The sequence below is a fragment of the Chelonia mydas genome, chromosome 26, assembly GCF_015237465.2.
Source record: "Chelonia mydas isolate rCheMyd1 chromosome 26, rCheMyd1.pri.v2, whole genome shotgun sequence".
Classification (NCBI taxonomy): Eukaryota; Metazoa; Chordata; order Testudines; family Cheloniidae; genus Chelonia; species Chelonia mydas.
This window is the reverse complement of record NC_057859.1, coordinates 60,738-182,633: the sequence shown is the minus strand read 5'-3', so window position 1 is coordinate 182,633 and position 121,896 is coordinate 60,738. Positions and strand designations below refer to the sequence as shown.

The 121,896-nt window shown below is 43.8% G+C and overlaps 5 protein-coding genes and 1 long non-coding RNA gene across 23 annotated transcripts; 4 read left to right on the top strand and 2 right to left on the bottom strand.

Annotated features, from left to right (window-relative positions):
* Positions 1–388: 388 nt before the first annotated feature.
* Positions 389–24,621, top strand: IKBKB (inhibitor of nuclear factor kappa B kinase subunit beta). Of its 3 annotated transcripts, XM_007064186.4 has the most exons (22): positions 389–541; positions 688–807; positions 2,870–2,964; positions 5,137–5,254; positions 6,053–6,122; positions 10,648–10,736; positions 11,981–12,070; positions 12,483–12,607; positions 13,252–13,359; positions 13,690–13,819; positions 16,957–17,151; positions 17,409–17,523; positions 17,943–18,066; positions 18,466–18,617; positions 18,741–18,802; positions 19,867–19,976; positions 20,244–20,293; positions 20,810–20,909; positions 21,139–21,286; positions 21,918–22,027; positions 23,465–23,555; positions 23,966–24,621. In XM_007064186.4, exons 2-22 carry the CDS (start codon positions 706–708, stop codon positions 24,032–24,034), a joined length of 2,253 nt encoding a protein of 750 aa, XP_007064248.1. In that variant the 5' UTR covers positions 389–541; positions 688–705; the 3' UTR covers positions 24,035–24,621. The 3 variants fall into 3 exon arrangements, with proteins under 3 accessions (XP_007064248.1, XP_037742272.1, XP_037742271.1); XM_037886344.2 differs by lacking the exons at positions 389–541; positions 688–807 and adding an exon at positions 2,409–2,570; XM_037886343.2 differs by lacking the exons at positions 389–541; positions 688–807 and adding an exon at positions 2,495–2,637.
* Positions 23,179–58,017, bottom strand: VDAC3 (voltage dependent anion channel 3). Of its 11 annotated transcripts, none has more exons than XM_037886348.2 (11): positions 57,749–57,875; positions 50,550–50,661; positions 47,012–47,083; positions 45,041–45,090; positions 43,583–43,585; positions 37,318–37,470; positions 33,505–33,557; positions 29,699–29,926; positions 28,449–28,599; positions 25,700–25,757; positions 23,179–25,288 (listed from the first exon to the last, which is right to left on the bottom strand). In XM_037886348.2, the coding sequence occupies exons 2-11, from the start codon at positions 50,581–50,583 to the stop codon at positions 25,197–25,199; spliced, it is 894 nt and encodes a 297-aa protein (XP_037742276.1). In that variant the 5' UTR covers positions 50,584–50,661; positions 57,749–57,875; the 3' UTR covers positions 23,179–25,196. The 11 variants fall into 11 exon arrangements, with proteins under 11 accessions (XP_037742276.1, XP_037742277.1, XP_007064246.1 ...); XM_037886349.2 differs by having other exon boundaries at positions 57,626–57,753; XM_007064184.4 differs by lacking the exon at positions 43,583–43,585 and having other exon boundaries at positions 57,749–58,017.
* On the top strand, positions 25,283–42,936 carry LOC119564505. Its single transcript, XR_005223453.2, has 4 exons — positions 25,283–26,927; positions 29,480–29,568; positions 33,470–33,696; positions 42,613–42,936. It is a non-coding gene; the product is annotated as an uncharacterized LOC119564505 (long non-coding RNA).
* A 92-nt stretch (positions 58,018–58,109) lies between the features above and the next one.
* Positions 58,110–76,368, top strand: DKK4 (dickkopf WNT signaling pathway inhibitor 4). 4 transcript variants are annotated; one of them, XM_027826577.3, is made up of 7 exons: positions 58,110–58,610; positions 65,664–65,815; positions 65,905–66,090; positions 67,027–67,177; positions 69,948–70,091; positions 70,444–70,495; positions 73,530–76,368. In XM_027826577.3, the coding sequence occupies exons 3-7, from the start codon at positions 65,980–65,982 to the stop codon at positions 73,612–73,614; spliced, it is 543 nt and encodes a 180-aa protein (XP_027682378.1). In that variant the 5' UTR covers positions 58,110–58,610; positions 65,664–65,815; positions 65,905–65,979; the 3' UTR covers positions 73,615–76,368. The 4 variants fall into 4 exon arrangements, with proteins under 4 accessions (XP_027682378.1, XP_043392325.1, XP_043392326.1 ...); XM_043536390.1 differs by lacking the exon at positions 70,444–70,495 and having other exon boundaries at positions 58,209–58,610; XM_043536391.1 differs by lacking the exons at positions 58,110–58,610; positions 70,444–70,495 and having other exon boundaries at positions 65,646–65,815.
* POLB (DNA polymerase beta) lies at positions 61,962–99,672 on the bottom strand. 3 transcript variants are annotated; one of them, XR_005223451.2, is made up of 15 exons: positions 99,369–99,566; positions 99,049–99,106; positions 96,448–96,514; positions 95,944–96,018; positions 95,045–95,103; positions 94,294–94,343; positions 92,477–92,528; positions 91,661–91,715; positions 91,493–91,565; positions 87,819–87,889; positions 85,907–85,993; positions 79,427–79,491; positions 77,927–78,066; positions 67,311–67,384; positions 61,962–62,048 (listed from the first exon to the last, which is right to left on the bottom strand). XR_005223451.2 is itself a non-coding variant. In XM_007064182.4 (14 exons), the coding sequence occupies exons 1-14, from the start codon at positions 99,550–99,552 to the stop codon at positions 76,006–76,008; spliced, it is 1,131 nt and encodes a 376-aa protein (XP_007064244.2). In that variant the 5' UTR covers positions 99,553–99,672; the 3' UTR covers positions 75,176–76,005. The 3 variants fall into 3 exon arrangements, 2 of the variants coding, with proteins under 2 accessions (XP_007064244.2, XP_043392321.1); XM_007064182.4 differs by lacking the exons at positions 61,962–62,048; positions 67,311–67,384 and adding an exon at positions 75,176–76,100 and having other exon boundaries at positions 99,369–99,672; XM_043536386.1 differs by lacking the exons at positions 61,962–62,048; positions 67,311–67,384 and having other exon boundaries at positions 78,008–78,467; positions 99,369–99,570.
* Positions 99,673–103,633: 3,961 nt separating this feature from the next.
* LOC119563585 (zinc finger protein 2) lies at positions 103,634–114,713 on the top strand. The gene is made up of 5 exons (XM_037886214.2): positions 103,634–103,836; positions 107,972–108,039; positions 108,731–108,857; positions 112,424–112,537; positions 112,895–114,713. The coding sequence occupies exons 2-5, from the start codon at positions 108,016–108,018 to the stop codon at positions 113,074–113,076; spliced, it is 447 nt and encodes a 148-aa protein (XP_037742142.1). The 5' UTR covers positions 103,634–103,836; positions 107,972–108,015; the 3' UTR covers positions 113,077–114,713.
* The last annotated feature ends 7,183 nt before the right edge of the window (positions 114,714–121,896 follow it).

The following is a 121,896-nucleotide window of genomic DNA, read 5'->3' as shown; positions in this document are numbered from 1 at the left end:
TGCTGTGTGACAGCTGGAGCTGAAGCCAGCGCCGTTCTCCATGGGGGAGCCTGGGCCAGGGCTGGCGTCCCTCCAGCAGGGGGCCCGAGCCGGGAGTCAGCGCTAGCCTGGTGGCGGCGGCCGGCAGGGGGCGCCGCGGGGGGCGCGCGGCGGCACCACGTGTCCTGTGAGGTCAGCGCAGGAAGCGCTGGCGGAAGCGCGCTGCTGCGGCCCTGGTGCCAGGCCGCTGCTGAGTCCCGCGGGCGGGGGCCGGAGCCTGGGCTCGAGACCCGGCCGCGCCTGGCTCGTCCCGCGGGCAGGTGAGGGGCGCCGCGGGGCCGCCCGGCTGGGCTTGCGGGGCGGCGCCGGGCCCGGCTCTCGCCCCGCCCCACCCTCGGGCAGGCGGCGCGGCCCGGCCCGGCCCGGCCGCTCCCTGCCTGCGCGGGGGCCGCTGTCCGCACCTGAGCGGAGAGCCCGCAGCCCTGCGTCCGCCCGGCCGCTCCCTCACCCTGGCTTCTCGGCGTCCGAGGGCCCAGGCCGAGCAACGGGCTGCCCGTGCCTGGTCCGTGAGCCCGGCAGCCGAGGCCGCGGGCGGTGGCCCTGGGGCGGGGGGTCTTCGTCCCTCTTCCTTTGCTGCCAGAGTCATTCATTGCCTTCAGGAGAGTTAACGCCAGGGTCTCTGTCCCTCCCTTTCTCGTACTTCTTTAGCCACAGGCACCCAGCGCCATGAGCCGGCCTCCCCTGCAAATCCAGACATGCGGCCCCTGGGAGATGAAGGAAAGGCTTGGGACAGGGGGATTTGGAAATGTCCTCAGATGGCACAACAAGGTAGGGGTTCCCTTTCCTCTGGGATGGGGGAGAGGCTACTGGTCCCTTATGCGCCAGTCGCATTCAGCATCCACTCACGTACACCTAGGGACAGGGCCGTCCTTAGGCATACGCAGCATATGCGGCTGCGTAGGGCACCCAAAAATTTGGGGCACCGTTGGGGCAGCAGGTAAGTGCGAGTCGGCTCCCGCACACACAGCGCGCTGCAGTCTCCTTAGGCGGGGCCGTATTCACAGAGCCAAATGCGCTGATGCGGCGCATTCTGCGTGAGAGAGGGCGTAGGGGTCTCTGCAGGGAACTGAAACTCTCCTCTGCCATGAGGTGGGCCGGGTGGCTTGGCATCCTTCGTCCCTCCACCCCCAGGCGGAGCCCGGGCTGCCACAGTGTCTGCTGCGTACAAAGCTTGGTGTGTGTCAGCAAGGGGGGGGTTCTTCTGGGGGTCTGCGGTTGGAGATGGTGGCTGTGCCCCCTCGACACACTGAGGTCAGCGGCACTGGCTTGGGACCGCTTTCAGTGGAGCCCCCGCCTGCCACTCTCCCGTCCCTCAATATCCCCCCTCAGGTAACTTGGGAGTATACAAGACAAATCAGACTCCTCAAAGGGGTACAGTAGAAGATCCAGAAAAGAAATTTGAGGTTGAATTTTTTAATGTGGTGATGGATAAAGCAATATCTGCCGTTGATGAAAGGTTTAATACCTTATGAGCACACCATGAACAGTTTGGATTTTTGTATCACATAACTAAATTCAGCGAAATAGTAAAACAAGAGCAGCTAATGACAGTGCAAGAACGTAGAGAGCCTCCTGAAGCATGGTGATAATTTTGATTTAAATGGACTTGAACTGTACGAAGACTTGAGTACATTGTCTGTCATCAATGTTGCCACATGCGAAGTTGGTGATGGACATTGTACAGTTTATTTACACCAGCAAACTTGTTGACATATATCCTAATGTGTACATTGCCACTCGTATTCTGCTGACAATTCCTGTAACAGTACCATCGGGAGAACAGAGTTTCTCAAAACTAAAGCTCATTAAAAACTATCTCCGCTCTACAATGAGTCAGGAATGCTTGACTGGTCTTGCTATTCTTGCAATCGAACAAGATATCACTTCGTGTTTGTCATACGATGACATTATTTCTAATTTTGCAGCCAAAAAAGCCAGAAAGATTGCTTTTAATTAAAAACAAATCCTTGTTCCAATACCTCTTCATAGTAATTTCCAATAAAATGTTGATAAATTTAAAAAATATTATTTGCATCATTCTGTCAATAAATCAGAATTTTTTCTATAGCTCTGCTTCTTTCGTGCAAGTATAGTCCATCAGCATTATAGTGTGCTTAATTGCTTTAAACTGTTTTTAATAAAGTGCATATGGCAAGTTTTCCAATACTGTTAGCTTATGTCTGTGTGACTAAGAGCCAGTTGGGCATAGGGGCACCAGTTTAATAATACTGAATAGGGCCCCATAAATCCTAAAGACGGCCCTGCCTAGGGAGTAAGAGCTTTGGCACCATAAAGTCAGCCTCCAGCTCTCTCAGATCTCTTGCTCTGCTTGCAGCCTAGACTGTTCCATTGTGTCTTGGAAGCAAATGACTGCTGGCTGCTTCCTATGATGTTGAACCCCAGCAGCCAGCTAAGGCTTATGGAAAACAACTAATCTGAGAACCAGTTCCTTGAGTTGTGAGCATGACAGCTCTGCTGGACTCTTGTCTCTGCTAACCTGGCCTCCGGACACATTCTGTATGAAAAGAGAGGTGAACTTCCATGGTTCAGATATTAGCCTCACTGTGGAGACCTGCAAGCATGAGCCTGAAATTCAGGGTACTATTCTGCTTTTGAGGAGGATGGGGGGGGCAAGAACGGGTGTCTTCTGTTCTGGTGCATATTTGGTGCCTTAAATGACTGTCTCCCTGGGAGGGGCCTTGAAGAAGAGCTGGGAGGATCCCCAAGAATAGCCTTACATTTTTTTGGGCCGCTATATCTTCTGTTGGTCCTCACAATACTTCCCTCGTGGAAATATGTGTTTGTCCTAACTCTCTCTGTGTCTGCCCAGGAAACAGGGGAGCAGATTGCTATTAAACAGTGTCGTCAGGAGCTAAGTCTCCGAAATCGGGAGAGATGGTGTCTGGAAATACAGATAATGAAAAGGTAAGCATTGTGTGATTCCTTACTCCTTGATCTCTTGCTCAGCAGCTGAGGGGCTTAGATTTGTGTGTAGAAGGGTCTGAATCCATGAGGGGGGGGAGGGGAGGGAAGGGAAGGGATGGTGATGGCCACTGTCAAGCACTTCGAAGGTGAAGTCTGTTTCTTGACATGTCTTCTCCATTGACTGTTTCCCCAGAGGGGATCTGTTTTGGTAGGAATCAGTGCCGCTGCCTTTTATTTACTTTCTTCTGTGTTTGTGCATCAGCATCATCAGCGATGTGAAATAAGCTTTAATAATTTGCTGCTGCTTCTGCAGAGACAGTGGGGAAACAAAAGTGCTCATGCTCTTGTTTTGGAGCACTGTCGTGATAATTGGACCTACAAATTTACCGTACTTGTGAGCTCAACTGTAAAAAGTGAATGAAAGCTTATAAAAAGTCACAATAACTTATAATAATGTTGATTGGAAAAAGGTGTGAAAGGGAGACAGGTTGAATTAGTCCTCACGAAAAGGCCTGCCAATATAATTGAAGAACTTTGTTAAGAGCATGCATGGTAAACAAGACTGTGTGACACCAAAAATCAGTGAACAAAAGTTGGTGTGTTGGCAATTAGATCTAATTGGTGGACAAGGTAATGAGATTAGTGATGAGTAAAGATATTCCACCTATCACTCCTTTTGGGGTCCTTTAAAGAAAGACTTCAGGGAAAAAATCAGTGGGCGAATTGCACCATCTCAGCTACTACCCCCTCCATCTCCTGGGATCCTTGTCCTTTGTTATCCTGACTCTGAGAGAGGCGCTCACCAGACTACGGCAAAGAGAGGGACCCAGGGGAACATCACCATCTCTACTGGCTTTGGCTGAAACCCAAACACCACTGGGTCACCACTGTAAGCCCTTCTCTCCCCCTGCTTCCTCCCCACGTGTCCTTTTCTATCCCCCTCCTTTCTCTTTCCCCAAAAGGACAATTATTTTCATTGTTAATACCACTGAAGAGTCTCTTAAACAAGGGTGTCTTTCCTTCTAGAAACTCTTCTCTGCGAAAGGGATGTTAATATGAAAGCCTTACTTAAAGCATTTGAAATGTAAAGTATTCGCTGTTTTCCCTTTTCTGTGTCTTCATAAAAGGTTAAAGTGGTGTTTAATATTGTTTGCCACGGTACTAAGCAGCCTGAGGTCTCTGTACAACAAACCTTATTTAAGACTGACACTCTTGTTAACATCTCTGTGCTCTTATATTCCATCGAAATACAATAGGGCCCACAAAACTAGACCCATGTTTTCAAAGGGGACTTTACTCATGCTCCATTTGAGCATCTGTAATGTAGCATGTGCTGCCTACAGTGCTTGTGAAGTGCATGCAGAAGGGTTTGTCACACAGGGAGATGCCTAAAACATTTTTCAGCTTCCAGCTGAGCCCAGTTCAGCAATAATGGGAATGCGGTGTGCTGAATGCAGGTCACATTTCTGGGGGGAAAATGTCACTCACACCCCTTTTCTGAGGCTATGTCCTGTAACTTGCATCTAGATCTGCCCCTGGTGCTGAGGTCCATGGAGGCTGGGGCTGCGTATGGCCCCAGGAGCCTGGGGGCAGTGCATGTTAGGGAACTGCTTCACCTTGCACCTTCTTATTTGTTGTTGTTCCTGTGCTGTCTTCTGTGAGTGTCCTGCACATGCACGGAAAGCCCCATCAGTGCAAGTTATATGACTTTGCTAGGTACCCAGTTTCCAGGCTAATTTACCCCACCATTTATATCCCTGCTGAATGAGTCCCAAAGACACTAAGTGGCACCCACTTTGTGCAGGCTGCAATGGGCTGAATGTAGCCCTGACTTCTCATGGGGCTAGGAGCAGGCTGCATGTCAAAGTTTGGATGCTCATAGAGAGAATGAGGAAACTGACAGCTGGGAGACAAGTTAGAACTAAAGCTGTGCCTTGGGGGGAAAGAGTGGATTGAGCAGGGTGAAGGAAGCTTTTGAAGTGCACTAGTTCTGTGTCCGAAGGTTTACAGTCCCACTGTGACCTTTCCTAATACCTACCTGTGTGTGAGACTATAAAGCTCTTGTTTGGATGATCACTTTTCAGGATGCTGGCCCTTTCCGTTATTGCTTGGGAGGAGGCTGAGATGAATTGGTTCCAGTGATCTCATGCTTCCCTCATTTCCTTTCCTCAGACTGAATCATCCCAATGTGGTGGCTGCCCGCGATGTCCCCGAAGGGATGCAGAACCTTGCACCCACTGACTTGCCTCTGCTGGCCATGGAATACTGCCAGGGTGGAGACCTTCGCAAGGTGAGGCTGATGATCCTGGGAGGGCAGGGACAGCTACTGGGGGAAGTGTAGGGTTTCTTCTGAAGAGGCTCAACTGTGATTCAGTGGGATTTCCCCAGCTGCTTCCACATGCTGTTGCCACCTAATCCTCCTGAACTGGGGCTGTGCCTGCTTGTGCCTCCTCTGAGCAAGTGGCAGGGTTGATCCCAGATGCATTTTTCATCCTTTTTCTGGATTTTTATTAGAAATTTTCCATTTCTGTTGGGCAGTGAGCAAATGTGTGTGTGTGGGATGCAAACGTAGAGAGCAAGGGATGTGTAAGAGATGGAGAACAGGATGTGAGTATGGCCCAGACCAGGTCAGTGGGTGAACCTCTGCCCAGAAGTGATAAGCTCCCCTCTGTCAGCAGGAAAAGTAACTTGTGTTTTTTTTGGTCGTCTTGTTGTTTTTCTAACTTTTGCTAAAAGCCCAAATGCAGATAGTGCCCAAAGCACATGGCTGCAATTAGGGAGACTGGTGCTTGGCTGGCTGAGCCAACTGCTGCGGGACACGGGGAAGGAAGCTGTGAAGGGGTTTCTTCCTCCTGGAGGAGCTGGTGGAGAAGATGATGGCAATTTCCCTATCTGTGGAGAGGGAAATACTGTTTGAAGTTGTAGTTTTACTATTTAAGGACCTGATCCTGCAGACATTTACACATCTGAGTAATGCTATTGAGTTCTGCAGAGCTACTCACATCCATAAGCATTTGCAGGATTGGGGCCAAACCCAGGACTGGGGCACAGAGGAGATTAGTTTACACTCTGTTTTGATCCTCTGCAGTACTTGAACCAGTTTGAGAACTGCTGTGGCTTACGGGAGGGAGCCATTCTCATCCTGCTCTCTGATATCGGTAAGTGAACATAACAATGGCCATACTGGGTCCATCTAGCCTAGTATTCTGTTGTTCCAACAGTGGCTGGTGCCAGATGCTTCAGAGGGAGTGAACAGAACAGGACAGTTATCCATACTGTCATCCAGACCTGGCGGCTAGCAATCAGAGGTTTAGGGACACCCAGTGCAGGAGGTAGCATCCCTGACTATCTTGGTTAATAGCCATTGATGGAGCTATCCTCCATGAATGTATTTAATTCTCTTTTGAACCTATAGTTTTGGCCTTCACAACATCCCCTAGCAATGAATTCTTCAGGTTGACTGCATTGTGTGAAGAAGTACTTCCCTATGTTTGTTTTAAACCTGCTGCATATTAATTTCATTGGATGATCCCTGGTTCATGTGTTATGTGAACGGGTAAATAACACTTCCTTCTTTGCTTTCTCCACACCATTTGTGATTTTTATAGACCTCTATCAGATCCCCTATTAGTCATTTTTTTGCCAAGCTGAACAGTCCCAGTCTTAATCTCTCCTCACATGAAAGCTGTTCCATACCCTTATCAATCTTCTTGCTATTCTGTGTACTTTTTCCAATTCTAATATATCTTTTTTTGAAATGGGACGACCAGAACTGTGTGAAGTTTTCAAGGTATGGGCATACGAGGAATTTTATGTAGTGGTATTATATTTACTGTTTTATTACCTAGTCCTTTCCTAATTCTGTTAGCTATTTTGATTGCTGTTGCACATTGAGCAGATGTTTTCAGAGAACTATCTATGATGACTTCAAGGTCTCTTTCTTGAGTGGTAACAGCTAATTTAGACCCCATTACTTTTTATGTATAGCTGGGATTATGTCTTCCACTGCACTTTACTTTGCATTGATCACTGAATTTCATCTGCTATTTTGTTGTCGAGCCATCTAGTTTTGTGAGATTCCTTTGTAACTCTTCGCAGTCAGCTTTGGACTTAACTATCTTGAGTAATTTTATATTGTCTGCAAACTTTGCCACCTCACAGTTTACACCTTTTTCCAGATCATTTGAGTACGCTGAACAGCACTGGTCTCAGTACAGATCCTTGGGGGACAGCACTATTTACCTCTCTCCACTGTGAAAACTGACCATTTATTCCTACTCTTTGGTTTCTGTCTTATAACCAGTTCCTGATCCATGAGAGGATCTTCTCTCTTATCCCATGACTGCTTACTTTGCTTAGAGCCTGAAGGACCTTGTCAAAGGCTTTCTGAAAGTCTAAGTACGCTATATTCACTGAATCACCCATGTCCACATGTTTTTGACACCCTCAAAGAATTGTAATAGATTGGTGAGGCATGATTTCCTTTTACAAAAGCCATGTTGACTCTTCCCAACAAATCTTGTTCATTTATGTGTCTGATAATTCTGTTCTTTACTAGTTTCCACCAATTTGCGTGGTACTGAAGTTAGGTATATCAGCCTGTAATTGCTGGGATCACCTCTGGAGCCTTTTTAAAAAGCAGTCATTTCATTAACTATATGCCAGTCATTTGGTATGGAGGCTGATTAAAGCAATAGGTTACATACCAGGGTTATGCTCAAATAAATTGGTTAGTCTCTAAGGTGCCACAAGTACTCCTTTTCTTTTTGCGAATACAGACTAACACGGCTGTTGCTCTGAAACGTACCAGGGTTAGTAGTTCTACAATTTCATATTTGAGTTCCTTCAGAACTGTTGGGTAAATGCCATCTGGTCCTGGTCGTTTATTACTGTTTAACTTATCAGTTTGTTCCAAAACCTTCTCTATTGACACCTCAGTCTGGGACGGTTCCTCAGATTCGTTGCCTAAAGAGAATGGCTCAGGTGTGGAAATCTCCCTCGTGGGAATCTCCATTACATCCTCTGCAGCAAAGACTGATGCAGAAAATTAATTTAGCTTCTCTGCAGTGGCCTTGTCTTCCTTTAGTATTCCTTTAGCACCTTGATCATCTAGTGGCCCCACTGTTTGGCAAGCTTCCTGCTTCTGATGTACTATCAAAAGAATTTGCTGTCAGTGTCTTTTGCTAGTTGCTCTTCAGATTCTTTCTTTTTGGGTCTGCCTAATGCGGCTTTATGGCAGCAGGGCCTGCCGCTGTCCCAGTCTGGGGAGGGAGCCATTTTAGCTCCATGAGTCTTTTCCATCGGGGGGAAGTAGGTCTGTGATCCTGGATGCCTCCCCTTTAGATAGGTATCTCATAGTATTTTCCTTCCTGCCTTGCTCTGCAAGCCTCCCCAGAAGGGAAATGGCCTCTGACTTGTCTCTGACATTGAGATGTGGAAAGCAGTGTGTTTCCTTTCCCAGCTCAAGGGATTTCCTGGGAGGTGCTAGGCAGGATGAGCAAGTTCCAGCTTGTGTTCTTCATAGGGATTCCCAGTTGCAGCCCATCCTCGGGCTAGGGTGGGCCCCTCATCTCTGCATTGACTTACATCATCACCATAGCATCTGAGACTGATGGGAACGCAGACTGACACTATTACGGTGCTTGTTGTGGACTGTTTGCTTTGAACAGGCCCCCTTTCCTCAAACATATATCACCCTAAGTGACCTGTGGTAATGAGGTGATGCCCCCAGCACAGCCAGCCTCCAGTCCCCAAGCATGAGTATTTAGGGATTGGGGACAGGTGCACCTCAAAGATCTCTGCTGTTGTGGTGAAGCATGGGAAGGAACCATCTCCAGGGCAGGCAGGCCCCCATCCATGTGGAACTCTTTAGATTAGAACCAAGACCTTGGTTCACACCTGGAAGCAGCAGATGGGAAGCCAGTGCCGTATTGGTGCCCAGGTGCAACCTGCTCTCACTAGCTCACTCTTGGGATGGCTCAAGCAGCGTGACCTGCACTAGCTAAAGCCCCAGTGGCAGCCCTGAGTCAAATGCACCATTAATCTGTAACTATGTGGGGGAGTGTCTTTTGTTGTCTCTGGGGCTTCCTGATGCTAGATTCAGGGGATGGTTGGCATGAAGTGGGTTGGTTGTGACTCTTATGTAGGTCTTGGCCGATACCGTGTATTTCGGAGGAAGGAATTTAAAAAGTGCCTGTTGGGCTGGTGTGGGCCTGGGGAATGAGCAAGAGGAGGAACAAACTGCTCTTCCTGGAGGCACAAAAGCTGAACAGAATCTCCTCCTCCTGCCCCTCAATCTGAGCACCTCTGGCCCAGTGACAGCTTTTGTTTGCCTCCCCGGTTCTCATTCTTGGCCCAAGGAGAGGCTGAGGGCTGGTAACAGAGGTGGGGGTGTCATGCTGAGAGGACAGGTAGTGGAGGGAGCAACCCCGGGTCTAATGATCCAAGGCCCTGACCCTGGTTAGCTAGAAATGTTCCCTTCTTCTCAGTAGTACCCCTACTGGCCCAGCTGAAACCCTAGGATCGGGCCATGCTGGGGATTAGGCAGCATCCCAAGGGTTAAAGTCACCCCTTGAGTAGCATGATTGTTGGTGTCTCCCTGAAGTCAGGCTAGGCAGACTGACGCTCATAGGGGAGTTTTGGGGCACTGGATTCTCTTCTGCGCTCTGTGTCGCCTCATGAGCGATGTGGAGGGAGCAGGAAGTGAGTCCCTTTGAGTCAGTGCTGGGAAGTGCAGCTGCAGGCTATGGAAATGCTGCTAGCCTCTTCCTCACAAACAGCCGGAGTGAGCTGTGTCCCCACCTAATGGCTGCAGGGTTTTGCTCAGGGATTGGCTTGGCTGAACATGAAAAATGCAGGCTTTGGTCCCAATTCTCCATCCAGCCTGAGTTTCTCTTGACACAGAAAAGTGGGGAAGTGGCTCTGATCTACCTCTTTGTGCCTGCCCATACCCTGGGGTGATCGTGTTGGCTCAGCATAGCTGGAGTGTATCGGCCCTCCAGCCATGACTCTGTCCCCAGGCATACCGTCTGCCTTTGGTGGTTGTGAGCCAGGATGGTGCAGAGATGGCTATGCCAGATGGATGTGGTAGAAGTATTTCCTGGTGGGGCAGACTGCAGCCAGCCAAAGGACTGAGGGCAATGCAGACCTGGCCTGGCACGGCACAGTGGCCACTGGATCATCACTGATTTTAGGACAGATGAGGCGCGGAAATGCTGAGCATAGCACTTCCTCTCTCTAAAGTGGGCTTGGCCCTTACAGCCCGTCTCCCACCTGGCTGCCTCATTTCCTCCCTGCTGCAGTGGAGATCCCCTAGGTACCTGTCTCCTGGGGGGATGCCAGGAGGAACTAGATTGGGATAGGGAAGGGGTCAGTGAGGATTTTCCATGGATGTGATGGAACTTTCATGTATGCAAAGAGGTCAGCTGCCAACAGAACAAGCTCTGCTTCCATATCCTGGAGGAGCTGTACCCAGCCCCTGTCCTTGCTACTTCAGGGTACAGCGTATTGCAAGTGGCTTCCAGGCCAAACCTTCTCATTGTACTACATCCCCATCCCTGTTCTCCCTCACTGTAATCTCTTCTCAGCCATGTTTGCCTTTTAGAGCCTGCAGGCTTAGACCCTCTGGAGTAATGCTGGGAGGTGTCAGTTGTGCTGAGTAACCGCTGTCTCTCTCTGTCTCAGCCTCTGCTCTCAGGTACCTTCATGAGAACAGGATCATCCACAGAGACCTGAAACCTGAGAACATTGTCCTACAGCAAGGAGAACAAAGGGTGAGTAGGAGCTGGGTGACTTTGGCCATATAGACAGTGAGTGGAGTGTAAGGGTGGGAGCACGAAGGGGGGGGGGGGGTGAGCGAGAGAAAGAGAGAATGACTAGGAGCTGAAGCTGAAAACATGATCCCTCTCAGAGATCTCGCAAGCTAAAACGACTAGCCCCAATGAGGGTGTCTGAACATGACACTATCTGAGAGGTGGTGGTGGGGTTCATCTTGTAATTCTTGGTATTTATACAAACTGCTAACTAATGATTTCTCTGAACATCCAAATACTATGAATTGTGTCCTTCTCTTTCCCCCCACCCCACCCTTTACAGACTGGGAAGTGAGGCAGAGACGAAGTGACTTTGCCAAAGCCAAAGTGATAATAGGTGTCAGAATTGTGTGGAAATTGGCTGGGGGTGTGTGTGGTTCCCGGCTTACAGACCGAGCTCAGACCATCAGATATCTCTGCCTCTCTGACGCTTCCTTGATATGCAGAAGCAATTCCCATGAGGCTTTAGTTTAAACACACTGTGCCTAGTCCTGGCTGTGTGATGAAATGGTGGCTGCACTGCTGCAGACTGCCACTCTAAGCACGACTATTTGGATTGCCCATTCCCAGTCAGGGCACCACGGGGTGGCATATGACACCTCACATGGTGGTTCCAAGGGAGCATTAAGCCATCTCTATGCTTCCCTGATCCTGGGGCCAGGTTGGACTGCAACATACACCAGAGTAACTAGGGAAAGTTATGGCCATGCCCACTTTTCCCTAGTCACATCCCCTACATAGGGATAGCAGGGGTGCAGCATAGGAGTTCTTATAATGTGAGGATTCTCCCCACTTGATGGCTATGGTAGCGTTGTGCCAGCAGAGGCACAGATCTGGCTATCTTTCTCACTTCTCCTTAAGGGAGCATGAACATCTCCTCAGGAAATAGAAATAAACTCCTATTCAAAGGCCGGAGTGATCCAGCTCTCTTAGGAACGTCCCTCCATTCAGACTGGGCTCTATTGTAAGTCAGCAATAGTATCTCCAGTTCCTTGCATCTCACGCTCATAATGACCCTGAGGAGCTGCTTTACCAGCAACTTTGTGCTTGAGATCATGCAAGAGTGCAACACTGCCTTGATGCTTCCTGCCCTTTCTCCCAGTGCTTCTGAGTACTGAAATCATCTGTTCTCTCTAGAGAAGTGCATGCTCTCATTGCAGAATGTGTTTTCAGTCCTCTTACTCCCTGCCATCTGTCTCTCTCAGTTAATACACAAGATCATTGACCTGGGGTATGCTAAGGAGCTGGATCAGGGCAGTCTGTGCACTTCCTTCGTTGGGACACTGCAGTACCTGGTAAGGAGTGGATTTAGCTCGTAGTGTTGCTGTGACCAGCAAGGTCTGTGGGGCAGAGCAGGAGGAGGGAGCAGGCACTGTAATCTGGCTGTGGGGTGGGAGAGGAGTCCCAACCACGCAGGTATGGATGTTTGGGATACACGTGCTGAAGCAAAAGAACAGGCTGTATTGTTGCTCTTTGCCAACATCTGGGTTTTCACATTTCATTGCTAACTTTCTCCTGTATAGAGGGTATGAGTTTCATTAACCCCTAGGACTGGGTCAAAGAGGCCAGTAAGGTTCCTGAGTGATAAAACACTTAGCATGAGCTTTCCACAGTGATGCGCAAACATTAATGAACATCCTAGGAGGCAGGTGCAGTTGAGGTCTGAGAGAAAATGGCTTAATCTTCAACCTGTGTTGGCTGACCCAGGCTCCAGAGCTGCTGGAACAGCAGAAGTACACGGTGACGGTGGATTACTGGAGCTTTGGCACACTGGCATTTGAATGCATAACAGGTTTCAGACCATTTCTGCCCAACTGGCAGCCTGTGCAATGGTGAGTAAGCTGGGGCCAGACAAGGAGGAGGAAGTTCTTATAATGTGGCATCCAAACCATTGTCCTGTTTTCATGATGTGCGAGGGAAGAGGTTCTCAATTTTAGGGTTAATCATTGTTTCATGGCCTACTAGGGATTTGAACTTAGGCATTGTAAGAGCTTTCCTGGCTTCAAACACTTGATTGTCATGCAGCTTGAGTGGTTCCTGGGGCTGATGGAATTAGTATCTCACCCTTCCCATTAGGTTGGGGGAGTTCATCCCTTCACTTGAGAGTGTTGAGTTGGCTACCAGGTTCAGTCTTCCCTGGTAAATCTCTTTGGGACAGACCTAGGTTATCTATGGGACCAGTGGGATTGACACTCTTTGGGCAAACAATTAACCTGGAGCTGGAGCAGCATCAGCGTATCTGCTGTCAGGTTTAAATACAAGTTGGGATGTTTTGCAGGGGAGTTGCAAATGTCTGAATAAGATACCTGGGACAGATTTTGTTAGCTGTGTGTCTGTGTTTTCAGCAGCATCTCTGTGTTGTGAAATAGGCTAGAGGGTAATGTGTGTCCTGGGAAGGGTGAGGTGCAGTTGTGATCATGCAGAGGGATCACAGAACCTTCTTTACTTTGTCACTGTACCTGCTTGAACTCCTTAGGCACACAAAAGTGCGACAGAAGAGCGAGTTGGATATTGTTGTCTATGAAGACTTGGCTGGAGAAGTGAAATTTTCTAGCAGTTTACCGTATCCCAATAATCTAAACAGGTGAGGAGTATGACCCAAATGCATCCTATGGGGATAAGATGGCTATCTCCTCCTGAGAATAGGAAGGGGTCTATTTTGTTTCCATGACCTTGCTGATCTCCTTGAAAAATTTAGTACCCAGTGCACATGGTACCATCTGGCTGAAGTTTCCATAGATGAAAACAGGAGGATCCTGTTAGCTTGCTATAGAAGGTTCCATGCTCCTTTCTCTGTTCTCTAGTTAAGAGATTAGGGGGGAAGTCTGAGCTTCGCATCTCTTTTTGTAGATGCGAACTGGTATGGCCAACTGAAACACATCTTTCTTCTCTGGTTCTTGTTTCTGCCCCATAGCATTTTGGCTGGGCGGCTGGAGAAATGGCTGCAGCTCATGTTAATGTGGCACCCGCGGCAGAGAGGGACAGACCCTGTTTATGGCCTCAATGGCTGTTTCAAGGCATTGGATGATATACTGAACCTAAAGGTGAGTCTTGGGACTGGATTTTTATGGACAGACCAGTGTCCAGAGAGTACAGCTTACGTTAGCCTATGAGAGAAAAGCAGGCTAGACATGGGGCTAGGGAAGGATGTGAGGAAACCCCATTAAGATGGGAGAGGCTGGTTTGTAAAAAGGAAAAGCACTGCTGGGGGCTGGTCTGAGCAAGTATATCCACAGGAGTGAGTACTGTTATTTAGTACCAGGCTGTAACAAGAAACACATACTGAACTCTTACATCAGTAGATCTCAAAGCACGTTCAAAGGAGGAGGTCAGTATTGTTCTCCCCAAATGCAGAGCTGTCCAGTAGAGCAAAGATTTGTGGCACAAAAATGGGACGGACCCCACAGTTGGGAAGCCCCTTCTGTACTGAATTGGTCTATGTTGTGGTGAGATAATGTGGATGGTTTATTTTAGGCTCTCTGGGGCTGCAGATTGCTGAGCTGCAGAATGACTGTAGAGTTTGGTCCTTCTGGTGACTTCAGAATTGTAGAAATGTAGGACTGGAAGAGACTTCAAGAAGTCATCAAGTCCAACCCTTGGTGCTGAGGCAGGACCAAGTAAACCTAGACCATCCCAGACAGGTGTTTGTCCAACCTGTTCCTAAAAACCTCCAATGATGGGGATTCCACCGCCTCCCTTGGAAGTCTGTTCCAGAGTTTAACTACTCTTGAGAGTTAGAACATATTTTCCTAATATCCAGCGTCAGTCTCTACTTGCTGCAGATTATAAGATTATTACTTGTCCTACCTTCAGTGGACATGGAGAATAATTGATCGACATCCCCTTTAGCACAGCCCTGAAGACTGTTATCAAGTTTCCCCACAGTCATCTTTTCTCATGATTAAACGTACCCAATTTTTTAATCTCTTCACATAGATCAGGTTTTCTAAACCATTTGTCGCTCTCCTGGATTTTCTCCAGTTTGTCCACATTTTTTCTAAAGTGTTCAGAGTAATAGCCGTGTTAGTCTGTATTCGCAAAAAGAAAAGGAGTACTTGTGGCACCTTAGAGACTAACCAATTTATTTGAGCATAAGCTTCCGTGAGCTACAGCTCACTTCATCTTATGCTCAGATAAACTGGTTAGTCTCTAAGGTGCCACAAGTACTCCTTTTCTTTTTTCTAAAGTGTGGCACCCAGAATTGGACACAGCACTCCAGTTGAGGCCTCATCAGTGCCAAGTAGACCAGGACAGTTCCCTTGACACTCCTGTTAATATAGTCCAGAATGACATTAGCCTTTTTTGTAACTGCATCACATTGTTGATTCATATGTAATTTGTGATCTACTATAATGCCCAGCTTGTTGTCAGCAGTATTACTACCTAACCAGTTATTCTCCATTCTGTAGGTATGCATTTGATTTTTTTTTCTTACTAAGTGAAGTACTTTTGAACTTACCTCTATTGAATTTCATCTTATTGATTTCAGGCTAATTCTCTGATTTGTCAAGGTCATTTTGAATTCTAATCCTGTCCTTGAAACCCCTCCCATCTTGGTGTCGTCCATAAATTTTGTACGCCTACTCTCCACTCCAGTATCCAAGTACAATATTGAACAGTACTGGACCCAGGATTGACCCCTGCAGTGTGAACCCACTAGATATGACCTCCCAGTTTGACAGCAAACCATTGATAACTACTTTTGAATACAGTCTTTCAACTAGTTGTGCACCAAACTTATAGTAACTTAATCTATATTACATTTCCCTAGTTTGCTTATGAGACCGTCACTGTGTCAAAAGTGTTACTAAAATCAAGATCTATCATGTCTGCTGTCCTCCACCCCCCAATTAAGATAGTAATTCTGTCAAAGAAGAAAATCAGATTGGTTTTGCATGATTTATTCTTGACAATCCATTATGGTTATTCCTTATAACCCTATTATCCTCTACATGCTTAGAAATTGATTGTTTAATAATTTGTTCTAGTATCTTTCCAAGTATCAAAGTTAGACTGACAGGTCTGTAATTCCCCAGGTCCTCTTTGTTCCCCTTTTTAAAGACAAGTGGTATGTTTCCCTTGTCCAGTCCTCAAAAATAATGCTGATGGCTCCAAGATTGCTTCAGTTAATTGCTTAAGTACCCCAGGATGAATTTCATCAGGCCCCGCGCACTTGAGTACATTTAATTTATCTAAATTTTCTTTAACCTGGTCTTTCCCTATTTTGGTGTCTGTTCCTGCTCCCTTGTTGTTAATGTTAAATGTGTTTGAGTATGTGGTCACTGTTTAACCAGTTTAGTGAAGACTGAAGTAAAACAAGCATTAAGTACCTCAGCCTTCTTGTCATCCGTTATTAGCTCTCCTTCCCCACTAGGTAGAGAACCTACACTGTCCATCTTTTTTGCTTCTGATGTAGCTAGGTGTAATGCTCTGATTTTGTTCCTATATGCTTGTTACTCTTTTGTACTCCTCATTAGCCGTTTGTCCATGCTGCCACTTTTTTATTATCCTTTTTTATTTCAGGTCATTTAAAGAGCTCCTGATGAGCCATAGTGGCCTCTTAATATTCGCCCTATCTTTCTTTCGGATCAGACTAGTCTGAAGTTATGCATTTAATAATGTCTTCTTGAGAAACTGCTGGTTCTCCTGAACTTGTTTAACCCTTAGATTTTCTTACTTACCAGTTCTGAGTTTGTTAAAGTGTGCTTATTTTGAAGCCACAAGGGGACCTAGATTTTCTGGAGGCTGAAAGATAGTCACTTGGTAACAATCAAGGAAAAGTATTCGGGAAAACTAGCAATGGTTTATGTGGAATGGGATGTGTTTGGCATGTGGAAGGGCGAAGTCCAAGACACATTGGCTTCTTCCTGGTCAGCTGAGGAGAAATATTCACTGACCCAGGGCTTTTCCTGTCTGTTATTTCTCTGAGCGTCTGTGCCTCTCTCACTCTGGCGGAGGGAAGGGGAGTTGTTGGTCCCATTTTCTGTGTCGTGTGGCCTCCCTTCTGTCTGATGCAGGTCAAAGACCTTGGCATGATGTTGCCAAGCAGCCCCTAAAGTGGCCATATGAACCTGGTGTTCCTAATTTACTTCTCCATCACCTGGTCTGAGTCCTGGCATCTCTGCTCAGCCATGACCTCCATGCCCTAGCTTCTTCCCATGTCCCACTTCTTTTCTTGCAGCTGGTTCGCATCCTAAACATGGTTACTGGCACTCTGCACATGTACCCTGTGACAGAAGAGGAAACCTTGCAGACTGTGAAGGCCAGGATTCAGTCAGATACTGGTATTCCAGAACAGGAGCAGGAGCTCTTGCAGGAGGCGGGGCTTGCACTATACCCTCAGAAATTGGCTATTCAGTGCATGGCTGACAGCAAGGTGAGCCTGGGGCTGAAACCTGAACACCTGCTAGCCAAGCATGCACTTGCACTCTGAGCACCTACCCCAGCCTCACACTCCCACCTGTTTTCACTGAAGCAAAGCAGTCCTCCCTCCTGCTGCTCACACTATCCTGGGCCATGGCAAGCCAGCTGGCTCTGTGCTCTTGTAAAGAATGGCTGGCTCTGAGTTATTTCAGTGGAGGCTGCTTGGGAATACTGTATCGGAGAGTACTGAGATAGGTCTCATCTTGGCAGGTGAATGATGCCACAGCCACGGACACAGACCTCCTCTTCCTCTTTGACAACCGTAAAGTTGCCTATGAGAGGCAGATCTTCCTGCGGCCTCATCCAGAAAGTGTTGACTGCATCCGTAAGGACTTCCCCTGGGCATGGGTTATTTCTAGGGGGAATCAGCAGAGAGCTTGTTGTATATGTGAGCTGTAGGGGGAGGACATTTGCTCTTGAGCGGAGTGGGCAACGAAGCAGATTGTCATAGCATTCAATCTCAAGGGTGGGATTTAATTAAGGGTAGAGAAGAATCATGACCCGTTGAGTTAGACTCTCAAACTGTGGCCAGTTGCAGTGAAATAGCCTTTCTAGTGCCCCAGATGGGATATGACGGGCACAGAGACTTGGCTGAGCAGGTTCAAGAGGAGGTGGCACCCTATCTCAGACTTGGACTGGGTGGTGCTAACTCCTAGCCTGTAGCACTGCTCCGGTAAGTCTCTCTCTCTCTTTGTTGTTTTAAAACAAACAAACAAACAAAATATGCTCTCTCTGTGTTTCCAGTTCAGGATCCAAAGAAGAATCTGTCCTTCTTCCAGCTACGGAAGGTGTGGGGTCAGGTCTGGCACACGATTCGGACTCTGAAGGAGGATTGTAACCTGCTTCAGCAGGGGCAGCGAGCAGCCATGTACAGTGGGGATCCCTTTGGGAATACTTGGCTCCACTTAGGCCTCCTGGCTAGAGGGAGATAACAGGAAAAGAAACCTGCCCTACAATGGTGTAGGAGTGAGGCACTATCTGGGTGGGGGAAGTTCTTGGTAAAGGTGGAGTTATTTGCAGTTAATGGAGAGCTAAGAGCTGTGGCCTCTAACCCTGTTGTCTTTGTGCCATCTCAGCTACACTCAGCCCTGTTCCTTTGTCTTGGTGACACAGGAAAATGTGGGCTGATCATGGGTCAGCTGGAGAATACTGGGGTCTGTAAGCTTGAATGAGAGTGGCTCTGAAAGCTGCATGTGGGATCAGTTGGGACACTGTGTGCAGCTCCTATGGCGCTGGACCCACGTGACCCTTCTCACTGTCTCCACAGGATGAATCTGCTGCGTTACAATAGCAATCTCTCCAAGATGAAGAATTCCATGGCCTCCCTGTCCCAACAGCTGAAGGCAAAGCTGGATTTCTTTAAAACCAGCATCCAGATTGACCTGGAGAAGTACAGTGAGCAGATAGAGTTTGGAATCAGTGAGTACAGCCCCTGTGACATGCAGGGGAGTCCTCCATCCGCTCCCCCAATCCCAGCATGGTAGCTTCCTTTCCTCACGTGCAGCACAGAGTAATGTACTTGTTTCTTCCTTCTTTTTTGAGCCTCTGAGAAGCTGTTGTTTGCCTGGAAGGAGATGGAGCTGGCTGTGGAGCTTTGCGGGCGGGTAGGTTTCTAGATTTAGGTTTAATTGCTTGCCTGAAAGAGGCAGCTTTCTGCTGCTACCCTGCATTTTCATCCTCCACTCCATGGCTGGACTGGCCTTCCTTTGTTTTAGGTTGCATCAGTTTTTCCTTGTCCCCTGGCCTAGTGTAGCCCTTTCTGTATTGGGAAAGGTCAGGGAAGAAAGATATGGAGGCGATAAGGAGAGGATTTCTAATGTCTAAACTGAGAGATACTTGTAACAGGCCCAATTACAGACAAAAGCAATTGTACCGTTGTCAAGGGGGCTGTCACTGGGGTAACGAGAAGACTCACCAGGAGGTTAAAACTGAAAAGGAAAGTGGCTGGCTGGCAGTGCTCAGAAAGACTTTAGGAATGGAAGTGTTAATACCAAATTCTAAAAGTGGGGATTCTTTCCCATCTGCTCAGTGTGTGCACTCACCGGTCCCAAATACTGGGACTGAGGGACAGGGTAACTTGAGATGGCATCTAAAATACATAAGTCTACTGAAAAGTGATTTCTTTGGTGACTGTCCTCCTACCTGCCCACATACATATCATCTTTCCCCAGAATACAGGGGGACAGAAGGTTTCTGCCTAAGAAGGAGTCAGTGATCCTGTTTCCTGGCATTAGTATATCACAGGTTGAGATAGACACTGGATATGAGGACTGGGATGCTGATATCTGAGGGGTAAGGTTAAGGGTATTGGTGGGTGAGGAGAGAATTACAATAGCCCTTCGGAGCAGCTGAGAGGAAATTTTGTTCCCCTTTTTGTCACTAGCTATAGGTTCACCTTAGAATGTGAACAAACAAACAGTGTCTCTTCACCACAAGCTGAGCTATGGTATCGAAAGCGGCAAGATCATTAGAAGGGGCCAGTTTGAGAGGACCAAATCAAAGGGAAATCTTTGCACAAGCCCTTCTTCCCTGACTAAGGCTGTAGGATTGTGGATGAAAAGGGAAAGCAACTTCTGTTCCATTTAAGGCCCGTTAGAACCAGAGTCCCTCACCCTGTGGCTGGCCTGTGGCTGGGGGTAATGTTGTTAACTGAAGCTCCTTCTTTCAGGAGGAGGATGTGGATCAGCTGGTGAAGAGGATGATGGCCCTGCAGGCAGACATTGTGGACCTGCAGAGAAGCCCACTAGGGCGGAAGCAAGGGGGCACCCTGGAGGATCTGTAAGTTGGAACCCTCTCTAGCCTGTGGTGCTAGCATTTCTAGCACAGTGGCTCTTTTCTGAATGCAGGCAATCAGAGGCACCTGCTCAAATGCCCAAACCACAGACTGGGTTGGCAGGGCCTAACAAAAAGCCTGCAATGGACTGCTGACATGACTCAGCTGTCTGGCAGCTGCATGGTCAGGTATGTGAAGTGTTTTTGAGAGTCCTTGAAGGGGTCGATTACAATTTGGATTCTAGAGAAACACTTGTGCCTTTTATTTTGTAGGGAAGAACAAGCCAGAGAACTTTACCGGCGACTGAGGGAGAAGCCAAGAGGTAAAAAACCTGTAGCCGCTGTTGTCTTGTTGCTGTGTTCGACAGTTAATTGGAACGAGCGATAAACAGCATTGAGAATTCTCCATTCCAGGCCTGTGGCCCACACTCCAACATATGGTCTCTCTCCTCTTTTCCAGTTCCAAAAGAGCACTGCTACCCCTACCCCAATCGTGGCTGCCTGGGAAAGAGGTGGTACTTCAAAGCGGGGAGGTCAGCTTTGCTTGCTTGACCAATTGGTTCTAGCAGCTGGCTGCCTCTTCAGGATGAATCCATTTTGGGCCCTTCTCCCCAAACCACTGCTGAAGGCATATGCCCCTGCTTGTGCTGTAGGCAGGACTCTTGCCCAGCCCTTCCTCCCTATGGCCACAGACCCATCCCCCAGTATAATCTCTGGGCTACAGCCCCCTGCCAAGTGGCCTCTTTCCAAAGAGCTACAGAAACCATGACTGATTCTTGTAGTCTCTAATGAACTCACTCTCTGCCCTCACTTTTTCTGATCCTTTTTCATCTCTCTAGACCAGAGGACCAGTGGTGACAGTCAGGAAATAGTGCGACTGCTCCTGCAGGCAATCCAGACATTTGAAAAGACAGTCCGTCTAATTTATGCTCAGCTCAGGTGAGTCCCAGAACATCCATTTTATGGAAGATAGACAAGGAATGCTGGGCAACCTTCTCTGTTGCTCTTACTACAATGAGGGGATGGATGTATTAGTCTCAGTAAGACAACTTCACAAATTAAGAATCACGTTCTTCTCCAATTATTGAGAGTTAAACAGTTGGAGCTGATGGAGTTTCTAACTGACACAGTGCAGCTGCTCATCTGACCTGATTATTATTCTTTACAGTAAGACAGTAATTTGCAAGCAGAAGGCACTGGAATTGTTCCCCAGAGTGGAGGAAGTGATGAACCTGATGAATGAAGATGAGAACACAGTTGTCAGACTTCAGGAAAAACGACAGAAAGAATTATGGAACCTGCTGAAAATTGCTTGCGTGAGTGAAACAGAAGTTAATGGTCTATTGAACCCCCCCCCCAACCACCTCCTTTTTGATGGTAGAGACTTGGATGAACAAGTGCAGCTATATTCAAGAGCCTGCACTGGCTTTAGAACCCCTTCTTTGAAATGCTGTGGGCTGCAGGTATTTCATCACTGGTGTTGGGAATTTCACAGGGGAACCCCCCCCCCGCAACACAATTATGCTCTTTGTTCTTTTCCAGGGCATTTATAGATTAAGGGGGTGAGGTTCTTTAATTGCTCTAAAGAACATACGATAAAAGATTTTTTAAAAATTGTTTAATTCTGAGGGAAGATAATAGAACTGCAGTTCAATATTCTGCAACTTTAGTGGGGTGACCAGGTACTGAGGGGTATATGAAAACCTGTTTTGGGCTAAAGGCAGCATGCAGAAAAATGCTGCATTGACATTGAAGAACATGAGGTAAAAATGGGATATCCCACCTCCCTCTGTTGAATTTGGTTTGAAAATCTGGGCCTATCTTAATATTAAAGAAAACCTCAAACCCTTACTTGCCATTAAGAGAAATGGCAGAACTTGCTCCTGGAAATAAGTTTATGTAGAAATAAAGTGCATGCAGCAATCTGAATCTGCCTTCTCCCTTCAGAGTAAGGTGCGTGGTCCTGTCAGTGGCAGCCCAGAGAGTATGAATGCATCCCGGCTTAGTAACCCAGGCCATCTGCTGTTGCAAGTCCCAGCTGTAACTTACAATAAAAGGTAAAGTGAAGAATGATGGAGTTACATCCGTGCATATGTTAAAGGGAGACATTGTTTATTTATGGTTACAGTTAACACCTAAGATTACTGTTAGCTGACAGGGATTTTTAAGATTACTTTGGGCACGTCTAATAGAGCTGAAAGGTGTATAAGTTCCAGCGCAAGGAGATGTACACATTTACTCCTGGGGGAATTGTGCCAAAAAACTAAAAATTCTGCATATTTTATCAAAATAACACAATGTAATCTCACCAGTTTCAATTATTTTTGGTAATTTATTTCAAAATACCTGTTTGCAAGTATGTCTAACAATACAGACTAAAGATTCAGAAATGTTTTTTGACAAATAGATTCCTTATTAGGCATATTAATACAAAACAATATTTCCTCCACCCCCAGAAATAGTGCAAAGGCTGGGGAAAAGTCAGAGGTAATAGAGGAGCTGAGGGAGAGGGAAATAATTGCTGAGAAAAGTACGGAACAGGATTTTTTGTATGCGTGCAAACCTCCCTCCCTCCCCCATCCCTATGTGTCTGTGCCCCTGCAACTCCACTCCCATTCAGCCCCTGGCCATGCTGTTGCTGGACCTGGCCTGCTGTGTTCAGTCACCACAGCGGGCACAAAGTTAAAAATCTGCACAGCTCAATTATGTGCTGAACTCCCCCAGGAGTAGCTTCCCAGAATAGGATCCTGTCTGAAACACTAGGTACATAGGCTGTGGCTAGACCTTCCTGCTGCTTGAGCTATGCTCTTATCTTGTTTTAGAGAGAACACACACATCTCCTTGAACTGGAATTTTACACCTTTCAGCTACAGTGTAAATGTGCACTTTGTGTCTAATCAGTTCCCCTGTGGTTTGTCTCAACAACAGGGAGACTTAGATATTAAAATTTCACTGTGAAACCACATGGCAGGGCTGGACTTTAAACAGTGTCCCTGTAAAGCACAACCGCAGTGGGAATTTGCACATTCACTGACAAATCAGGGGATAAGCAGTTGTAATTGTGGCTGGTTTACAGGAGTAAATTGAACCAATTCCTCCTTGGTTAATTAAAAATGTAATAGTCTGGTCCCTTGATTTCAGAAATTCAGAGCCAGGCTTATTTTGCGCATCAGGTCGCATTCTAGTGTTTGATTTCTGGACTCTTTCCATTAGTGCACAGGGATATAAGCTTGATGCCATGTTGAATGCATTTTCTAGGTCACTTTACCAGTAAATCTTAAGGTGCTATGGACTACAGTAACAACACTTTTAGTTGATATAAGTGGGACTGTGGCAGCATACAAAGGATTACAGTTTAGTCTTTGTTGCTAGCTTGAGTACATATCCCTGGTGTACAAGTACTATGCAAGGTTGGAAAAGGCAGCTGCACCTCTAACACTTGAGAGACTTCCAGTTTCAATTGATGTAATCATTTGTGCAACTTTCTTTTTCAGTGAGGAACTATTGATGGAATCACAAAATCTCTGCAGCCAGTTAGAAAGTGTGATGCATGACACAATGAAGGATCAGGACCAGAGCTTTATGGTAACAACTTCTATCACTTTAAACCATAAGCATAGTTTTGGGAGGAGTGCTGGCCAAGCAAGATTGCGGAAGGGCTGTAAGAATAGATCTCTCTCCTCTGCCATTTTAATTATTAGTATATGCAGTGTGTTACATATCTCATTCCCTAAACAAAAGGGGGATAAATATTACAAGAGACTGTCAGTAATACATTACATGAAGCAGCTTCTATTGTTTAAGTAAACCAGGAAAAAAAGTAAAGCCCTACATCCCTTCCCCTTAATTTTGGGCATTTAAACTGTATGACAAAAAAAAAAAGCACCCTACTTATGTACTTAAAGGAAAATACTACAAGAAAACCCAGTATATTTGCTTTGGGTTAGAAAGATGGCAGCTAAACTCTAATCAGTGTTTCTGTGCTTCATTTTTAGTCTCTAGACTGGAGCTGGTTGCAGCTTGAAGGGGAAAACAGAAATAAACCAGAACAAACCCAGATGTAAAAATCACTTCAGTCACAGCTCAGGACAGATGAAGCATGACAGACATTACTCCACATGAAAATGAAACCCTCTGAACTCTATTTATACTGCCATCTAGTGGTTTCATGGTGACATGTATTCCTATTTTTAAGGAAAGCTGACAGCCTAATTTTAACAAAATTTAGATCACTCTCACTGTTTTTCCCACAAATGTACAGCAGGGGCATGAGAAATTTCTTACTCACCCTATAAAACAGCAGCTGAAGATACTTTGTCATCTTCCACAACTCCCATCCACCTGCTGTGCTACCTTTCCCTTTCTGGAAATCAAAGTCTTTCCTGACATTTATGAAAAAAAAGCACTGAATTTACTGATTTGGCTAACCATGCTGGGTTGCACTTTTTCTCAAGTGTAATGTCTGTACTTACCGAATACTTGTTTCCTGTATGGGAACGAACTACCTGAAATATGTAAACTTTTGGTTTGCTCTATTTGAATGTTAAATAAAATTTTAAAAGGAGAAATATTTTTCACTATACTATACAAGTGTTTGAGAATTGGGCCAAGTCCCTCAACTAGTGAACAATAAAAAACCACACATCACTGACTGACTGACTGAGCCTGAATCTTTACTGCTGCAAGGAATTTAGTTTTGTCCCTGAAAACCAGCACCAAACAGGTTACCTATTTTAGTTGCATTTTTGAGCAGTTCCTGCCAAATCTAAGGACACCTTGAACAAACGGTACTGGAACACACAGAAGGGATATGTTCCAAATGTGATTGATTTATTTCACTTTGATGCAAAACCAAAGCTTTCACTAACCACACAGAGACCAATTTCATAAGTGGTCATCAGGTGTAGGACATGCAGGATGTGATGTGCTAGCTGGGATTTTTTCCCTTGTAAGGAAATGCTATGCTGTCTTTAAGGAACAAATTTAAAATAACACTGAGGAACTGAAATGTGGCACAACCTTTACAACTTCCATGCATGCCTTCAAGTATCTCCTTTTATGATGAGTTTACACCCTATAGCTTGGGGGAGGGGTTACAATTCTTTGGAAGAATAAAAAGTTCACACTTTTGAAATTTCACAGAAGAATTTTAAGGCCAAAACATGTTGGGTTACTTTTTTCCCCTTCATCTCCAGGAACAGAGCCGCTGTTCCACTTAAAACTGCATTAAGCCTCCAGCTCAAAGCCCAGCCCAACCTTGTGACCACCAGCACTGAAGTTCTTGCCATCAACCAAACCTGAGAGCGTCAGCTTCACACCTGCAGAAACAAAACAAACATCGATACTAATACTCAAGTAGAAATGCAGTCAGTCACTCATGCACAAATAAGGAATTTGGTATATAGTAACAGCTAATGACACAGCTGTGCTAAAGTAGCTCAGTCTTCATCTGCAGTTTGACTTGGGCAGGGACTTGCCTAAAATGAGATGCCTCATTTCAGGCACTACCTGTATACATAAGTCTATCTCGCACACCCACAAAGCAAAGTGACTCATGTAGGTCTGCAAACATGAAAGAATAATTCCATTAAAACTGCTAATCCTTGATTGCTTAATGGCTGCCACCTCCATAGCTACCCATTCTGTTGAATAGCTCAAATTAAAATAATATTTTCTATTAAGCCCAGTAGGAAGCGATTCCCTTTAGTATTTTGTTATGGCTTACATACCAGGTCGAAGGGTCTGAGTGTACCCGATTCCAATCAGGCTGGCATTATTCACTTTAGCCTAGAGGTAGAGAGAGAATAAAAGCACACATCAAAACAGCAGCATCGCTCCTACTTTTATAGGCATGCAGGCACAACAACTTTTCCACTGGAATCAGCAGCAGTTGCAGAGAAATCTACAAGCATCAGAAAGTGGACATATTAACCAGCAATGGAAAAAAGATCTCAAAAATATATGTCCCTGCAAATGCAGAGTAGTTTGTTCTATAAAGAGTTCTGTTTAAAATTACAATAATAATGTGCCAGTTTCTTTGAGAGATTACTCTGTCTCATAGACATGAGAGTTTGATAGGATAGCAGCAAAAACAAAAAAAGAAACCCTCTTTTTCCCTCAATTTTAGCCCATTGCTCCCACCGATGAACCCTCAAGCTCATCCACACAGTTCCCCTCCAGTCTTGCCAACTGTATTGTTCTAGGCACTTCAATTTGCAACCATCTTCTTGTTACTCAAGAGACTTGAACATGAGTAACAACTACTAAAGTAGGCAGAAGCAACTGAAGTGTGTGGAAGGACGTAGTAACATTTATCTAAAAGTTTTTAAGGGACTGTGCTCAGCTTACGACTAGTTCAAGGGTATAAACAGGAATGAGGGGAATAGAGATGTTATGCCTGCTTTATTTACCTCCATTTAGTATTCTTGAGGTAAGAGTACATAGAGTAAGCTAATGAAATTCCCAAGGGATTGAGTTATTTACCCAATACCATGTTGTCATCATATTAGAGATTAAACACAAGATTTTAACCTCGCCTATCTCCCACCTGCTGAATGTATAATTACTTCCTGATTTACTGGCCCTCTTTATGAAAACATGGGCATATGCAATCTTAAAAATCATCAAAGGGGATGACTTTCAGAGCTGCGAGCCCTCCACTGTGAATTACATGACCCTTGAAGTTCAACCCAGGAGTTAAATAAAGGTGTTACAAACACCAGTAATGATAATGAACTAACCCAGGGAGATTAGACATACGGGCAGTAACTAATGCAGTTACTTTGCTTTCTGCAACAGATAATCTCATAAAGAGGGAGAAACCCAGGAAGCAGTAATTCCTTGAAATTATTAGGAGCTTCAGCGACCAGAAAACAGATGTTTGCAAGTGAATATGGCAGTATTTCTATTAAAGTAACATTTTTGACTGCATGCATAAACCCATTCTGGAGAGAAGAGGTAATACTCCTTTATAGAGTTTGTAGTTCACCTCCCATCAACTCAATACACAACAGTTTATTTTTACCTCTATTTGGATAGGGTTTTTCAGCAAATTTCAACCTGTTTCAAATTAGCTAGTTAAATTATTCCTCCCCCCAAAAGTCACCCTCTCACATGCTTTCCTGAAATCTAGATATATTGCACCATTATAGTGCCTCACATACGGCTAAAGTAAAGTAAAGGCACAGTATGAAACCACACTTTGCATCACTCGTTGCTAAGGGCTTGTCTATATGGAGAATTAGCACAGAGAAAGCTGGGGTATAAGTCTACAGCACTGTAGCAGGCTGTGCACTAACAAGCAGTGTGGACTCTGCTACATGCACTAGACGTTCCCTAGTATGCGCTGACCAACTGCAGGAGACAACATATCTCAGCTTAGTGGCAGTTGGTCAAAGCACACTACAGGTATACTGTAGGGTATGTCTACACTGCAGTTAAACACCTGTGGCTGGCCTGTGTCCGCAGACTCAGGCTTGCAGGGCTCAGGCTGCAGTGCTGTAAAATTGTGGTTTAGATATTTGGGTAAGGCTAGAGCCTGGGTTCTGGGACCCTTCCCCCTCACAGGGTCCCAGAGCTTGGGCTCCAGCCCAAGCCTGAATGTCTACAGCACAGTTTTACAGCCCAGCAGCCCAAACGTGCGTCAGCCGACACATGCAGCCACAGGTATTTAACTGCACTGTAGACATAATCTAAAAAGTTCTGACCAACTGCAGTTAAGCTATCTTAAACCTACTGCAATTGGTCAAAGCACACTATGGAACTTCCACACAGCCAGTTAGTGCATGGTCCTCAACTGGGGTCTGAGTTATCTCCAGGGCTACGCACAGGTCTTCCAGCGGGTACTTATCAACTTATCTAGGTATTTGCCTAGTTTTACAATAGGCTACATAAAAAGCACTAGCAGAGTCAGTACAAACTATAATTTCATACAATGACTTGTTTATACTGCTCCATCCAGTTTACACTGAAACGTAAGTACAATATTTATATCCCAATTGATTTATTTTATAATTATATGGTAAAAATTAGAAAGCAAGCAATTTTTCAGTAATAGTGTGCTGTGACACTGTTGTATTTTTATGTCTGATTTTGTAAGCAAGTAGTTGTTAAGTGAGGTGAAACTTGGGGGTACGCAAGACAAATCAGACTCCTGAAAGGGGTACAGTAGTCTGGAAAGGTTGAGAGTCACTGCACTAGAGTGCTGTAGATTTGCACTCCAGATTGTCATACACCAATGGTCAGTATAGACAAGCCTGAGAGAGAATGCATGTCACAGAATGAGGCTTAAGTAAAGTATATTCCATAATTCACCAGCTGTCTACAACATACGCTCTCCATACACCAATAACTTAAAAAGGGGAAACATAACACCACAAGGTGCCATAGGTTTAAACAATAACCACCCTGTGTCACCAGTTAACAGCATTTAAGCAAACTCCAGTTGTGCTGTAAGTGCTAATCTGGTAAAATACTTACCGCAATGGAAGTATTTTCATCCAGCTGGTACTTTGTGGCAATGCCAAAACGGGTATTGTTACTGCCAGCAGTCCAAGCAAGATTTACTGATGTCTCAACTTTATCGTTAACCTTCTGATAGATTGACCCACCAAATTCAGTGCCATCATTCCTGTTTGTAACAGATAAAGAGTCTGTGAAGATCTCTCCAGTTTGCTGGTGTTTAACCCTCCGATCACCACAAAGTCTCATCTTTCCCTCTCACCGTCTTTCAAACAAAGTAAATTCCTAACACCACTTCCCAAACAAACCTGAGGATAACCCTAACCCTGTGGACATATTCAATCCCACACTTCTCTCAGCTGGATCCATGCCTATTCACTCCTTGGCCAGACACCTCACCTGGGCTCTGTAGGTTCTTCACCAAGAGCTGGGTTTAGCCTGGGGAATGAGGGAGCTTTCCAGGAGCTAAAACATTGCACTAAGAGGTTTGAAATTTTGACAGAAGAGTTCAGCTTTTCCTTCCCCGGCTAGAAGTAGGGAGGGAAGCACATTCCATGCAGAGCATAAACCAGTGGGTTCAGAGGGAGCTACATGCAACCCTCATTGGCTAAAATAAGTCTCAATATAGCTCAGCTTTGGTGAGGAGACTGAAAATGGGGAAATGCAGACAATTCCCCCCCAAAACACTGCCTCTTAAGTACATGTGGAAGGCAAGTTTCACGACACCCAACACCACTGAGAGTACTGAGTCTCCTCCCAGACAGTAATGTTAAATGTTTACTTCCACATAGGAAACTGCCATGGTCTAGGACCATCTAAGAGAAAAAGGTAGAAATGTTGCATTAATCCCAATCCTCCCAGTTGACGTTTTAGTACATGTTAGTATGTGGAAGTGGGCAACTTACCCGAGATTCAAATTCCTTCAGTAAGAGTGCCACAAACCAGCAGTCAAAATTATGTTTACTAACTTAAATCCCATAGTTATCTTAAACATACCCTCATTAAAAACTACCCTAATTCCAAAATGCCTTTTCCACTACCAAATTTAGGGGGACAGAATTACCCTGAAGAAAAGTCTCAAAAGATAGCAAATTGGGAAGTGACCCTCCTGTACCTGTCTCTTGGGGAGGAAAATAAGGTATGTAAAGCCTTTCAAAATTCAGTCTGAAATCAGTGTCCTCCCTTTCTCCACCCAGTATACATCTGATGCAGTTAGCCACACGGCTTGCCTGCCATAATCTAGCCTGGCTCCTCTGGTATATACTCACACATTAGTGTGTAGTTGGAAGTCTCCTGCCTTGTATCCTAATGCAAAGTTATTCTGTGATAGTTTAGACTTGGCAGTATCAAAAGCCATCTGATAACCAGCAAGCCAGCCTTCATAGCCCAACACAGCCCAGCCATGGATGGTTGGTCCAGAAAGGTCAACGTCAATGTTGCAGCCTAGGTTTACATACTCCCGTTTGTAAGACGTCTTCAATTTCCCACTCTTCTTTCTGTGGAGAGAAACGTTTTGTTTTACGCATCCTAGCATGGGCCAGCTATGTAGTATTTCTGATGTCTGCACAGAGAGCTTAATACTCCATATGCCTTCAAATTTGTGAAGGGTGGGGATTGAGAGATAGATATATTTACAAAAAGTTTTGTCTGTATATATTGTAATTATTAATTTATAGGATAGATGCAGACCTAAGCACCCACAGGTGTATTTTAAACATCTGAATGATTTAAATATATATAAAACAAGAGAGCGCATGAATGTATCCATTTTAGTCCTAATGCCATTTTCCTCAATTTGTCAGCACTCTTACTGGTTACCAGTACTCAGGATTATTAGTGGGGCCCTATCAAATTCTCAGCCATGAAAAACATGCCACGGATCATGAAAACTGGTCTTCTGTACTTTTACCCTATACTAAAAGTATACAAAAGTACACATTTATCAAATTGGCGGTCCCAACTCAAAAGGGGGTTGCAAACCTACTGTGTGTGTGTGGGGCAGGGGGTGGGGGGGTAGTATCGTCACGGTATTCACACCCTAACTTCTGCATTGCCTGCAGAACTGGGCAGCTGCAGAGTGGTGGGTGCTGGCTGGGCACCCAGCTCTGAAGGCAGCACTGCCGCCAGCAGCAGCACAGAAATAAGGGTGGCATGGCATGGCATTGCCACCTTTCTGTGCTATTGCTGGCAGTGGTGCTGCCTTCAGAGCAGGGCAGCTGTCGAGCAACAGCTGCTGGCCAGGCACCCAGCTCCGAATGCTCTGCTGCTGCTGGCAGTGGCACTGCTTCAGAGCTGGGCAGCCGAAGGGCGGCAGCTGCAGCGCAGAAACAAGGATGACACGGTGTGGTATTGCCACCCTTCTGCGCTGCTGCTGGCGGCGGCGCTGCCTTGGGAGCAGGGTGGCTGGAGAGCAGCGGCAGATGGCCGGGCACCCATCTGTGAAGGCAGCGCCCCTGCCAGCAGCACCACAGAAGGGTGGCAACACCACACCATGCCACCCTTTCCAGGAAAGTGGCCTTGCAGCCACTGCTCATAATCCCATACCTGCGTAACGATGCAATCCCACCAATCAGTACTTGTTTCTCAGGACCAGAACCAACTCTCCACCATGTTCAGCTGCTCCGTGACTGCCAATAGCAACCAGGAATTGTTTCGTTCCAGGGCTTCCAGCAGGGCCACCAGAAAGGAATTGTCATATTCCATCTGGTGGCTCCTCTGGAAATACTGCAGGATCAGGCGCATTGAGTTCACAATAGTGCAGAGCTGTGCGGGACCCATGCTTCTCTAGAGATGGCGTACTCCCGGGTACGCCAGGCTTTTGAAAACAGGCGTGAAATATTATGGGATGTGGACAAAATTAGGGGAAGGAGAAAAATACATCATGGGATGTTCGAGCCATGTGCCCAGTCACCCTCATGAGAATGTTTTGCCCCCATGAGACATTGCAAACCCTTCCCCTAACACCCTTCACTAGATGGTGGCAACCTGCACAGTGGGATAGCTACCCACGGTGCACTGCTAGTGAGAATGCGCTGACACAAGGAGAGTAGCGTGGAGATGCACAATCACTTACTTACTGTGGTGGCTATAGGTCGACTTAATTTTGTAATGTAGACTTGCCCTTACTCTTCACAATACCTCAAGCACCTTAACATCTGCAAAAAGTGATCCATCCTCCTCTTCTCTGAATCTTGTCCTCTCTTGGCTTCTATGACTGTCCTCTTACAGGTCTCTTCCTACCTCTCTAATTGCTCCTTCAGTGTATCCTGAGGAGGATCTTCCTTATCCCCCTTCAACTGTGTGGGGGGGTTCATCTGTCCTCATTCCTCATCTCTTTTTTCTCTACACCTCGTATCTGGGTCATCTTATCGAGAAACACAAATTCAACTTCTATCTCTATGCTGACGACTTACAGATCTTCCTCCAGACCTAACTCCTTTTGTCCACACAAAAGTCTCAGCCTGTCTCTCTGAGATCTCCTTGTGGACATCTAGCCATCAGCTCAAGTTCAACATGACTAAAATGCAGCTCCTAATCTTCCCTCTCCCCGCAAGCCCTTTCCTACAAGAAACCTCTTTTCTCTATCACTGTGGACAACAGCAGCATCCTGGCTTGTCACTCAGGCCTGTGACCTGGGAATCATCTTTGACTCAGACCTCTCTCTAGGTCCTTATATCCAGGCTATGTCTAAATCTTGGGAGATTTTTGCCACATAACATCTAAGATATGGCCTTTCACTAACCACCCACTAAGTAAAAAGCTCCTCCAAGCTCTCCGTCTCATATCACAATTACTGCAACCTCCTTCTCTCTTGCAAATACAATTTTGCCCCACCCATATCCAATTAGAATGCTATTGCAAGAATCATTCTCCTAGCCCATCACTTTTACCATGTCACCTCTCTCTTTAAATTCATCTAGTCACATCAAACTTATCTGTCACATCAAACATAAGTTGCTTTTGCTTTCAAGGCCCTTTTGCAGCCTACCCCCACCATCCCTATCATCTCTTATTTCCTATGGAGATGTCAACTCGTGTCTCCAAATGGCCCATGATGCTAGCCTCTATCACCCACTTGTTAAACTTTCAAACAAACACCTTTGTGCTTTCTCCCATGCTGCCCCTCATGATTCAGTGGAGCTCCCCATAAACACCAGCAAAGCTAACTCATTATCCTCCTTCAAACTCTCCTTTACTGTGATGCCTACAAAAAGCCAAAAAACCCTGACAATGGTTAAGCTTGCGGTGCATTGATACCACTGCTGATCATGCTGACTAATATTGTCTCACTGTTTCTTTGTACTCTGTTGTCTGTATCCATCTGTCATCTCTTGCCGTATATTTAGATTCTAAGCTCTTTGAGGCAGAGACTGCCTTACTGTTCCGTGTCTGCACAGCACCTAGCACAGTGGGGTCATGGTCCACAACTAGATCTCCTACGTACTACGGTAACACAAATAATACTAATAAAAACATAAGAATGGCCATACTGGGTCAGACCAAAGGTCCATCAAGCCCAGTATCCTGTCCTCTGACAGTGGCCAATGGCAGGTGCCCCAAAGGGAATGAACAGAACAGATCAGATCATCAAGTGATCCATGCCCTGTCACCCAATCCCAGCTTCTGGCAAATAGAGGCTAGGGACACCATTCTTGCCCATCCTGGTTAATAGCCACTGATGGACTATTTTCCATGAATCTATCTAGCTCCCTTTTGAATCGGTGACACTTTTCTACTTTAACACAATCCCCAATGTTAGAGGTATAGAAGTACCACTTCTGAGTATTTTTTATTTATTACACATTTTTAGATGGAGGGAAAATTATGTTTTTGAGAGGAATCTTTCATCTAATATGTTATTATAAACCTGATATTAGCTGCGCCCTTACAAATATTCTACCAAGCTCTTCAGAATCAAAAAAGTTCTTTATTTTTACCCAGAACACCTACCTGTTGGGATACTGGAATAGGACTATGCTCATTTATCACTGCCACTGAAGACAGACAATTAACTTTTCATATGTTTAATCCAACTCTAGGAATCTCTAACACAAAATTGAAGGAGGATATTTACCCTGTGTTTGGTACAAATATGGTGTCAAGAGTCAGCTTCAATCCCTCAGCTAACTGCAAAGAAGGAAAAGAAGAAGTCAGATTATCTGGACTCCTTCTATTGAAAAAGATGATTGGCATTATATTCTCTTACCTTACTATAATTCTCATCTCCTCTTCTTGTCTGAATAGAAGATGATCTTTGGCACAAAAAGTAAGTAATTTGCAGAGAACTCCACACTGAAGATTTAGTTTGAGTGAATAAAGCAAGTAACTTCACTAGTTTTCCACATTCCCAGATTCCAGAAGTGGTGGGCACCTTATAAATATGTACTCAGAGCATAAGAATGGCCATACTGGGTCAGACCAATGGTCCATCCAGCCCAATATCCCGTCTTCTGACAGTGGCCAATGCCAGGTACCCCAGAGGGAATGAACAGAACAGGTAATCATCAAGTGATCCATCCCCTGTCGCCCATTCCCAGCTTCTGGCAAACAGAGGCTAGGGACACCATCCCTGCCCATCCTGACTAATAGCCATTGATGGACCTGAACTTACCTAGTTCCTTTTTAAAACCTGTTATACACAACATCCTGTGGCAAACAGTTCTACAGGTTCACTGTGTGTTGTGTGAAGAAATACTTCCTGTTTGTTTGTTTTAAACCTACTGCCTATTAATTTCATTTGGTGACCCCTAGTTCTGGTGTTATGAGGAGTACATTACACTTCCTTATTTAGTTTCTCCACACCAGTCATGATTTTATAGACCTCTGTAAGATTCCCCCCCTTAGTTGTCTCTTTTCCAAGCTGAAAAGTCCCAGCCTTACTAATCTTTCCCATGTGAGGCCTTACGTTCAACTTGATGGCATTTCTCTGTTTCTATATATGTCTGTATGTAATGCAATAACTTTTGAATGCCCCATCTGATCAATTCCGAAATTTCAGAGAATGTTCTAGACATCAGTGGCCAGAAACTTTTTATTTTGGGGGATAATTTGAACACTGAATGGCAGGAAAATGGGGGACAAAGTTGCTGTCATCTGTTGATGGCATCCATTAACAGTTTGCAGCATAACAATACTCCTGGACAGCCATAGGGAAAGGACAGAGAACATTTCATTCCTTCTCCCCAATGTTCTGCCTCCTCAAAGACAGCACCAGTTGTCCACTCCTTCCTTCTCAATCTTGTGGGAAGGAAGATATTTCAAGGGGCATGGCGGGGAAAGACAGTGCCTCCATTTGCACTTAAAAAAAATTAGACAAATTTACGGAGCAAGGCCTACATGAGCAATGAAGCATGCAACCCTCTAGTGTGCGTAGGCAGCAGGAGAGGGTGCCAGAGTTTCTGCTGCTGCTGCACCAAATGGATACTCTGTGGGCTTGATTTTAGCTGAAAACAGGTTTTGTTTTTTTTTAATCTTCACCAAAAATCAAAACATTCCATGAAATTTTTGAATCAATTGGATGCAGTTGTCAAAAGTTATTGCACAGCACTGAGAAACAATACTGAGCTGAGTGTAGGACCTTGCTTTGGTTGGCCAACTAGTAAATCTTTACTTTAATTCTAACTTTTTTATTTGCACTCACAGCGCTAACTATTTAAATATTTTGCATAGCTGGTTGGACAACATCTAAATAACCCCCTTAAATATACATATAATATTGTATTGCTACATATATTAGTTTTTAGGTCGTTAATCTTTCTTATATGTTAAATGCAAATCACCAGTTTGCAAGATGAAATACTTAAAAACCAGGCAATTCCAAAAGTAAGGTTGCTTAACTTGGCCATACTGCACATCTGGCATATTAAACATTGTGATACCCTGTACCTCAAAGCAGCCCCCTAGAACCCCCATATTCACCACTGTCATAATTATGCTATGTTTTGTACAAAGTATGCTAGTTGTGAGGTATCATTTTAAAAGTATTGATCTGTTTAACATTAATATCCTGTTGGATTGTATGTAAAGTTAGGAAGTTTTGCTAGGGGTATGTCACAGAAATATGCCGTGAGGTTGGGAACACCACAACCAGCCTGTCAGGTACAACAATGAAGTAGCCAGACAGTGTTAATGGTTCATCGATACCCATTGAAAACAGAATCCTCTATTCTAGAGGAAGCATGTACGCCTTGGGGGGCGGATTAACCCACCTCAAAGCAAAGATCTTTCGCAAGCTGGAAGAAAACATAAGAGGGGAAGTGACATCACTTGGCTCTTTTCCTCCCAACACCACACCTGGAAGAAACATCTGGAAGACAAAGACTTTGAATGCGGGAGGGGGGTCCCAGGCTAGGAAAGAGTCCCAGTCCATGTATTGGGAAACCGAAACCTGTTTGTACCATCTACACTGCTTGATTCAAATCCTGTTTAGTTTGCAGAACTTAACTTATTTTTATTTCTTAGATAACGAACTTTGGCCTTTATGCTTGCTACTTATAATCACTTAAAATCTATGTTTCTGTAGTTAATAAATCTGTTTTCTATTTTACTTAAAACAATGTGTTTTGGTTGAAGTGCTTGGGAAATCTCAGCTCAGTTTACAAAGGCTAGTGTGTGTCCTCTCCACATTGACGGAGGATTGGAATGGGTAATGAACTTTGGACCAGTACAAGACGGTATAGTTCTGGGGTGCAAGGCTAGGGAGCTGAGGGGAATTGGTGGAGCCTTCCTATTGATGATTCATGAGTGGCTGGGAGAGCATTCATGTAACTCAGTTGGGTGGATGTCTGCGTAAGTGCAGGACCCGACAGAGGTTTGTGGCTTGACACAGCACCACAGTGTAAGAGGAAACCCACGATGGTGGACAGAGGGCTCAGCAGTCCCACAGTCCAGACTGCACCCGGGGACCCAGTAACAAACATATGTCCATGACACAGTAATCCTCTGCTTATTTTAACAAGGGAAAGAATAGAAAATACTTCATAAATGCATCACGGCCAAGTTAACTTTAATTTTTAGTTCTTCCTAGCTTCTGAATGGTTCTTCTTGTAACCATAATATTGAATTACAGCTAGTTTACTGCATTTCATGTCATAGTAGTTTAAGAAAAAATTAAGATTCGGAGGTAATCATTGTTTGCAATTTACAGGCTTTGGTGGGTTTTCCAGATACACAGATTTGTCTAGTCTGTGTGCACATTAAAAATTCACAGCTACCTTTGTCTTCAGCTATCCACCTCATACTGTTTACAAGAGCAGCTGGCTCCACTAGCAGAGCTTGGAGGGAATTTTGAGGCAGAGAACAGACTCAACTATGCATCTTTGCACACTTTAGAATAAAAGTGCCTCCTCTACCTGCTGCTATATTTGTTTTGTAATGTAAGTTAGTAAGTATGTAGGGGCAAGTTACAGTACAAACCAAATGGGACAACTGCTTCACTTTTGAAAGATTAGATTTAAAACCTGGCTTAGGTCATAAATGAAAATCAAGGACTCCTCTAGTCCTTAATGGATATATTTTACGTATCAGAAAATAACCTCACAATTTATTAAAATACAATATGAATACTCAGAATGCCCATCTGCAATAGCAGTCCTGCTGCAAATCTGAATTATGATGCATAGTATTGGGAGAGGATATTTGTATGCTCTCTGCCTTTCTGCACTACAACTCCACCTTTAAGAACATCAAATTCAGAAACAGAGTTACATGAAAACTCCCACACACTGTACAAAAAGAATGAGTTGAGGTATTCCCTTCTATGCTATATTTTAATTAGTCCTAATTTACCACAGCTCGCCTATCATTTATATCTTCTATTGGTTTATTCTCAACACAGTATTTTTACTTGACTTGCTGAATCGCTTTCATAATTTCCACTTTCTCTTACCTTATCCTCCATGGACACCTCTGTCCCCAGTGTGTTGTCTGTGTTCCATTTCTGGGTGAATGTAAGTCCATAGTCCTTGATCTTATATTTGGTCTCTAGGTTGCCTGAGGCCTTCCCAGTGTCTGTGTTGGAGGAACCAGTGGTGGTAAATTCCTGGCAAAAATACGAGACTAAAATTAACACACTTATTACTTAACTAAATTTAATTTCTACTTGATGAGTCCCATCCCTTTGAACCACTTGTTCCCCCCACCTTTTTTTTTTTTTTTTTTTTTGTTTTTTAAATTTGGAGCACACCCCTTGCAAAATATTACATTCTAATGATGGAACTGGAGACATTAATACATTGATTCCACTAAAGAGGATTCTATTTTAACTAAAATCAGTCCATTGACCCTGTTGTCTAACTCTGCCTAGACTAGGAAACCTTTTAAAAGCACACACCTTAATATCCACAAAGTTTTACAAGGCAGTATTTCTCAATTTCAGAAACGAGTTCAACTCCCATGTGCCATGTTGCAATGCCACTCACTCAGATTTGCTCCAGCCACCCCTCTGTCATGACAGAGGGTGACCGGGCCAAATTTGAGCAGATGGTATTGCAATCCCATGATTGAGTGGGAAGGCTTGCTGAGTACCCCTAGAAAGTTTGATAAGACCATAAGAATGGGCATACTATGTCTATCCAGCCCAGTATTTTGTCTTCCAAAAATGACCACTGCCAGATGTTACAGAGGGAAAGAACCAAACAGGAGAATCATCGAGTGATCCATCCCATCGTCCAGTCCCAGCATTTGGCAGTCAGACATTTAGGATACTCAGAATGTGGGCTTGTGTCCCTGACCATCTTGTTTAATAGTCATTGATGGTCCCATTCTCCATGAACTAGTCTAATTTTTTTATTGAAGCCAGTTATACTTTTGGCCTTCACAACATGCCCTGGCAACAAGTTCCACAGGTTGACCGTGCATTGTGTCAAGAAGTACTTCCTTTTGTTTATTTTAAACCTGTTGCCTAATCATTCCATCTGATGACCCCTGGTTCTTGTCCCAATTCACTTTCTCCACACCATTTGTGATTTTATAGACCGCTATCAACCCTTCCCCCCCTTAGTTGTTTCTTTTCTAAACTGAACAATCCCAATCTTTTTAATCTCTGCTACGGAAGCTGTTCCATACCACTAATCATTTTTGTTGTTCTCTGAACATTTTCCAATTCTAATATATCTTTTTTTGAAATAGGGCAACCAGAACTGCATGCACTATTCAAGGTGTGGGTATATCAGATTTATATAGTAGCATTAAGATGCTAGCTGAAAACCACTGCTTTAAACCATTTGTATAATCATTTTACACACTCATACTTTTCATCATAATACCTGGACCCAGATAATTGGATGATAGATAAAAAGGGCTCCAGAGGTGATCCCGGCAATTTCAGGCAGGTCAGCCTAACTTTAGTACCAGACAAATTGATTTACACTATAGTAAAGAACAGAATTATCAGACACATATATGAACACGATTTGTAGTGGAAGAGTCAACATGGTTTTTGTAAAGGGAAATCACGCCTCACCAATCAGACTTTTGAGATGGTCAACAAACACGTAAACAAGAATGATTTAGTGGATACAGTGTACTTGGACTTTCAAGAAGCCTTTGACAAGATCCTTCATCAAAGGCTCTTAAGCAAAGTAAGCAGTCATGGGGTAAGAGGGAAGGTCCTCTCATGGTTCAGTAACTGGTTAGAAGACAGGAACAGGACAGGAATAAATGGTCAGTTTTTAAAAGGAGAGAGGTAAATAACGGGGTCCCCCAAGGATCTGTACTGGGACCAGTGTTGTTCAACACATGCATAAATGATCTGGAAAAAGGGGTCAGCTATTAGGTGGCAGACTTTGCAGACAGTACAAAATTACTCAAGATAGTTAAGTCCAAAGCTGACTGCAAAGAGTTACAAAAGGGATCTCACAAAACTGGGTGACCGGGCAAACAAAATGCAGATGAAATTCAGTGTTGATAAATGCAATGTAATCCCAATGTAAAACATAATCCCAACTATCCATGCAAAATGATGGTGACTAAATTAGCTAATACCACTCAAAAAAAAAAAAAAAAAAAATCTTAGCGTCAGTGTGGATATTCCTCTGAAAACATCTGCTCAATGTGCAGAGGCAGTCAAAAAAGCTAACAATGTTAGGAACCATAGGGAAAGAGATAGATAACGAGACAGTAAACAGTATAATGCCACTATATAAAGCCATGGTATGCCAACACCTTGAATACTGCATGCAGTGCTGGTCACTCCATCTCAAAAAAGAGATTAGAACTGGAAAAAGTATAGAGGAGGGCAACAAAAGTGATTATTGGTACGGAACAGCTTCCGTATCGGGAGAGGTTAAGACGACCGGGACTGTTCAGCTTGGGAAAAAGACAATTAACAAGGGATGTGATAGAGATCTATCAAATCATGAATGGTATGGAGAAAGTGAATAAGGAAGTGTTATTTACCCCTTCACATGACGTAAGAGCCAGGAGTCACAAAACAACCAAAAGGAAATACTTCTCTACACACTGCACAGTCAACCTTTAGAACTCATTGCCAGGGTCATGCTGTGAAGGCCAAAAGTATAACTAGGTTCAAAAATGAATTAGGTAAATTCCTGGGGGATAGGTCCATCAATGGCTATTAGCTAAGATGGCCTGCAATGCAACCACATGCTCTGGGTGTCCTTAAGCCTCTGATTGCCTGATGCTGGGACAGGATAACAGAAGTGGACCACTTGATAATCGCCCTGTTCTGTTCCTTTCCTCTGCAGCAGCTGTCGGAGGACAGAATACTGGGCTAGATGGATCATTGGTCTGATCCATTACGGCTGTTCTTATGACCCTTTTTTCCAAACCTCTTTATTCTACTTCTTACCATTGAATATAATTCTTTCTGTATCTCAGTTACCTACTTCCTGACCCAGTCCACTACTGAACTCCAAATCCTTAAGACAAAAGGCCATCAACTGGAGAAATGCTCGTGCAAAAGACACTTCCTCCACTGTAATGTCTGGATAAATCCCAGACTTCCCTCAAGCCACCCTCCGGTCTGGAAAAATCATCATTTTATTATTCTGTATTCTTTAAAGACATCAAAAAATCCTTGATCACTCTTCAGTTACATTAGCTTACTTCTTCACCACCCTGTCTCCCTCTTCTTTTTCACCTACAAAGTCTGCCATATTCTTCCATTCTAAAACTGCAATAGTATGTGATACCCACCAGCTCCACCTTCTCTTTTTCCCTTTACATAGATTCAGTCCTCTCACATCTGATACCACAACCATCTGCACCTCACCTAACTGATACCATACACTTCGGACAGAAAACTCCCTGAACCCATTAGTGTCTGATCTCTTTCCAACAGTCTCTACTCTAGCTCCCTATCCAGACCACACACAAAGTGTCAGAGTTTAAGGACAAAGGACACCACCAAATCATCTAGTCTGAACTCCTGTATATCAGAGGCCGCAACCATCACCACCCAGCACCCACACGCTAAACCCAACAAGCAAATTTAGCCCAAGCAAACAAAATTAAATCCAGTGGTAGCTGTCATAACTCTTCTAGAAATCCATCTTTCACCTCAACAAATATAACCCCATATCCAACTTACTCTTAGCAACCCATGTTTCCAACCACCTCACTGCCTGCAACATCCTTCATCTTTTCTGTGCTTCATAGCGTCGAAAGGATCCACCTCAGAATTTTCAGTGATTTGCTCTGCCTTGTAGACTGTGGCCCCATTAGTTACCCTCTTGGGCCTCTGTATAGCACTTTACACTACTAACCATCTACATCACCCTCTGAACACTTCACTTCAGACACTATGTTGATGCCTCAGGGTCGTCCCTCCCTTGTAACTGACTGTCCCTTTTATCCTAATGACATTTCTCCATCTCTTTCAGATTATTCAATAACTTCTTTTCAAATGTCAAGTTGACCCTTGATTCAGTCTTAGTTTTTTTTTTTTAAACTTATCTTCAGAGAGGCAAACTTCTTCCTCTGAAAGATAGGTATGCTCAGTTGAGTCTTTAGCTCATTTATCTCTCAGGATCTTCTTACAAGTCTTTCCATTAGCTAGGCCTCCATATTCCACACAAGTCACTACCTCAACACACACTTACTGGAACTCATATCCATTTGCCTTTTCACACCTGGATTACTGCTGCCCTCCCCCCTCTATAGCTTCCCAAGAGAACCTGCACCTAGACTCCCATCTATTCAGAACCCTGTATCCACCTTCTAACCTTTACACATGAACATAATCACATCGCCACCACTCTGAAAGGGCTCCACAGGTCCTCTATCTACTAGCAAAATCGCACTCCTCACCCTCAAGGCACTCCACTGCCAAGACTCTCCCTTCTATTTCTCCAATCTTTTCTCCTTATACTCTACTGGCTTCATCTGCTCTTCCAATTCTGACCTCCTTGTATGTTCTTCATTCTTTACCCTCCTTTGTGAGGTTCATTCTTTGATGCTGCCGCACCAGCTGTTGAACAATCTGTCCCTTTTCTCTACCTCACAGATACTTTTGTAAAACAGCTCAAAACCCACATCTTCCGACGCTGCCTAAAGCCAGCCAGATGCTGGTCAGTTCCCCATACCTTAGGGTTTCTTTATGCCTCTCCTTGTCAACTGTCCGCATCTACTGTCTAACCCTCTTGTAACTAACTCAGTAAATGCTGTGTGAAGACATGAGCAACACATTAAAAATGTTAACTGTATGGTACATTCTACCTACAGTTATAATGCACATCAGGCAAGTTATGAGAAGTGTCTGACAAAAGACATAATTTCAGTTCCCATCTCTGGAACCCTAATTGTAAAGATTAGACTTGTTCCAAGCCTGTGAAAACTTGTATTCTTAGATTCTCACATACCCATTTTCCACACTCCCAGACCAATGCAATGAGCTATAAGTTTCAGGAAACTCATACTTGGAACAGTTTTAAAGTACCAGAGAGGTGCTACCAAAAACACATTTCTGTCACAATATGCAAGATGGCATTTACTGTATGATTATGCCATGCTGCAACAGCACACAACTGTCTTAAAATATATCCATCCAGACAGCAAAGGAAAATATAGGAAGCTGACTTCTGTGGTTGATTAGCCTTTAAACAGGGTTTTCAGGCTCCAAATACAAGTGCACAAATCTCTGATTTGTTACTTCTGTGAGATTATGTTTAAGAGACCAATCTATAACTGACTTTTAAAAATCTCTCGCTTGATCTTAATGCAGATCATCAATCTAAACGGCTGAACAGATTTCTCAGATCAAGGAAAACAAAGATCTTGTCTGCCCTTTTCACTAAACACAGTGAAGGGAAAGAATCCTGCTGTCATATAATCAAAAGCAGAAGGATTTTCCTAGCAGTTAGAACTGGATCTCCTTCTGAGAGAGGACAGCGCAGAGTCAACATTTGTTACCATTCATCTCCAGACTGTCAAAAGCAGAGCTCTGATTGGATCATGTCTCATGGGAGCATTTCTGAAATCCTCTGCATCAGAATGCCAGACTGCCTTAATTTCATATACCAGTCTGAACCAGTCCTCAAGTTCACCTTCATATTTGACCTTTCAGCTCACTGTGGCAGACATCTTAGAAAAACACGAGACATTTAGTAGGACATTGAACCAGTTGTGCTGTATGAAGCAACAACATCTGAAAGAAAAGTCTGCGAAGGAACGAAAGCTGTATATGAAGGTTCTACCTCTCAAACTTAAAGATAGCTCAGCACACAGTAAAACTACTTGCCGTTATATCAAGACAGAGTTTAGCTTCCATTTGTACCCAATTATGTGGCACATCCCTCATTCTGGACCTCAACTCACTTCCATCCCACACAAGCCTGTTGTTCTTTCATTGTTAATGCAAATACTGATATTATAAATGCTAAACCATGATTCTGAAATAATAGAAAATGTTATCTATACCACATAATTTCTAGATTCCTTTCCTCTTATTTTTGTTGTGTTTCTATGGTTCTTTGACACAGACTTTAAATACCTGTGTTATACAATTGGGTTATAGTGGAGTGCAAGCCATGCACACAGGAATGCTTCATGTCAGTTACCATTTTTCCTTCACCTCCTAAAGAGATTAGGAATGTCAATGTGTGTCACAGTCCAGAGCAAAGTATGTAAAAGCAGGAAACCCCATTAGAAAGTGACAACAGGAAAAAACACACAAGAATAATCACTATTCTTACCAGCTGAATAAGTAGCCAAAACCAAAGTTGCATGGAAAGGGGAGAAAACATTTGAGAAATTAAGGATTTTGATCAATCAGCAAACTTAGGCAGATTTGGATGTTTTCTGTATACATTCTGGCCATTATTTAACACCACAGCCTTAGTATAATATTCTTAGCATTTGAAAATTACAATGCATTGCTAAACAAACTGTCTAAAAAAACCTGATATTTTGTACTTTGCAGCTATTCCATTTCAGTCACAATAAAAAACTTGTATTCCCCATATCCTTACTATCTCACTGTGGTACTCCACTTAACTGTGACAAACTACAAAATAACAAGCTACCTTCTGCTATAAGAATGAATTAAGCTGTTTGTGCATATTTGAGGTGTGAACATACAACCAGAAGGGAGAGCTGAAGCAAACGGGGCACGGTAGAGGTTGAAAAGTAACGTGAGTGAAGCAAGCATAGATGGCACTGTAGACATGCATGCACAGGAGTGCAAAAGACCATGCAAGAATAAGTGTGCCTAGTGGGGAGATATTCTCGAGGGTAAAGGTAAAAAAATATGGATTCTATTCCTCGCTCTGTCAAGGCTTCCTGTGAGATCATGGGGAACTAATAATTTTCCCCTTCTGTAAAATGGCGATTATGATATTTTGTACTTTTCAGAGATCCCGTGAGATTTACTTCATGTAAAATGCTGTCAATGCCTCATGTAATAGATGCTATAGAAATGCTATGCTTTATTATTAAGCTTAGCAGCATAAGCATAAAGGAGCAAGGTTCAATCCATTTTGAACAGAGCTGGAAATGCAAGCCCAAGCACAATAAAACTCTAGCTAAATTATGTCCCCCAGGTCACCAATGGTTTAAAAGAGTCAAACTCTCCCTTTAAATCCAGCGAAGGTCTCTGGCAATATTTTGATGGTGGGAACTTGGGAGTATAGCTTTTGCAAAGCCAGCCAGCTGGCTCTCAACTTCATCCAAAACCTCACTTAGCTAAAGGTTTTTGGTGTCCCGAGTCCTTTGGATAAATAGTTAATGCAGGATTGTGAATCCAGACTAACAGTGGTGGATGATCTGGCCTGCATCCATAAGCAGAGATGTGAGCCAGAAACAAATTTAGCTATAAAAAGGTAGTGAGAGAGAACACACATGACTGGAAGCATGACAATGGAAACCCATTTTGAAGACTGGGGTGAAGACACTGCGAAGATGGAAGAGTGAACAAATGTACCTATGCAAATCCTAACAATGACAGTATGCTATGTGAAAGTTTGTTTAGATCACATAGAAAATACTGGGACACCAATTCTTTACATCATTCTAGTAGCACACCACTCACCTCCAGACATTAAAATGAGAGATGAAACAGAAAAGTAGTAAATACCAGTGAATTACTTTTGTTACTAAAGAGGTTTACTCTCATCTTTGCTACACTGGTGTCATTGAAAGTCTTCAGTACTCACCACGCCACTGGAAGACTTGGTCTTCAGCTCTAACTTGATCATTCCAAATCCTGAAACAGCAAAGTTCACAAGTTTCTATTACATTGCAATGTACAAGAATAGGATAGACACTTACTCCAGTATGAAACAGGTTGGGAGTGTTCGCTCGAAACAGCCCACCCTGTTACTAGGTGCTGATCTTCCTGGGAAAGTATTAAATGGTTTCTGATGACTCACCAAGGTAGGTGGCTCACTACCCATCAGGATGTAAGGGAGGCAGAAGCGTCTATTTTAGAGTACAACGAGGGTGTGGGCTGAGCAGTCCTGAATTAGATTAATACATTTTAAGACCAGAAGGGAACATTATGATCATCTGTCTGAACTGCTGCATAACACAGGCCAAATAATTTCATCTACTTGAGCTAGGGCATATTGATAGTAAAACATCCAATCTTTACTTGAGACTTAAAGTGATTACCCCTTGATAAATCGTTCCAATGGTTAATCATATTTACTGCTAGATATTTGTGCCTTATTTTTAATCTGAATTTGTCTAGCTTCAATGGATCTCATTAGACATTTGTCTTCCAGACTGAAGATATTATCAGATATCTTTTCTCCATTTAGATACTTGTAGACTGGGATCAAACCATCTTCTACCCTTCTCTTTTAGAAGCTAAACAGACATGTTTAAGTCTCTCACTGCAAGGCAGGTCTTCCAGCCCTCAAATAATCTGCATAGCTCTTTTCTGAAAGCTGTCCCATTTGTCACCATCTTTTTGTCATAGTCTCACCAATACCACATACACAGATAATACCATTTCCTTACTCCTGCTTGATATTCCTTTGTTTACACATCCCAGAACAACATTTGCTCTCTCTTTAGGCTGAAAAATCTAGAAGCAGCTAAAACTAGAAAGAAAGCTTGAGCTGAAATTTGTCAAAATATAGTTTGATCTTTGTTAACAAAAGACAAGTCTGAGAAACAGGGTGAGTTTTTGACTTTACAGTGTGTGAACTTCGTTTTAGACCAGCTTGGGAAACGCACCCACTCACACATTGTTTAATAACATTTCACAAAATAGAGGATTTCAGAATTCATGACATGTCACTGTACTGTCAATCTCAGGATTCCCATAACTGACCATAATTTAAACCAGTCACAGAAAATGAAAATACAGAGAGCTACCCCACGAGATGGGCTGTATCTCTGAAAGCAGACAGTTATCCAAATGAATTAATATGACATATACAGCAGATGGAGAAACGATCATCAATTAGGAAGAAATCCAGTTTCAAGATCCAGGAAAATACATAAATATACATATACAGAAAAAAAAGCCACTTCTTTATCAGCTGTATAGTGCCAGTTTTATGCCACAAACAATGTAAATGCTGCATTAAGCCATTGTTTATGTAAATTACCAAGAACTGCAAACAGGAGAACAGTTCAAGCAGAGAGTTCCTCCCCGAGAGACTTTCTGGTTTTCTTTTAAAATAAAATATTTTCCAGTTTAAAGTGCTCTAAACTATTTGTACTGTGTCCAACATCACACATAATTTTGTCTCAAACAACATAGGAGCACTCTATCTGAGGGGATCGTCTGTTGCCAATGGTCTGCTACAGCAACTTCCATGGTGGGGGTGGACCTAATTATACATATCCCTGTATAAAATAAAGAAGGTGAGAAGCACTCTATAAAAGGCTGAAGACACTGGAACACTTCTCACTATTCAAATTACATTTTGTGGCATCTCTCTGGGCAAGACTCAAAACAGTTTCCTTTCTAGTTTGATACATATTTATGATGTGTTAATATGTTCAGTAAGTAGCACAAGATATTTTTTTCTCCTTCTTCACTTGTACTTATTTGGTCACATTATTATCACAAAATATTTCACTAAATACATATGTAAATAATGTTATTACTTTTGTTAAGGCACCTAAGAAATGTAAGTTTATTAGCATCAACATATGATCATGCTGCTTACCATATCCTTTGTTGAATACATCCCTGGCAGATTTCCCCAGGTCACAGTAGGATGGTGGGACAGCCATTGGGTCTGAAAAGATTGGAAGTGGAGAGAACCCAGATTTTACAAGACAGAGCTGAAAAATCTTACTAAGCGGAGAGAGACCTTCCTTACTTCCACCTTGTTTTGTCAGAAAGAACAAAAGGTATTTTATCATATCAGAAATTTAACATAAGCCAATCTATAATTCAGAAACACTGTACCCCAGGAATGGAATTAAACTCTTGCAATGTACTTGTCCCAGAATTTGCTAATATTGTATCAGAGAAAGCACCCAACAACGTATTGACTCCATTTCTGTTCCAATAATTGAATGCTGCTTTCATGATAGGAACCGTTCTGATACGGGCCCTAGGTGACATAGCCCATGGTGGTGAATAATCATAGAATCGCAGGACTGGAAGGGATCTCAAGAGATCTTCTAGTCCAGTCCCCTGCACTGAAGGAAGGAGTAAGTATTATCTAGACCATCCCCGACAGGTGTTTGTCTAACCTGCTCTTAAAAATCTCCAATTACGGAGATTCCACAACCTCCCCAGGCAATTTATTCCAGTGCTTAACTATCCTGGACAGTTAGGAAGTTTTTCCTAATATCCAATCTAACCCCACCTTGTTGAATTTAAGCTCATTGATTCCTCAAGGTTAAAGAGTACAATTTTCCTCCCTCCTCCTTGTAACAACCTTTTGTGTATTTGAAAACTGTTATGTCCCCCTTCAGTCTTGCCTTCTCCAGACTAAACAAACCCAATTTTTTTAATCTTCCCTCCTAGGTCACGTTTTCTAAACCTTTAATTATTTTTGTTGCTCTTCTCTGGACTTTCTCCAATTTGTCCACATCTTTCCTAAAATGTGGCGCCCAAAACTTCACACAATACTCCAGTTGAGGCCTAATCAGCGCAGAGTAGAGTGGAAGAATTACTTCTCGTGTCTTGCTTACAACACTCCTGCTAATATATCCCAGATTGATGTTTGCTTTTTTTGAAACAGTGTTACACCGCTGACTCATATTTAGCTAGTGATCCACTATGACCCCAGATCCCTTTCTGCAGTAATCCCTCCTAAGCAGTCATTTCCCATTTTGTATGTGTGCAATTGATTGTTCCTTCTTAAGTAGAGTACTTCACATTTGTCCTTATTGAATTTCATGCTATTTATTTCAGACCATTTCTCCAGATCATTTTGAGTTTAAATCCTATTCTCCAAAACACTTGCAGCTTGGTATTGTGCGCAAACTTTATAAGTGTACTCTCTATGCCATTATCTAAATTGTTGATGAATCAGCAAAATGAAAGTCCATGGAGTCCAATATTAACTAAAAGCCAATTTAGAACTGTATAAGATTCTCCCCTCCCCCCCCCGCCATTTTCTTGATTCTTCCCCTCAGGTAGTCTTCCAGAGCTTTGGAAAATACAAAAGGGACATCTGTCTACAGTATGTGGATGTGACTGACACACCCGGGCACCCCAATATTCACCACTGTTACGTAATTAGGATATGTTTTGTACAAAGTATACTTTGTGAGGTATCATTCTAAAAGTCTTGATCTGCTATGTTACGTTACGTTCTTACGCTAGACATGAATATCTCGCTGGATTGTATGTGCTATCATCGTATGTGAAGTTATGAAGTTGGGCTATGTATGTGTTACTGAAACTTGTTGTGAGGCTGAAAACACCCACAAGCAGCCTTTCAGGTACAACAGTAAAAAGGCCAAACAATGCTAATGGCTTGTTGAGGAAATGCACACAAGCACAAGGATTACCCCAGAAACTGTGTACAATAGAAACCTCTCAAAGATAGCACTACACAATGGGAACTGTTTGACCCAGCTCACAGCAAAAGAGCTTTCCAGCAGGTGGGGAGAAGATATAAAAGGAGGAAAATGACATCACGAGGGGACCTCATTCTCCCTACAACAACATACCTGGAAACACCTGAGGAATAAAGACTGAACAAGCGGGGGAAGGGGGAAGAGGAGGAGGGAGCAATGGTCATAGGCTAAAAGGGATTTCTAGCCTGTGTATGAAAACCTGGGAAACCCAAGCTGCAAAGCCAAGGCAGTTTGTGTCTTAAGAATCTGACAGCCTGTTTATCAATCAGGGTGAGAATTTGTTAATTCATATCCTATCTATCTATCTGGTATGTTAAACTCAGTTTGCAGTTTTATTTACTAGGTAATCATTTATAACCACTTAAAATGTATCCATTTGTAGTTAATAAACTTATTTTATATTTTAATCCAAACCAGTGTGTGTTGAACTAAGGCATCCAGGGAAAGTGTGTATGGTCCTCTTTACATTGAGGGAGAGGCGGACTGGGTGTTAAACCCACATTCTGGCCAGATTTGACCAGGGCAGTACAGTACTGCTCTGGGGTCCTAGGCTGGTGGTTAGAAAGCCTGCATGTGACTGCGGCTGGGTGTGTCCCTATCTGTGTGAATGCTTGTGAAAGTGCAAGCTTGGCAGGCTTTGCAACTTGTCACAGCAGCACAATGTGACAGGGAGCCCAGGCTGGTGGATCAGAGGGCTCAGCGGTACCCCAGTTCCAGGTGGCGTTCCAGGATCTTGCTGAGTCTCTCTCTCTGATAATGCACTTACAAGAAAAAATGAGACTATGGTCTAACATAAATAACTGTTTGTGTCTCAACTTTAAACAGAAAAAAGCCAGAAACTGAAAATTATGAGTGGAGTGTTAGTTTTAATGTTGGCTGTCTCAATCCTTTTGATTGGTGTCACTACCTAAATATTATTAAATACCATTTTAAAATATATTCTGCTAGTGGCTTCACATTAAAGAAACATAGGTAGCTTCTATTCTAGAGTTTGTGCCTGAGAAATATGGATTTATAATGGCAAATCTTAAACATCCATCATGTTACTGTGGTAGCTTCTGTTCCAGAAAGGACTAACTAACCAACAGCTGAATGGCTCATTTGTTGCAGATCTTCTCTTGAACAGCTGCCACTAGAAATATCTGCAATCCTCCACTTGATAAATTATATTACACCGAAAGCACCGCTGATCCAAGAGAATAATAATAATGCAAACTAAGAGGTAAAAATCCTTAAAATCATCAATTCCCTTCAAATACTCACACCACTTACCTTTCCTTTGAACTACACAGCAGTGCTACTGTTTAGTCTCTTTCTTATTATTGTTGGGTTTCTTTTCCCCCACGCTCTTGCTGAAGAGCAAACTTGTGTTCTTCTGACCTTTGTGTGACAAGAAATCTATTCTTGCAGCAAGCAGTTTCTGACTTCACTCACAAAAAGACAAAACTAATCAAACGCAGAACTGCTTCACAAAGTTCACTTTCTGTCACATATCCTGGCTATTATGCAAGGATATCAACAAAGTATCTGAATTAATTCACAACTCAATCTTGTGGATGGATTACACATAGCTGAGATAATTTACACTCTCTAATGAACCTCTTTATTTTTAATAGCTGGCCTTCTGCTATATATATATATATATATATACACACACACATATACCTGTGGGTCTAGAAGGTACAGAACAGCTGGACATGACTGCAGATTCCTTATACGAAGATTAGGTCATAAATTATGTACGTCTCAAATGTGAACTTATAAAAGGCCTTTATACCTGTCAAATATGGAAAAAAATTGATGCATCATTAAAGATGAAGGACAAGTTTTACCTATACTATTACAGCAGCATCTGCAACCTAGTCGTGGAGCAGGCTGCGTTTCTGATATAAAACCTGATTTTTACCAAAGAACTGTTGAGGTGAGCCAGGAGCAAATTATTCCACAATTTTTTAAAAAGTTGCTGTTACCTTTTAAAGTTTATTATTGTCAGAATTTTTTCATTCCATTGTTTTCAAAACAGCTCAATAACTTAAAATCATTACTAAGAATTAAAGCAAACAAAATAAAGAGAACACAGCCAACACCAGGAAAGTGTAAAAGCAGATATTGTACTTATGCGGTAACTGTTTTTGAGGCTTAAAAAATGTATAAATGTATTAGGCACATATACAAGCAAAAGCCAATACCAAAGATGGCGCTCTGCACAAGCCCTCATCAGATGCACAAGCAGCATCCTCACAAATGCTTGCTTAAGGGAGAATTGTACCGTGCCATCCCTGAAGGAGGTGCTGACTATCACCACCAGTTATGGATCCAACACCTCAGCAGCAAAGGCAGATTGGTGTAAGTAAAGGATGATTTCAGCATCCCAACTACTCTACTGGGTAAATGGCCTAAATTTTTGCTTGGTCTGAGATACAATGACCATTTCAAGGCAAGATACTACATATATCATTTGAGAGAGGTAATTCTAGGGACCAATGGAAATCTGAGCATGTGACTTATTTCAGTTGTGAGTCACAAGATATCAGATTTTGGAAGTCACATTTGGATTACAGTTTTACTCTTCCCCAACTCAACTTCTGAATGGACTTTAGCAGCTGTTCTCTAGGGAACTATTAGAGCTAGTACGAATCAGTGTTACCAGTGATTCATAAATGGTGGTCTGAAAAACTGCTTTTTTCACAAGAGTGATGTATTTGTCAGGCCTCTGGCAGAAGCATTTTCTGCTAGCCACAGGTGGGAGTTTCCACTTTCAAAGACTGTGATCGACTAAGTTCCCTAAGTGAAAGGGCTATATTTAGCTGGGAATGAATGTTCTAAAGGTTATCAAACAAAGATAACTAAGTACAAATGCGAAACACTTAAAATTATTTAAATCAAAGTTTTGTGTTTGCTAATTTAAATCATGATTAAAATCAATGATCACTTTGATTTAAATGAATGCACCTTGCTGCAAAGTGACTTAGGCCTTGATTACACTTAAAAGGGTTTGCCACTAGAGATATACAGGCGGAGACATAATGGTAAATTCTCCTAATGGAGAGACAGCTTATACCGGCAATAGTTCCTTGGTGTGTATAGTTTCAACCAGTTCCCCAAACAGAATAAGCTATACCGACAAACGGACTTTTCTGCAGGTATAACTGCATCTACACTAGGGATTTTGCTGCCATAGCTATATGTTCATCAGGGATGTGATCTCTTCCCCCCCTCACTTAACTGAAATAGCTATATTGGTAGAACTTTCTAGCTTAGACCAGGCCTTCGAAAAGCTAGAGCAATATGTGCTGCAGACAACAAGGGAAGAATTGATGCTGATAAAATGTAAACGGTTACACAAAGGGAGAGGAAATAAAGCAGCAGAGACACAAAATGGAAGGCCATAACTAAGCTGCAGTCACATTAAACAAGTTTATTTTCACATTCTTTTTTTCCACATCACTAACCACTACAGTAGCCACAGAAGAAACGTGGTCTTGTTTTTAGAGACTGTAGTGATAGGTGGTCAACGAAAACACTATGGCACACAATAAGAACTCTGCTACTATCAACTGCAATATTGTAATGCTGCATTTCAATCAGTATGGAGGATTAATCTCTGATCATGAAAATACAGGCTTCTATTCATACTATAATTAAGCATTTTCAGGGTGAGAGGTAAGCAAAAGAGTTATCAAAATGATCAAATTTTAGATTGACATTTCCTTTATTCCTGTATGTTTTCAGCACTTATCAAATTTAATGTAAAATGTATATGGATTTCAGCTTCCCAAAAACGTTAAAAAAGTCAATATTTATATTTCCATTGCAATTCCCTCTCCCAGCAAAGTCCAAAAGGCAATGTGAATACCTGGTGGCTGTTGACATAAGAAATTCTTATTTCCACACTGAAGAGTGCCTACATTTACCCGATAAAGTTTTGTAGTGAAATTATTAGACTTGTAGGAATTAAATCAAACATTTTCTCCATTAAACTTCATCAGACAGTTGTAGCAGCTCGGAAACAAAAAACAGCTTTGTGTGTGCAATCTGCAGCAGCTTAGGACTCAAACACCTCTCAGACTTTGCTCAAAGAGGAAGAAATACCTTTTTTTTTTTTTTTTTTTTTGGGGGGGGGGGGGGGGGGAGTGTCAAATTAATAACATCCAGCCAAAATACTGAAAAAGTAGTCATACTGTCTTTATTAAAGATATCAGTATTCTGCATTTTGCAAGGGCAGAAACACCCTTTGGGAAAGTAGCAGTAGTACTTTCAGAATGAATAAGGTTTTCTAGACACTGGTTTTGAATGAGCAATCAAAATGAACTAAAAATTCTTTCGGAGTCCCAGCAACGTGAATCCAGGGATGATCTTCTTCCAGTGGGAGGAGGAAGAGGGAGAAAAGTCATCTGCCTGCATTACAACCCAGGCATATCTATTGAGTGTGTGATTGTAGTATCACATGCTAGACTATGCCACTCAACGTGCCAGGGTAGATAAAAAAATCAATTATTTTTACTTTTTTTAAAAATCAATTTTTTTGATAAAATGCTTTTTGAGGAGAAAAAGATAGTTTTAATTAAGATGCATTATAGCTCAATGATATCTCGAATATGGATTATAAATTCTAATTCTATAGTATGAGACGATACATTCATGTAACGTTTAAGAAAAAGTTTTGTAAATGAGTTCCAATAGTTTATGGATTAGGGACCCCATTTTATGGGGTTCTAGGGACTTCTGTATAGATTATTTAGGTTAATCTATCTACCCACCCAATGGGACTCAGTGCTCAGTCTAGAAGATACCATCAGAGATGCTTAGTTTTGCAGTTCTCAAACTGTCCATTTGGGTCTCCAGAGATAAAAACATTTTTGCTGTTAACAAGCATGTTAAGTAAATAAATAAATACATAGAGGTGAGAAACAACAGACCTCAACCCTATTGTCCCTCTGCAAATTTGTGTACACAGAGTCAATCCCTTACCTCTCTCTAAAAGGGCAAAGTTTCAAAATGTTCAATGAATAGAAGATTGTTGGGGGCGGAATAGATCTGGACAAGGAGAAGTCATCTGGAGATAAATGTGAGAAGGGAGGGACAGGCAGTAAAGTGAAATTGTTGGAGCAGCATATTCCAGAAGTCTTGAGGTCTTCCTGAGTGTAGTCTTCACTGATTTGAGATCTACCATACCATTCTCTCACTAGAAGGGAAAACCTATAACGGCAGCAGGCCGTAAAGGAAACCCAGTTTGGGAATATTTTAATGAAGTTCCTCTACGAGTGGGTGAGACAGGCATGTGTGCAAAATGCGAACAGTGCAACAAAGAAATGCAAGGCCTTGTTGCCCGAATGAAACAACATCATGAGAAGTGTTCCTTCTCAGGACGAAGCTGTGTTGAAGATGATGAAAGGAACGTGTCTGAACATGCATGATCTTCAGGTTGGTAAACTTTTTTTATTTCATACTTCTTTCTTAAGGACTGCCTGTCTTCCTTCTGGACTATTTTTGAATTCTCATGTTTGAGCAGAACATATAGTTGTTACTCTATGGTAATATCATTTTAGATGCAGCTGTGATAAAAAAAATAGCTGAAATAGGCAGATCTTCCTTTTACAATTTCACCTTTAAAGTATTACTGAGTGTCAGTGAATGCAATGAGTAATACTAAATGAGCAGTATGGTAATAATAATTAAATAACTACATTGACTTATTTTGTTTAGGAGAATCCATCCTCAACATACAGGATTCTGAAGACTATCCACCTTCAAGTTAACTATCATTTTCTATTAACTATAGTTTCAGAGTTAACTGCCAATGATAGTGTTTCAGTCACATCATGTATGTCACATAGCCACAGTACACCACCTGTAGCAAAAAGAAAAAAAACACTCCACCATCCAGAAGCAACCATAGATAAGCTTGCAATAAGAACCAGCAGATTACAAAAAGAGGTAACTGATGAAAAAATTGCCTGCTTTGTTTATGCAACAAACTCTCCTTTCCGTATGATTGAGAACCCACACTTCATTAACATGGTTCAGTCATTAAGACCAGGATACAGTCCACCCAAAAGCGCAGATGTCGCATGCAAATTGCTGGATAAAGTCTATGAAAGAGAAATTGAACAGTGTGCAAAATGTCTAGAGGGTAAAATTGTTAACCGGAGTCTTGATGGGTGGAACAATCTCCACAATGATCCTGTTGTATGTGCTTGTGTGACAACAGATGAAGGGAATGTCTTCCTTACAGAAACAATTGATACATCAGGAAATGCGCACACAGCAGACTACTTACAAGAAGCAGCAGTAAAAGCTATAACAAACTGTGAAAATAAATTAAAACGTCTAGTATGCAGCTTGGTCACAGACAATGCTGCAAATGTATCCAAGATGAGAAGAAATCTAGGAGAGTGTGAAGAGAGTCCCAAGCTAGCAATATGGTTGCAGTGCTCATTTGATGCACCTCCTAGCCAAAGACTTCAGTGTTCCAGAAATAAAGGCTAACGTTGTTGAAATTGCAAACTACTTCCGTAACAATCACTTTGCAGCAGCTGCTCTGAAAAGAGTGGGAGGAACCACGCTAACTCTGCCACAAGACGAGCGATGGAACTCAGTAATGGACTGTTTTGAGCATTATATCAAGAACTGGCCTAATCTGATGACACTTTGTGAATAAAATTGTGAAAAAACAGATTACACAGTCACAGCCGAAGTTCTCAACATTGGGCTTAAGAGAAATGTTGAACTCATGCGGAGTACCCTGAAGACTATTTCTGAAGCCTTGAACAAAATGCAGGGGAATAGCTGTTTTATTGCTGACGCTGTTGAAATTTGGAAGGAACTAAGTGAGATCTTAAATAGAGAAATAAGTTAAATTACAAGCATTAAAAAAAACAAATGGGACAAGCATTATCTCCAGCTCATTTTCTTGCAAATATTCTCAATACTGGTACCAGGGTCAAACCTTAACTGCTGAAGAAGAGCAGCTGGCTATGACATGGACATCCAGCAATTGTGCCTCCATAATGCCAACTATAATAAACTTCAGAGCTAAGGGTGAGCCATTCAAGAAGTATATGTTTGCTGATTGATGTTTTAAAGAAAGTCACAGCAGTGAACTGGTAGAAGTGACTTAAGCACTTGGATTTAGAGACTGTTGAAGTGATAATCTCACTTTTAACAGCAGTAGCGTCTTCTGCTGGTGTAGAAAGAATATTTTCTTCCTTTGGACTAATTAACTCCAAATTGAGAAATCGTTTGGGACCTGAAAAAGCAGATTATGAACAAACAGGAAAATGAAGATGAAAACAACTGAGTTAGCTGCAGAAGCCAATATTTTCAGTTTCTCATGTTGACCTGGCTGACATAGTTGATTTGTTTGTTTTCTTTAAATATTTCATTTAACTATTTTAGTTAAAACAATTTTAACAAAAACAAACCTGATTTTAAAAAAACCTGAATGTTTAACTAAATTCAAAAATTCATGTGCATGTTGTGTTAAAATATTATGTTTGCTGTTGAAGAAAAAAAAAATCCAGAATACATAACGTTGTTGTTTTAGTTAAATAAAATAATTTAAATGTCTGTCTGATGACCTTCTCCTCCAAATATTAACGATTAACCTGTTGAATTGGAGATAGTTCACCTCCCAATGACTTCATAAATATCTGCTTCAATTACCTTTGATAAATGAAATAACCGAACGATCATTCATTTTCTGGTATAGCTGTAAACTAATCTGAAAGAGTTTTCAAAATAAATCACTTAAAAATGTATAGTGTGTACTTTCTAAAAATGAAACCTACATCTATCTCTGAGTTGTGAAGAGTTTGCATTAAGGTTATAACAACCAACAAGAATGCACTTCTATGTAAAAAGCCATGATTAAATCAAGACTTCCTGACTACTGATTTAAATCAAATCCACACTGCAATGTGTCCATCCATATCCCCTGCCACCCTTAAAAGATCAACTAAACCACAGGCAAGCATAGTATCCTAAACTGCTTTTAACACAATTAAAAACAAAAGTTGATAGATTTAAGTTTACATTGTCCTTTAACCAGTAATCAAGGGCAGGAGTCAAAGTCACAGGTGTCACAGTCCAGAAATACCCAAGCAATTTCAGACTGTCAGTGAACAAAACCAATGGAAACACTGTGAAGAGATATATGTATGTGCATGTATACATACATACATACACACACACACGCACGTGCGCGCGCACCTTCTGCCCCAAGACATGGAAATGCAAAAAAGGAAACAGCTCATATTGCTTTGAATGTAACAGCCAAAGCCATCAGTTGCCATAACAGCACCACAAGGTGACTCTGGAGACACCCAGGGCAGGAAATTGTCAGGTCACAATTGATTTTCTCTAAGACAAAAAGGTTTTCGTTACTGTAAATACATTAAACAGACACCATAGACAGAAACTCACTGAGGCATAAAGTACGTAATGTGCTGTTCAGCAGCGACGTTCACCTCACACCCTCCCCGAGTGTTATACGACCCCAGCCCTCACACGCACCCCGCGCGGGCCCTCCCCGCCCCCAGCCCTCTCACGCTATGACCGTATTAAAATTCTGTTTGCTAGGATGGTTGATTCACCTCCAGTTATCACACAGCTGGGTCTGTTGGGCTCAGGAACACAAGTATTTTTTGTTTCCTCTAACAATTCTAATACTTTCTGGGCCAAGCACTATTCCAAGCACCCCGCGCGGCCCCTCACGCCGCCCAGGCCGGACACTGACCTACCCGCTCTGATAGCCCGACGGGGTGTGGGAGCGAACAGACCGGGCCCGGGCCCGGGCACCGGCACCGCTCCCGGCTCTACTCGGCTCCCCCAGGCCCCAGCTTCAGACACCCGCCCCCCCGTACCGTAAGGCCGCTGTCTTCGGTCTCTAGTCTCAAGCTGAAGGTCTCGCTCTCGCCACGCCTACCTACAGCGCATGCCCAACGCTCCCAGTACCCAATGACGCACACCCGTCGCTCTCCCTTCCGTCACCGCGCGTGCGTAGTACCATCCATTCTAATTCCCGTTGAATCCTTTCTCACAGCACCGCAGAACGGCACACACAGATTAGTACTGCGCATGTACTGGTGGTTAGAGACCAGAACCGCGCATGCGCGAATAAAAACCGCGGAGGACACACAGCAATCTAAAATTCAGAGCACCTGGGCGATGAGGAGGGGCTCAAGTCTCCGCATGCTCTGTTGGCTGAGCTGGGGGGAGGGTGGTGTCCCGCCCCCTCGTCGTTCTCCCAGTAGTGATGCGCTCAGCTCACCCAATCCCTATCGCCCCAGGCCCTGGCGAATCCCCTTGCCTAGGTCGCCGCCATGACCGGCCTATTGCCATGGCAACCCCCAGCGGGTCGCCCTTCCCAGCGGGGCCCCAGCGAGCGGGAGCCCGGCTACCCGGAGGCTCCAAACACAGTTGCTGGCGGAGCCGGCCCTGGCTCGCTCAGCTGCCCTTGGGCCGATCGGCTCCGCAGCGATAACTGGAGCACGGCAGCACGCTGCCGCCACCTGGCCTCTCCGCTGGCGCCGTCCCCGAGGCCGCTCAGGCAGGCCCGGCCCAGCCCCGCTCCGCTCCATCCTTGCGTCCGCCCAGCAGTGAGACCCGCAGGCCTGCGCCAAGGGTAGGAGTAACTGCTAGCTTCCACCATCTGCCGTGCACACCGCCCTGAACGCTACAGGCCCAGTCCGGGCTGCGGATGTTCCCAGCCTCCACCAGGAAAAGGTGATGTCATTCCACCCCCCACACCACGTACAAACTCTCCGATGCGTCCCCCCGCAACCTTTTCTCCCAAGCTGTAGCATGAATGCCTCTCACACAGAGCCCACCACCATCGTGACACGACCGTACTTCCCCCACACACTTTGTTCACACCACAATGCTCCCCCAACACATCCATTCCAACACAGAATCCTAGAATAGCAGGGTTGGAAAGGACCTCAGGAGGTCATCTAGGCCCCCCAGCTCAAAGCCATTTCTCCCACCTACACAGTATGTCTCCCCAAAATGTCATCTCCCTTCTGTTACACACAGCCTTCAGCTCCTCCCTTCTCACACTATGATCCTAGTGTCAATCCCAAGCATTTAAAATCATGAATCAGTTTCCCCCAATAATGGCATTAACTTAAAATCATGTTGGTTTGTTTTTTAATTATAATTTTGGCCTTTGTTTTAATTGGCTATTGGGTTCTGAACCTTTACAGTGCTTGCTTCATATTTTCAAGCCTTTTCCCACAGGTGCTAGGATGGACACTTGACAATTTTTTAAAAAAAAAGGGGACTTTTTTTTATTCCAACAGCTGCAGATTGGGCGGGCGGGCGGGGGGGGGGGGGGGGGGGGGGAGGGCCGTAGGGGGAAGAGATCCATCCTCCACTATCTCAAGACTCAAAATTATGAGTTGGCAACACTCATCCCCATCACATTTTCCTACACCCCACCTGTCTCATAATCATTGTACAAATTATGGCTTGATCATATTGGGATCCAGGAAGTAGGCAGGCAAAGCCCACCCACTGCTAAAGTATCCCCCCCAGCCTAAGGGGGGGGGGGGCACAGAACCTGGAAAACCAAGTAATTACAGGGGACAACAAATGAACAACAGGGACAGGAGTGTGGTCAAAGGGTCAAACGAAGGGAACCGGACAGGGGACACCGAGCAGAGAACCCCGGACAGGCGCGCACTGCTCCTCAAAGGCGTCAAGGGAGTCAGTGGATGCCGCACAGAGGAACTTTGCCCGGAGGCATGAACGGACGGAGGATCGGAAATAGACCCCACAGTCACAGGAGCCTCCATCAGCCAACCTCCTCACGCTGGTTTTATAGATGACCACTTTAGCCAGGGCCAGGAGGAGGTTAACCAGGAGGTCCGTGACTTAGTGGGGGCCACAGACAGGGAATGCATAGATAAGGAGAGGAAGGGAAAAGTGCAACGAAAATCTTAACAAAATATTCATGAGGAGCCGGAATAGGGGCTGCAGCCTGGCACACTCCAGGTAGACGTGCGCCAGGGTTTCCCTCATGCCGCAAAAGGGGCAGGTGGCCGGGATTGGGGTGAACCGCACCAAGTACACACCCGTGCTCACGGCCCCGTGAAGGAGCCGCCAACTAATATCCCCGGCGGGCCTTGGGACCAAGGTGGAATATAGGCCGGCCCACCGGGGCTCCTCACCCTCTAGAGGTGGCAGGAGGTCCTGCCACTTTGTGTCAGGGCGGGACGCGAGAGTGAGGACGTGAAGGGAGTGGAGCATGAGCGTGTATAAATGTTTCCTTAGCGTGGTCTGGAAACGGACTAGCTGCAGCTCGTGTAGCCGGCTCACGGTGAAGGGGCGGGGGGGAGGGGGGAGTTTCGGTCGGGTCCACGGGGTAGGGGCCTGATGAAAAGGTCCGAAGAGCCTGGCGTGGAGGGGCACGCCGTCCCGTAGGACCTGGTCGAGGTAAACCCGAGCAGCGGGCAGTAAAGCAGCCCTCACCTCCTGAAGTACACGCAGAGGAGTACAAGGTCTGGAGAGCCCCATGCGCTGAGCAAGCGTCAGGGGATCCAGCCAGTCTCCCCCGTCGTAGTCTAGGAGGTCTCCGACACTGGTGACCTCTGCAGGACCAACCTCTGGTGCACCAAGGGGGACTCCGCCATATGCACACGGAGCTGAGGGTTGTGTAGCAGGGGCTCCGCGAGGAGATCTTCCCCGACCAAGGCCGCCAAGGACCTGGTCGCTGTGAACAGTTTCCAGGTCCGCAGAAGGTCGTGGTAGAAGACCGGCAGCCCGGAGAGGTCTCGCAGAAGACCTCTCGGATGGAGGTAAAGGAGCTGCCGGTCACATCGGAGCCCTTGGAAGCGGCGCAGGAAGGCGTGCACCAGTACGCTCCACGCCGGACTACCTGCACCATAAAGGAGCCTCTACACGGCGTGGAGGCAGAAGACACGGACCTGAGTGCGGAGACACTTCAGGCCCTGCCCTCCCTCCTCCAGGGGTAGATGGAGAATCCCTGCAGAGACCCAGTGCAGTCCTGACCAGAAGAACTCCAGAATCAACGTCCGGAGGTTGGCCAGGAAATCCGGGGCCGGGACCAGGGTGTTGAGCAGGTGCCAGAACACGGACAGGACTAGTTGATTAAGCACCAGTGCCCTCCCTCGAAGGGAGAGACACTAGAGTAGTCCTGTCCATCTCTGGAGCCGCTCTACCACGCTGCCCTCTAAACCGTGCCAGTTCTCCGGTGGAGACGGATGCGTGGCAGAAAGGTAAACGCCGAGATAGAGCAGCGGACCCATGCTCCACCGGATGGCCTGAAGCGTGGGTGGGAGGGAGCTCGCCTGCCACCAGTCCTCTACCACCAAGCCAGAGCTCTTGACCCAGTTGACCCGGGCGGAGGAGACTGCCAAGTAAACGGCCTGGCAAGCCTCCACCCGCACCAAGTCGCCCGGGTCCTGGACCACAAGGAGCACATCATCGGTGGACACCGACAGGACCAGCCGCAGATCCGGCTCCTGTAGCGCCAACCCCGTCAACCTGCTACTGAGGAGACAGAGGAAGGGCTCGATCGCCAGAGTGTACAGCTGGCCCGAGAGGGGGCACCCCTGCCATACTCCTCGCCTGAAGCTGACTGGTTCGGTCAGGGTCCAGTTGAGCCTGACCAGACACTCTGCGGAGGCGTACAGCACCTGGATAAGACCCACAAACTGGTGTCCAAAGCCAAATGCTCGCAGAGTGCTCAGGAGATACCCGTGATCCACCCTGTCGAACGCCTTCTCCTGATCCAGGGACAGGAGGGCGAACGACAGACCGTCCCTACACCCGAGTTCCAAGAGGTCCCAGACCAGATACAGGTTGTCGAAGATGGTGCGGCCCGGGACGGTGTAGGTCTGGTCTGGGTGGATCACGTCTGCCAGCACAGACCCTAGCCGCAGTGAGATGGCTTTCGCTACGACCTTGTAGTCCGTGCTGAGGAGCGAGACGGGACGCCAATTTCATAAATCGTGGAGGTCCCCCTTTTTCGGCAATAAGGCAAGCACGGCTCGCCTGCACGAAAGAGGGAGGACGCCGCTCTGCAAAGACTCGGCCCAGACGGTGACACTGGGATGTTGTACTATAAAATTGCAGTATTTCTGAATGCCTCTGTGTGACTATGAATCCCATCCTAGCTGCCATGGGTGGTGTCACATCCTCCTAGAACAGATACAATGGGGAATAGTTAGAATTCAACAATCCTATTCTGGTGCAAACCCCTTGGAACAGTAGGTGAGCTAAAGCTTAGGAAAAACAGTTTTCCCCTACCCTTTTTCAGAGAGGGTAGGAAAGTAGGAGCAGTGGAAATTTACAGGAGCAGTACAGGGGGACCAGTCAGGGGGTCAAATAAGGAACCACACAGGGGGAACTTGGAGCAGGAGAGGGGAAGGGAATGGTCTGGCCTAGGGCCAGAGGTTGAGCTGGAGGACAAGCTTTCACATTTCAGCAGACAAAGCAATGCCCTGCAGCAGGATTTGGACCCCAGGCCAAAGAATGACCGGCAATGGTGAGGAAACAAGGCAGGGGAAGTAGGTGCAGGGTTTACTATTTTGTTGATCTGTACTCTCTTGTGCTTTATATGATTAAATAAAAGAACAATTGAGAGAGACTCTCGCAAAGAATCAGATGTGTTACATGCTAACATTTACGAGCCTCGTGAGAGAGTTAAAATGGTAAAACAGAAGTTCACACCTTAGGGTGGAGTTCTGGGAGAGAATGTTTAAGCTTCTGAGGTATCTTTGGGTTCAGCACCAGTACTGAGGCCAAAGGGGTTCCATTTCCATGAAAGAGTAGCAGGGTGAAAGTCAGTGCCCAGGAAATTTGCCAGAGAGGGACAAAGGGAGGAAACAGTAGTGCAGCCTGCTGAGACCCAAGAAAGCTTATACCTGGGGACCCACAGTGAGCAAACACAAGGGGCTGCTTGGCTAGGATTTGTGACACAAGAAGACTACTGCACACGTGGAAGGGTTGTTTGATGGCTCAGAGCCATGGTAGCACTTTTACACCAGTCTCCCTTCAAGCTGCCAGCGTAGAGAGTATGGCCAAAACTTAACCCTTATAAAGTTTTTCCTAATCCCTTACCTAAATCCCCTTTGCTGGACATTAAGCCCAGTAACTCTTGTCCTACCTTTAAGGGACACTTCTTTATAACAGTATTTAGTATATTTGAAGTCTCATCAGATCGTCCCCACAGTCTTCTTTTCTCAAGACTAAACATGCCCAGTTTTTTTAAACCTTTCCTCATTGGTCAGGGTTTCTAAACCTTTTATCATTTTTGTTGCTCTCTTCTGGACTCTCTCCATCTTAACTGAATGAAAAAGGCATACACATGCCTAATGTAATAAACCACATTATATTGTTACCCTGGCCCTTCTACAACCCCTCCAAATTGTGTGTTACTCAGACTCATGTCACATCTAAGCTTAAATTGTAAACTATTTGAAGTACTGACTTTGATTTCTATGACTAACACGCTTTTGAAAAATTACAATAAATATCTCCTGTAATTTTGTCTGCTCATCAATGTCTCCCTTTCATCTGTTACCTCAATAAAGATTTCCTGTAAATTACTGCCAGGGAATTACTTACCCTAGTAACTTTGATTGTTTAAACTTGTTTTTTTTTCCCTCCAAATCAGTTTTATATTTCTCTTAAACTGTGAGTCAGGAGTCATAATTATACTTGCTTTAATCTACTTGAACAAGAGCAGTTATAAATCTAGAGATTGTTTACATAGGCGGTGTAGTGGAATGTGGATGTGGGATATTTAATGGAAGGAAGTCTATCACTTGGGAAATATTCCTCCAGAAATACAGCACAGAGATGGAAGGCGTTCAGAAATTCTCCCACCTTTGATCTAGCACTGATGCAGCTACACTAGGACTAACCAGTAGCATGAGAATTGCTAAAATTCTGTGTAGATAAGGCTACACGGTCCTTGCCAGCCAGACTTGGGTACACTGGGAAAAGAGACTGCCTTGTGCAGCTGCAATTACTGTGACAGCTCTAAGTGGGTGGGTCAGGAAGAGCGAAGTAATGCAGAAGAGCCTCTTTCTTGCCCGAGTGGCTGGAAGCTATTGCTAAAGTGGAAGATTATATGGAAGAGTGGCAGGAATGCTCAAGAGCTGGTGGTGTGTGAAAGGAGGGAAGCTAGGTAGGGCAGAATTAAATTGTGGGTTGGAGCTGGGGAAATAAAAATAAAGCATCTTAAAAAAGGCAAAAGATTTGACCCCTTCTCTTTCCCTGTTCTCACTACTGATATTCTTAAAAGGGATCTGTGCTGCTCCAGAGGACTAATGTGTTTCTAACAGGGAACAAGAATTGACCATGGGGAAGCCACTCGTGAAGGGACAAACACAGCTCATTCAGGAAGAAGAGTTCCCCTAAAATAAAACTGCACCCATTCCAGCTATCATTTAATTTCTTTGTGATAAATGTAGGTTTGTGATATAAAAAGGATGATGGTCTAAATTATTTGGGGGGGCTTACATTCCTAGGAAAACTATCATTTTATTTAAGTATAGTAAATAGCATGGCTAGTATCTAAGGCAGACAAAATTTAAAAACTGATTTTGACTAGAAAGCAGAGGCAAGGAGGCCTATAACACCATTTATATAACTGTGTGAGCAAAGCCCTGTACAAACATTAACTGTTTAATATATCCTTATTACATTATTCTGAAGGGGCGTTAGGTCCATTTTAATAATGGAGAAACAGAGGCAAAAAGCCACAGAGAAAGTGAATGGTAGAGCCAGTGTCTGAACTCAGGAATTCTTGACTCCCAGCCCTGTGCTCATGCCTCCCTTTGATAGCCAAGTTGCAATGGGACTCAGGAGAAATTATTTATGTCCTACATAAATGTCCTACATACTGCATTAATGGCATAATAAGCAGATCATATTAACTTGGAGTGTTGACAGGAAACGTACAATGATAAAAACAGTAGGTAGCTTATTCTTTTTCTAACTTTAAAACATTACGACAGAGTAACTTAAGGCACACATGTAGGCTTCCCACTTCCAATCTGTCCTAGGTGATGTTTCAACATGGCAATTGAATGGCAAAGTTCTGAGTGAGCGAAAAAGACTGTTCTGGTTGGGGATACTGAAGGCATGTAAATTCTGCAAGTAATCAGCTATAGATCTGTAATCCAGTTCCAATTATTTCAAGTTAAGGCAATGTGATACAGATGACAATCAAATTTTGTGAAGATAAATATTCTGTGATTTTACTACTAGTATAAACCTCCCGCAACTTGGAGTCAGGATCAAAGCAGATACATATCCTAGTTTTCAGAATGAACACTAGCTTCAAACAGCTTTGTTCCACTACAGGAAGCAGGAAAGCTTTCCCAAACAGGTATTTGACTCGAGCAGGGATTATTTTGGCAGTTGCCTTGAACCAAGTGATAATTGTGACTGGATGCCAGAGCTAACCAGACAGTTTCCTCTATACTCCCACCATACCAGGGATAAATAAATGTTTAGTAATTGGCAGACTGGCCAACATGAATCACTCTTTCTTAGAGCACAATTAGCTGTCAAAACAGATCTTAGAAAAAAATTCTGCAAAGGGATTATGGAGGGTAGGAAATGCAGGTGATTCGCAGTGTCTGCCTTTGATACAAACATCCTGCTCCTCTACTGTCCCTTTGAACTAACTTTGATATGCAATAATTAGGAGTGGCTCAGCCCCTGAGGAGAGGTGGCTGCTGCTGCTGCCCTACCTCCTTGCTCGTTTTATTGAATCCTTGTTTTGAACTATTGATCAAACAGATTTGAAGAGATTTGTTGAAGTCTGTGTGGGCTGAAGAGGAAGGAAATGAGGAGAGGAGGGGATGGAAAGGACAGCAAACTTGGCTATAAATACCCCAGGAAGGACAGAGCTCCTCTCCACAGATTTTCCTCTTCGGCTAGAGATGTAAAATGTAAGAAAAGGACTTTTATTCAAGAATTTTTCTTTAAAAAGATTCACAAATATCCCATATTTGCTGAATCTGTGTTGCTTGTTTTCAAGTTTCAGCATATCTTAGACAACAGTGGTAAGCGCACCAGACCTCACGGGGGAAACACAGATCAACCTGCCTGAAGAATGGTGGCAGTCTTGCTGCTGGGGCTCAGCTGCATCTGTTCCCCATTGGTAGCCCTGGTCCTAGACTACAACAGCATCAAGAGTTCAGCTGAAGTGCAGGGCACCAGAAAGGTGAGAGCTCTGGGGGTCAGTTGGAGACCTGAATTGAATTTTCAAGGGTTAAATGATCTCAGAATATTAGTAATATTCTGCAAAAATTGCATGATTAATTTCAGTTTTTAAATAGAAGGGTTACAATTGCTTGGAATAGTGCTTGGCCCAGAAAGTATTAGAATTGTTAGAGGAAACAAAAAATACTTATGTTCCTGACCCCAACAGACCCAGCTATGTGATAACTGGAGGTGAATCAACCATCCTAGCAAACAAGAATTTTAATACGGTCATAGCTGTTGTGTATTTCTAAATTGGAAACATTTTAAAAATGGAAAAATGTGTCCCTTTGGAGAAGGGGGAATGATATCAAGATTTCACCCTCTTAAAATATAAATGAAGTCAGAGCAAGTGATGGCCTGTCAGCACTGATTAGCTCTTCAGCAGAGCACTATGCTCTAAAATGCACTGAGTGCAAGACGGGGTGAGCAAAGGCTGCTAGAGTTCTAATCTTGATTTGGGAAGTGATTTGCTGTGTAACATTAGGCTAGTTACACTACTGACACGTATAATAAACACAAATGTGCACAAACTGCTGCTTTAAAAAACATGTCAGTTTTAACATGCTGTTTCTGTTACTTGCTGAAGATCAGAACTGTCCCAATACAGGATAGAGAGGTGTAGACCTTTGTCCTCGAGAGCTCCCAATCAAATGGGAGATCATAGACCAGACCCAAGAAAGATTATTCCAAAAATAACATGTTGGACTGATCAATGAAGGGGGCAGTGGGGGGGGGGGGGGGGGGGGGGGGGGGTGTAATGTATATTCTACTCTAAATATTGCTGATGTACAGCATTTTCCCCTTCTGTGTGTGTGTGTGTAATGTATATTCTACTCTAAATATTGCTGATGTACAGCATTTTCCCCTTCTGAGGAAAGTTATTTTTAATTTTTAGAGTTCACAGTGCATAACAGACCAGGACTGTAATGCTAGCAAATTCTGCCTCAAGCATGAAGATGATGTGTCCTTCTGTGTTACCTGTCGTGGGTTACGACGAAGATGCAAGCGTAATGCTATGTGCTGCCCAGGGACTATTTGTCTAAATGGTAAGCAATAATCATCTGGTGTCTGTGTTATTTAAAGTTTGGTAGAGATTAGAACTACATGATTATTATCTATATGGTCTAAACACAGAAGTGGTCGGTGCCTGTTTTAAAAATTTTCCTGGTTTTCCCTTACCTCCTGCTAATGTTGAGATCATCGAACTCTCCAGCATTTCTTTAAAACAAGCAACTATCTTTACCATGAGGCATCTGTAAAATAACAAAGTAATAAAAGTCCTATACATGCATCTGAAGACGTCGAACAGGGAAGTTGATAGTAATGAGTTAAAATTAGTAGTTAGCAACGGTACACAATTCGTAAAAGCTAAAGGTATCGGGGGGCGGGGGGGAGAAGAGAAGAGATCTATGGCTAGTAGGGTTAAATACAATGAGAAGGAATTCTTTAAATATATCAGGAACAAATTAAATCTGAACAACTTCATCGGTCTGAAATTAGATAAGGATTGTAAAGATATCAATTGCTATATAGAAAAAGGCAAAAGTATTCAATAATAATTCTGTTTGGGGAAAGTACAGTAGAACCCTCAGTTACAAACGCCGCAGGAATAGACAGGTTGTTCATAACTCTGAACAACACGTTATGGTTGTTCTTTCAAAAGTTTACAATTGAACATTGACTTCATACAGTTTTGAAACTTTACTACGCAGAAGAAAAATGCGTCTTTTAATCATTTAATTTAAATGAAACAAGCACAGAAACAGTTACCTTACCTTGTCAAATCTTTTTGTTTCAACTTTTCCTTTATTTTTCTAGTAGTTTATGTTTAACACAGTACTGTATCTGTGCGTTTTGGGTTTCTTTATGGTCTCTGCTACTGCCTGATTGTGTAATTCCGGTTCCAAAATAGGTGTGTGGTTGACCAGTCAGTTTCTAACACTGGGGTTTGTAACTTTGAAGTTCTACTATAGTACAATGATGTTTTAATATATTACAGTGATAAGACGACATGTTAACATCCTCACTATTCCACCAGTAAGTAGGAACAGAAACTATTAAATATTTTTAAAATCATCAGGACTGGATAACCTGCATCCAAGATTAGAGAATTGCCAGAGTTCTCTGAATCATTAATATTGATTTAACAAATCTTGTTTAGAAAGGGTAACTGTGATGATCAGGAATAACTATAGGAAAGTTTGCCTGGGATTAATCCCAGGCAAAGTCACGGAAAGGATTATATGGGATCCAGTTAGTAAAGAATTAAAGGATGGTAGCATAATTGATCATGATCAACATGGTTTTATGGAAAACAGATCTTAAAAATAATAGTGTGTGTCTGAAATGACAAGTTGGGTTAATAAAATATATTATGTCAACACAACTATCTTTAATTTCTGTAATGTGTTTGAGTCCCATATGACATTCTGATTAAAAGTTTAACACTATACAAAAATCAATATGGGCCATATTAAATAGATTAGAAACTGGATTAGCTGACACTAACTAAAGGGGGGATGTTTCTAGTGAGGGTCTCACGGGGATCTGTTCTCAGCCAAATGATATTCGATATCTGTATCTATGATCTGGAAAGAAATGTAAAATCAGTGGCTGGTAAGTTTGCAGATGACACAAAAATTGATGGAGTGATAAATAATGATGGGAACAGGTCAGTTATATAGACCAACATGAATCACTTGGTAGGGTGGGCTCACTTGAACAATGTGTGTTTTAACACAGTCAAATGCAAGGTCACAAACATGTAGAAACAAAGAACGTAGGGTCACACCTATAAGATGGGAGACAGTATTCTGGAAGGCAGTGATACTGAAATGGAAGATGCCTTGATCATGGTTTACAACTCCTATATAGGGGAAAGAGACTTCTGACAGCGGACAGCTGGCTCTTTAATCTAGCAGAAAAGGCATGACAAAATTCAATGGTTGGAAACTGAAGCTAGATAAATTGGGAGTAGAAATAAGGTGCACATTTTAAGTTAGGCTCATTAACCATTAGAACAACTGACTTAGGGACATGGTGGATTCTCCATCATTTGAAATCTTTAAATCAAGACTGGATGCCTTTCTAAAAAATATGCTATAGCTCAGTGACTCTCAACCTTTCAAGAGAACTGTACCCCTTTCAGGAGTCTGATTTGTCTTTCGTACCCTCAAGTTACACTTAAAAACTACTTGCTTACAAAATCAGACACAAAAATACAAAAGTCTCACACCACGCTATTACTGAAAAAAAGGCTTACTTCTCATTTATACCATATAATTATAAAATAAATCAACTGGAATATAAATATTGTACTTACATTTCAGTGTATACTATATAGAGCAGTATAATCAAGTCATTGTTTGTATGAAATTTTAGTTCGTACTGACTTTGCTAGTGCTTTTTACGTAGCCTGTTGTAACACTAGGCAAATATCTAGATGAGTTTATGTACCCCCTAGAAGACCTCTGTGTACCCTAAGGGGTATGCCTACCCTGGTTGAGAACCACTGCTATATCACAAACAGAGCTTAGAGGTTTCATGCAGAAGTTACTGGATGAGAATTTATGGTCTGTTATGTAAAATGTCAAACTAAGGTGATCATAATGGTCCCTTTTATCCTTAAAATCTACGCAGGTATGAACCTATAAAAGCATGATGTATGAGGGAGGGAGACAGAAGGCAATTGGATCCATTTTCACATCCGGAATAAAAGATCATTTGTTGTCTCAAAGCAGCAATGTCGCCATCCTCCCTCTCCCCACCCTCCCCCCCGTTTCTGTCCAAAATTACAACCTTCCACCTTTACACCAGATGTTTGCAGCCAGACTGAAGAGGTTACCCCAACAGAAGGAAGAAGGACTGACGAACAGAATGGTTCTGATTCGAAAGGGACAACTCAACACCAGATCCAAGAAAACTCTGAAAAAGGACTTGTCAAATCTCCAAGCCATAAAGGTAAAATGGGCTTAAAAGCAGGGAAATAATTACATTCAATCTTGGAGGAGAAATATATTCCAGATTAGAAAAGTAAAATTATACGGAGGCATGTGTATGTAATCTTCCATTAGGAAAAGGAAGAAACCCCTAGCATTCTATTACATAAAGCAAACAAACAGAAGGGTCCCAGCATGCTTTAAAATTATGCACTGAGGATAACCGCATTACTTCCTACATGGAAGTTATAATAATGCCAATCACAGAATTAGGTGTTTTGAATATTAAATCGTCAGGAATTGTTAAAACAAATGCAGAGAACAATAATCCCCATAAAATCTTTTCTGTAAAAATATAAACTGTTACTTACTAGGTTTGGATACAGTGTTGCAGCCACATTGGTCCCAGGATATTAGAGACACAAGGTGGGTGAGGTAACTTCTTTTATATTCAAGCTCTTTGTAAGCTCGTCTCTCTCACAAACAGAGGTTGGTCCAATAACATATTACCTCACCCACATAGTCTCTTTACTCACTAGGAATATTTTGACTAGATTCTGGACCCCGCTCTGGTGATGCAAAACTTGATGAAGCAAGCCTTCTGGCTGTTATCTTGAAATTCCCTTTTCATCAGGAAAAGCAGCTCTCTGCCACCCCCGGTGTGCCGTTGGCATAGGGGGCACAGCTGGAATGTCCTTATTCCAAGGCTATTCCCAGCTTTCGACCACCTTTTGAGCTAGGGACAGCCAAGTTTAAATTATTGCAGCCTTTGGGCCCCCGGACAGTTCTAGAATCCAGGCGCCAAACCTGAAGTACAACTAGCTTGGTGTCCCTCTCCATCCCCGGCTGCACTAAGTGCAGCATGGCATCTGGATCGACTTAGTAATTTACTCTGTGCTCATTACTAATCACCTGTCATAAGTCAGAAACCAACTCTGCTAGTTATAGCAAACTAGCAAAGGGGTGCGGGGGCGGGGGCGGGGAGAGAAAGAGGTCAGGCTTTGTTAAAAGAACATTCAGCAATGTGCCGTTCTCCATTTATTTAAATTGCGAGTGCTAGTACTTGCTCAGAGTAAATATTGTTAGATTAGTTTCTTATTTGTAAATTTTCTAACATAGGTTATTGCCAGGATGTAAGTTCATTTCAGGATACCACTCTTTGGGGCTGTCTTCACATTGTTTGCATTTAATAATAGATAATACCTAGCTGCTATGTTGTGCTTTTCATCAGATTTCAAAGCGCTTAATAAAGGTCAGTATCAGTATCCCCATTTTACAGGTAACGTTATATGAATATCTCTAAATGCAAGAAACTAAATATGTAACCTTAATATTACATTAACAAATAAGACAGGGAATACAAAAGTTAAGATTCATATAACAACATTAACCTAGGGAAACTGACATTATTAGAAAAAGGATCAAACAGAACCAAAGCAGCAGAGGGCAATAAGGTCACAAAGAGCTCAGTTATTCATAAAGCTCAAAAGAACTATTACTACTATTAATTATTTGTACTACATTAGCATATGCTAGGTCTGAAATTGCAAACACTGATGCATGTGCTTAAATGGTTGTAGGAATGGGGCCATAGAGAGGAAACAATCTCTTTCTCAAGGAGCTTACAATTTAAGAGTAAATCACAAACAGGCATATGCAAAGAGAGAACTTAGGAAAGGGAGAGTTAGGTTACTCAAATACATTCTTGTCTTCCACTCTATTCCATGCTAATTAGGCATCAACTGGAGTATTGTGTCCAGTTCTGGGCACCACATTTCAGGAAAGATGTGTACAAACTGGAGAAACTCCCGAGAAGAGCAGCAAAAATGGTTAAAGGTTTAGAAAACATCACCTATGAGGGAAGACTGAAAAAATGGGGTTTGCTTAGTTTGGAGAAGAGAAGACAGAAGGGGGAAAGGATAACAGTTTTCAAGTATGTAAAAAGGTTGTTACAAGGAAGATGGAGAAAAATTACTCTCCTTAATCTCTGAGGATAGGACAAGAAGCAAAGGGCTTAAATTGCAGCAAGGGAAGTTTAGGTTGGACATCAGGAAAAACTTCCTGTCAATGTGGTTAAGCACTGGAATAAATTGCCCAAGGAGGGTGTGGAATCTCCAACATTAGAGATTTTTAAGAGCAGGTTAAACAAACACCTGTCAGGGATGGTCTAGATCAGGGCTACTCAAAGTGGTGGTCTGCAGACCGGTGCCGGTCCGTGAGCCATCGGCTGCTGGTCTGCACGCACATTGGAAAAAAAAATTGCCGGTCCCCCACATCAGATAGTTTTGAGAAGCACTCGTCTAGATAATACCGAGTCCTGCCATGAGGGCAGGGGACTGGACGAAATGACCTCTCAAGGTCCCTTCCAGTCCTATGATTCCATAGACAGGTTATGTGTGCTATCTGTAGACAGTGCAGCTTTTTCTTTTTAAAAAATGAGACAAAAACAGAGCCATAGTAGTAGTTGTAGCTCCCATTATCAGCTGGTAATGTTCCACAGGCACCACACTAGCTGCTAATTTCTTTGGTGAATAAAGCAGAGAGATTTCAAAATGGTAAAACTGGGAGGGATTAGGAGCCCAAAGATCTTTTTCATTTAGAAAAATAATTCCCATATGAAGGAAGATTCTTGCAAACCTTGTCCACAGTTATGACTGACATGTAACCCATTAGCACGCCTGCTGATTTTTAAGCTGGAAGATCAGCTAGAGCAGGGCTGAGCAAATGTTTTGGCCCAAGGGCCACATCTGGGTATGGAAATTGTATGGCGGGCCATGAATGTTCATGAAATTGAGGGTTGGGGTGCCAGAGGGAGTGAGGGCTCCGGCTGGGGGTGTGGGCTCCGGGCTGTGACAAAGGGGTTCGGAGGGCAGGAGTTTGGGCTGTGGGAGGGGGTCGGCTGTGCAGGCTCTGGGCAGCGCTTACCCCAAGCGGCTCCCAGCAGCAGAATGTCCCCCCACTCTGGCTCCTACATGGAGGCACAACCAGGCAGCTCTGCGTGCTGCCTCGTCCACAGGTGCCGCCCCTGCAGCTCCCATTGGCCACGGTTCCCAGCCAACGGGAGCTGTGGGGGCAGCGCTTGGGGTGGGGGCAGCATGTGGAGCCCCCGGCTGCCCCTACACATAGGAGCCGCAGGAGGGACATGCCGCTGCTTCCAGGTGCCACGCAGAGCAGGGCAAGCCCCGACCCTGCTGGGAGCTCGAGGGCCAGATTAAAATGTCTGAAGGGCTGGATGCGGCCCCTGGGCCGTAGTTTGCCCACCCCTGAGCTAGAGATCTTTGCAGGGGAGGACAGAGGGCTTTCCACAACGGGGCAGATCAGGACTGGTCTGAAGCGAGTCCCACCCCTCTCTGCTAGCAACCCTCAGTTTTGTGCTCAGCAACTTTCCTCTGACCCATTGCTCAAGCCAAGAACCTCAAAGACATGGGCTATGTTACACATTTTATTCTGTTTACTGCAGGTCAAGAAGGAAAAAGCTGCCTTCGCACTTCAGATTGTGCCTTTGGGCTTTGCTGCGCTCGCCATTTCTGGACCAAAATCTGTAAGCCAGTTCTCCGTGAAGGACTGGTCTGTTCCCGCCGGGGACACAAAGATGTTGCTCAAGGTCCAGAAATTTTCCAACGCTGTGATTGTGGCCCTGGTTTGTCTTGCCGACCACCGCTCACCGGGCTGCCACAACGGTCGCGCTTAAACATCTGCCAGAGAAGCTAAAGAGCCAATACACACTGGCTCCAGAGGGAGAGCAAGGGATTCGCTGTCTACTCCAGAGTTAATTTATGCAAGATTCTATAAAACTATCCCTAACCTTCTACAGGCCAACAGAGCCCTGCACTGGAGGAAACATGCAGCTCAAAGCAAGATCTGGGCACTGGGCAACCTTAGATGTACATTTAGGTCACATGGGCTCTGTTGTATCCTTGTGGGCTGCACTAAGTAGCTATCAGACGCTTACAAAATCGCTTCTGTTTTCAGATAGCATGAAGTACAAAAAGGCTTGATTTTTTTGTCTGTTTTTACAAACTATTTAGGGTCCTTTTTTATAGCTATCATACTCAAATTCAGAGGTTCTCCAGCTGCTTTCCAACTATTTAGTTATTTACTAAAATAAAATAAAAAAGTGTACTAAAGGAACTAGTAGATTCTTTCACAGGAATTGCAATTTACTTGTCAATAGGGTCAAACTTTTTCCCAAATGTTTCAAGGATGTTCAGAGCCACAGAAGAAAGCTGTTTCCACTTCTGTCTCCATCTCAGACTCAAAGACGGAATCACATGTAAATGTCAGTTACCATCAAAAAGTGCTTCATAAACTATTTACCTAGAGCAGCACAGAGATGAGAGCAAGCTTTATCTAGGGCAAAAGGCAGTAGACACCTAAGATACTGCAAGCTGCTTTGTTGTTTTGTCCTTAGTGTTTTCAGACAACTACTCTTACAAAAAATCCTCTGGATCTTTAATGTCAACATAGACCAGATTGGACCTGGATTTCTAAAGGTTTATCCAAATGATATCTTTCCGTCTCCCCATAAACAGTCAGTAAACCTCTCCCTGCCTGGACTCAAGCCTAAAGAAGGTTGGTTAGACCATTAAGACCATCAATGGGAATTTGTGAAAAACTGGAGGTTATCATGAAAGTTATATTGCAACTTAAACCGCACCTAGCCTGCACTAAGTGAATATTTTTTTCATTCTCTCTATGCTATTTAGATATCACAGCGACAGACACCTTCTAACTGCTACTAATGCAAAACCTGTAACACCACCTCTCATCCGAAGACTCCAAAGTGCTCTGTCTGCCAACATATTTACTGGCTGTATAATTAAAAATACAAAATTTCACCTGCCACTTAAACAGTCACCACTGAGATGGAACGTGCAGCCAGTTTACAATGCACAATTATAGTTCAGGGCAGGAGGTGAAGACCTATAGGAATGGACTTGATTATCTGCTAATTCCTTTCCCTAAATGCTATGATCCTAACATACAGTAAATAGCTATTAAACCAAACTGTTTCCTTATGCAATTGCTTTTCTGTCATATTTAATAGTAAACGCCAAGTTTTGTGCGGCGCATCTCCAACATGTTTTAAGAGAAATCGGATAACGGTTTTCAGCTTTTTAAAGTTTATTATGGTTGTGAAGTCTGCAGATTTGACCTTTGACTTGCAGCACTTCAGGGAAATGTATCAAAATTAAAATGCAGTTTTCTTTACGCAGAGAGAGCGACCCCATGGACTAATGCTGTTACTGTCAGAGACAAGAGGGGATAGTGTGACTTTTCTTCATTATTTTGCACCTAACTTGGCCACCCATAAATCTATTCACAGGGTGACTATTTTAAATATAATTTATGACAAGTGCATTGACTTTTATGAAAGACAAACACAATATCTTCATTTAGAAGCCACCACTGAATACACTAATAGTAATTGTCCTTGTTGAGCAGCCACATTTTTCCATGGAAATTGTATGGGAAAGTAATAAAACAAAAGCTGTGCTTTCTAAACACAGATATCCAGTATCCCAGGGAGACAAAGGCAGACTATAATTTATTATTAGAAGACAAAAATCTGGACCAATTCCCAATTTAATCTAGGAGGAATTTTATCGTGAGGGAGCTGCTTGGTTCCTCATCTTCCCTGCAGACTTATCTTAGCACCTTAGCAAAGGGACTAATTAAAATTCAGATAAAAACCACGTCTGTATTAAAGATATTTTTGAATAAAAGGAAAGTAATCAAGTTGCAATGCTAGGTGATTTAATTTTACAACATATTTTACTCTAGTGCCATGGAACTATTGTTAAAAACAGTGTCAGTAATATACACCTTCTGAAGTAATGTTCAAGCAATAAATATGCACCTAGCTTTGACTCTGATGATTATTCATAAAAGCTACAAAATAAGTGAGCACTAGCTAGTAAACCTATGAATGCAAGTTATTCACTCCGTTCTTTTGGCTCTCGATACTTCCACTGTATGTAGTCAAAGATATCCTTTTCACTCTCTACTGGGAGGGGCTCCCCAGCAACTCCTGAAAACACAATAAAGATGACAGACGGGTGAAAAACAGCAACTTTGCAAGGCATCACTAGCAGTGCTGTGCAGACACCATTTTATAAAGGACAGGTTTATCTAGAAAAAAAAAAAGGCTGATGTCTGAAAACCAAGAAGCTGCATAAAGAAATGAAAGGGAAAATAGGAGTCTGGTTAATAGTTAGATAAGGTCTAAAAACTAGAACTTCTAAGCAAAAAAAAAAACAAACAAACAAACAAAAAAAAACCCACACCTGATCAATAGGTGTTGAATGTATCACTGTAAATGCAGCAACTTTGTATCCCAACCTCAGAGTGTCAATCCTAGAACACCAGCTCTTGACACAGCTTTATAAATATACACCATCAGTTAAAATTAGACAGTATGCCTATCCCACGCCAACAGAGAGCTACAGTCTTGTTATAGTGCTGGAAAACAGATGCCCGCCTTGTGTGGCACAAATAGACCAGGTCTTGTTCTCACTGAAATCAATGGCATAATTCCATTGAGCTGGATCAGGCAGACCCAGAGCGGGGGGGAATATCTTGTGTGAAAGTGCCGCTTGGGTGCTGGAGAGAAGAAAGCTGCCTCCTGATACTAGGTAGGTCTCTGAAGTCAGAGAGAATAGCGTGCTACATTTAACTACGGCATTTGGCAGTAGCGTCCTGAAATACTATTATGTGCGTATAGGTCTGTTTGGAGAAGAAAGGTTCTCAGGGCAAATGTGAACCTAACAACCCCTCAATGCCAACCGGCAAAGGATTCACTCTTCTGTAACACCTGGCAGTCCTGACAAACTCACTAGACCCACCACATAGCTTTTGTAGCATATATCCAAAGAGAGTCAAGTGAGGTATCTAATAAAAGCGTATCATACTGATCCTCAGAAGTGTTGCAAAAATCTATGTATGGATGATATTTCAGGAGTTGTGTACGTGTACTGAAAATATATGTTTTAAGAAGACTGTCTTCCAAGGTGGATTTGACAAACCGGTTTTGAGTCACACAAAGGAAGCTTATTCATGTGTCACATTGTTGGCTATGTACATCAATCACTGTAAACCAATATAATGGAAGCCAAATCTGCACATTGAGTAAATGGGGATGGAAAGACACCAGAGACTAAATCACAGGGAGTCATCCTGACTCTGGGGACAAAACAATTAATTTGGGGGGCTAGAAGGAGAAGGCAAGAAGGATGCCTCTTTATCCTCCACTGTGGAACCAAAAAGGATAGTGCTTTTTGCATTCATGAAAGGGGGATCTCAGCCATGTTAGTTGGAGATGCTGGGAGACTGCTTTAGGTGAGAAACTACTTTAACTCTAGGAAGCATTTTTATATATAACTATTTCTGCTTCCATTGTTATCCTTATTAGCTCTTAAATCTTAGCTTCTAATAATAAACATATGATTGTTTTCATCATAAATATATCTCAGTGCTGTAATGTTATATAGGAGCTGACTCTCAGTTGAATCAAACAAATGTGTGTATACTGTTCCCTGGGGGAGAGCGAATCTACTAATTTCTGTGAGCATCCAGTGACAGGAGTGGGACACTGCAAGGTGCGGGCCAAGGACTCTGAGGGTTGGTGTGTCCTTATTATTAGGCTGCACAAAAAGAGATGTATGTGGAGGCCTCAAAAGCAGTCTTTGTGTAGCCAGAGGGGTTTGGTTTCAGGGAGCTGAGCTACAGCAGGCACAGACAACACCCCTCCTCATGAAGGGCAGGAAGTGGTGAAGTGCCTCACAACCCTGAGTACCCCTGGGGAGCATCACAACAAGAGAGACTGGAAAAAGCACTCTGCGTAGAGCTCAAACTCACCAGTAACTCCCAAGGGCCGGATTGTGTACTCGTTGATTGTGAAGCCCATTTCTAGGGCATGAGTTCTCATGTTCTTATTGAATATGTCACTGCCTGTGAAGTACAGTACTCCACAATAATACTGATCCTTGGGGATCAGCCTAGAGTTAAAAAAAAACAAACAAAAAAATCTCAGTTACAAGTCAGTTGGAATTAACTTAGAATCACAGAATATCAGAGTTGGAAGGGACCTCAGGAAGTCATCTATGTTAGGATACAGATATTCAGGCCTGTATATTTAAGAATTTAGGTGTATTCTTATCACTTAGCTAATTATAGAGGTACAAAACAGGAATCAAAAACCAGTCTGCCTGTTTATTGGCCTTCTCTCACTATGATAGTCTAAGACCTTGTTCTTAGGCTAAGGCCTCTGGCTAAACAGCAGGGGCAGCCATAAGCTGGGAAGCGAACGGTCACATCCTCACCAGTCACACTGAAATAAGGGAGTTCTGGGCTGTTAAAAAGGTGATCGAATCTATCACCTCCAGAGAAAGGGAAGAGCCTAGAAGATTTAAAGAAAAAACTTAGTTTGATAGCATCCTGTCTGGCAAGAACTCACTTATCAATAGCTGGGATGTGAAATCCTCATTTCATATAGTAAAACTTGAGTTCTGCTTGGTTAAGGTATAGCTAAGCAGAACTCAAGTTTTACTATATAGACTAACCAATCCTCAATTATATCCCACCACCTTAATTGGTTTAAAAGTATAGGCCTTTGCAGACAGGCCTAAATATCTAAATCCTAACAATCTAGTCCAACCCCCTGCTCAAAGCAGGGCCAATCCCCAACTAAATCATCCCAGCCAGGTCTTTGTAAAGCCTGACCTTAAAAACCTCTAAGGAAGGAGATTCCACCACCTCCCTAGGTAACCCATTCCAGTGCTTCACCACCTTCCTAGTGAAAAAGTTTTTCCTAATATGCAACCTAAACCTCCCCCACTGCAACTTGAGACCAGTACAATTTGAGGCACAGTTTCTCCAGTCTTATTACCATTTACAGCAAAACCCAATGCTCTACTGGCACAACATTACAGGACTCTGTATAACTATTCCTAGATCACCACTGTCGGAGGGACTGCAATATTCCTGAAAATCCATCATCCTACAGGCACACACAAAAGGAAGGGGAGGTGCAACAACTCTTGACATTAAACTATTACTGAGCGGTTAGGGCACAGTACCCTGACAAACCTCCCTGTTCAGTAATTGCTGGAGGGGAAGGATAGAAATGGAGATCCTTGTTCTGGAATCAGGAGAAGGGGGGGCTTGCTTTGCAGTCAGGGACTGGGACATAGCACTTCCATAAATGCTCCATCGTGAAGTTGAGTGGGCTGTGCAGACCTGTTCTGTATGATACACACGACGTGGTGCAATCATGACTAATGCCCCCATTTTGGATGATGCTTTAACAAATGCCTGTTCTACCCTAGGGGTGCAGGCCTATTCCATTTAAAATTTTACCTGATATCGATTCTCCTGTATGGATAATTGGTTCCATCTTCTTCGCCTGTCAACTGACATACACCCTAAAAGGACACAAGGAAAGCAGAAATTATAAAGTTATCAGAGTTCTCAAATTGTCTTGAGCTTTTTTTTTCTTTTTAAAAAAACCACTAAAATAGTTTTAAAATGCAGACCATGTAGTCTGTCTAGTTATGTCATCATGCACAGGCATATAGTCTGAGAGGTAAATAAAAGGTTTTGCTTATTAAACTTGCTTGTTTTGCCTTATGATTTCCCCCTGTTAATAACCATGAGGATTTCTAAAGAAACATAAGAATTAGAGAAAGATTAGGACAACAGATAAAGCATCAGATGCCAGCATTTTGTAGTACTGTATAGCTGGCACCTTGCTCCTCTCCCTTGGACTTATCAAGTACAAGGTTGCATTTCGGGAGTTACTGAAGTCACTGCACGTATTAAGACTAAAGCATGCCAGAGATCAGGATCAATAATCCGCTATGCTGAAGACCAGGGTTAAATATACATAAACTAATATTTGTGCAATATTACAGAAATGTTGACATTAAGCCATTGTGACCCTATGAATGACACCTGTGGGTGTATAGCTACAGTAAGGCATGTATCTATGACATGCCAAGAGTCCCAGACCATTGTGATATCACCATCCTTACTCTACAGCTAATCTGGGTGAAAGAATTTCATTGGTTGTATGAAGGAGACTGCACTGATAGTGGATTACTTGGCTCAACTGCCTGCCATATCAGTGAGATACAAAATATCCCAAACACGCACTGCCCTCAAATGTTACTGTCACACATCAGGACAATCTCCCAACACCATACCCTCAGACAAACTCAGCACTACAACCTCAAACACACATAGCCCCTCACCTCAGCAAACACATCATGTGCCACTTGCACAAACCAATGCAAACACTTGCCCACCCTCATACTCATCTTTACCATAAACTTGAGCAACAAAGCTGTGGATGATTGCTAATTTGTAATGAAGCTTTTTTTGTTCCCAGGAAAACATTCATTTTAGGACTCATTACCATCACTTAACTTTAGAAGACTGAGTATAGGAATACAGAGGACATTGTTAGAATTTATACGGAATACGAAAATACCAAGAATGAGACCAGTAACTTTGTACAGACCCATCAAACAGAATGGACTAGCCGTTCCTAATATTCTATGGCACTATCAAGCCAGCCAACTCAAAACAGGAGTGGACTGGGGGTGCATTTACCCAGTGAAACACCGGGTCTTCAATGAACAAGAATATTGCAGCAGTTTACATACTGCTAGGCTACCATGATTAGTAAAAATCACACCCTCCAGAAATTAACACACATCCTTTAGCAAAGGCTACGCAATGGCTTTTGGATAGAACTAGATAGAAAATAAGCTCTTCTCCCTTGCCAATGACAACCACTGAAAATCTTCCAGATTTTAATCCAAATCACAAACCAGAGAGCTTCAAACATTGGGAGAGCCACAGAATACACATGCACAGCTGGGCAGCTATTCAGTCAAGAAACTTTTCTAACTTATTTAGCTATCGAAACTAAATTTAACTGACCCACTCTCTCCTGGTACCTGTACTCTCAACTCAGGCATTAATGTTTCTAAACTTTCTAGACAACCCTTTCTATACAAAAACAACGAGGAGTCCTTGTGGCACCTTAGAGACTAACAAATTTATTTGGGCATAAGCTTTTGTGGGCTAAAACCACAAAAGCCCAAATATGCCCAATTATTTATGCCCAAATAAATTTGTTAGTCTCCAAGGTGCCACAAGGACTCCTCATTGTTTCTGCTGATACAGACTAACACGGCTACCACTCAGAAACCTTTCTATACAGAAAGCTAATTGTAATAGAAGTGATGGCAACCTGGAAAACAAAAACAAAATAAACTAATTTATATTAATCTTTGCAGACAGCTTCCCTAACAAAATAGTGTCTATATATGACTCACTGAGAAAAGGATGTGGGTAGACAAATTACCCCAGAAGAATGGGGTCTGACCTGGAAAAGAGTACCAACAACTTCAGTATGCAGCACAACAAACAAAACTTCTTTAAGATACTGTTTCAGTGGTACCTCACACCGGTCAGGTTAAAAAAAAAATAGACTGAATGGGGATAAATGTTGGAGAAATTGTGGTGAATGAAGATTATTTTTTGCCTATATGGCAGATGTGTCCAGTCGGCGAGTATTCGGATGCAATCAGTAACCAAGTATCACAAATTGTTGCATATTACTACCACGTGATCCTTTGCTAATCCTCCGAAGGCTTTTGAATGGAAATGGTCACAAAAAATGGAAATGAAGAATTAATCTCATCTGCTAGTAGCTGCTTGCAGCCTCACATTGAAAAAAGAAAAATAGCCCAATCATAGAGGATTAGTTAAAATTATTATATTTATATATAGGTGGTGGCTGTTATAGAAAAATTAACACATCAACAACGTACCCAGCAATATAGACAGAGGACAAATAGATAGCTAGCTATTTGGTTATCTTTAATACTCAGAAAAAAATACATTCACCTGCAAAAAAAAAAAAAAAAAAAAAAAAAGCCAAATACCTGTCCAATTTTTTTTTTTAATATTATACATCAGATTGGGTATGTCTGTTAAGTGTGCATATTGAGATTTCACTCAATTTAGCAAGACCACTAGAAACATAGGGATTTTAATTATAATCACTCCGTAATATGTTAAATATAAAGATCTGATGACGATATTCCTGTATAATGTCTCTTTAAACAAAAGCTAACTGTTGTAATAATTGTTTTGTTTCTGATATTCATTTGTCAAAGATTTGTAAACTTATTGAAAACCACCTAAATAAATAAATAAATCTGAACTCTGCAAGTATCACAACACTCAAGGCTGAAACTAGCCTGGTGTGTCAAACTTAACACAAACCAGGCCACTTTCCCCACATAGGGAAAATGTACATAGTACTCTTGATACTAAACTGGAGAGTTACTAAACAGAGGAATCCCTCTTCCTTTCCTAAAGGCACACAATCAGCTAGAAAACAGTTAGGTGAAGGACTCAAAAGGCCATCTCAACTATCTCTCCCCTCTTCAGGGACATAGACCATATCAATTCCATAACAGGGTAGCAACTGACATAATCCCCTAACACAGAAGCTACTACAGAGGAGCAGAATAATGTGTACCTGTATGCAATGAGGTTTTAGAAAAAAAATAAAAAAACACCACCTCCCTACAGAGCAGGTAAGTAACTGTTTTGAGGTTGGGGAGCTGAGGCACAAATAGAAATCCAGAGTCCCAACTCCCAGGCCTCTACTTTAGCAATTACAAATATGCTGAGAATGCATGGTCACGAATGGAAAATGATAGCTAAACAGAAAAGCAGAGGGAAAGCATGGATAAAAAGTACAGCCAAAGCAAGTCAGAACGGAAAGGCATTTTCTGACATTAAAAAAAAAAAGCAGAAAGGCTCTTACAGAAAGAATTATTGTATAATCCATTTAATTCACCTTCAATCTTTATTTTATGTGCAGTTGGATAATTGTCAGAGGGATGAGGGAGAAGAGGAGTTGCAATGAATGATCAGAGCTGTTTACACAGGAAAACCGAAAAACCTTGTAGAAATGTACTCCAGCTACACTGTAAGGTTTCCCCTTCCTCCCCTGGTTACGTTTGTTCTGAAAGCTCAGCAATTCTGTATCCTTTTGGAATGTGTTATAGATTCTTTTATACACTCTGTCTTCACTTTGGGATATTTCTACCTTCAGCTGCAGTCCTGATCCCACTTACTTTTCCAAGATTTCAACTGCCTGCCATTTCTACTTATTCTACCCTGTCCTCTCCAGTAATGACTGTTTTACACAGAACATATGCAGTAAAATGTCACATTCTTATAGACTTGTAGATTGGAAATGCTATTGGTCAAGATTTAAATTCAGAGCAAGTTGGTACTAATACCAGAAGGGCTGGCCAAGGTGAAGTAGCAGTTATTCCTACAGAAATTGAATTTCATCTCAAATCCACCATCACTTATTTAATAGCTTTGAAAGGGAGATACAATTCACTGATTTTTGGTACGTCTTTTAAAAACAATAAAGACTAGAACGTGTAGTGGAGACATGAAGAAATGACGTTATTACAGTCAAAAATGTTACCACTTTGTTTCCTATCACGCAGTGTCCTTGGCAGAAAATATAAATATTTCTGATCAGAGGAGCTCTGGGGCTAAGAGAACGGAAAATGGAAATATCCTAGGTCAGAATGAGACACCAGACAATTCACTGCTACTCTACAGAATTCTTTTTAGTTTGGCCAGACATAAATCCCAGAGTGACCAGTTTCTGGCATAGATCTAGTTCCATTTGAAAGAGCTTATCCCACAAACTGGTGTTCCAGGTGGTTTTACCTATTAGTCTAACAGTGGATAAAATACCCAGCTGGTGGATTATCAATGGTCACCACTTTGGGTGGGACCCTGCAGCTTCTGCTAATATAAAGGCCCTTCTCTAAATGTGGCTTTCACTGATCTGCTGTGGCTGATAAAGTCCTCCCTCTCTTCCTTTTGCTACTTGAAAGCCCCACATAAGTACATACACATATACACCACCTAGTCTGGGGCAATCGAGCAGCTATCCTGCATGTATTCTTCATCAATAAGAGCCATTCTATTAAATTAGCAAGTGGAAATAGCCCAGAGTATTGGGATGAAGTTCAATTTAATTTTACTCTATTTTTTTTTTGTCCCAGGAGCACGGAGGGTAACAACTTCACTGATTTTATCCTTCCAAGAAACACCAGGAAAACCAACAAATTTAATTTCACAAGGAACTATACAGAGTTCAACTGAGGTAAGCACAGAAATCCATTTCTGATTCTCATCCCCTTTACTTCAAGTGAAAATATACGGAACCATCTGATAATACCTTTCCCTCTGTAACAGCCTCATAAGTTTCAAGAATAGATATTTATACCCATTTGAAATAGTTTCTGTGTAGGATCCTGGTTCATATTTTACATTCTTTTCTATGATTTATCCAAATATAATCGTTTCATATAAACTTAACGGTGATCATTTAGCAAAAAGTGGATTCCCACAGCATGCCCAGCAACACCAGTCCCACAAATCTCTGGCTTCATAAGATCATCATTAAGCGAATATCAATGATTGAGTGGAACTGTTGCTTATGGTTTTACTCATCTGTTGGGATTAACTTTTCACTGGTCTTTAAGAACAAGGTATTTGGAGCCTGTAGAGACAAAACTCCATGTGGAAGTAAAACATCATAGTACTCAATACTTAAAAAACCCCTAAAAAAACCCCCAACTTCTCTTTTGGAAAACAAGACCTCAGCTTGTTCTTCCAGACAAAAAGGAGTGCTTAGCTTAAGGGTCTGTATCCTCATAAGGTACATTACAATAAATGTAAGACTGGTCATAAAACCCTCAGGGCTATTCCGCGGTCAAAGATTCCTTTCTTGTTCTGTTCTATAATACTTCATGGTTGACTTCAGAAAGAATTTTTCAGAGGAATGCCCTCCTTCTGAATGTCAAGCCCGAAGAAGCCCGGGATTCCTTTACTTTGATTTTTATGTGAAATTCATAGAAAGATGTCCAAGCTTAGCCACAAATGTCTCATATGCCATAAACTGGCATCCAGAACTAAAGAGGATGATACAGAAACTCATACAGAGCAGTCTACAACTTCAAGTAACAGATGCTATTATCACAGCAGAAGATGGTTCCTCTGAATCTTGGAGAGTTTCACATTGAATATATGGTTATCTAGACCAAACTGTGAATTCAAGACAAATTTCAGGATCATCATCTGGCGTAGGCTGAAGGAGCTGAAAGTGCATTATGGGCTACAAGCAGTGACAGCAAGGTGGGAATGTACTTTGAGTCTGCGAATCTGGCCTAAGATGTGTGGTAGGTGTAGTAAAAGAGGTGTGTAATGGGGCATGAGAAGGGAAAAGGTAGGTCAGTGGGTGGGAAGCATTAAAAGAATTAGAAAGCGAGTACAGTAGTTAATAGGGTGGATGGAGATGTGGTGAACATTATGACATACTGGATAGTAAGTCACCTGGGGATAGGATTTAGAGTTTGCAGTCCTTACATACTACTTGTTTTTTGTATTGTTTGTTTTGTTTTTTTACAATTTAAAGAATGCAAAACCACACATTAATCTACAAAAAGAATGTTCACTACCAACATTTCCACACATGTAGCTGAGATTTTTTTTTTTTTTTTATATATATATAAACACAATGGGATAAAATGCTTCTTGGGAAAAAAATTCTTTCCTTTATTGCAAACAGATTGTTATAATATTAACATCCTACAACAAAAAGCCAACTATTACTCTGAGTTACTGCATAAACTTTCCATTTTTAAACAGTAAGCAGCATATTTCTTGTATATCAATCACAGAAATACTGCCTTTTACATGAAATATTCAGAGAAGACTCACCATGAATTTCGTATCACCCTTTGACAACGTGTCAGTGACAAAGTGGATTTTTTTCAATTGTTCTACAACTTGGTGCAAAAGCTTTGGCTGGAAACAATAATTAATGTCAAATGTAAACAAAGTGAGATGAAACATTACCTAACTAAGAAAGAGCAACCTGTTTGTTTACCAACAACGTGACCCACAGATGTACAATACGTCCTTGTGAAAACCAAGGAGATCTCATTGACAGAAAATATTTTTTCAGGACCAGATTCTGAGACTTTGGCAGAAACTACATACCAGAAATAAATCAATACTTGAGAATCTGGTTAAGGAAAATTGTTCTCTCAAACTTATATTGTATTGCCAGACAAAGAAGAGCACTAAAGTATTTTCATTAGACTTGACAAAACTTGTTGTACAATTTTAAATCTTACATTTCTAAATTAATGACCTTCTGTGTTTCTGTGGATTGCTAGTTTCCATAGGTCCATTAGCATCTGCTTTGATTTAATCTAGAAATATTCTCTTGTAAAAACTAAAGAATAGCACTGCCAACTTTCAGTGACGGTTAAAGATTGTTCTGTGGCATATCTGGTGGGAGACTCGTTTCCCATTCTGTTGGTTCCCTCCATACAAAAAGGTAGCTCGTTCCTCTTTAAGACCTATTTTAAAAAAATAGTGATTAAAGTGTGATAAACATATAAATATATGCAACTGCCTAACAGGAAAAATTCCTTAAGAGAACGATGCAATTCTTTCAAAACACCTCAGAAAATGTCATCCTGGAAATTCTAAAAAGTTGAGGTTACACTTAAACAAAACATTTGGGTGTATAAAATTACAGGGTCACTCAACTACTTTAAGTTTGCCCTCGTCCCCTGCTGAGCTTCCACCCTCAGTGTCTGTGAAACTGAGTGGAAGAGAGAGAGACCGATTTAAAAAAAAAAAATTGATAAAAACTTGGCTACTGGTGGACACTTTAAATCCATTACTTCCACTTTAATTGTGTAGCTTGCCAGTAGAATAAAGGAACTCCGGAACAGAGTGTAATGACACTGGTAAGTAAATTAACAAGATTTTTGGTGTGCCCCGTAAGAGGCTCATAGCTTCAGATACAATAGTCAAGCCTGCATTAAACATTTTGTGAGACAATGTTTTTCCATTTTAAAACACAAATGCTTTTTTGGGGAGGGGTGGGGGACTGTTCCGAATGTAGCTATCTTTGGTTACAAGATAATAAAATCCTGTTTTTATGCCAAAAGTGCATATGGTCTTAAAGAAGGCAGGGCCTTTTTTTTTGTCTTGATATAAATCAGGATCACTATTATGCTACAGAAAAGTACACTCAATTTATAAATAAGAAGATACCAAGCACATTACACTGAACAAGCAGCTGTGTCATGACCCTGTGCCCTCCATGGTCCTGGCCACTGTCCTTCCAGCTGCAAACAGCAAGCACTTTTGAGCATGTCTGTAGTATTAGGCAAAAGGGATCATGCCCTTTTCCCCACAGGGACTAAGTACTAATTCCCTGGAGGCCTGAGGAGCAAGAGGCTGAAATAAACTTTATCTTCCTCGCTGCAGTGCAAAGCACTAGCTATTGAGCCAGGCCTGTCTGTACACATTGTGTTTATTATGTGAAATTTCTTTAGCATATATAATAGTTATGCAAAAAACTTCTACAAAATTATGAAAACACGTAACATCCAAACACATGAAGGGTAGTTTGCAGATTCCCCAATATAATGCTTAGATCATATATTCAGGATTTTATTAATAAACTATGAAGTTATTATGGTGTCAATGAATAAATGCAAAAAGCTGTAATATGAACCCAAATGCAAAGGAATTTATGATTCTATGAGCTCCTGATAAAAGTTTATAAACTCAGCTTTTAAATAGTAATAAGTTGTATAAAGACAGGCACCTGTTTGGTCGATTCAGAAGTAAAACTTGGATGGGTCAGGAGAATATCCATATCCCCACTTGATTCCGCACCTGAGAAAGTAAAGAGTGAAGGGAAAAAAACAAAAACAAAAACACACCTAGCTGTAAGTCTTGATATCAGTAAAGAACAGATCACAGAGGGTTGCGTTTGAATCTTAGTGCTAAAGAAAAGAAGAGAAGCTCCTCTATCCGCAGAACTAGCACACAATAGTTAAGGTTTTTAATAATAGGGTAGCAAACACCTGTCAGGAATGGTGCAAGTATATACTTGGTCTTGCCACAGCACAAGGAGCTTGACTAGATGACCTCTCGAGATCCCTTCCAACCCTACATTTCTGAGTCTATGATTAATAGGACAGCCTCTAAACTATCTCAACCCTAATGTGCTAACACTAAGAAGTGACATAAGGGACCAAAAACCATTCTCAATTGATAGTAAAAGCATTTAAGGTCTTTCTTTTCTGCAGCCTGTTGAATATTTTCTGCTGTGTGCTTCCACCAATCTTTTATTTTACACATCTTAGACAGAGCAGATTGTTTAGAACCGTGATAGGTGGCTTTCTTAGTGATCAAAGTCTTGTCAGATAACCATGCTTTATGTGCCTCACGCAATGAGTCAAGTACTGTACGTGCATTATCTTGTGGCAGCATTCCCATCCATAGCAAAAACAGCAGTATACTACACACAGACATTATCCATCGCTGGGCCGAACACTTTGTCTACTTAATCGTCCATCTGCAATTTCAAAAGCTGCTATTGATGGTGTACCACAGTTCCCAATACATGAAGGACTCACTAGTCTGCCAGTGTTATTGAGACAGAAACAGCCAACCAACAACTGTCACAAGGAAAGGTGCCTGGCTTAGATAGAGTACTGCCAGAAGTCTATAAACATAGTGGTTATCAAACATCTGAAATGCTCATGCAGCTCTTCAACATCTGGGAGCAGAAGACCACGCCTCAAGACTTCAAGGGTGCTTCAGTTGTCCATACATACAGATAAAGATGATTAAGCACTCTGCAACAACCATCATGGTATCTTGCTTCTTTCCATTGCTGGGAAGATTTTGGCTTGTGTCTTGCTTGCCAGACTCTTCCACGTCACCAATAACATCATTTCAGAGCATCAGCATGGCTTTCGCTTGGGACACAGAACAGCGGACATGACTTTTGCTGCTTGCGAAACACAGGAAAAGTGCTGGGAACAAAACTGTGATTTCTATATGGTGATTGCAGACCTGATCAAAGCCTTTGACACGGTTAGTCAGGAGGGTCTCTGATGGATCATGACCTAAGCTGGCCACACAAATTTGTAACCATCGTACACGCATTCATGCTGGCTAAAGAGCTGGAAAATGGTGCTTCATCAGAGCCTGTGTCACAAACAGTGTAAAGCAGGCACCATTTACCATTGTCCTAGACTCTTCTAAAGTCGACAGCTGGAGTATTTAAATGCAATTCCACACAGATGGCAGCATCTTCAATCTCTGGGGTCTTCGTGCTCACACTAAAGCAACTAACTTGTTCATTAGGGAGTTCCTCTTCACTGAGGATTGTGCGCTCAGAGCACATACCGTCCAAGACATGCAGCATCCGACAGATGGCTTTTCTAGATCGGCAAAACTATTTGGACTCTATCTGCCTCAAGAAAACCAAAGGGCTTTACCAGACTGCTCCCAGAAAAACGTATTCTGCCATTGAAATAGCAATTGATGACAGAGTGCTTAATGCGGTACAAAAATTGCGCTATCTTGGCAGCACTTCATCATCCGATAATGCCATCCATGATTGACGATAAAATCACGCAGTGCATTTCTAAAGCCAGTTCTGCCTATGCTTGACTTTGCTGCTGCCTGCGGAATGAGATAGACATTCGACTTCACACCAAGATGAGTGTCTACCATGCAGTTATGTTAAGCACTCTTCTCCAAAGGAGTGAAACACGGACACTATGGCAGGCACTTGAAGCAACTAGAGTTTTCACATGTGCTGTATGCATCTCATCTGTAAAATCAAATGGTTGGACAGGACACCAAAAACTGAAGTCCTGGACCAGTGCTACATAACCAGCACTGAATTCCTAATCAGAGAGGCGCAATTTTGCTGGGCTGGTCACCTTGTACATACGGATGACAAAATATGGCTTTGGGGAGTTGTGTAAGGACCACTGAAAACAGTGGGAGGCCAATGAAAATGATATGACACTCTGAAAGCTCACTTAAAAAGCTGGCCACGTCAACCCGAACACATGGGAAGTTGCTGGTGCTGAGAAATTAGGATGGCGGCAGACCTGTTGGTCTGCAATTAAAGCCATCAAGAATAGCAGAAGAGAAAAAAAAAGTCAGAGAAACATGAGCAAAGAAAGCAGGCTTTGGTAAAAAAACAACAAAAAAAAAAACATGAAGCCACATCGGCTTAACATGTGGATGCATCTGCAGATCCCTCATCAGTTTACATTTGTGCAAGACAACGCACTGAAACAAACTGACTCTCACATATTGACTATGACAGGAGACTCCAACAGAGCTAAGAAGCGGATGAACTTTCATAGGACTCTCTGATGAAACTGTCAAGCATTTCCAATTAATACCGATTTTGGTGGCAGCCTGTGTGATGTGGATACTTTTCATTGGATACTGAGCGGATATCACCGACTCACTCCACAGAGGCCAACCAACCAAGTTCGTACTTTGACTACTTGATTACACAGCAAAGCGTGTGCCTCTTATTCTTAATGTTTATATAGTCTCATGGTGTCTAAAGACAGATCACTTATTTAACAAACGCAATTTTGAGTAAGAACAACTTCTAAACTGCTTAACAACTATTTTGTACCAAATCTACGTCTGGCATAGGTATATTTAAAATAAAATTTAAATTGTGGATCAGAACATATATGCAAGTCTTCATAAGTCTTTCTTCATTAGAATGCTAGACTTTTTACTATTGGCATGAACAGTGACTGATTATGGACAATGACATTTATAAAGTTTTCATTTTTTAAGCTCGAGGACCTCATACATAATTCACACAAAATATTACAGTCGACCCCTCACTGCTCAGCAAATTAATAGACGAATGTAGTGAGGTTTCTTATGCTTCATACTACACTAGTAGAAATAATCATAAAAGATTAAACTACAGATACCAAAATAAATGAACTCGTCACATTTTATGATATTTTAGCTTTGATTTTTTAATTGAGTTGGTTGACTTCCTATTTTGCAAATTTCAGTAATTTTCAATGGGTGTTTATTATTTGTGTGAATTAGCAAGGTTCTGTTACGCTATGTCTGCACATCAGTAATAAGAAAAACTCCAGAGAAAGTAATTCTGGAGCAGGTGCGAGAGTTCTGAGGAGAAGGAAAATTTAAAGGGATCTATTCTTTGGTTTTACAATTCGCAGCATCCTACTCTGCTTCTTTTTATATCGCACCAATAGCCTTATATGTATCAACTGAACTAGTCAGTCTAAGCAAAGAGCAAGAAATAAGTTTATTCCATCTGGTCAGTGTAACAGACTCTGCATTAAGAACACTGCACATTAGTACAAATTAAAAAAAAAACCTTAAGGTCCACAATTCAGACATTCGTCAGTAAGTTTTGACTTCTAGAACCACGATGTAAATGTGACGGCATGGTGGAGTACCAACCTCGCCTGAAACTGCCACAGACTGTAGCAATATATTCGGGGTCCAGTTTCTTAACCTCTTTCAATACAATTTCCTATTGAGAAAAAAAAAGAGCCACGTCAAATAATCTGAGCTGCCCTCTTCATTTGTTCTCATTGCCTTGCTTTGTCGAGGAAGATTATATCTTACCTGCATCTGTAACATCTCTTCTCTAGGGATTCTTTTCTCAAAGTCTTCAAAATATCTGTACAGATAAAAAAAAGAAGTTGAATGACTATGGGTAAGGCAGTGCATTTAAAATTTAACCAAACAAAGATTAGATAAAATTCCATACACTTTACATTAAACTGATTGATTAGAAACTAATAACCTAGACTGTGATAGCAAGCCAGTGATGATCGGTTCCTTTTGCTAGTCTCAGACACCTCAGAAATTCCCATCGCCGCAAGTCCTCTCTTTCACCACCATTAAAACTGATTTCAGAAGGGAGAGGAAGTACTTCTACCGTACAGGAATATTGTATCAGAAGTTTCTTCTGCAGCCTTCCAAAGGGGACAAGAACTACACGGCTTTAAGAATTGACTCATCAGCAGCAAATAGAAAGCTTTCCTTAGCCAGTGGTCAGAGGCAACCCAAGCCATCAATTTTTCTAGAATTTAGGCTCTCAGTGATCCAGACACAAGATTTCAAATCAGAACAGGAGAGGAAAAGCCTGTTTTTTCCCCCACCTTTAATGACTCAAAAGTGGATGGGCTGAGCTGACTAAACCTTTCTAAAACAATGCATCTTTGGACTGGAACCAATCACAGCTAATTTCATACCTAAACAAATTTGTTTGGTTAAGTTATGAGCAACTGAGAAAAGGGTAGAACAGGGGATGGAACTGGATCTTACCTATTAAGCATGCTACTTATGGTTGCTATAAACTTAAAAGAGTGTACTGGCCTCTGAAGGAATTTTTACAGAAGCCAAGCAACTATGTCCATGAAAATGAAACTGTCTTACTTTAGCCCAATTCGCTGATGATGATTCAGCTTGTGTTCATTTTTCCTTAGATCTGGAAGAAGCAGAATGATAGAAAAAGTACTCAAGAGGAGGAAAATAACTTTAGCAAGTAGATATTTGCATGCATTGTAAAGATGATTTAACTCAAGAGCATTTAGACAATACCAACTTTAAAGAGAAACACAAAAAAAAGAGTTTTTGTTGTGCTTGTAAATTATGAGGAGGCTGCCCTATGGCTCACAGAATGAATGCAGGAGCATCTACCAAAACCACACCCCTATGCCAGGACACACCCCTTATGCCACCGTCTGCAGCAAGGGCATTGCAGGGCAGCGTAAAATGGCTAGCAAAAAGCCTGCTCAGGGGAGAATTCTACTCTGGCTTGACTGGGGCTCTTTAATTCCTCAAAAAACAAACAAAACTCCACCACAAAACCCATCCCCTGCAAAACCCACATAAAACCCTGACTCCTCCCAGATGAAAAGTCCCACTTAGTTGCACCTAAGAAGTCACTTCTAGTCACTGAGCAAAACTATTAGGAAATAGTGAACTTGGGGGAAAAAAAAAAAAAAAAAAAAAAAAATCAGTCAGGAGTAGTCATTGTAATGTTTAATACCGTGCTCAGTGCACACTTGATTTCTACATTTATAAAGGGCCAAACCTTCAGCTGTATGGGAACAGCTGAAGCAGAAGGTGGTCTTTTGGTTTGGACCATCCCAGACTGAAGCGGCCTCTGGAGCAAGTTACCACAGTCCAAGGGCTGTGCTGACTGACAAGGTGTGATCCTATGTGAAGATAAAATATGAGGTTCCAAAAAGGAGGGGAGCACCAATCCAGGATTGTTTCCCAGCTTGATATATCTCCAAAATGGCTTGGCCTAGAAACCCCCACATTTGTTTTAGTCTGTTGGCAAGAATGGTAACTTGAACTGGTTTTGGAGCAGTTTGTTGGCAGAGCTAGTTACCAAAATCAGTTTCTGCATACATGATGGGCCACAATATATAGTTTATGACATCATAAATTCCAAGGCCAGAAGAGACTATTATGATCATCTAGTCTGACCTCCAGTATAACAGCCCATAGAAGTTCCCCAACATAATTCCTTTTGAACCAAATCACATCTTTTAAAGAAATATCTGATCCTGATTTAAAAACTGCCAAGGAGAAATTAAGAGGGGCAGCAGTGGCCTAACATGAGGGTGAGCAGGAGGGAGAGAAGGGCTGGGCAACCTGGGGAGAAAAGGGGTCTTATCTACTAGCCTAGAGACCTGTGTCCGAAAAAACTTCTTTATGTTCCCAGGCAAAAATATTTAAGTTGCAATTAAAGTATCCATCAAAGTAGAAGACCTTAAAAGAAAATGGCAGTTTTCACAAAAAGAAAAAAAAAAAAAAAGAAAAAAGTCCACAGAGCTATCACAACAGGCAGCAATCCTATCTTCAGCTCTTAGGCGCTGAACCAAAAGAAAGGGATGGATGCAGTGTCAGTGGAATCACGCTTATGCAACATAAGCACACATGTACTACCAAAGCCATGTACTTCAGAGACTGCCGCACTAGAAGAAATAATTGAAAAAGCCTGTTTCTTCAAACCAAATCATTTTCATTTTCCCCATATTTTGGGAGAAACCCCATCTGAAAATTTATCTGATGCCTTTCTTCCCTGCACTGACTCAAGCTTTGGAATGCTGAATGCCTATCCTTAATTGTATAACTGCTGTCATTTATGCAGCGACCAGTTTTTCACAACTTGAGTCATAACCTTTCCACATTTTTCCAATCAAAGGCTCTGAAATCAGTACAGTTTATGGTACACTCACCTTCCAATGTCTTTATCCCTTCATCTACAAGCTTCCTAGCTGCAGAAGGGCTGCAAAGAGACAGGGCACTTCTTAACCAAATCAACACAGGGAAACCTCTCCAGCAGAAAATGTTACATCACACACTAGTACAATACACCAGAATTTACTAACAGATTACACCGAAGTTTATAATCAGGCACCTAATTCTCCAGTACCAAAGCCATTTCTTATATTCATTCTCCCTCAACTTGGCATACACTGCTTACATAGACCAGGAAAATGGAGGAAGAGGGTGGGAGTCAGAAGACCTGGGTTCTATTCCCAGCTTTAACAGTGACTTTGGACAAGTCACTTAACTTTCTTGTGCCTTGGTTTCCCGACATGCAAGAGAACAATGTTACTCGCCTTAAAAAGTTTGCTATGGAAAGGCTAAAGTGGTTTGTCATCAACTCGATTTCCTCCTACTCTTCAGTAGCTCCTTCAGATTCCTTTTGGAAGCTGCTCCCCCTCTCCAATCCTGCTCATCAGTATCTCTCAGGGCTCTGCTCCTCTTTTCTCCCTCTATGTTATAAGCAGGTGACTGCTACCATCTCTTCATTGTCATTTCCCAAATGTACATTTCCCCCAGGCTCAAATCTTGACTCTCCAATGTCTCACTTTGGATGTCCTGGTGCCAACTCAATCTCCATATTCTTTATTTAAACCCTCAATCTCTACACTGCTGTTAGTAACTCTACAAGTAGATAGAAGCACACAAAAAAATTCTTACCCTATGCCACTAACTCGGGTCAGGAAATTGATAGATGAGCTTGTATCATCCTGTCGAATCTGGAGAAAAGAGACTGTACTCTAACTCACTTGAAAAGTCACAGGAAGATAAAGTAACTCAGTGAGTTATTGCACTTGAAAGTTGCTGTAGTCTTTTTAGATCTGACCTATTACCTACACATCACAGACTCATGCCATGATTGTCTATATCCACTCTGAAAGAATCTGGACAGGTGGTTTTCAGCGGCCCTTGGCTCTAGAATTCACTTCCTTCTTTGGTTTCAGAGAAGAGAGTTTGATACTCAGGGAGATGTTTAAGGTTTTAAGTGAGGCTGGTTCTTTTTTTAGTGGAGGGAGAAGAGTCCTTTTTAGTTTTCGCTTACATGTCTATTCAGATTTACAAACACATTTTTAAAGCCATTGTCTGAACCTTTCTATATACTGAAGTAAACTCTATAAGTTGGAAATAAGTACGTAAGAGAGACTTGGTCAGGTTTTAGATCCACTGGCAGAACAAGATGGGGTGTTACAGGCCAGGACTAATGTACACTGGGAAAAGCCATGTGCAGGAAGCTTTCTACGTGTCTGTGCAGACTAAGGTAGGTGGCCCCGGCTAAAATCAAACTTCCATGAGAACCCACTTCATCAATTTGCTGGACAGAACAGGCAGGCAAACTGATCATATCCTGTAATATTTCCAGAGAGGTACAATTTTATTCCAGGATTTTTTGGTTTTGTATACCTATTTACTTATTTCTACTCCCCTGGTAATCTACATGCATCTCCCTCCTGCTTCGCCTCAGCCTTTCCAAAAACAGTAAAGAAGTTGCATGGAGTTAGCAGGAAGCCTTGGAAGGTACAAAAAAATTGCCCGCAGAGAAGAAAGTCAAAGAGGTTCACCTTTTCAAGCTTACGTAGTTTTCCAGTGGATAAAAACTCATCAATCTTGTCAGCTATTTTAGCCCCTACTCCTTCCTAAAAAAGGAAACAGAACCAAAAAGTCAATGAAACTTTATCTTCAGGATAACTAGCATCACAGACATTATGGAAAAAATAAATTCAGAAACTTGCAAAACAGAAACACAATCAAACTTACAAGACAATATTTTGCTAATGTTCATAATTGTAAGCAGCAGCCTTATGAGCAACAGAAGCACACTCTAATTTCCCCTGTTTTACAGTGAAATTTCAAAATGGGCTTTTAGCAAAATTTACAATTCCTGCACTAAATTTCAACCTCTGAAGTCTGAGAAAATGCAGGAATAAAGCATATCTTTGGGTCTCCTCAATTAGAACTATGATAATATATATTGTAATGTACTAAAATATTAACACAAAAATGGAATTCAACTGTGAGAATGAGAGGAACTCTGATAAAACATTATCATCTGTTTTACAGCTTACCAGCTTCTTTGCTTCAGCTCCACTTTTTATCTTGCTTGGATACTTGGATATTACAGAAGCTGCTTTTCTGTATAAAAAAATGACAGTTCCATTCACTTTCCAGCCTTCAGTGAACAGTATCAAATGACCAGACAAAAGTTTTGTACACACCCTCCATACAATGCAGTTTGTGTGATTCCATCCTGGACCAGTGGCATTTGTATAACTACCCCCCTATTACTCATGCACCAGGAATATGAGACCTCACAAAAAAGAAAAAGCTCAGCATACAGCAACCTGAATACCACTTTCCTCAAACCAATCAGTAACAATTATGTACTTTAACATAAGGGGCTCACATATGGACTTTTATAAATAAGGTAAACAGCAATGCTAACTTAAATTTACAAAAGAACCTGTTAGTCAGAAGTACTTTACAAAAACTACTTACAGGAATCTGCTTAGCCACCTCAGACATTTTCAGGGGAGAGAAGGGGACATTTTTTCCATTTCCCCCAACCCCAAGGCCCAGCTTAGAAAAATATGAAGAGAAACTTGTGAAGTAGTTTCTCTCAGAATGAACAGTGAAAGAGAAAGGAAAGAAAGAAAACCTTGAATGAGACTAAGTTATATTACACAGGTTCATAGAACAGCTAGTTTGTCTACTATTTTGACACTTAGCATATATGTGATGATAACACACTATTAAAGAATCTGGTGGTGGTGTTACTGTAAAGTTCGGATATCTACCTAAATTTACTGTTGATCCTTAAATATCGTGCTCTGTTACCTACATTATACGGACAGTCATTTTCCAAGCTTCTTCTCTGGAAACACAAGTTTCTCCTGTATCTGCATGATAATGTCAGGTCTATTTACATACTATTTCTGAGCATAAAGGATATAAACTTTCCTTTTGGCTTACAACAATACTGATGTTTTCTATTTTCAAACGTTTTATATTTTTTTCCTGTTTATTATTATTCAAATCAAAACTAAATAATTTATACCTATTTCATCAATATACCAAACAGCACTTCATATGCTAACTAATTTATAAAGAACGCATTCCTCAGTTTTCAAAAATGAGATTTTAGTTTCAATAAGCAAGTAATTACTATAGATATTTCAAATTTTTTGGGGGGTGGGTGGGGGGAGAGAACAGGCAGAACCACCCCCCCCCCCCAGGTTTTTTTTAAAATGCCATCTAAATTTCCAAAAAATTTAGATCTCGTTAGGTGCACAAAGAAATGTCTGGCTGAACTGGGATTTTAAGATTGCAGAACACAGTTAATCAAATCAGAGTCTGCCTGAGACCCTGAGCCTAGCTTAAATGTAAGAACATAAGAACGGCCATATTGGGTCAGACCAAAAGTCCATCTAGCCCAGTATCCTGTCTCCGACAGTGGCCAATGCCAGGTGCCCCAGAGGGAATGAATAGAACAAGAAATCACCAACTGATCCATCTCCTGTTTCCCATTCCCAGCTTCTGGCAAACAGAGGCTAGGGACACCATCCCTGCCCATCCTGGCTAATAGCCATTGATGGACCTATCCTCCATGAACGTATCTAGTTCTTTACCCTGTTATAGTCTTCATCTTCACAACATCCTCTGGCAAGGAGTTCCACAGGTTGACTGTGCATTGTGTGAAGAAATACTTGCTTTTATTTGTTTTAAACCTGCTGCCTATTAATTTCATTTGGTGACCCCTAGTTCTTGTGTCACAAGAAGTAATAAACAACACTTCCTTATCTACTTTCTTTACACCAGTCATGATTTTATAGACCTCAATCATATCTCCCCTTAGCCGTCTCTTTTCCAAGCTGAAAAGTCCCAGTCTCATTAATCTCTCCTCATACGGAAGCCATTTCATACCCCTAATCATTTTTGTTGCCCTTTTCTGAACCTTTTCCAAGTCCAATATATATATTTTTGAGATGGGGCAACCACATCTGCACGCAGCATTCAAGATGTGGGCGTACCATGGATTTATATTGAGGCAATATAATGTTTTCTGTCTTATTACCTATCCCTTTCTTAATGATTCCCAACAGTCTATTTGCCTTTTTGATGGCCGCTGCACATTGAGTGGATGTTTTCAAAGACCTATCCACAGTGACACCGAGATCTCTTTCTTGAGTGGTAACAGGTAATTTAGACCCCATCGTTTTATATGTATAGTTGGGATGATGTTTTCCAATGTGCATTACTTGGCATTTATCAACACTGAATTTCATCTGCCATTTTGTAGCCCCGTCACCCGGTTTTGCGAGATCCTTGTGTAGCTCTTTGCAGTCTGCCTGGGGCTGAACTCTCTTGAGTAGTTTTGTATCATCTGAAAATGCTGCCACTTCACTGTTCACCCCTTTCTCCAGATCATTTATGGATGTGTTGAACAGGACTGGGCCCAGACCAGACCCCTGGGGGACACCACTATTTACCCCCCTCCATTCCGAGAGCGGGCCATTTATTCCTATCTTTTGTTTCCTGTCTTTTAGCCAGCTACCGACCCGCGCTGAAAACTACTGGGCCCGCAGCAGGTTCCCGTGCACCCAGGAGAAGGGACCCCGGGAGGGCTCGGAGGGCAAGGCGATGCCCGGCCGGCTCGCTGGCGCCCCTACCTGTACGCGTTGTACTTGTGGATGGCTCTGTTCACGTTCCTCTCGTAGTTCGCCAGCTCTGCGGCCCGGGGCAATGGGAAGAGACACAGAGACATTTCTTACTCGCGCTCGGGGCTGACCGCTCGCTCCGAACTGGCTCTCACGGAACCGCGGGCGGGTTAACGACCCCGGGCGGGCCCCGGGCACCCCCTTGGCGGGCGAGCGCGGCTCGGGGCCAGCGGCCTCAGCCCAGCCCGTCACACGCCCGCCGAGCGCCAACAGCGAACCCCCGCCCCGCTTCCCGGAGCCCGGCGCAACCCCCACTCGCTCGCCCGACCCACCGCTCAGGAAGTCCGTGATCCCCGCGTTGGGGCTCTCCTGCGGCGCCTTCCGCTTGCTCATGGCGGCCTCGGTCCCAGACAGCTGCCAGGCCGGGTAGGATGAGGGGAGCGAGGAGCGGATTAACCGCGGACTCCTCCACCCCAGCCCCCACACGCGGGGCAGAAAAGACGAGGTGCAGTGCATTGTGGGTAATTTAGCAACGTCTTATCAGCAATCGCGAGTCCTGCAGCACCATGGGAGTGGTAGTGTTCCTCTCGGCCTTCATCTCCCATCAGCCATTGCGGGGCCCGGGGCCCGATGGGAATGGTGGTGTTCCTCTCGGCCTTCATGTCCCATCAGCCATTGCGGGTCCGGGGCCCGATGGGAGTGGTAGTGTTCCTCTCGGCCTTCATCTCCCATCAGCCATTGCGGGTCCGGGGCCCGATGGGAGTGGTAGTGTTCCTCTCGGCCTTCATCTCCCATCACCCATTGCGGGTCCGGGGCCCGATGGGAGTGGTAGTGTTCCTCTCGGCCTTCATCTCCCATCAGCCATTGCGGGCCTGGGGCCCGATGGGAATGGTGGTGTTCCTCTCGGCCTTCATCTCCCATCACCCATTGCGGGTCCGGGGCCCGATGGGAGTGGTAGTGTTCCTCTCGGCCTTCATCTCCCATCAGCCATTGCGGGGCCCGGGGCCCGATGGGAATGGTGGTGTTCCTCTCGGCCTTCATCTCCCATCAGCCATTGCGGGTCCGGGGCCCGATGGGAGTGGTAGTGTTCCTCTCGGCCTTCATCTCCCATCAGCCATTGCGGGTCCGGGGCCCGATGGGAGTGGTAGTGTTCCTCTCGGCCTTCATCTCCCATCAGCCATTGCGGGGCTCGGGGCCTGATGGGAATGGTGGTGTTCCTCTCGACCTTCATCTCCCATCAGCCATTGCGGGGCCCGGGGTCCTATGTGATATGCCTGTCCTGTATCCCATCAAGCATTGGGAGGCCCAAGGCACCATGGAAGATGTAGTTCTTCACAGCCTCTCTCTCCCATCAGCCAGTGTGGAGCCGTGAAGCCTATGGCATCAGAGGAGGTGTAGTTTTCTCCGACTTCTATCTCACACACACACACAACACGCCGACACACACACACAGAACGACACACACAACACATGCCAACACACACAAGCAACACACACACAACACAAGCTGTCTCACAGGCACAACACACACACAACACGCCGTCACACACACACACACACACAAGACACGCTGACAAACACACACACACAGAGAACACACGCTGGCACACACAACACACACACAACACACGCAGAAACAAACAAAACACACAACACACACACAAAACACATGCCGACACACACACACAACACAAACACAACACATGCCGACACACAACACACACACAACACACGCCGACACACAAACACACACAACACATGCCGACACACACACAACACATGCACAAAACGCACTCCGACACACACACACAACAGACGCCGACTCACACACAACACACGCCGACACACACACACAACACACACACAAAACAAATAACACTCAAAACACACTCCAAAACACACACACAACACACGCCGACACAAACACACAACACACACCGACACACACCGACACACAGAGACAACACACACACAAAACACACTCCGACACACACACACAACACACGCTGACACACACACCAACCACACACACACAAAAACACTCCGACACACACACCACACACACAACACACACACAACACACTCACAACACACACACAACGCAATCCAACACACACACTACACACACAACACACACACAACACATGCCGACACACACACAACACACGCCAACACACTCAAAACACACACACAACACACGCTGACACAAACACAAAACACACACCACGACACGCAAAACAGCACACAACACAACACACAACACACAACACGACACCTAAAACGGCACATGACACAACACATACACAACACGACACACAAAAGATCATGCACAAAACATCACACAAAACACACGACACCGACACACACACACAACAGGACACACAAGACGTCACACACACTCAACACAACACTTATGACAACCCACAACACGACACACAACACATCTCACACACAAACATGTCTCACACACACACAACACACGACACCGACACACACAGAACACAACACTCATGGAAACACACAACACACACAAATGTCACACGACACACAAAGCGGCACACAACACGACACACAAAAATCACACACAACACATGACACTGACAGAAACACAGAGCATGACACACAACACCTCACACGACACACAAAATGGCACACAACACAGCACACACACAACACAACACACAAAACATTACACACAACACATGATTCGACACACATTCAACATGACACACAACACCTCACATGACACACACAACAGCACACAACATAATACACACAACACAACAGACAACACGTCTCACACACACACAGAACAAGACACAACACGTCACACATACAGAAACACAAACACGACACCGACACACACACACAACATGGCACACAACACCTCACAACAAACAAAATGGCACAGAAGACGACACACAAAACATCACACACACAACACACGACACTGAGAAACACACACAACAGACACACACCACACATCACACGTCGGACATGGCACACAGAGCACGTCGCGTGTCGCATGCACTTCGCGCGTCACACGTCATGCACAACGCGTCGCACTTCACACATGCACAAAAGTCGCACGTGCGCACGCACACACAGAATGTCACACACACAACCCGTCTCACACATACTGAACACAACACACAACCCATCTCATACAGACACAAACAATACGACACACAACACGTCACCCACACACAAACCTACACAACATGACACACATTTCACAACACGTCACACACACACGTGACACACAACACGTCACACACAACATGACATGCGATACACAAAATGGCACACAACACAACACACACAACATGACAAAATATCACACACACAACACAACACACAGACACACACAACAACACACAACACATCACACACATGCTAGACGACACACAACACATGGATAACATGACACACACACTCCACACAACACTCTAGATGACACACAACACACGACACACAACACGTCTCACACACACACAACACATCTCACACACACAACACACATCACACACACAACAACATGTCACACGCACACAACACTACACACGACCAGTCTCACAAAGACACACACAATACAACACGTCAGACACAAACAACAGGACACAGAAAAGGGCACACAAGACAACACACACACACAACACGATTCACAAAACATCACACACACAGAACACACGACACCGACACACACAGACAGAACATGACACACGTCACACACACACAACATGACAAACAACACGTCACACACACAACACTACACACACAACATGACACAACACACATGACACACAAAATGGCACACAACACAACACACACACAACATGACACAAATAACATCATACACAAAACACATGACAGTGACACACACACAAAACATGACACACACAGCACGACACACGTCACACACACAACACAACACACAACCCGCCTCACACAGACACACGTCACACACCCACACGACACGTCACACGACACACAAAATGGCACACAACACATCACACACAACACAACACACAGACACACACACAATGACACACAACACACACCACGTCACACACACACATCACACACAACACGTCACACGACACACAACACGTCACATACAGACAACACGACACACACCATATCACACACACGCTAGATGACACACAACACGTCACACACACACTCCACACAACACTCGAGATGACACAGAACACACACACAACACGACACACAACACGGGGGCTGGGCTGTCGGTGCGGGGGGGATAAAAAAGGACCCCCCCCCGCCCCTCCCCGTGCCGGAGTTCTCCCCCCCCCCCCCGCTTAGTCTCCGCCCCCTTCCCACACTCCGCCCCTCTCCCCTCCCGCGTAGGGAAGTTTTGGGCCAAGTCAGGGCAGAGTGTGGGCGTAGGGGCTTCAGCAGCTAGTACTGAGCATGCGCCATCCGTGCTCAATCCGCATGCTCAGTCCCAGCAAAGCCAGCGCGCTGCGGGCGGGGCCATCGCCGCCGAACCCGCTTCCCGGGTCTGACCCAGTGTCACCGCGTCTGACAGGCCAGGTACGGCGGGGCGGGGGGGTCTGTATGAAGGGAGGGGGGGGTCTGTACGGGCTGGGCCCGAGAGTTCGGCAGCGCCCCAGGGCAGGCTGGGAGATGTAGTTTCTGACGCACCTCAGGCCGGAAATGACGTTGCCCCAATCTACGGGCGGAGGCTGTTAACGGTGCGCCTCAGGGCGCCCCGTTCGCTGATTGGCGAAGAGACCCCGAGGGCAGCCGCCCGGATAGAGACTCCCGGAGCCAGGGGTGCGGGAGGGGCAGATGGTGTGAAAGGGGGGTTCAGGCGGCGGGGGGACATGGGAAACTGCTGCTGTGAATCCGTCTCAGCACATGGGGAACGAGGGGGGTGGGAGCAGGTTCGATCCGCCGCTGCAATGATCCATTTAAAAGGAGTCTGGCCTCCTCCTGCCTGAGCTACGTTTCTGGTCTCGCTGAGACGCGTGTTAATCCGGAGTCACTGCAAGGCAGAACAGGGAGTGACTCCAAACTAACATGGGGGGCAGATACGATCAGGGTGTGTCCCTGTGGGGACGGGGGTTTCAGTTGTTGCTAAAGGGAGGAAAGTTACTTTCTCTGCCTCAGGATATTGGGGTTGAGCTTCCTGGTTCAGACGCTGCTGCCTCGATTGTGATCTGGGAGCCCAGGCTGAGCAGCTGCTGCTCCCCCAGCGGGATCGGGGCTGGGGAGTGACCGTGAGTAAAGCTTCCTCTGCGCCCAGCCAAGGTGAGGATTTTCTCCAGCTGTAATTAGCCCCATAGGTCAACCGAAGGCTCTGCCCACACCAACATCTGAGCCAGAGACTCCAGGTGATTGATAGAGACCTCAGGGAACCTGCAGGGAATGGGCATGAAAGTGTCTCTGCACAAACAGCCCCTCCTCACCCCATGTCTCCTCCCCTCAGCAATTTTAGGAGCCGATCCAGCCATAGGAGGGCGAAACCCCAGGATTGGCTGCCAGCCAGAGACAGGGGAAGGGAGACACAAGGAGAAAAAGGAGAGAGAGAGAGAGAGACTGAAAAGGGCAGTGGGAGAAATAATTGGGGAGAGAGATTCCCAGATTTCTGACTGGCCCATGCACGCTTATTGCCGCATCCCTGGGCAGATTCACTTTGCTATGTTTCAGAGTAACAGCCGTGTTAGTCTGTATTCGCAAAAAGAAAAGGAGTACTTGTGGCACCTTAGAGACTAACCAATTTATTGGTTAGTTTCTAAGGTGCCACAAGTACTCCTTTTCTTTTCACTTTGCTATGAACAAGATGAGGTGCAGGGGGAGGAAAAGCCAGCTCCTGACTCTCCCTGTACCCCCTGCTGTAGGAGTGTGCTGCCCTGGGGACAATGTCAGCGGGAATCCCCCAATGTCACTCCTTTTGTTCTGCTCTTCTCTCCCATTTGGTTCCCAGACTTTGTTACTGGGAGGGTTTCAAAATGTCTCGAGGGGCCGGTCAGTGCTGTAATCAAGTGACCAAACATTTCCCCAGCATAGAATTGTAGAACGGTAGGGCTGGAATGAACCATGAGAGGGCATCTAGACCAGCCCCCAGCACTGAGGTGTTTGTCCAATCTGTCCTTAAAAACCTCAAATGATGGGGACTCCACCACCTCTCTTGCTAATCTATTCCAATGCTTAATTAGGTTTTTTCACAATTGAGTGACATGGTTGACTCAGATTCAATTTGTGATCCCCTATAATCCCTGATCGTTTTCAGTAGTACTACCTCATAAACAGCTATTCCCCACTTGGTCGTTGTGCATTTGGTTTTCCTTCCCTGACTCTGGTACTTTGCACTCGTCTTTATTGAATTTCATCTCATTCATTCAGCCCAGTTCTCCAATTTGTAAATGTTACCTTGAATTCTAATCCTGTCCTCCAATGTGCTTGCAACCCCTTGCAACTGCTATTATCTGCATATTTAGACAGCATGCTCTCCAGTCAGTGATCCAAGTAATTAGTGAAAATATTGAATATGTCAGATCCAGGACTGGCCGCTGGGTACTCCATTGTATACATCCTCTCAGTTGGACAGTGAACCGCTAATGATTCCTGTCTGAGTACAGCCTTTCAACATTTTCACCCATTTTATAGCACTTTCATGTTCACCATATTTCCCTTGTTCACTATGAGAATGTCACAGGGGGCCTGTGTCAAAAGCCTGACTAAAATCAAGATATGTCATGTCTACAGTGTCCAGTACCCCTGTGAAAGCAGAACATTAGATTGACTGGGCATTATTTGTTTTTGCAAATCCATGCTGGCCATAACTTATTGCCTTACTGTCCTCTACGTGCTTACAAATTGATGGTTTAATAATTTGTTCATTCCAGGTATCTAAGTAAGACTTGGCTTTATTCCCCAGTCCTCTTTGTTCCCCTTTTAAAAGATCCGTACTCTGTTTGCCCTCCTCCAGTCTTCACTGTTCTCCAGGCGTTCTCAAAGATAATTGCAAATGGTTCCGAGATTGCTTCAGCTAATTCCTTGAGCGCTCTAAGGTGAATTTTATGGCTGACTTTAACGTATCTAACATGTGTAACTTCCACAGCAATTTGTCCATGATTCAGAGTTTTGTAGGATTCCTTTTTATTGTCTGGTCATGAAAGAACTCCTCACGGAGCCATATTTGCAGCTTACTATTCTTTCTGTCTTTCCTTCCCATTGGGATAGTTTGCTGTTTCTCAGAGACAGCATTAACGGAGCAACGGCCAGCTCTCCTGAGCTTTAGTCTCCTTAGAATCTTATTCCCATGGGACTTCACTGTGACAGGTTTGGGTCCTTTGGGGTGTCACCTGATGAGCTGGGGTGCCACTGAGGCAGCCTATTCTACCAGCCTCGGTGCCCTTTACCTGGCTGGGTTAGGCTCACAAGCCTCTTCCAGCCAAGCACACGGGCAGGTCCGTGCCCAGCTGCACAGAAAGAGAGAGATCCGCTCTGGAAATACTCAGCTTTAGGGGCTTGCCCCAGCACTCTGGTGCCCACTCCCTTTAAGCGGTACAGACTCAAAGGTTTTATGAAATTTCCCCCCCCTGCCCCTCCCAGCCTTCTCTTCAGGTGGCTTTAGCAGTCTTTCTTCTTGGGTAGACAGGCCTCGGAGAGGAGTCATTTTATTTGCCTACCTCCCCACCCTTAAATAGGATTTACATAAGGTGGGAATCCTTTGTTTCCCAAACTTGATCCCCCTTTCCTTCCAGTGGAAAGTTACAAGAAGTCCCAGGTAACATTGAGTATCCGGTGACATGACCACCTGACTCTGTAGTATCACAGCGTCCAGGAGTCAGTGGCAGTATGGAGCCTTTTCACAGTCCATTGTTCTTGCTGATGGCCCATCCGTCCTGTCTGGCTTTTCCATTGTTGTACCTGAAGTGTTAGCAGTGGGCGTTGCCCAAAGTAGCATAGTTGAAATACAGATACATAGTCAGTATTCCCAACTTCAGATATAGAAATGATACGTGCACACAAATTGGATAATCGTAGTCAGTAAATTATAACCTTTCCAATGATATCTTACAAGACCCATCTTGCACAGAGTACATCTCGGTTATCTCCTATTCATTTCATAAGCATATTTTCATAAAGAATATGGAGGGAAATGTCACACTCACATACCAGTTTTCACAGTTTGTTGAAGTCTGCTTTTTTGAAGTCCATTGTCCTTATTTTCCTGCTCTAACGCTTTCCTTTTCTTCGAATCACGAAATCATCATTTCATGAACACTTTTGCCCATATAGATTCATATATATTAAGGTCAGAAGGGACCATTATGATCATCTAGTCTGACCTCCTGCATAATGCAGGCCACAGAGTCTCACCCACCCACTCCTGCAATAAACCTCTCACCTATGTCTGAGCTATTGAAGTCCTTAAATTGTGGTTTAAAGACTTCAAAGTGCAGAGAATCCTCCAGCAAGTGACCCGTGCCCCTGCTACAGAGGAAGGTGGAAAAACCGCCAGGGCCTCTTCCAATCTGCCCTGGAGGAAAATTCCTTCCCGACCCCAAATATGGCGATCAGTTGAACCTTGAGCATGTGGGCAAGATTCACCAGCCAGATACCTTCCATTTCCTAACTAACTCCCGCCTGTTAGTCAGAATCAACCCTAAAATGCCCATCCCCCTGGTTACTACGTCCATCTTCTGAAGCAAACAGATGTCCCCAACGCATTCCGAGAACTTACTGGACACTTTGTGTTTGTTTGAATTCCTTTTCTAACAGGTGTCTCGGTAGTTAAAGTCCCATGTCCCCCCGTCCCCCCCATTACTAATTGAGTTTTGAATATTTCTCTTATTTGCATGACAGAGTCGAGAACATCAGTCTGCAGTGAAAGAGCAGGGGGGAATTGTGATGTGACGTTACTGTCCTGTTCTGACACGTCCCCTTCTTGCCCTGACAGGCTGCAACGTTACGTCCCATCCTTCCAGGGACCAGGGAAGGGAAATGGCTGCCGTGGGGCCAGTTCAGGTAGGGATTATCGGGGAGTTGCTGGTGGGCTCCTGTTGGCGGGAGAAGGGCAGTAAAGACATAGGAGGTGGGTGCTTCTGTGGGTGGTCGGCAGGTGGGAGGGGGCAGGAAATACACAGGTTGGAGAAAGGGAGGGGGACAGGGTGTGACAAACCTGCCGGGATTTGTTCACGGTGGGGCCTAGATTCTAGCAATAGACCCATGGGGTTTGTGGGTGGAAATTCCCTAATTTGTCAAGCAGGAAACACTCCCCCCTTAACTGGGCTGGGGAAATGTACCTGACTCCAATACTGGAGTCTGAACTTAATAGCCAGAGGGCAACCCCCAGTGAGGCCCGGGGAAGACACCCCATCCCTTTCCATCCAACTGCTGGCACGGGGTGGGGTTGGGATTCCTACCAGGGGGCTGGCTGCCCCTGGACCCTCCTGGGGGCTCTATCTCTTGTATCCACTTCTGGCTGGTAGGTGAATGTTGACTGTGAAGACCCCAGCCATCTCTGTCTGCTAGAAGGGGTTGGGGCTCTCTCTCTTTCTCCCCTCACCCTGATGCCTCCTGGCTGCTCTGATGGGAAGGAGGTCGGATCCTGCCTGCCTGCCTCCCAGAGCTTCCATGTGATTGGCCCTCCTCCCCTGTGAACGGTGGGCTTGTCACTGGGCAGCAGGTGCAGAGTGGGGGGCTCTTGCTCTTTCAGGGGCCGGTGACTTTCGAGGAGGTGGCTGTGTATTTCACTGAGGAAGAGTGGGCTCTGCTGGACCCCGCTCAGAGAGCCCTCTACGGAGACGTCATGCGGGAGAATTATGAGAACGTGACCTCGCTGGGTAAGGATTCCTGTCCCCTCGGTTCTTAGAAGGAGAAATGAAGATTTAAGGTTCACATTGCACCCTCAGTTTTTCCCTGTTTCAGCAACCCACTGACAGGCCGATGACACACAGACTAGCACTCGACCCTCCCCGCTACAGAACACTTTGGGAGCAGAGCACAAGCGCAGGACAGCACAAATGCTAACACCGTCTCTTTGCTAAGGCAAAACTTGGGGTTAGGTCCGATGTAGGGAATGGAAGCTGCCTACCCCTGGCCAGCACTCAGACACTGAGCCTACTGCACACAATCCATCTCAGACTTTCATAATGTCACCAACCCTTTACCCTTCCAATGAAGATTCCTTCCGAGTCAGTGCCTTCACTTACCCCTTACTGAGCCCCGGAGACCCCTAGCATGTACGGCACCAGCCTGCTGACGATCCTTGTGGCAAGAACACGCCCTTGTGCGCCTTTATTGACGCTGCCTACGCCGCTCAGCACTGAAATGAGGAATACCTGTTCCTTACAGTTTCACATGCACCTCTCTTCGTGGCACAGCTCTGCCCAGCTGCTCCAACTAGTCCCTCCACCGTTCATTTAAAGCTGCAGCTGGCACACTGCTGGAGTGAATGTGGAGAAATGCTGGTATTAAAATCTGAGGAAGGTAAAACACACAGCGGCATGTTCTTAGTCCTTCCTTCTGTTGATCAATAAATTTTTAGGCTGGGGGAGACTATTAGGTCATCTAGTTTGACCTCCTGTGTAATACAGGCCATGGAGTTTCATCCAGTTACCATTGCAGTGCGCTGAATTCCTTGTGTTTGACGAAAACATCTTCCAGAAAGGCATCCTGTCCTGACTTGAAGACTTCAAGAGATGGAAAATTTGCCCCTTCCTTGGGTAGTTTGGTAACCTTGGCACCACCCTTCCTGACCTATTCCCAGTGATATTTGCCAGCTCCAGGGCTAGGGGGTAGGGGCGGAGTTAAGGTTACATTGCTGGGGTGGTGTGTAGTTTAATTCTTCATTTCCTGGTTTTCAGAGGTTTTATTTTTCACCACCATCCACATGCCGGAAGGGCATGAGGCAGCACTAGTCATCCTTAACTCTGCTTAATGTACTTTGTGGGCCTTTAATGTCCTTGGTTTTCTGTTTCATGGACTTTTTTTGCCACTGTAACTATGTTGGCACTATGTTTTTGCTGCAATTTATGTCCAGTGGGGATGCAATTTTTGACATCGCTAACTGACAGAGCAATGGGCTCAGAGGTAGTTCCAGCACCTCAGGTGACAAGAGGGTCTCTGTGACCCAACCCATCACAGGGGGGTCTGGTGAGGGGTAGGAAGGGAAGGATTCAGGGATTGTAGCACTTCACCGAGGCTGCTTTTGCTGAAGTCTCTAATGACCGGTCCCTAGGCAAAGCTCAGAACCAGCACTCCATCCTCCTCCTCCTCCTCGACCTCTCAGCTGTCTGACACTACTGATTAGGGTCGTCTTCTTGAAATCTGATCTTCCCTTATCCTCTCCTGCTTAGGGTTAGGGTAGGGAGAAGTAGTAACTGGCTTGTTCTGCAGCATGGGATGTTTAGGTTGGATATTAGGAAAAACTTTCCAACTGTGCATATAGATAAGTACAGGAATATGTTACCAAGAGAGGTTGTAGAATCTTGGTCACTGGAGGTTTTTAAGAAGAGGTTAGACCGACGGTCTATGTATACTTGGTCCTGTCTCAGGGCTGGAGGATGGACTAGCTGACATCTTGAGGTCCTTTTACCCTGTGTGTTTCTGTGATTTTATGGTTCATTATCCTAGCCCTTCACTTTGACCTTGTCTCCCTCTGGAGAATGGGGGCTTTATTTAGTAGGTTTTTTTTAATGAAAAATATGCATGGGTCAGCTTCCCTCTCAATTTGCTTTGTTAGCCACTGGGTGTGAAGGAATGAATTCCTCTTCTGGGATGGGGATGTAATTCCTGTTGAAGTAGCATAGGCCTGTCTCCATTTACATGGAAACACTATCAAGGACTATCCACATATGTATGAAGCACACTGGACAATGGAAGTCTCCTGAAGGTTAATGTGTAATGACTGGGTCCAAGGGAAGCAGAACATGGGAACACAACTGCACTGCACTTTGGGACACAGGAACTACGGTACAAACAGACTGGGCTCAAGTTTGCTGCTATCCAGGGCAAAAAAACAAGGCAACACAGAGAGAGAGAGGTGGCAGATTGGTCTGGAGCTCAGTCTCTTAAGCCTGAGCTGCAGTGTCTACACCAGTGGTATGTGTACCCCTGGGGTACGCAGAGGTATTCCAGAGTTGCTATGGAAAAATCACTAGCTAAGTCAGTACAAAGTAAAATTTCATACAATGACTTGCTTATGCTGATCTATATACTATGCTGTCATAAGAATAAAGGGAAGGGTAACCACCTTTCTGTATACAGTGCTATAAAATCCCTCCTGACCAGAGGCAAAACCCTTTCACCTGTAAAGGGTTAAGAAGCTAAAATAACCTCACTGGCACCTGACCAAAATGACCAATGAGGAGACAAGATAATTTCAAAGCTGGAGGGGGGAAACAAAGGGTCTCGCTGTCTGTGTGATGTGCTTTTGCCGGGAACAGATCAGGAATGCAGTCTCAGAACTTCTGTTAGTTAATAAGTAATCTGGCTAGAAATGCATTAGATTTCCTTTTGTTTAATGGCTGGTAAAATAAGCTGTGCTGAATGGAATGTATGTTCCTGGTTTTGTGTCTTTTTGTAACTTAAGGTTTTGCCTAGAGGGATTCTCGATGTTTTGAATCTGATTACCCTGTAAGGTATTTACCATCCTGATTTTACAGAGGTGATTCTTTTACCTTTTCTTTAATAAAAATTCTTCTTTTTAAGAACCTGATTGCTTTTTCATTGTTCTTAAGATCCAAGGGTTTGGGTCTGTGTTCCCCTATACAAATTGGTGAGGATTTTTATCAAGCCTTCCACAGGATAGGGGGTGTAGGGCTTGGGGGGATATTTTGGGGGAAGACGTCTCCAAGTGTACTCTTCCCCTGTTCTTTGTTTAACACGGTTGGTGGTGGCAGCATAGCATTCAAGGACAAGGCAAAGTTTGTACCTTGGGAAAGTTTTTTTACCTAAGCTGGTAAGAATAAGCTTAGGGGGTCTTTCATGCAGGTTCCCACATCTGTACCCTAGAGTTCAGAGTGGGGACGGAACCTTGACATACACACTGAAATGTAAGTACAATATTTATATTCTGATTATTTATTTTATAATTAGATGGTAAAAATGAGCAAGTCAGCAATTCACGGTGTGTGGTGACACTTTTTTGTATTTTTATGTCTGATTTTATAATCAAGTAGTTTTTAAATGAGGTGTAACTTGGAGGTACGCAAGACAAATCGGACTCCTGGAAGGGGCACAGTAGTCTAGAAAGCCACCGGTCTACACAGCTGTTTTTAATGGGCTAGCACCTACAGGGGAGCACCCACAGGGAGACACATCTCAAAGAACCATCATTGATGCACAGGTTGAGTAATTTCTTCTTTTGCTGTTACCTGATCTCACTGGTCGTCTTTCCCATGAGCAGGGATCCCAGTTTCCAAACCCGATGTCATCTCCCAGCTGAAACGAGGGGAAGAGCCGTGGGCCCCAGATCTCTGGGGCTCAGAGGAAAGAGAGGTCCTGAGAGGCAGCCGCATGGGTGAGGGATGATTAAACCTACTCAGTGCTTGAAGGAAACAGCTGGGATTCCCAACAAAGATCTTGTGAGGTCTCTGGGTTCAGGATGGTCCCCAGTAGGTGTCGTATCCTCAGGGCAGATACTGTTCATGGCTCCCTACCCATCCTAACTCCTGGCAGTAGTTCCCTCCCGAAACTCCCTTCTCTCTGGGGAGTGTTTGGATGGGAACTGGATTCAGAATTGATTCCCTCCTTTCTCCCCTTTGGGGAAGAGTTGGGGGAAATTCAGTCCCTGGTTTTTTTCCATCTTCAGCTATTCTCTTGGTTTGTTCCCCCCTTTTCACTTCTGGTTTCTGAGGTTTTTCTTTCTCTGTCCCAGCACGTGATGGGATGGTGAGAGAGACCGTGGAGCAGAATCCTCAGCAGGAAGATGAGCAAGTGGAACCGCAGGGGATGTTATTGCAAAGATGCAAAGGGAGTGTGTCCAGGAGTTGTGAGCAGGGAAAAGGCTCTCAGGGGCAGCACAGGCCAGAGAAGCGGCAGGGAAACCAGCCGGTGTAGAAAGTTGGAATACCTGTTAATTATCGGGGAACTCACAAAAGCCTCAAGGAAACCATGTCCCAGTAGAGAATCCTGACAGGAGAGAGAAATAACACGGGCTATGAGTGTGGGAAAAAGTTCAGGAGGCGCTCACACCTTATTACCCATCAGAGAATTCACACCAGAGTGAGCCCCTGTGGATGCTGCGAGTGTGGGAAAACCTTCACTCTGCACTCACATCTTATTCGCCATCAGAAGATCCACACGGGAGAAATCCTATGAATGCTGTGAGTGCGGGAAAACCTTCGCTCGGAGCTCACACCTTCTTGGCCATCAGAGGATCCGCACAGTGGAGAAACCCTATGAATGCTGTGAGTGCGGGAAAGCCTTTGCTCGGAGCTCACACCTTATTCGCCATCAGAGGATCCACACAGGGGAGAAACCTTATGAATGCTGTGAGTGCGGGAAAACCTTCTCTCAGAGCTCAGGCCTTATCGTACATCAGAGGATCCACACGGGAGAGAAACCCAATGAATGCTGTGAGTGCGGGAAATTCTTCCATCACAGCTCTTCTCTTATTTATCACCAGAGAAGCTGGTGACCTCCTAGATGACCTCCTGAGGTCCCTTCCAACCCTGATATTCTATGATTGTTAATCACCAGGTTCCCCCATTAGGGACTGATTGCCTCATTCCCAGTTGTTCCTACGTTGCACTGCGTTCTGCTGAATAGCAGTTGGGTTTTGTACCATTTTTCTCATAAGAACATAAGAATGGCCAAACTGGGTCAGACCAAAGGTCCATCCAGCCCAGTATCCTGTCTGCCGACAGTGGCCAATGCAAGATGCCCCAAAGGGAGTTATCCTAACATGTAAGGGTCAAGTGATTTCTTGCCTGTCGTCCATCTCTACCCTTTGACAAACAGAGGCCAGGGACACCATTCCTTACCTAATAGCCATTAATGGACTTAACCTCCATGAATTTATCTAGTTCTCTTCTAAACCCTGTTATAGTCCTAGCCTGCACAACCTCCTCAGGCAAGCAGTTCCACAAGTTGACTGTGCGCTGTGTGAAGAACTAACTACCTTTTATTTTTGTTTTAAACCTGCTGCCCATTAATTTCATTTGGTGGCCCCGAGTTCTTGTATTATGGGAACAGGTAAATAATTTTTCCTTATTCACTTTCTCCACACCACTCATGATTTTAAATACCTCTATCATATCCCCCTTAGTCTCCCCTTTTCCAAGCTGAAAAGTCCTGGTCTCTTTAATCTCTCCTCATATGGGACCCGTTCCAAACATTTGAGTTGCCCTTCTCTGAACCTTTTCTAATGCCAGTGTGTCTTTTTTGAGATGAGGAGACCACATCTGTACGCAGTATTCAAGATGTGGGTGTACCATGGATGTATATAGGAGCAATAAGATATTTTCTGTCTTATTCTCTATCCCTTTTTAAATGATTCCTAACGTCCCGTTTGCTTTTTTGACTGCCGCTGCACATTGCATGGACGTCTTCGGAGAACTATCCACAATGATTCCAAGATCCCTTTCCAGATTAGTTGCAGCTAAATTAGCCCCCATCATATCGAATGTCTCGTTGGGGTTATCTTTTCCGATGTGCATTACTTTACGCTTATCCACATTAAATTTCATTTGCCATTTTGCTGCCTAATCACTTAGTTTTGTGAGATCTTTTTGAAGTTCTTCACAGTCTGCTTTGGTCTTTACTATCTTGAGCAGCTTAGTATTGTGATGAAGTGGGACTGTTCTTAATGTTTCCCCTGAATAGTGTGGGGGTGCCTCAGTTTCCCCTATGCAGTTCTTAAGTATCTAGGTGGTGGGATAAGGGTGTTTGATCATTGCAGAGCCCTAGAGATGTGTGCAGGGGTCTGGACACAGAGAATGGTCAACACCCTGTTTCCTGGCAACTGATGGCCTGGCCCTTCCCCCCTGCAAGGTGAGAGCTAAAGGGTTGAAGACAAAGAGATCAGGTGACCTGGCCCAGGAAAGGGACAAAGAGGAGAAGGGGCTGGAGAGAGTTTCAGTTTGGGCACGCTGGGGACATGGAGTGAAGTGCAGACGGGGTTGTCTGGCTCAGTGCCCCCCAAAATGGACCCGGCTGAGGGGTCCTGTTCTCTGTACCTACAAGCTCTGTTTTAGACCATGTTCCTGTCATCTAATAAACCTCTGTTTTACTGGCTGGCTAGAGTCACGTCTGACTGCGAAGTTGGGGTGCAGGACCCTCTGGCTTCCCCAGGACCCCGCCTAGGCGGACTTGCTGTGGGAAGCGGACGGAGGGGCAGAGGATGCTGAATGCTCCGAGTTCAGACCCAGGAAGGTGGAAGCCGTGTGAGCTTCTTGCCCTGCAGACAGGCTGCTCACAGAGAGGAGACTTCACCCGAGTCCTGCCTGGCTTCGTAGGGAGCAGTTCCAGAGCATCGTCCCTGGACTCCGTGACAAGTATCCTCTGCAAACTTTGCCACCTCACTGTTTACCCCTTGCTCCAGATAGTTTAAGAATAAGTTGAATAGGATTGGTCCTAGGACTGACCCTTGGGGAATACTGCTAGTTACCCCTCTCCATTCTGAAAATTTACCATTTATTCCTATCCGTTGTTCCCTGTCTTTTAACCAGTTCTCAAACCATGAAAGGATCTTCCCTCTTATCCCCCGACAACTGAATTTACATGAGAGCCTTTGGTGAGAAACCTTGTTAAAGGCGTTCTGGAAATCTAAGTACACTATGTCCACTGGATCCCCCTTGTCTACATGTTTGTTGAGCCTTCAAAGAACTCAAATAGATTAGTAGAGGGGTGGCCAACCTGTGGCTCCACATGAAGCTCTTCAGAAGTTAATATGTGGCTCCTTGTATAGGCACCAACTCTGGGGCTGGAGCTATAGGTGCCAACTTTCCAATGTGCCCCCCACTTCACCCCTACCCGTGAGCCTGCTATGCCCTCGCTCCTCTCCCTCCCCCTCCAAACCTCCTGCATGCCACAAAACAGCTGATCGGGAGGGATGGGGAGGCGCTGATGGGCAGCTGGTGGGCGGGAGGCACTGGGAGCAGGCGAGAGCTGATGGGGGGGCTGCTGACATATTACTGTGGCTCTTTGGCAATGTACATTAGTAAATTCTGTCTCCTCCTCAGGCTCAGGCTGACCCCTTCAAAGAACTCTAGTAGATTAGTTTCAGAGTAGCAGCTGTGTTAGTCGGTATTCGCAAAAAGAAAAGGAGGACTTGTGGCACCTTAGAGACTAACAAATTTATTTGAGCATAAGCTTTCGTGATTTCCCTTTACAGAAACCGTGTTGACTTTTGCCCAACAATTTATGTCCTTCTATGTGTCTTACAATTTTATTCTTTACTATTGTTTCAACTAATTTGCCCAGTACTGACATTAGACGTACTGGTCTGTAATTGCCGGGATCACCTCTAGGGCCCTTTTTAAATATTGGCATTATATTAGCTATATTCTCAATGTAAATATAACAGAGAAGGTACAGGGATAGAGGGTGTCACGAAGTGGGGATTTTCCCTTGTTATGTTGTATGTGAGTTTTACTGTTGAGCCTATGTGAGTTTTACTGTTTTGCATGAATACTGCGTGTGCCTCAGTTTCCCTGTGTGCTGCACCAATACCTTGGTGGTGGGAATAGGGGTGTGTGACTTTGCTGAGACCTCTGGAGCAGGTGAGGCTGCTCCAGCTGCCTGCACCTGTGCTATGACCAGTGTGTGATGTTGCAGTCCGTAGGCTTTATGGAAATATGCTTATTAATACGCTTTATGCTGAATACCCCTTGTATGGTGTCATTAGAAAGCTTGTAATCTACAAAGTGTGTTCATCCTATTTGTTTGCATGTATTATTTCTATATCTGGAGCTAGGAGAATAAACTATAAAATAGTATCACTGATGTAAACATATTAAGTAGAGGCCATTAAGGGTGTTCCAGAAACAATCAGTTGTAAATGGCCTTAGTTACTTGAAAGCCTTCCTGTGTACATGTGGGCTAGCCCATGGGGAATGGAAACTAGGGGTTTTACAGTGACATGTGATGTGACCATGTCACCTGGTACTGAAATCCATCTTAAATGTGGTACTTTTCCATTTAGAAGGAGGGGTGGGGACCCAGAGAGACAAAAAATTCCCGCCTTGTGCCAAAGCTATAAAAGGGGGTGGAGCAGGACAAAGGGGGCCAGTCATGAGAAATCCCCTGCTTACCACCTGAGATGTTTGCTGGAACTAATACTACCTGGGGAAAGGTTTCAGAGTAGCAGCCGTGTTAGTCTTTATCCGTAAAAAGAACGAGGAGGACTTGTGGCACCTTAGAGACGAACAAATTTATTAGAGCATAAGCTTTCGTGAGCTACAGCTCACTTCACCGGGGGGAGAATCTCCCCACTATATTTTCCACTGTATGCATCCGATGAAGTGAGCTGTAGCTCACGAAAGCTTATGCTCAAATAAATTGGTTAGTCTCTTAGGTGCCACAGGTCCTCCTTTTCTTTTTACATGGGGAAAGGATTGGGCCCAGATGAGGAAGGAGTCTAATCTGTGAAAGAACCTTATTGGAAAATTTCTGAGGGGGGGAGATTACCTGTCATCAGTTTCTTAGGCCAGGCCTACACTAAGGGGGGGATCGACCTAAGAATACAGGAATAGCGTAGCTGAAGTTGACGTAATTAGGTTGACTTACCTCGGCGTCTTCACGGTGGCGAGTTGACTGCTGTCGCTCCCCCGTCTACTGTGCTTGTGCCTCTTGCGGCGCTGAAGTACCAGAGTCGATGGGAGAGCGCTTGGGGTTCGATTTATCATGTCTAGACTAGACGTGATAAATCGACCCCCGATCGATGGATCGCTACCCGCCCTTAATGTATTAGGCTTAGACTTGCGTGTTTTTCTTTATTTTGCTGGGTGACTTACTTTGTTGTGTCCGTTATTACTTGAAACCACTTCAATCCTACTTTTTATACTTAATAACATCACTTGTTTTTGTTTTTTTTCTATATATATATATATATATATATATTTTTTTTTATATATGGAGATATACCTATCTCATAGAGCTGGAAGGGACCTTGAAAGGTCATCAAGTCCCATCCCCTGCCTTCACTAGCAGGACCAGGTACTGTCCCAGACAGATTTTTTGCCCCAGATCCCTAACTGGCCCCCTCAAGGATTGAACTCCCAACCCTGGGTTTACTAGGCTAATGCTCAAACCACTGAGCTATCCCTCCCCCCTGTTTTCACTTAAAACCTGCAGCTCTGGGGGCGTGGTTCAGACCCTGGGTCTGTGTTGCAGCAGGCTAGCGTGTCTGGCTCAACAAGACAGGGTTCTGGAAGTCCCAAGCTAGCAGGGAAAACAGGCTCTGAGGTAATTTCAGCACATCAGGTGACAGTCCCAAGGGGGCATCTGTGACTGAACGACTCCGCAAGATGGACTTGGCCGAAAGTCACTGATTTCTGTGTTAACAAGTTCTGTTCTACGCCGTTTTCCTGTCGAATAATAAACCTTCTGTTTTACCCGCTGGCTGAGAGTCACTGCGGAGCTGGGGTGCAAGGCCCTCTGGCTTCCCCAGGAGCCCCGTCCGGGCAGACTCGTTGCGGGAAGCACACGGTGTGGACGGGGATGCTGAATACTTCGAGGTCAGAGCCAGGAAGGTCGAAGTTGTGTCAGCTTCTTGCCCTGGTGACAATGGGCTGAGAGAGAGGAGACATGCTCCCCCAGAGTCCTGACTGGCTTCATATGGAGTAGTTTCAGAGCATCGCCTGGTGACTCTGACTTGAGGGGAGGGGAGAGAGTGTGTGTTTTCAACCTCTGTGACACCTGAAGTGGTGAGTCGGAGGGATTCCCACCTTCCGAATTACCCCAGCAGTGTTTACTCTTTTTGAGCCATGTAGAATTGATCTCCACTTTCTACAGTTCCACCGCTCAATGTGTCCTATGATTCAAGGTTCTCAGCCCTCTGTTTGTGGATCACAATTTGTTTTCTTTGCTCCTAAAACAGTAAATTAGGGCCTGAGATGAAAGTATCACAGACCTGGATGGGGAATTTGAATGGATCTGAAATACAGTGAGATCATTTGGAGTTTAAATCCCAGTTTCCACCTGTTGGCAAAGCCTGTTATAGGACTTTTCCTACTGAGATGAGATTGTTTGCAGAGGGGGAGGCTGGCTGGTTTGTTTGTTTTTTGTTTTTTTTCCATTATGACAATACTAAACTTTTGTAAATAATATGACTCAAAACTAATGAGTGAAGGAGGTTTGAATGGCTCAGAGGAGAATGCAATGGGAGAATCTCTTGTCCTGATTGAGTCGTACAACCAATAAAACTAACCTGCTTGCTTGCATAGATGTATTTTTTTCGTATACGTTTAAATATTTGGTTTATTGTAATAGGTTTAGAGATTTAACATTAAAGTAAGCTTGGCTGTAATGCAAGAGACCTAAAGGCCATATCCTGTATGTTAAGCTAAGGAAAGTTAACACATCTATATTAAGACCATTTACCCAGACAAGTAAAGTTAACCTATATCTTGTTACCTAAATAAATAAATATTCACACATATGTCTATAACCTTCTATCTAGACCAACAGATAATGAAGAATGGCATAGGGTTTTTTAATGTGGTACCCACAGACTTAACAGGAACATCACAAGGAAACTTAACGTGCATCTATACATGTCATCAATACACCCAGTTGTGGGTGAGGAATAAAATTTGGGCATAGGAGGAAGGATTTCCGGTACTTGTGCCCTATAAAAGAGGTGACCCACCTCGCTAGAGCACTTCACTCCTCCCCACCCACTCAACATGCTATAAAAACTCCAGGGCCCAGCTGGGGTAGGGGGGCAGCTCTGGGGTTCTGCCCTGAGGAGTGGGGAGCAGTGGGGCTCCGGGCTTTTGCCCCGCAGGAGGCGTGGGGGCTCTGTGCTTCAGCTGCGGGGTCCTGCAGACGCCCTGAAACCAGCTCATAGACCTCTGGGGGTCACGCTGCCCTACGTGCTGTTGCAGTAATGTTTGTACAAGGTGTGACGCTGGCAGAGCAGCTTATGTCAGAGTGTATTCAGGCCAATTGATGTGTGTATTAGTATAGATCAAAGCGATTGTTAAATGTTCAAATGTATTGGGTGTTTAAACCTCCTGAAAACTAGTGGAATGTTGTTTGCACTGTTTTCACTTATCTGTATCCTGTTACAATGTAATAGCAAAGAGTTGCATTGTGTAGACCCCTGTAACTAAATAATCCATCAAATGAGAATGAAGGTTTGTGGAATGCAAATGAAGAAAAGGTTAATTTCAAAACAAGTGGTGATAAGAAGCAGGATTCCTGGGCCGGGGTGGGGGGCAGGAGGGTGTGGTTTGCACTGTTGTTGCACAGGGTGGGACTGGGGAACTGGGCTTTGCCTTAAAGCGGTGTCAGGCTTAGAGGGGCTGGGTTCAGAGCTGGAGGTTAGGGTTGGGGTGAGGATTGGGCTACAGTTTTGGTTCAGGAGTTTAGAGTTGGGGAGCAGGTTATAGGGTAAGGGTTCCAGTTGGGTTCTGGGTAGGGGGTGGGGTTTCGATTTTGCGGGGAGGGTTTGGCCAGCAGCAGCAGCAGCAGCAGCATAGAAGTGCGGGTGGCAATAGGGTGCCAGCCAATAGTGATAAGTCGGGGGTCTTTTAGGTCGTTTTAGTGTCAGTAGCACCCTAGGGAGGGGGTAGGATCATGTTTACGACAGGGGGCTAAACTCTTGGGGAAGGGGGTGGCAAGTTGACCCATCCCATTTTGCACTTCCCACACGGATATGCACAATACGTCACACGTGTGGACGCGCACACATCACACACGATGACAGAAAACGACACAGAAAATGACACACGACACCTCACATGGCACACAACACGACACAGAAAGCATCACACAAAACATCACACACATGACACCAACACACAACACAACATGACCCACACAAACTCAACACGACACACAGCACGTCGCATGTCACAGCACGTCGCACAGTTTGTCGCTTGTATCACTTCACGCACAACACGTCGCACTACACACATGCACACGCACAACACGTGCGCACGCGCACAACACGACACATGACACAACGGCACACAACATGACACAAAACGGCACATATGACACTGACACACACGACACTAACACATCGCACGTGGCACGCATGTACGTCACACACACAGCACGTCACACAACACGTTGCATGTCACGCACAACACGTAGCACACAGCATGTTGAGTGTTGCTCGCGCATCACACGTCGCAGGTTGTAGACTGCATGTCGTATATCGCACAACACTTCGCACGTCACACACAACACGTCACACACAGCCTGTCGCACGTTGTACACAGCACGTCACGTGCACACAACACGTTGCGCGTCGGAGGCACGTTGCGCGTCGCACGTAAACAGCACGGCACATGCACGTCGCACACGCACAACACGTCGAACATGCACACAATATGACACACGACCCGTCACACACACACGACACATAAAGTGGCATCCAGCACGACACACAAAAATCACAGACGACACCGACACACCATTCACACACTCAACACAACACACAACATGTCACATAAACCAATACGACACATACACCAAGACATCTCACACCGACACAGCTGACACTGACACACGACACACCTGACACTGACACACAGGAAACCGAGACACACATGACTCACACACCACACATCACCCACACGACACACCACACATCACCCACACGACACACCACACATCACCCACACGACACATCACCCACACGACACATCACCCACACGACACACCACACACACACACCACACATCACCCACATGACACATCACG

Coding starts and splice junctions, on each gene's coding strand:
- IKBKB (XM_007064186.4), top strand. CDS start 706: ATGAGCCGGCCTCCCCTGCAAATCCAGACATGCGGCCCCTGGGAGATG. Junction 10,737..11,980: donor TACAGCAAGGAGAACAAAGG/GTGAGTAGGAGC, acceptor TGTCTCTCTCAG/TTAATACACAAGATCATTGA. Junction 20,910..21,138: donor CTAATTTATGCTCAGCTCAG/GTGAGTCCCAGA, acceptor TATTCTTTACAG/TAAGACAGTAATTTGCAAGC.
- VDAC3 (XM_037886348.2), bottom strand. CDS start 50,583: ATGTCCAGCTGTTCTGTACCTTCTAGACCCACAG. Junction 29,927..33,504: donor ATATTTGTACCAAACACAGG/GTAAATATCCTC, acceptor TTCTCTCCACAG/AAAGAAGAGTGGGAAATTGA. Junction 28,600..29,698: donor TTCCAACTACACACTAATGT/GTGAGTATATAC, acceptor TGTTACAAACAG/GAATGATGGCACTGAATTTG.
- DKK4 (XM_043536390.1), top strand. CDS start 65,980: ATGGTGGCAGTCTTGCTGCTGGGGCTCAGCTGCATCTGTTCCCCATTG. Junction 67,178..69,947: donor AGGGACTATTTGTCTAAATG/GTAAGCAATAAT, acceptor CCTTTACACCAG/ATGTTTGCAGCCAGACTGAA. Junction 70,092..73,529: donor CAAATCTCCAAGCCATAAAG/GTAAAATGGGCT, acceptor TGTTTACTGCAG/GTCAAGAAGGAAAAAGCTGC.
- POLB (XM_007064182.4), bottom strand. CDS start 99,552: ATGCACTGCACCTCGTCTTTTCTGCCCCGCGTGTGGGGGCTGGGGTGG. Junction 96,515..99,048: donor CACAAGTACAACGCGTACAG/GTAGGGGCGCCA, acceptor TTTTTTATACAG/AAAAGCAGCTTCTGTAATAT. Junction 87,890..91,492: donor CTGTGGCAGTTTCAGGCGAG/GTTGGTACTCCA, acceptor TTACTTTCTCAG/GTGCGGAATCAAGTGGGGAT.
- LOC119563585 (XM_037886214.2), top strand. CDS start 108,016: ATGGCTGCCGTGGGGCCAGTTCAG. Junction 108,040..108,730: donor CTGCCGTGGGGCCAGTTCAG/GTAGGGATTATC, acceptor TTGCTCTTTCAG/GGGCCGGTGACTTTCGAGGA. Junction 108,858..112,423: donor TGAGAACGTGACCTCGCTGG/GTAAGGATTCCT, acceptor TCCCATGAGCAG/GGATCCCAGTTTCCAAACCC.